The sequence below is a fragment of the Rhododendron vialii genome, chromosome 1a, assembly GCF_030253575.1.
Source record: "Rhododendron vialii isolate Sample 1 chromosome 1a, ASM3025357v1".
NCBI lineage: Eukaryota > Viridiplantae > Streptophyta > Magnoliopsida > Ericales > Ericaceae > Rhododendron > Rhododendron vialii.
In genome coordinates, this window is record NC_080557.1 from 41,513,126 (window position 1) to 41,652,280 (window position 139,155).

The 139,155-nt window shown below is 38.2% G+C and overlaps 17 protein-coding genes, 1 long non-coding RNA gene and 1 pseudogene across 38 annotated transcripts in view; 9 read left to right on the forward strand and 10 right to left on the reverse strand.

Annotated features, from left to right (window-relative positions):
- Positions 1 to 4,470: 4,470 nt before the first annotated feature.
- Positions 4,471 to 6,791, forward strand: LOC131321200 (uncharacterized). Its single transcript, XM_058352229.1, has 3 exons — positions 4,471 to 4,946; positions 5,979 to 6,152; positions 6,283 to 6,791. The coding sequence occupies exons 1-3, from the start codon at positions 4,557 to 4,559 to the stop codon at positions 6,463 to 6,465; spliced, it is 747 nt and encodes a 248-aa protein (XP_058208212.1). The 5' UTR covers positions 4,471 to 4,556; the 3' UTR covers positions 6,466 to 6,791.
- A 591-nt stretch (positions 6,792 to 7,382) lies between these two features.
- LOC131321274 (protein GAMETOPHYTE DEFECTIVE 1) lies at positions 7,383 to 19,196 on the reverse strand. Of its 5 annotated transcripts, XR_009198470.1 has the most exons (9): positions 18,657 to 19,146; positions 18,480 to 18,557; positions 17,222 to 17,302; positions 15,696 to 15,850; positions 14,467 to 15,608; positions 13,913 to 14,047; positions 9,024 to 9,060; positions 8,853 to 8,993; positions 7,383 to 7,686 (listed from the first exon to the last, which is right to left on the reverse strand). XR_009198470.1 is itself a non-coding variant. In XM_058352302.1 (7 exons), the coding sequence occupies exons 1-6, from the start codon at positions 19,086 to 19,088 to the stop codon at positions 13,917 to 13,919; spliced, it is 2,019 nt and encodes a 672-aa protein (XP_058208285.1). In that variant the 5' UTR covers positions 19,089 to 19,196; the 3' UTR covers positions 8,748 to 9,060; positions 13,913 to 13,916. The 5 variants fall into 5 exon arrangements, 1 of the variants encoding a protein (XP_058208285.1); XR_009198465.1 differs by having other exon boundaries at positions 7,384 to 7,651; positions 8,853 to 9,060; XR_009198463.1 differs by having other exon boundaries at positions 7,384 to 7,686; positions 8,853 to 9,060.
- A 1,890-nt stretch (positions 19,197 to 21,086) lies between these two features.
- LOC131321502 (histone H4-like) lies at positions 21,087 to 21,586 on the forward strand (annotated as a pseudogene).
- Positions 21,587 to 24,496: 2,910 nt separating this feature from the next.
- On the reverse strand, positions 24,497 to 27,139 carry LOC131321623 (protein FAR1-RELATED SEQUENCE 5-like). Its single transcript, XM_058352541.1, has 3 exons — positions 25,235 to 27,139; positions 24,899 to 25,141; positions 24,497 to 24,802 (listed from the first exon to the last, which is right to left on the reverse strand). Exon 1 carries the CDS (start codon positions 27,095 to 27,097, stop codon positions 25,634 to 25,636), a length of 1,464 nt encoding a protein of 487 aa, XP_058208524.1. The 5' UTR covers positions 27,098 to 27,139; the 3' UTR covers positions 24,497 to 24,802; positions 24,899 to 25,141; positions 25,235 to 25,633.
- Positions 27,140 to 27,790: 651 nt separating this feature from the next.
- On the reverse strand, positions 27,791 to 28,724 carry LOC131321716 (protein FAR1-RELATED SEQUENCE 12-like). The gene is made up of 2 exons (XM_058352654.1): positions 28,545 to 28,724; positions 27,791 to 28,046 (listed from the first exon to the last, which is right to left on the reverse strand). Exons 1-2 carry the CDS (start codon positions 28,643 to 28,645, stop codon positions 27,830 to 27,832), a joined length of 318 nt encoding a protein of 105 aa, XP_058208637.1. The 5' UTR covers positions 28,646 to 28,724; the 3' UTR covers positions 27,791 to 27,829.
- Positions 28,725 to 29,509: 785 nt separating this feature from the next.
- LOC131321783 (uncharacterized) lies at positions 29,510 to 30,515 on the forward strand. The gene is made up of 2 exons (XR_009198634.1): positions 29,510 to 29,636; positions 29,722 to 30,515. It is a non-coding gene; the product is annotated as an uncharacterized LOC131321783 (long non-coding RNA).
- A 173-nt stretch (positions 30,516 to 30,688) lies between these two features.
- Positions 30,689 to 35,239, reverse strand: LOC131321838 (DNA repair protein RAD51 homolog 4-like). Its single transcript, XM_058352838.1, has 10 exons — positions 34,289 to 35,239; positions 33,806 to 33,885; positions 33,605 to 33,720; positions 33,435 to 33,516; positions 33,182 to 33,321; positions 32,694 to 32,790; positions 32,522 to 32,603; positions 31,870 to 31,940; positions 31,113 to 31,262; positions 30,689 to 30,978 (listed from the first exon to the last, which is right to left on the reverse strand). Exons 1-10 carry the CDS (start codon positions 34,395 to 34,397, stop codon positions 30,943 to 30,945), a joined length of 963 nt encoding a protein of 320 aa, XP_058208821.1. The 5' UTR covers positions 34,398 to 35,239; the 3' UTR covers positions 30,689 to 30,942.
- Positions 35,240 to 36,586: 1,347 nt separating this feature from the next.
- On the reverse strand, positions 36,587 to 39,481 carry LOC131321908 (glutelin type-D 1-like). Of its 2 annotated transcripts, XM_058353046.1 has the most exons (5): positions 39,258 to 39,358; positions 39,038 to 39,227; positions 37,368 to 37,912; positions 37,074 to 37,249; positions 36,587 to 36,923 (listed from the first exon to the last, which is right to left on the reverse strand). In XM_058353046.1, the coding sequence occupies exons 2-5, from the start codon at positions 39,141 to 39,143 to the stop codon at positions 36,770 to 36,772; spliced, it is 981 nt and encodes a 326-aa protein (XP_058209029.1). In that variant the 5' UTR covers positions 39,144 to 39,227; positions 39,258 to 39,358; the 3' UTR covers positions 36,587 to 36,769. The 2 variants fall into 2 exon arrangements, with proteins under 2 accessions (XP_058209029.1, XP_058208945.1); XM_058352962.1 differs by having other exon boundaries at positions 39,038 to 39,481.
- A 1,817-nt stretch (positions 39,482 to 41,298) lies between these two features.
- LOC131322347 (UDP-galactose/UDP-glucose transporter 5-like) lies at positions 41,299 to 47,469 on the reverse strand. Its single transcript, XM_058353684.1, has 12 exons — positions 47,280 to 47,469; positions 46,919 to 47,091; positions 45,489 to 45,602; positions 45,195 to 45,287; positions 44,989 to 45,054; positions 44,437 to 44,535; positions 44,106 to 44,185; positions 43,073 to 43,185; positions 42,140 to 42,228; positions 41,947 to 42,033; positions 41,763 to 41,831; positions 41,299 to 41,676 (listed from the first exon to the last, which is right to left on the reverse strand). The coding sequence occupies exons 2-12, from the start codon at positions 47,024 to 47,026 to the stop codon at positions 41,560 to 41,562; spliced, it is 1,035 nt and encodes a 344-aa protein (XP_058209667.1). The 5' UTR covers positions 47,027 to 47,091; positions 47,280 to 47,469; the 3' UTR covers positions 41,299 to 41,559.
- Positions 47,470 to 52,591: 5,122 nt separating this feature from the next.
- Positions 52,592 to 60,657, forward strand: LOC131322027 (monofunctional riboflavin biosynthesis protein RIBA 3, chloroplastic). 9 transcript variants are annotated; one of them, XR_009198779.1, is made up of 11 exons: positions 52,593 to 52,924; positions 53,099 to 53,438; positions 53,758 to 53,976; positions 54,483 to 54,808; positions 55,153 to 55,282; positions 55,350 to 55,676; positions 56,114 to 56,250; positions 57,059 to 57,216; positions 57,636 to 58,060; positions 58,179 to 58,842; positions 60,101 to 60,657. XR_009198779.1 is itself a non-coding variant. In XM_058353569.1 (8 exons), the coding sequence occupies exons 1-8, from the start codon at positions 52,851 to 52,853 to the stop codon at positions 56,646 to 56,648; spliced, it is 1,608 nt and encodes a 535-aa protein (XP_058209552.1). In that variant the 5' UTR covers positions 52,594 to 52,850; the 3' UTR covers positions 56,649 to 57,048. The 9 variants fall into 9 exon arrangements, 4 of the variants coding, with proteins under 4 accessions (XP_058209224.1, XP_058209552.1, XP_058209142.1 ...); XR_009198719.1 differs by having other exon boundaries at positions 57,636 to 58,842; XR_009198739.1 differs by lacking the exon at positions 57,636 to 58,060 and having other exon boundaries at positions 58,115 to 58,842.
- LOC131322426 (uncharacterized) lies at positions 59,792 to 61,474 on the reverse strand. Its single transcript, XM_058353785.1, has 2 exons — positions 61,340 to 61,474; positions 59,792 to 60,629 (listed from the first exon to the last, which is right to left on the reverse strand). The coding sequence occupies exons 1-2, from the start codon at positions 61,373 to 61,375 to the stop codon at positions 59,907 to 59,909; spliced, it is 759 nt and encodes a 252-aa protein (XP_058209768.1). The 5' UTR covers positions 61,376 to 61,474; the 3' UTR covers positions 59,792 to 59,906.
- Positions 61,475 to 78,344: 16,870 nt separating this feature from the next.
- LOC131322511 (transcription factor MYB48-like) lies at positions 78,345 to 80,966 on the reverse strand. The gene is made up of 3 exons (XM_058353891.1): positions 79,518 to 80,966; positions 79,282 to 79,411; positions 78,345 to 79,019 (listed from the first exon to the last, which is right to left on the reverse strand). Exons 1-3 carry the CDS (start codon positions 79,630 to 79,632, stop codon positions 78,524 to 78,526), a joined length of 741 nt encoding a protein of 246 aa, XP_058209874.1. The 5' UTR covers positions 79,633 to 80,966; the 3' UTR covers positions 78,345 to 78,523.
- A 14,027-nt stretch (positions 80,967 to 94,993) lies between these two features.
- On the forward strand, positions 94,994 to 98,479 carry LOC131322931 (uncharacterized). 2 transcript variants are annotated; one of them, XM_058354621.1, is made up of 7 exons: positions 94,994 to 95,149; positions 95,338 to 95,395; positions 96,525 to 96,804; positions 97,036 to 97,595; positions 97,680 to 97,745; positions 97,830 to 98,028; positions 98,129 to 98,479. In XM_058354621.1, exons 2-7 carry the CDS (start codon positions 95,393 to 95,395, stop codon positions 98,191 to 98,193), a joined length of 1,173 nt encoding a protein of 390 aa, XP_058210604.1. In that variant the 5' UTR covers positions 94,994 to 95,149; positions 95,338 to 95,392; the 3' UTR covers positions 98,194 to 98,479. The 2 variants fall into 2 exon arrangements, with proteins under 2 accessions (XP_058210604.1, XP_058210543.1); XM_058354560.1 differs by having other exon boundaries at positions 96,525 to 97,595.
- Positions 98,480 to 100,020: 1,541 nt separating this feature from the next.
- On the forward strand, positions 100,021 to 103,666 carry LOC131322590 (uncharacterized). Of its 7 annotated transcripts, none has more exons than XM_058354375.1 (7): positions 100,158 to 100,340; positions 100,504 to 100,555; positions 101,793 to 102,075; positions 102,307 to 102,866; positions 102,950 to 103,015; positions 103,105 to 103,303; positions 103,414 to 103,666. In XM_058354375.1, the coding sequence occupies exons 2-7, from the start codon at positions 100,553 to 100,555 to the stop codon at positions 103,476 to 103,478; spliced, it is 1,176 nt and encodes a 391-aa protein (XP_058210358.1). In that variant the 5' UTR covers positions 100,158 to 100,340; positions 100,504 to 100,552; the 3' UTR covers positions 103,479 to 103,666. The 7 variants fall into 7 exon arrangements, with proteins under 7 accessions (XP_058210122.1, XP_058210049.1, XP_058209981.1 ...); XM_058354447.1 differs by having other exon boundaries at positions 100,159 to 100,340; positions 101,796 to 102,075; XM_058354139.1 differs by having other exon boundaries at positions 100,021 to 100,340; positions 101,796 to 102,866.
- Positions 103,667 to 104,818: 1,152 nt separating this feature from the next.
- LOC131323070 (ras-related protein RABE1c) lies at positions 104,819 to 109,454 on the reverse strand. Its single transcript, XM_058354725.1, has 9 exons — positions 109,213 to 109,454; positions 108,930 to 109,030; positions 107,306 to 107,378; positions 107,106 to 107,206; positions 106,157 to 106,222; positions 105,728 to 105,825; positions 105,455 to 105,517; positions 105,284 to 105,376; positions 104,819 to 105,186 (listed from the first exon to the last, which is right to left on the reverse strand). The coding sequence occupies exons 2-9, from the start codon at positions 109,000 to 109,002 to the stop codon at positions 105,103 to 105,105; spliced, it is 651 nt and encodes a 216-aa protein (XP_058210708.1). The 5' UTR covers positions 109,003 to 109,030; positions 109,213 to 109,454; the 3' UTR covers positions 104,819 to 105,102.
- Positions 109,455 to 117,717: 8,263 nt separating this feature from the next.
- LOC131323303 (histone H2B) lies at positions 117,718 to 118,419 on the forward strand. Its single transcript, XM_058355058.1, has one exon. It carries the CDS (start codon positions 117,811 to 117,813, stop codon positions 118,255 to 118,257), a length of 447 nt encoding a protein of 148 aa, XP_058211041.1. The 5' UTR covers positions 117,718 to 117,810; the 3' UTR covers positions 118,258 to 118,419.
- Positions 118,420 to 125,837: 7,418 nt separating this feature from the next.
- On the forward strand, positions 125,838 to 128,296 carry LOC131323377 (organelle RRM domain-containing protein 6, chloroplastic-like). The gene is made up of 4 exons (XM_058355174.1): positions 125,838 to 126,042; positions 126,125 to 126,193; positions 126,381 to 126,487; positions 128,041 to 128,296. The coding sequence occupies exons 1-4, from the start codon at positions 126,006 to 126,008 to the stop codon at positions 128,107 to 128,109; spliced, it is 282 nt and encodes a 93-aa protein (XP_058211157.1). The 5' UTR covers positions 125,838 to 126,005; the 3' UTR covers positions 128,110 to 128,296.
- Positions 128,297 to 129,885: 1,589 nt separating this feature from the next.
- LOC131323144 (histone H2A-like) lies at positions 129,886 to 130,856 on the reverse strand. Its single transcript, XM_058354848.1, has 2 exons — positions 130,561 to 130,856; positions 129,886 to 130,302 (listed from the first exon to the last, which is right to left on the reverse strand). Exons 1-2 carry the CDS (start codon positions 130,771 to 130,773, stop codon positions 130,063 to 130,065), a joined length of 453 nt encoding a protein of 150 aa, XP_058210831.1. The 5' UTR covers positions 130,774 to 130,856; the 3' UTR covers positions 129,886 to 130,062.
- A 7,619-nt stretch (positions 130,857 to 138,475) lies between these two features.
- LOC131323221 (histone H2B.3-like) overlaps positions 138,476 to 139,155 on the forward strand; it is a 688-nt gene continuing 8 nt past the window's right edge. Inside the window, exon 1 of the mRNA XM_058354944.1 lies at positions 138,476 to 139,155. This exon is cut by the window's right edge and continues 8 nt beyond it. Coding sequence (XP_058210927.1) covers positions 138,573 to 139,022 — 450 coding nt within the window. The 5' untranslated portion in view covers positions 138,476 to 138,572 and the 3' untranslated portion in view covers positions 139,023 to 139,155.

Here is a 139,155-nt window from a genome sequence, read left to right on the forward strand (position 1 = left end):
AGATATATGCTTAGGGAGTTTTTTTCACACAAAATTAGATGTGTTAAGAATTTTTCTTCTTTGCAGGGACCAATTCCATAGATTTTTTTTTTCAAATTAACCTGAAAAACTAGTATAATTAGTAAAAATATTTGAAGTCGTGCGGGCACTCTGGCACCCCTTATGTCCGCCTCTAGATATACATATACATATATCTATATTTATATGGAGAATTCTATAGCGCACACATCTCTTTTTGGATGTATACTGCTAGTTACAACAGTAGGGATCATATTTATGACTCGTGGTGACTGACTGGTATTTCACATACATTTTGTTTCATCGTAGTTGATCATATGTATGGAGCAACTTCGGGATTGAGATGAACTATTGGCATCAACCGAACAGTTTGTTTCTGTGGACCGAGGTGAAAGGGGGTCAGAGTTTTGGGTGAGGGGTCCCAAACCCCTCACTACACCAGCCCACCCTTCCCCTCCTTTTCCTCCCTTTATTTTTCTCTTCCTTTCTTCTTCCTCCCCTCAATTCCCCTCAGATCCGGACTCTCTTCCTCTTCTTTCTTCTCCTATCTCCATGGATAAGAGATGATTGAGACAATTTCCTTATAGGTACAGATCTCCCAATCTCTCCATCATTTTCGGACTCAAGAGCCAAACTAGGGAACTACATCTGGGTTTTGGCTCTTGAATCCGTTCAGCTTTGTCGATAGAGCAGTTCGACGTCGACGATAGCGGCATCTATAGCAAATTCAGTGATGGTCTTTCAGTCTGCAGCAGGAACGAACTCAAATTGGTTGCGAATCTTGGCCACTCCACCCACTTTCATGAGTGATTGATAGATCCGACTCCAGCATTTGGTTTTCACATGGGTTTTCTTTGTATTTCATTTTGTTTTGTTTTTGTAATCTATTTTCGTATTAATTAATATAACCGAAATAATCTGGTTCGTAAAAAATAAACTTACACGAAGGTGATCATAGAGGTGTTGGTAATGACTTATACTACATGAGTATAGAAGATGATTCTAAAGCCTATAGGGACGTCCCCACTCTCGTGCCTATACACTGATGCTCTCGCGTTTTGGGTTGCTTTCAAAGAATGCATGATTGTGTGGGACACTGAGTCAGTCAAGCACATATTAATATTCCTTACGTTACTGAGTTTAGTTTAAATCACAATTATGCACACTCACGATCACAAGTTCACAACAATTCTGTTCATATACAATTCAACCCAAATGGAAAATGACTAATGACAAGATCTACAACACCAAAGTGCAGGCATATATAGGTTTTTCTTCTTCTTTTTTGCGCTTAAAATGGAAGGGCAGATATAGTAAGTACCCTGTCACCCCTACGAGAGAGTATTGTCCCTTCACATCACACAACTACCTGTGGGTACATATATGGTCAACAATTATCAACTACTCGTTCTTGTGCCCAATTAGAACTCGTTCTTTCAATAAGTGAACAGTTCCCTCGTTTAGCGATTGAACTGAGAATGATCGGTACTTGTTTAGGATTTTTAGCTTCTTTTTCTTTCTTTTCTAAGGTGTGGATCTTAGAAACGAAAGAACTGAACTAAACGGATCAATTCTTTTTACCGGTCCTTTTGGAAGTTGTCAGCTTGTTTACGGTAGCTTCCATTCCGATAAGGAAAATAAATACTTAAAAACAATCGGTACCATTAAAAGTGATGTATTGTGAGAGAATGACCTATGTCGTAAAGCGAAAAATAAGTACTTAAAAAATAAGAACCTTAGCGAAACAGGACCAAAGTTTGTAAAATGTTCATAACTCATAAAGCTCTACTTTGATGCTTTTGATCTTTATCTTAAGAGCATAAACTTCTAATAATGTAAGGTACAACGAATCCCACAATTGGGTATGTCACTCAATCTTGTGTTCGATCGGCTCAATGCCAAGTTATAGGTTCATATATATTACTGAGAAATCAGTTAAGTCAACAAATACACAAAAGACGAAGAACAATCAAGTAAGAAATAAAGAAAGCAAGACGCATAAATTTTTACATGGTTCCCAAACTAATTAAGTAGTTGAGTAAATTCATGGCTCACCGGTTTTCCTAAATATTAAATGAAGAGAGTACAAGAGTTTCATTGTTTGTTGTGTACAAGTATTTATAGCTCGGGGTTACATAGTCAACTACCGTACCACTCATGTCTATCTTTCGGAGACGCTCCCCCTAAACCCCTGAAACTTGACCCGGAAAGTTGAACCCCTAATAGTCAGCGAAGCATAGGTCAAAGCAAATCAAGCTTCACAAGCAAAACACATATAATTCCAAAAAACATTTGCTTGTGGAATGTGCTCATGTCCTTGTTAACAGTGACCAGATAAAAACTTTGTTTGTAACTTGTACGCAAAACTTTGTTCTCGAATTAACTTGACCAAGAAATGAATCAGTACAATTTTAGGAGATGGGTATAAGTGTGGAATACATTTGTTATCTTGTCTTCTTAACACTAAAAACTTTTATCCAAAATCCAGGAATTATGAACCACCATTGTGTCATTCTAATGATGATTACCCTTAAATTAATCATCCCTAATCTAAATCAAATGATTGGGACTATCAGCCCCACACATGGCCAACTAGTATAATAATAAATTATGCACCTCTCTCTCTCTCCCCTTTTGGATGTAAGTGGTGGGGTCTACCTTTTGCAAGTTGGTTCTAAATCGATGTCTCCTCAGTCCTAAGGCAAAGTGTTTTGCACACACTCAATGAGATTGAATACATTGGACCACATCGAAAATAAAAAGCCTACCAACATAATTTTACAACACAGCTCCAGACACAATTATGTCCTGAACCATTCGATACATATAGACATACGGGCCTCGTTCGTTTTGGAATTTTGGATATGGATTTATAGGTAATGAATGTAGAGAGAAATAAAATAATGATTGAAAATATAGGTAATAATTGGAAAGAGATAGAGAGAAAAATAAAAATAACGATTGAAGAGAAATAAAATAATGATTATAATCCAAAATTCAAAACCTAAAACGAACGGGATCACACATGTTCATCGAACTATTTCAGACACAGTTATATGCGAAATGTCTAGAGTTGTGTTCATTGCTTTGCCCGATCGAAAAAGTGAATTTCTATTTAGAGCTTCATTGTTTGACCGAATGTCATTGCCTTCCCACTTAGTTGCCAGTTGTGATAATGACTAATTCATGTGATAATGACAATAATTCATTTCAGAAACTATTATTTTTGGAGGAGTAGTGCTATACGTACCGACCACATATATATGCGAAAATAGAGTGTTTGGATCGAGCACCCTTATACGCATCGGATGCCGTTGATTACACGAGGGCCCCATCGGTTTTTTTTTATAGAATTTTTGGACAGCTCAGATCGGCCGTCCGATGGCCAGAGTGGGCCCGGCAAGGCCGTCGGTACGATTTCGGGATGGTGGTGGTCGGTACCAATATCTTTACTGTTTTTGGAGGGCTTGTCTCCCGAAGTAGGTATTATCTCATTAAAGAGTCCGTTGCTTTTGTCTGTTAATAGAATGATTAACTTGTAAAGACAATGTTAACTAGCTAATCCATAAGCACATGACATCAAATAAAAGGACTACTCTCCTAAGTTTGCAGATTCAACTCTCACCGGTAAAAATAAAAAAATAAATCGACGGGCAAATGGAGTTCGATTGATTGTTTCAGATCAATTTGAAAAGACATTATTAGAAGTTAATTAAGAAGCAAATAGTAAAGAAAAAAAAGAAACTTCCTAATTAATCCACTGCTCTTTTCATAAGAAACGTATCCTCTGCCCATGTGAGGAGAGAACTATGGGCTGAGCAAATTAATGGCCCTAAGTTTAAATAAGTTGCTTTAACTCCAAGTGGTTTGATGACTAGAACGAGATAGGTTTGAATCTCGTAGACTCGTGATTATTGGTATCTACAAATCGGCTTTAGGTGAGTTGGTACTAAGTTATATAGCTCAAGCTGGTATGGAGGGGCAACGCGACTACATATTATCGAGCTCGGTACCTTGCATTGTCTGGCCCGGCTAGATTCATTTGGCTGAGAGACTCGTGACTATGAATCTCTACAGATCAGTTTTAGGTGAGTTGGAATTGAGTTATAGCTCAAGTTCGTCTCGAGACGCGACGCAATGGGGCTCTACAGATCATTATCGGGCCAGGCTAGATTCATCTGTCCTCTATCTTCAACTTGTAAGAGCCCCTTTAGTCCCACGGGGCTCCCAGCTTGGTACTTAAAATATGTGCTAAAAGAATCAAAGAAGAAGAAAGGAGATTGATTTTGGTGTTCCAAAAATTATTGGCGGCACTCCAAAAGTGGAGTGCCAAAATCAAAATCCAAGAAGAAATCTCTTTTAGTGGAGGAAGTCAACGAACCCCAGGAAAAATGACGTCACCCTCCACGTCAGAAACCAGCTCGTGCAACTCTTTAAGTACCAACTAATTTTAACAACCAACCTCTCACCATTGTCTTTCTCTCTCTCTTAAAAACACAACCAAAACCCCTCAAGAAACTAAGCACCCTCCACAGGCCATGTACGGACACAGCCACCAATCACTAGTCAGTTATACCTCAGCCGACCTCATCGGCAACCTCCCCTTGCTCGACGCGACGGCTTTGCCGCCACCTCTGCTCATCCCTCCGAGCTACGAGTTTGACCCGATGGGAGCGGTGGCCCTGCCGAAGTTGGAGTTGAGTTACAGCTGCAGCAGTGGGTGCAGTAGCTACGAGTCACCAAGCTCGCTCACGAGCTACTCGGTTTTGAGTCCGAGCTTGATGCAGAGGAGCATCAGCAGTCTCTCGCTCCAGAAGAATGATGGTGTCAATGGGTTTCGTCAACTTGTCTCAACGACATCCCTGGGGGATTACGTGGACTCGGAGACTAGTCACGTTAGGAGGGTGTTCAGCACCGGTGATTTACAGGTGAGCCCCATTTCATATACCGGTTAGCAAGTGCACAATACTCGTATACTTCTAAAATGTAACAATACATATTTCAGTAATATCAATCTACCTTCGTACATTTCAATACAACTTCACTAATGCCTGTATTTTCTACCCATTATCCACCGTCCTAAAGCCAATCATACTCCTTTAAATATATGTGGTTTTGAATTGTCTAACTCAGCTACCAATACTAGAGGATGTCATACCTGATCCAGAGTGAGGTTCGATCTCATAGCATAAGAACTAATGCATGTGACAATTTCCGTGCAACAATTCATGCACGTTACGTCAGTAAAGGATCGCCATGTCGTTAACTTCAAGGCCCTGGAGTCAGTTGAGATGCGCACAAACTGGACCGGACATCCGGTTATATAAAAAAAAAGGTAGTGGGTACGTAACTCGTGTAACAAAACGAAGTCTGTAGTTTGGTCACATCAAGTGAGATTCCCTGACTAGTAGCGTCAAGTCATTCACTTGTTTCCTCTCTCCTGTCAACTAGTAGTTCTCACTTCTCATTCATTCACCTTTTGGTTAACTCGGGCCCACACAGGGCACTAAACTTCGATTTTGGAGGCCGATACATTTTGTCCTTTTTCTTTCCGTCATTCTTTCTCGACCACTAATTCCAGTTTTAGTTACTTAAGTTAACCTCGAGACTCTACTTCAATTACTACATTTTTTAATTTTTAATTACTCCATCCAAAAAATAAGGGAAATAAACCAGTTTCAATCAACCAGTGTTTAACTGAATATGAACATCGAATTAGATTACATATTCAAGACAACAACATATATATTCGGTTTTTGCCTTGATTTTTTTACTCGAATTAAACATCGACCAGATAAATAATCCTAGAAAGTTTAAATAAAAAATTGTAAGATATACAATACCTAGCGGGATTATATAACCCCTTCATTTTAGTCCCGTTCAACACGAACCCCTATTTCATAGTAATTTTGTTTTGGGTGTCCCTTTATTGTAAGTCATGTTTATTTCTTTTGAAACAGAGGATTAACATGGTGCAACATTACCATCGATCCGAGAGCCCGTTATCAAATGAGAACCATAGTATTATCGAGGGTATGAGCAAAGCCTGCCGTTACAATCCAGAGGAGAAAAAAGAGAGGATTGAGAGATACAGAAGCAAGAGAAACCAGAGAAACTTCAACAAAAAGATCAAGGTTCCATTCCCTTTAATATGTCCATTTTCCCATCTAAGGGGTCCAATATGATATTACTCATTAGTTGTGTACTTCATTGTAAATCCTGTGAATATAATATTGACACTTTTAGGTTTCACTCTTGAATCAGTATGTATGTAGGAAGACATTGGCAGACAGCAGGCCGCGTATCAGGGGGCGATTCGCCAGGAACGATGAAATCGGAAACAGTTCCCAAAACCAGTGGAGTCAAATGAGAGGGGAAGAAGATTATGAAGATGACGACAATTGGATCCATTTTCTGGACTCGTTTACGGGGAACCTAATTCCTTAAAAACATCCGATCAAGGAAATTCTCTAGTTTGGATGCTTAAGCATGATAGTGTGGCAAGATTAGGTTACTTGGTTTCCCTTGTAATGATGCATTTTAGAAGATATATAAAGCTTTTAATTAGGCAATGCAAAATCTGGTTTGTTGTTGTGTAGTATGAACTACTTTGGAGCTTCAGCCAAAGAAGCTGAGGTTTCTGAAAGTAAGATATTGTTTGTTGAATTAGTCGCCCCTTTTTTTTTTCTAGTGGGGAAGTAAAGGGTCATTGTTCATAATTTCAAGCACGGCCACCTTTTAATTTGACTACATTATTTTCTTGTTAATATGAAGTACAAGGCAACAACCTTTTTTGTTAACATGACCTAAAAGCTAACAATTTTGGTTCTTAACAAGACGTATTAATAGGGTTTTGATCACTATTCCATAGACTAAAGCTTAAAAAACAATAAATATATACCTACAGCATAAGGCTCCCACTTAAAACAGGAGAGAGAGAGAGAGAGAGAGAGAGAGAGAGAGAGAGAGAATAGGGAGCAGGTTTCCCTTATTTTTGCCGATGGGAGGTAGATATGTGATACAAACTACACTAAACAACGCAAGGTATCTTGGTTTTACATCCTTCAATTCAAATTTACGTAGAAAACTCAAAATTAAGGTTAGTAGGATTTGTTATACGTTTGAAGAGAAAGAAAGTGCCAGCAAGAAAATTTCGAATTCACTAAAGTTGGAGTTCCGCAATGAAGTTGGAAAAATCTAAGTCTTTCATCTAAGATTGGACAGCCTTGATGAAAGAAAGGGGCAAAGTGATTCAATTTCTCACACAAAACAGAAGAAGAAGAAGAAGAAGAAGAGAGAGAGAGAGAGAGAGAGAGAGAGAGAGAGAGAGAGAGAGGGGGGGGGGGGGGGGGGTCTTTTTTAGGCACACTCCATTTACTTCCAAATTTGAAATCTCAAACTAATCAAATTCAGATCAAGAGGATGAATAATTTACCTCTATAACTCGACTAGTGGGTGCATACTTTATACCAGTGATCATATAGTGAAGTGTGGGGCTTTACTGAGCCGCTTGTCACTTGAGAATCTGGGATGGATTCTTGATCTAATGGTCAAATTCATGGGACTTGAGGTGGTAGTGGCTCTCATAGAACAAAGGGGCCCAAAGACGCCAAACACTGCGTACCCGCAAGGCCTACATAACATACGCGTTATAGGCACTTCCCCTTACTGGAAAAAAGAACTAGTCAAGATTCATGGCGTTGTATTTTTGCCAAAATAAATTGCGCAAAACATATGAAAAGTTGAATTTCAGGTGTTGAAGGCCTCGTATGGATGCATTTTTATTGGCTTCTAAATTGACTTCTTTTTTGTTTTAATATTTTCTCAATCAGGATTTAGATTTGTGACTTCTCTGAACTTTTAGAGTAGGTTATTCGCCTTTTACAGTTTTTTACCAAAAGCCATCAAAAAAAGCACGTAAGGCTACATTCAAAAGCAGCCTGTAGCATCAAGCAACCCATCAATCCGTTCAACAATTACATTTTTTTCCGGGTACATACGAAGAAGGTTAGAGATTCTCTAACCCAAGGGGCATGGGAAGGGAGTTTGCACGACTCGATCCCCACTACATGTTAGATGTACCCAACCACAGGACCACACATCAGTTTAGGCTTATATGTTTGGGAGAGATTATTTTAAGGCGGCTTTAAATTCTAGATTCTAGATTATAAGTTTTAAGTTCCCATTAGTAGCTACTGTTAGGGTAGGAGATTTTGGTAAGGATCAGCCACTTGATTTTACAAATCCTCTATAGAAGTTAAATATTTGAATAAGCACTATCAAGTAAAAGGAAACAACTACCCACTCTTGGAGGTTATAAACACCAAATTCAGAGCTAACTAAAGGCCCTTTAAAGTGTAGGTTTGGCTTTACAAGTAAAACCACTGTCAAACTTTAATCAAAAAGGCAAAACAATCACTGACATTCTATTAAACTATGTTTAAGCTAATATGTCCTCCATGTTACTGAATCATGAGTTGTAGCTTATAATAATGTGCATGATTTATTGTAATATTTTGGAGTAGATTATGTACCAGACTTTCTTTAGTTAAAGGCAACCTAACCGGGGCGGCCCCAAAAGTGGGGAGGACGGCTTGTTGATTCTTGTCGGCCAGCAGTGTGTTACCCACTAAGTTTATCAATGTTCTTCACCAATTTTGTGTGTTCTCAGAAAGCATTTAAACTAAAGGTTTTTCAGGCTAAATAACAAAGAAGCCGAAAACCAGAAGTGGAACAAAAACCCTACCTTTCATGTATTGCTTAAACATGTGAATTCAGATGATAAGCTAAATAAATTGCAAACAAGTCTAAACAAGTGAGGAGTACATACTCACCTAATATATTAACAGAAACTGCATAAGTAAGAAACCTTACTCTTCACTTTTTGGGGAGAGAACGATTTCCAATACTAGAACCCACAACACACTGCTGAAAGCATATATCACTTGTCTGGCTCCACGAAATTTCCTTGCATAAGAGAGTTGGGTGACTTGACAATTAGCTTTAGAGAGTTGAGTGACTTGACAATTAGCTTTGCCAATCCTGTTAATTCAGAAAAGGCAATGGTAACCAATGATGATACTGGCATAAAAGAAATCAAATTGTAGGCGCTCTGTCTCTGCTTTACCACAAATACATTGACAAGATAAGAAGAGTAAAATAAGGAAGATGGTGAGCACATGGAAAGAATCTGAATCAAGTCATGAAAGTTGTAGAGAGATTGAATACTACTAATAAAATAAGGTCGTAGAGTGCTTATATTTTGTTAGTATCATCACTTGCGACTAGAAATCATTTTAGGCTCAAGTTTGGATGCCCGTAATTGTTAGTGGGAAGAATTTGATTACCAACAATCAAATTCCTAGTAATTCCATACCCGGAGTAATTCTATTCCGACATTTGGATTGAATACGTAATCTTCTCCAGGAATCATTTGTTTTGGGAATTTTTTAAAGTCAAACATTTCCTTTTCGTATGGATTGAGCCGAGAATCTAGGATTCCCATGAGGGTGGGAGGGATCATATTCCTACTTAATTTGGGAATGGGAATCCTGGTTGAATATGTCATTAGGAATCACATTCATGTTCTTGTCAAATTCCAAACGTAGAAAACATGAAAATATGGCCTCACATTCTCATTCCCCTCAAAATTAATGTCATCCAAATTGAGCCTTAGTGTTTAAGTCTAGGATTACCTCGAAATCCATATTCTAATGCTTGAGTGATTTAAACATGGTTCATTCATTTTGGGCAGAGAATCACCTAATACAAATTAACTACGACCAAGGGGTGTACTTCTAGCCCCAAGGGGTGCAGGCGTGCAGCCCTTTCCTCAAACAAATGTGTATTTCCTATCCCATTCATGCACGGAATTGTATGCACCATTACGAGGTCAAAGAAATAGAGAATCATCAAATGCACATCAACTGAAAACGTCAAATCCCACAGACCAAAAATTTTAAAAAGTCCATAATAATTACAAAATAGCTTCTCATGTCTTTGTTTTAGCTGTTCATCCTATATATACAACAAGCAAGTACAGCTTCATAAATAAATTGTGATTCCGGCAAGGTTCCAAAATAATGCACATGTGGAAACTGGAAACTTCAACACCCAGACCCACCCTCACCTTACAAGATTCCTGTACTCTTTCAACTCTCCATATCCTCCTTTCTACCGTTTCTTTTCACCCACCCACCAGCAATATACTAAGCAATGTATCCTACCAAAAAGGCCATGAGTCCGTGATAGTGAGCCCATCTTTTTTCATCTTCGGGTAATAGTTTCCCTAGCGATTAAAGTTAACTTAGGCTTATAGTAGAGGAAATTCCGCAATACTTCTAGCCACACAAGCCAACAAAGTGCCTAGTTCTCCAATCTAATCTAAGGAATCAATGAGTTAAAAATGCAGGGATTCATAGACTGGTATTTGCTTAGTTGAGCATTATCATTAGTTGCAAGAGTTGTGACTTGCGAGAGAGCAAAAGGTAACAATAGCAGAAAGTTAACCCCATCTACACGCCAGATGGTAAGCTCTAAAGATTGTTTTTGGTTTGCCTTATAACCGTTCATACATGCTACCTGGTCTTTTTTTAACTGATGCAACGCACATGCCCGCATTTTCAAAATAAGATACAGTTACCCCTCCCTATTACCTTATGTGGACGTTTGGGGTGGGAAGTGGGAAATTCTGTTTGCAGCCCCTTTTTTTCTTAATACCCACACCTAACATGTTAATTTACCATTCTCTCCATCCCTTTCTCAGTAGCCACTCCTCCCACCTCTCCTTGTCCAACAACCACCATAACCTCCACCTTCACACTTAAACTCTCCAATAAGTCCATGATCATGCTACTTGGATATTATATACGACTATACGTTATTTGCGTTCCAGGTGTTCAAGGCCAAATGTGACAGAGTTGGAGCTAAAATGGAGGAGTTAGACAATGTGGACGTGAGCGAGAAGGAATGAGCAAGGCTTGGAGGCAAAACTGGAGGCAAACGGCCACAAAAGACTTAAATCTGTCCGGTTGCACTTCAAATCCGTCCGGACAAGTCAAAAAAGATCATTCTTGGATTTTAAATACAAGCCATGTGTCCGGTCAAGTATCCAGTCCAGCCAGACATACTCCAACATCCAACCGGACGGATCTAGCCGCCTAGCAGCCTTTTTCCTTGACTTTTTGATATCTTGAAGACCGAACTTAGGCTTGAAGCAACATCTAAGCCCTTGGGGCCATACTAGGGCATATATCTTGCCTTGGAACTCATTTAGATTTGCTTCAAGGTTAAACAAAGAAGAAAGGAGGAGGAAAGAGAAGAGGAGGAGGAGATTGAAGAGAGCATGGATTAGAAGTCTTCTCCTTCCATGGCCGGCTAAACTTTGTTTCTAGGGTTAAATGAAGGTTTCCTTTCAAGTAGCCTGAGTTTTGTATGTATTTTGAGACTATTCTATGAATTATGGTTGTATGGCTTAAGGATAACTTCATTTTTGGAATGAAAGGTTGGAATGTTTCCTACTCTATCAATTTCTTGTGTTTGTATTCAAGACTTCAAACACTTGCATACGTGGTTTGTATTGATTCATGGAGTTGGTTGAGTTAGGCTATACTTGGCAAAACAATGTGTGCTATTAGACGAGCTGTACTTAGATATGGCTCATACTGACAACTGGTATTACACAAAGATATTCTATGCCAATTGGTTTATCCATGAATATTTCGTGATGATTTTGAAGATACGGTAATGACACAGTCACATGTCCTCCTTCTCCACCCCACCACTCATAACCACCCTCGTCTCTTAACCCCATCCCCAAACAACACCAACTGCTCTCAAGTCTCACCTCCACCTCCAACCATCTCCACCTCCAACTTTGGACAACACCAGCCACCATGGCTTCCACCCCCAATCACATTCACTAGTGCCACCAAAGGGCTTTTTCCGCCTATTTTATTCTGATGATCTAAGGTGTTCGAGATCGTAAATCTGATCAATTACCGATTGTTCGCAATTGTAAATTTGGACGATGGTTACTTGAACAGAATAAAAATTCCAAATGATTGTTTGGAACCCTAAATCAGGACGATTATTGATTGCCAGGAATTATAGATCTGAACAATAGTTGGTTGTTCGGAACTAGAAATCCAAACTATTGTTCTATATATGACACTGTAAATACGAGCAAAACCTTAGCTTTTCAAATCTTACAAGGTGGCTATGATGTTGAATTTGTGATTAAAGAGCCTATATAGTCATTAAGGTTTACATGGATGATTAAAAACCTTTCTAACTTAAGTTTTTACATCTCGGGTGAGTTTGTTCAATTGTTCCATACATTAGAGAGTTTGAGCTGGATGTGTAAGGTTGGGTGACATGGAGAAGAGGTTTGAAAATACGACGGCTCAGAGCTGGTGGTGGTGGTGGCAGGATGATGGCTGGAGATGGTGGTGGATGGTGGCAGCATAATACCCGAAGGTGGCAGTGACTAGGCTTGAAGTTGGGAGGTGTGGGTACTGAGAAAGGACAAGGATAATTTGGGAATTAACAAAATATAAATGAATTTGGTGTGGTACTGAAAAAAGGGGGGGAGGGGGGGTAGAATTTCTCGTGGGAAGTGTACCTGGAGTGGCCTTCCAGGAGAGAGCTCAGGGCAGCCTTATAGAGAGAGGGATAGCAGTGGAGAGTGGTAAATCAGAGAATAAGTGTGTTAGGTGTGTATTCAATGTGTATTGAATACTTGTCTTCAATGATGCATCAACTCTTCTTCATATAGGAGCCTTGGAGGAAGGGAAAGCCAGCTGGTTGGCTTCTCCCCATTAATGTGCAACAGAGTATGGGCTGATGGGATTTCACCTTGAGTGGGACTCTCAGAGACTGGTTGGGTAATGTAGGGAGGCGCGTCGTATCATGGGACAGGCAGTAGCTATGATACAAGCTTCAGGTGTCAGCTAGTCAACCGAGATTTTTGATTTTTGATTTTTATCGGTTAGTCAACCGTTATATTGCAGAGATCCTCCCAGGTGTCAGACTTAGATGTCGCGTGACTTAGGCAACGCCCCTCTCTCTCTATGACCAGTCAAGGTCGAGCTCACCTCGTGGAGGTGAGCCTTGACATTCTCTTTGCTCTAGCCTCCAAGCCACATTCCTCCTTAGGTCCCGAGCAAAGTACGTGGGCCCTGCTCCCGCCTAGGTGGTGTTAGAGTCGCCATAAGTTATCGTGGGCTCATGGAGCTATAGATGCATAAGAGATAGGTGAGACCTCATAAAGAGGTATCTTCAGTGAGTGAGCTCCTTTAGGTGATGAGCAATCTTGAGGATGGCACTCATTAGGTGGTGGCCACCTCAATTACTAAAGAGGCTCCTCCAGTAGCAAGGACCTCTAGATACCCACAACTGAAAAAAATAATTACAAAGTAACATAATAACCATGCTCGATACGTGGCTATGACTGAACGTGGCTATGACTGAACAGCTTTAGTGATAAACGGTGGTAACACAAGGTTTAATACCCTTTTGGCTAGTTTTCATTTCCACAACTGATTTCCTGACAACAGAACGCATGAACACATACAAATAAGCTACAAATTCAAGTAACAAAATATAGTAATTCAAAGGAAAACACACAGATATTGCGATCACAAAAAAGAGCACTCTGGGTCTAATAAGAGAGTCATGTTGCAACTTCAATAAACTTGGCCTTCCCCGTAATGAATTCTTTGACCCCACAAAAAATTGGAATACATATCTTCCCCAATTACAAATGTTGAGTCAAAACAAAAGTAAAGAAACCAAACATTGGAGCAACTAGCAACACAACTCAGAAATTGTAAGAGCATCCTCAACTGTTTATTCACGTGCCAATCATCATTCTAATTTAAGGGTGAATACTTACACAGTCACAGCAATTTAGTCTTGGTTTTCAACTTTTGAGCTTTCCTCTTGAAAGGTGCAGGATTCAACAAACGCTTCAGAGGGAATGAAAAGGCTCGGCTAGGTATCCTTCTTCTTGGTTTTACTTTGCCCTTCCCTGCATTTGATGAAATCACGAAAGAATAAGTAGGTGACAGATAAGGACTCAGTAAGGAAAGCTTTCATTGAGAAATTCATGCAGAAGCTTGAATCTTGGAATTGAATGGAATTGCTCTTACTCAGAACCTATCAAAACCCAGTCTTCCCAAAGAAAAGATAAACAAGAGAAAGCAAAAAAGCCACACATTATACCAGAATTAGTCTCAACCTAAGACACAATTGCCTATATAATTAAGGGAGTAAAAATAAATCTGTACTTCAGGAAAAAGTTTATGCAGAACTTAATGATTTTGTGATGAAACCAGCATCCAGAATTGGTAAAGACAATCTGACAAACTTGTTTATGCAAAAGAAAGGGGAAAGACTACCATTTGAATGGTAGTGTATACTTTGTGCTTAAGCAAATAATGCCATTACCTGAGGAATCATTCGAAGCTGGACAATTAACTTCAGCTTGAATATCTATCCTCTTGTGATCTTCAATTACCACCTCATCCGGCGGCTCGCAATTCTCTGCAGGATGATCATCGCTATCTTCCATCTCACGATAAGACTCAGCTGGCAATCCATCAGCAACAAATACTGAATCATCTCTTGTTTCCCTGAACTGTTCTCTTTCCATAAAATCTTCATGCAAACACACCTCATGTGAAGCCGATGATAAATCTACTTTACTGTTGGCATTTTTTCCAATTAAGCCTTCTTCCATTCCATGATCTTGTACACCTAAAATTCCATCCGAACTACATGAAATCTTAGCCTCATCACCCGGGAAGGCAGAAAAATCAAGATCCTTGCATGGAGTTGGATTCTCAACATCAACAATGGCATTACAGGTTGAAGCAATCTCAGTCTCCATTGCTGAAGTGTGAACTTCTGCAGTACTATCAGGTAAGAAAACCCAAGCATCACAATGAGTGATGCAACTCTGGGATTGCAAATTATGCACTTCAGTTCCACGTAGGGATATATCTACATCCAGCCCATTTGAGTTCTTAGGTTCTTCTTCACTGTTGGCGGTATGCATTAAGATTTCCTCAGCATTATCGAAGTGTCTCATAGTAGTAGTGGGGGAAAATGAATCCATAGAATCTTCACAGCTATGGATGAAATGTTGGGATGGCATATTGTATGATGAAGTCTGATCTGCTTTAGCAAGATCCTCGAGAGACTCTAGCTGCTGAGAAACTCCAGTTACTACAATTGGGACATCAGCTCTCCCAACAGCAGACAAGTTTTTACCAACATCCAGTGGCTGCACTGCAGCCTCAGTTGTAGATTTCAAATCACAAACTTGCAACCCACGGGATGGCAAACTATCCACAACTGCCGCAAAGTCAATGGCTTTCACAGTTTTGGATACTTTAGAGGAGGCAGAGAAGGACTTGGCCATGTCATCTAATAGCAAATCACCCTCGCCGCTAGAGATGGGATCCCATTTAAGCCAATCGCTCAAGCAAGATTCCTTGGAGTCAAGTTGCTCCCCTGATGGAATAACTTCAACTCTGATTGCCTCCTTGTAAAACTGTTTTTTCCTTGTAGCATTAGCAATAAGAGATCTGCAACACAATGGAACAAAAACATTTCACCTACATTAATATCAGCACAACCATTCTACAGGGTGAATATTTTGCGAGTTTCCCTACCTACAATTCTTGGAAAGAGCTGCTTTAGCGTGTTCCATAGAGAGCCCAAGCAGCGATGATAAATTTGCAACATCATATGGCCCTCTCAGTTCAGTCACAGAAGAGGCAGCACTTGAGACGATGAGATTCTTTCCTCGAGTCCAATCCACCAGTAGCTGGAAGCACAGAGTCACGTAGATGATCAGGTGATATATGGGGCAATGACAGGGACATAAAAGACCAGAAACTGCTTCTATGGCTGATTCACAGCACAAGTAAAATATGAAAATGGATTGTGATGAGCATCTGATCAACAGACATGGTGAAACAATTGAAGACAAGTAGGAAATTGATTCCGAGTATCTTTCCTCCACTTGCAATCATACCACAAGGAGAATTTGACATAAGCTGGCTGGTTATCATAAATAACCAGCAATCTGGCCAGTTACCAACTTACTACTATAAAATAAAGGCAGGACATAGTTTGTAGCTAACTTACTGAAAAAATCCATTTACAGGCAAACTAGAAAAAGGGCAACTAGAAAATAAATCAATCGTAAACTTCTGTAGTTCAGACGCTTCTAGTACATTGTCCAATATTGCCTATGACTGTTCACAACATGAAACGGTTTCTCTGTAACATACTACTAATTGACATCAAACAGTGTCTTGTTTGCGTAATGTGAGAACTCAAATCTCCAAATAGCAAATACTCCAGCCAGAAGAAAATGCTATCTTCACATAAAAAAAGAAGGCATTCAACTTCCATAACATGCCAGTTACATTCAAGACAAAGGAAACAAACATCTGAAATTGAAACCTGTAACTAATAATAGACGCTCAGTAGATCTTAACTCAACCAATGAGGCTACAAACTTCCTGTTACATTCTGTGTCCACCATGTTACATTCTGTGTCCACCATGTTACATTCTGTGTCCACCTACTGGCTACTTGATGCCAGAAAACTCAACCCCGTTTGTAAATACTCTCAGACTTTTTCTACATGACAATAGCATCTACATGCTGCAATATGGCTTTCGATGCCATCCAATGAGCATATTTGCTGACACTTCTATACCACCCTTGGATTTATATTACAGAAAGTGGAGCAAATATATCCCACCCTCAGCATGATTTGGAGATGGAGCAAGTCTCTAAGCGAGAAAATAGCCTCCCTGCAGAAGGGCAGAACCTTCTGTCATAGACATACATAACCACTATCGGTAAGGTAATGGACATTCCATTTGCAGGTTGCAGTTTTAGGTTACTCTAGGTTTGAGCATTAATGCCACTTGTAATGCATGCAAGCAGAGAATTCAAAGACCATTCAACTTTCACTTATAGACGTCTAATTAGTTTTGGTCTATAGTGCAATTGTTTGTAGCTATGATACATGCACTTGGGTACAAGTATCGGGAAGGAATAAGCATAGAAAATGCCGGAATCATCTAATTCAAATGTTAAGATTTTCTGCACTCATCTAATTCAAATTTTAGGAAGTTCAGTCCCTACAGAATATCCACATTAAGGTAAAGTGTGTCATCACCTTGGCATTTGATATCATTTGTCTCCTCACTTGAGCATCCATGATAAGACGTGAATACGTGATTTCAAAAGAGACACCACGCTGCAATACCAAATACAAAAAACAAATTACCATCACAATAACTCGCACTGTATTCCGCAGTTCCAAAGTAAATCACACAACATCTACCCAAAGCTCTAAATTCACCCTATTGTACAACAGCACTTCCTATGAGTTTATTGGACGTTATTAACACCGAGAAAATTTGACAGAACACAAAGTTCTATCACTATTTGAAGGTGCAAATATACTATAGAATATTCCAAAGCCCTATCACATCATCCAACTAGAAAATCGATCTAGGGTCGAATCTATGTTGAATCTATACAAACCAATGCATGAAGTCTATTTTCAGGAATGCTTGGCCAAACTTTAGACGACAACGCATATATCCAAACAACCAACTTCACAGTCAACTCTGTAGGGACAAACACAACTCATTGACCAAGCAATTGGGCTGAGTTTGCATGGTTTTCATAGGAAAAACTGTGTGAGGTGGTCGGGAGCGTTGGAGGGCAAGGCATACCAGACTATGTAAAGAGACACACTCTAACCATAAGCAACACACTGCACGCATGCTTCACCCTTCTTCTAATACACCACCGTAGTGTCCTGCCCTAATTCTAGCTTACTTCAAAATTGGACTGCCTCACCTTTCTTCTCTGAATCTCTGTGTAGCCTAACTAGGTTCTAGTGGAGCTGTACTAGGTCTCAAGCTCATTGGCTGGGGCGGAGGTATATGGAGGGGGTGTGGCACATGCTACCCCCGGTTCCAAAAAAGAAAACATATTTTACACCAAGTGAAGTCCATTAAGTACTTGACTGTATCCGAACAACTTGATCTTTAAAAAATACACAGTCCGCATCAGAAAAATAATATATCTTTCTTTTTTTTGGCCGTAAATAAAACTAATAAATCAATGACTTCTATTTGAAGCGCACAAGATAGTTGAACCAAGCCTTGGTTCTTTTCTAACAAAAAAGCTAAACTCAAGACAAAGCCTTGTTTTGTGTCTCTTAATATTTTGACAAACAACATGCAACATATAGTAGTAGACTCCCATCAAACATCACCACCTACCTATTCAAATCCTGGCTCCGCCGCAAATATTCATTGTCAATGCACTTCGGTCCTATGATCTAATTCGGATGACTGCAATTTTAACTTTGCAGCCCAAACAGTACATAACCAATCAAGTAAATAACTAAGTTAACTAACCTCAATTGCATCTTTAACCAATCGTTGCTTCAACCTAAAAGGCAGCTTCTCTGAAAAATCAATCGCAATCAAATCCACCTGCACAACAAACACCCCAAATCCAAACAAAACTCAAACAACATCCCCCAAAAAAACGGAACAGTATTATGACAATCCGAACTAAAACCTACACCAGACCTCAGAAGCCTTACACGCTTGCTCGAACGCGTTCTGACTCAAAGGCTTAACAGCGACGACATCATACGTCTTTAAAATCGGATTGCCAGAATTGAGAGCCGCCACCTGAGCCGAGCTGTCGACCACGACCGTCAAACGCGTGTACTGGCGGAATGGGGCGGAGGCGGGGACGCCGAGGACGTGGCGGTGGAGCTTGACGGCGGAAGAGAGAGAAGGCGCGAGTTTGAGGACGGAGGAGAGAGGGAACTTAGGGGTTGCGCAGCGGTCGTGTTCGGACATCACGCCCTTGATCGTGCGGTTGTAGGCGACTCCGGTGTAGCCCAGCTCCATGGCCTTGACGGCGAGTTTGAGGCGGGTGGTTTTTCTGGCGGATTTGTCCGGGACGTGTTTGTCGGATTCGTGGTAGGGGATGTTGAGGTCGAAGAACACCATTGGAGAGAGAGAGAGAGAGAGAGAGAGAGAGAGAAAGGGAGGGAGGGAGAGAGAGGGGCGAGTTGTGCGAAGGGAGTCGAACGTTTGAAATTTCGGTTGAACGGTAGGGTTGATGGGGAGTAGCAGGAAGGAGGGTCATTTGTATGAAGTCCATGTAACACCCCAAAAGTTTGGAATATAACAAATTTCGCGCAAAATTTAGTCAGAATTACAATTTGGACCGCAATGAGTAATTTATCTGGAGCAATTTTTGGTATAGCTGTGCTATTGTTACAGCTATCAGATCACGGGCAATATGTGTACCCGTACGCACAAATCCATTTTGGACCCGTTTAAGGTCCCAGAAAAAAATGATCAGAACATCCAATTTTGTCCCAAAACTGAGAAGAGTTTAAGAGTGGGATTTTCCTCCAAATTAATGGTTATTGGGTTTTCTTCAAGCATTGAGGTGACTGTTTTGTTTAAAAAACCAAGAGGTTTTTCTCTCCTGCAACTAAAAGAACTTCAAATCAATAGTTCAAAAGTTCCAACAGAACCATTGATGGTATGTTGGGGGCCAACTTTTATTAGATACTACAGTTTTTAAAATAACTTAACAATTAGTATTGATGAAGTTAATCACGCATTTAGGTAAGCCACTATAAAGACCAATTGGAGTATAGTCACTTAAGTTAGATATTAAAATTAATCTTGCCACACCCATTAGAGATGTCTTTAAGGGCTTGTTTATTATTGGGAAAAGGAAGTAAAGAAGTGAGGTAGTAATAGAAGGAAAGGAATGTGAGAATAAATCATGTGTTTAGATCCCATTTCGCCAAGTTTCTTATTTTTTAAATACTTATTTATCGCTTTATGAGATAAGTTATTCTCTCATAATATATCAACTTTAATTTAAAAAAATAAGTACTTATTTCTCTTAGCAGAACAGAATTAATAGGGAGAGAACGTAAGGGGGAGAGCTTATCCCTTCTAAGAGATCTTAGCTAACACCACCCCCGCCATAGGATAAGCTAATATGGTTGAAAAAAGACGGAATTTCCTTTCAATCCTTTTTTTGTATTTTTCAATGCAATGTATTAACAAGAGCAACCAAGTAAATTTCACACTATCTACTTTTTTCTACCAATATCAAATACCATCCCATTCCACAAAGGTTATTATTATTATTTTTTAAGTACTTATTGTTTGTTTGACGAGACAGATTATTCTCGCACAATACATCATATTTAATTTGAAAAATGAGTCAAGTATAAGGTATCCTAATTTTACCGTCATTCTTTCTTATCCACCAAAAACTTTACACCCGTAACAATTAGACAACAAAAAACAACAAAACCCATTGGGCCCTAAATTGGGCCACGTGAAGGGCCAGGTCGGGTTTGGTCCAAGTAGCCCCATGAGCCAACATTCCCCAAACACAAAATTCATTCACCCGCCACAAAAAGAACCCTCTCCCACGCACACTTCAGAAATTCAGACTTCGTTCAATACGAAATTAACACGTCATCGATCCATTCCTTCCTAATCATTCTCATCTCGACCGTTCGTATAAACTCATCAACGGTAGAGATCACTCCCGCAACTGGGAAACGGATCGAAGCCTCACCACTCCAATGAATTCTCGCCCTATATATATACAAACCCCACCCCCCCTCAACCAGTACACGCCCAATTCAATCGTACCTTCAAATCCAAGGTATTCCTCTCTCTCTCTCTCTCTCTCTCTCCTTCCTGTGTTATGTATTTTGTTACGTATTTGATTTCAGTTTAATCTACTTCTTCAATCGTCCGTAGCTTTGGTAAATTCGATTTGGTTTATTAGTTAGGGTTTGCAATAGTAGCGAGTAAATTGGGGGTAATTAGTTTCTTGAATCCACTGTGTTCTTCCTAATTTATTAATGTTTCAGTTTATTGATGTCTTGATTTTGTGCTAATGTTCGTATAGTCTGCTATTTTTATCGCAGTATCCGAGTAAAAAGCCTTTTGAGACAATCGGAAATGTCGGGACACGGCAAGGGAGGCAAGGGGCTGGGAAAGGGAGGTGCAAAATGGCACCGTAAGGTCCTCTGAGACAACATCCAAGGGATCACGAACCCAGCCATCAGGAGGCTGGCTTGCAGGGAGGAGTGAAGCGCATCAGCGGTCTGATCTACGAGGAGACTCGAGGGGTGCTCAAGATCTTCTTGGAGATTTGTGACGCGGTGACGTACACGGAGCACGCGAGGAGGCAGATGGTGACAGCCATGGATGTGGTGTACGCCCTGAAGAGGCAGGGAAGGACTCTGAGTAGGTTAATGGCCGGTTGGCATTTACGCGTCTGCCTAGGTGCCTAAGTGAGGTCTAGGCGTCGAGCTTAATTTAAGTGTTAGACCATTGCCTAGCGCTTAAACGGAAATTAGTTGGCCTAAGCGATAGACTTTTAGAATGTACTGATAAAAAGAATAGTATGTCAAAATTTTCTTCTTTAACACAATCCTAAAGGCTGCATCAGTTAGAACAATACGTCCAAACAAATATTTTGACCGTAGATTTGGTGGATTTGTTTGTACCGACGAGCTTGCGATACGGTAGCTGCGGAAATAGTTTCAAATTCTACGATATTATGGAATCTAGTAATTTGAAATTTGGTTTATGTCTGGTTATGGAGTAATAATTATGTTGCCATGCCAAATCTCCTTCGTAACGAAAGTGAGACATTTTAGATTACAAAATATTCCAAAAAGGGCAGTCCTATGGTACATCATAAGTGGTGTGTATCATACGCATCATGATTTTAAACTTTTGAATTTAAAAGTGAATAATTTGGATCACTCATTTATTAAATCAATTAATAAAATAAAAAAATAGCTTAGCAGGTTTATTTTTTTTTCCTTGACTCTCTCTCCCTTTTTTTCATTTGTAAAATATTGCAAATTATATAAATAAATATAATTGTTATGACAACAAAAAAAATTGGTATTTTTTTACCACAATGTGTTGTATCAAAAGAACATTTAGAATTATGCATTCAATATACTTGATATAAAACCAATTTTTCTGTTGTAATTAAATGTACGGTTGACTTGCAATTGCAACATAATAATGACGAATAAAACCATTGATCTCGTTATATCTGTTGATTAAATAATCCACATAATTTTTTGGCTCGATAGGGTTTAGAAAGCCCTTTCATCGGTACTCGAATTCAATAGTAAAATGATTTTTTTTTGTCTGATTAAGAGTCTAATGATAAACGATTAACTTCATTCTTGTATCTGGATACATTAAATTTTTTCGATTATGCAGTTGTCGATATTTAATTTTGGTGACAATATTGAATATCGTATGACTTGATATTCTAACAGTTATAATCGATCATTCTAAAAATATACTCACTAATGACGTTTAGTTATGGTATGGTATGGTATTTTGCCGATTATAACTATTGTTAACTGAATTTTTTGATTGAATTTTTTTTATACGACACGTTGTGGATATGAAAACGTTAATTTATGGTGTTGTTATAACAAATTTGGTTATATTACTGAATTTATGATTTGGTATTTTGTTGATTATAACTATCGCTAACTGAACATTCCGATTGAATTTTTTTCATACGACACATTGTGAGTATGAAAACGTCAATTTATGGTGTTGTCATAACAAATTTGATTATATTACTGAATTTGTGATATAGTATTTTGTTAATTATAACTATTGTTAATTGAACATTTCGATTGAATTTTTTTATACGGCACGTTATGAGTATGAAAATGTCAATTTATGGTGTTGTCATAACAAATTTGGTTATATTACTGAATTTGTGGTTTAATATTTTGCTAATTATAACTATCGTTAATTGAACATTCCGATTGAATTTTTTTAATGATACGTTGTGGGTATGAAAACGTCAATTTGTGGTGTTGTCATAATAAATTTGGTCATATTACTGAATTTGTGATATTTTGGTCTTATTACGGAATATTTTAATCAATTTTCTTTGCTATGACAGTTATGGGCATGAAAATGCTAAATTATGGTATTGTTATAACAATTAAGATTTGTTATATAATTTGTAATATTTAAATATGTTTTCTTTTGATACGACACGTTGTGGTAAGAAAATGATAATTTTAGGTGTTGTCATAACAAATTTGGTTATTTTACTGAATTTGTGGTATTTACACATGTATTTTGTTTGGGTATAACAATTGTTGATTCTGGTACAACATATTTTGATTTTGTTACGGAATATCATACATGTCAAAGAATTTTTGGTACGACTCATTGTGGTAAGATAATGCCAATTTATGGTGTTGTCATAACATTTATAGGTAACATTATTTAATTTGTGATATTGTACACATATATTTGGTTGGAGAACAAATATTATGGTTTTTGGTACGAATAATTATGGTTACATAATAATAATATTTTTTAATTATGGATAACCTGCTAATGACCTGTTCAACAGGTAAATTTTAAAGTAGAAGTCGTAATTAGTATCAAAAATATGCATTAGAAAATCAAAAATCGTCATAATGAAAATCACACTCGTACTGATAGAAGGAACTGTCAGCCACCACAACACTTCAGGTGCAGGGTATGCAAAGCTTCTCCTTTATAGTAGTTCATTGAATTCTAGACTACCTTCTGCACTATTACACGTCGTTTTGTTGTAATATCCTATTGTTGTTTGAGTTACCATGGAAGAAGATGATTGTTTGTCGTGCTCAAACTGCAATAGGGCCACTCATGCATATGGTGATGGCAGCTTCTAGTGTAACTTTTGTGACGAAAAGGGATTCGGGGACCCTAACAAGCACAGCCTGCCAAGCGCCCAAAACGATGTCGTTTTGGGCAAAAGAAGAGGCACCACTCAATCAAGCAAAACGGTGCTGTTTTGCTCCATCCTCGCTGCCAACTGCCAAGGGGCTATCTGTTTGGACCATGACAAGGGGCTGCTTTTGTTTGGTTGGCATGTTATTTATTTTTTATTTTTGTGGAGTCCATTACAGGTCCTACAAAAATGATTCAAATTATAAGTTAATTTTAAATGTTTTATTTATAGATTCCTGAAAAAAATTAGTTCAATCATATCGGTTAGGAACCCACCAAAAAATATTTTAAGATAACTTGCAATTTGAATCATCTTTATATGACCTGTAATGAGCCCCAAAAAATAACACTTAAAAAAAAGTTTGCTAAAACTTTGCATACTGATTGCATTTCCAGATTGCATGGTTTGCATTGCATTTCCAAATTACACTTGAAACGAATGTCGCATTTCCAGATTGGATCGCTTTTGACACTTAAAACTTTCACATTTGTAAAGCAACAAAAACGTGAAATTTGCTTCGTGCTTATACTTCCCTTCCCTATTCCATTTCTAATGCCAACAGAAACTTGTAATAAAAATAAGCACCAACAAACGGATCTTGTAATTTGCTTCTGGTCATTCATGAAAATGAAAGCAACAAAAAATATGGATCCCAATACATAGAATTTGACAAATGGTACTATTGAAAACCATGATAAGTGTCTCACCAAAAAATAAAGTCACGTGAACTCCTTAAACATTAAACAAAGTTCAACCCTTCATCCATAAATATGCCATGCATTACACTTTAATTATGTTTGGGATCTTCTGAATAGCCCAACAATTCAAGAAATGAATCATCATCCAGTAATGAGTACCCCTTTGAAGAATGACTTGCTAGATCAATAGGCGTCACCTTGAAAAAAAACCAAAACCCAATTATAAGTTCAAGCAAAGGATTAAATGATGTTAGTTTCTTTTCTCCGGATACGATAGTAACAATGAATCTCACCTGAGAAGTTTCTGGATTATATGATGCTTGGGAAGATGAAGGTATTGATTGACAATTAACTTCGGAACTCATCATTTGTGGTACATATGGGATTTCAACATCTTAACACACAAAACACATCCACAAGTAAATGCAACATTAGAAACATACCACATTGTAACTTGGCACAAATAAAAATAACTCACCGTTGGTTGAGTCAAATGAATCATGCACAATTGTAGTGGTGGCATTGTGATCAATATGCTATGAAAATCACAAAATAGTTAGAACTATTGTAACGCATAAAGTAACAGAAAAAGTCTACAACTTCAAAATGAAAAGGTTAAATAGTTGTACCCCATCAAGGTGAGTAGATTGTGAAACAACTTTCTTCTTCCTCTTTCTACCCTTCTCACACCAAGGTTTTAATCTTCTCGTACCCTTTATTTGTAAGCCTTTTTTCTTCTTCAAACCTTTGACTCGTGCAAATTGAGGGTCAACCTTCTCTAATTCCTGAGTTTCCACTTCAATGGAGCCTCCCGCTCCCTCTCCAAGAAGAATATTGGCCACTTTTCCACACATGTACTCCAACGATTCTTCCACAAATTCATATGCTTCTTGAGCTTCACATGACCGAGTTGCTAACTTTACCATCTTTGGACAAAGAATCCTAAAACGAGCCGCTTTTAGTAATTTGGGATCATTCTCAACCACTCTACTTTTACCCTTCTCCAATGCACAATCCTTTGCATTTAATCACCATCGCCCTAATATATAGCTTTCGGGAATTTCCATAATACCCACTCTATCAAGCCCTTTAATTGCATGGCAACACAAAATTCCAAAACTTTCAAATTTTCGACAAGTACAACAAACATCTCGACAAATATTGTCTCCAAACTCATCGATTTCAAAGCTACCCTCCACCAAGTACTCTACATCCTTTTTATACATGGTAATCACACAACTGAATTGTCCTTCCGACTCATGGCATCGCTTCACCTTACATCGAAGAGAGGTGTCAAGTCCGCCATGGAACAAATCAAATAGAGGAGGGGTGTACAATTGTGCAACTTGGATTAACAAAGGACTCTCCTTCAACACCAATCTTGGCAACTTTTCTCTAGAATTGTATATGGCTTTAAATTCCTCATACCTCTTCTCCACAATAACTGTGTCGAATTGGGTAAAGAATTGAACAATGTTAAGATCGGACTTTAAGCACTTCTTGATTTTTGCATTTAGGCTCTCACTAAGTTGGGTGCTCCGCATTCCCGCAGTGAATGACCACTTCAAGTACGCATGTGCCCATTTCTCTCGAAGTTCCCAAGTTTTATTCATCCATAAGTTATCTTCTAACTTGTATTTTTTAATCAAAGAAATCCAAGCTGCACGTAACTCATTTTCATCCTTGTAACCAAATATACAAGTGTTCAACTCATTGCCAAAGTTTGAATCATCACACTTGTACAAGTGACCCAAATGCTTCAAAGCATTTTGATTGAGGTGAAAAGTACACAATCCATGAGAAATATTGGGCATGACAATTGAAATCGCCTTAGCCATTGCAGCATCTTGGTCCGTGAAAATGGTAGTAGGCTTTTTTCCAGACATGGCATGCAAGAAAGTTTTAAATAACCACACAAATGATTCAGTAGTTTCATCATATAGTAGAGCGGCACCAAAAATTGATGTCATCCTGAAATGGTTAAACCCAGCAAAAAGAGCAAATGGTCGATCCTCTTTGTTTGTTCGGAAAGTTGTATCAAAGGATATAGCATCCCCAAAAAGTCCATAATCTGTAATCATCTCATGGTCAGCCCAAAATATATTGGTAATCTTCTCATCAACATCAACCTGCACTGCATAGTAAAAATAGGGATTCTCAGCAGCTTGCTTTTTAAAATATCCCAATAGAGCCCCTGATTCACCATACTTCAAGGACCTTTGTCTTCTTGTACGCAAATGAGTTTTATGGTCCTCCATTGTAAACCCTAACCATTCGGTCCCCCCCACTTGGGCACTAAGGAGATTGTGCGATTCCTTAAGTGATAGACCACAATCAGCAGCTATTTCAATAGATATAGCCTGAGCCTCAAGTATCTTTCTGTTGGATTTCATCATATGCACAGTTTCAGGAATGTGTAAAAGGTGGTTGTGGTTTTCTTCAAACCTTTTCACAGACCACTTAGACGTTTCTCGACTCAGCGATACGTACATAAATGCAAGACAGCTGGTTCTTGTCTCCTTTTTTGGGTGCTCTACTACCAATGTTCTAAATGGCGCTTGGCGCTAGTAGGGCGGAGACCCACCTCCAAGCGCCAAGCCGCCTAGGCGCCGCCAAGCAATTCGGCGTTTTTTTTTTTTTTTTTTTTTAACAAACCATTATCCAATCAAACTATATTTTATGTATCCATAATACAAGTTCAAAGTTCTACATAACCATAATGCAAAGTTTAATGTACAAACCCAAATGAAATTAAGTAATAGCAACTAGCAAATAAGTTGAATAAGACAATAAGTAGAAATAAACAAGATCGGAGATCCCTAATGCCAAGTTAAAAGTTCATCTCTTTTCTTTAACTCTTCTCCTCCATACCCTTCCAAAACTTGATCTACATTAGTTTAATACTATACATTTTAAGCCGCCAAAGGCCTCCAAAGTCGTCGATGATGCCTCCAAGGCCCGCCAAGACCGCCAAGGCCGCCTAGGCGGCCGCCAAACACCGCCAAACCTCCCTGGGCGCCAAATCGCCGAGACCGCCATGGCCGCCAAGGCCGCCTAGGCGGCCGCCAAACACCGCCAAACCTCCCTGGGTGCCAAATCAAACGCCAAGGGGTATTGGCGTGGCGGCAGGGTACCTCCAAGCGCCTAGGCGGCCTCGGCGGCCGCCATTTAGAACAGAGTCTACTACTAGGTGCCGCTTATCTTTTTGTCTTTCTCCTTCCTTGTTACTCCCAAACAAACTTTCGACTAATCCAAACACCATCTGTTCTACTTTTGATTCCGTAACGATTTCTAACACTAAAGCCGATAATCCCTGCATAGTTATTGTAAAACTCAAACGTGGCTTTCTCCGATTCAAACTCCATTCCAACGCACGGTGTGTAATCTTTGAAAAATTCCTCATTCTGTTTCACATTCTTCTCTTGTCCACCATCTTCCATTCTAACATTCACAATATTTTTCACATCAAAATAAGCACTGTGGACTATATAAATAAAAGGAGCAAGTCCACTAACTAATAATATATATGAACAGAGGGAGTCTAACCATTCTATAACATCCACTGACTGAAGAATTAAAAATTGTGGCAATTGGGGAAAGTTAAGTTTATGACCACGTGTGAGCATACCCATATATAAATAAGTTAAACTACTAGATGCTAAGATAGGTTTATGCTTCAATTCGTTTTTTGTTTTTCTTGGTTTTTTCAAGCCCAACTGAAGTTGAGCGAGGGTTTTGGTTGAATTAGCTGTTTCAATTGATTGATTCTTCCTAAAATAACACAAACCCACCTCATCAATCTAGATCGAACTTTAATCTCAATCAGAAATCACACAAATATCCACTGAACTCCCATCAAAATCATTACAAAAGACATGTCCTTTTCTTTTTTCTTGCAAAACTCCGATATTATTTCTACAAAATAAAAAAATTTCAAACCTGGTGGGAGTAGATATCTGGGATGAGTTTTCTAGCAAGAATGAGGTCGGCGGTGGGCTATCGACGTGGTCGCCGATGAGTGGTGGAGGAGGTTGAGGCATGGAGGAGCCCTGGTTTGAAACCCTACACAGTCGATGCAGCAGTCGATGCAATTAGGCGCGAATGGGAAACATCGTTTGAGTTCTCCCTTTCCTTAAAACGGTGTCGTTTTGCTTGATTGAGTGGTGCCTCTTCTTTTGTCCAAAACGACGTCGTTTTTGGCGCTTGGCAGGCTGTGCTTGTTAGGATCCCCGGATCGTGCTTGTTAGGATCCCCGGATCCGACAAAAAGGTCCCCCCATTGCCAAGGTGAGAAACATAAACAATTGCACGAATTGTCTTCTTACCATCTCTTCTTTTTACATCACTATTGTCTAATAAATGCATCAAAAAATTTCCACCGGCTCCCCATTTTATACTCTGCAAATGCTGTGAAGCAAGTTTGACAACCGGCAATAGCCCGTGACGCCGGTGGATTTTGAGTCTAGTCCCACCAACAGCCCCTAATCCTTTCTCTTAGTGTTGGGGGAAAAATTTCAGTGCCGGTTGGGTATCACGTTCGCTCATTTAGGGAAAAAATTTCAGTGTCAGGTTGGTACCATGTGGTGCCGCTCGGCGCATTCAAGCTGTCCATTGCGTTTTTGGACGGCTCGGATTTGAAGAGAGAAAAAGGAGAGAGAATGTTGGAGTGAGAGGAGAAAGAAGGTTACAATCCGAGCCGTCTAAAAGTGTATTGGACGGCCCGAATATGCCGAGCGGGTACCATGTAAAATATACCCACCTGTCACCAAAAACTTTCTCCTTATTTAGGCAAAACTGAACTGGATGGTGCTCCTCCATTGGGTACCCATTGCATTCATGCTCATCTTTCATTTCTTTGCCTGTAACGTATTTTTTTCTTAACAAATAACACTCGCGTTAAATTCTGTATCCCAAGATCAAATTTAATGTAGAGGTCAATGATGCAATTGGATTCATCCCTGCAACAATATTCGCAGAAAAAGCAGAAGAGCTCAACATCACTGCAGCCGAAATGATCAACAATACAATCGATGTATTTTATATAATACCTTCCAGTCATTACATGAGCATGCGTAAATTAAATACAATACGAACAACTAACGTAAAACACCACACAGGGTAATCTATCAGTTGAGATGCTCCACAAGTTGTCGGCTCCCAAAAACGCTTCTATCATGCTAAGGGCATCCATGTACACCTATGGAGCAATTACCCAATGTGTCTTCAGTGTGTACTCTATCTTCAACTCAACTTCTGATCAGCACGCAGTCGGGGAAGTATCAAGCCAGGCTCTAGGACCAAACACCCCCCCAAAAGCGTGCAACAAAATCACCTTGCACAGCAGAATCACCAACAAACAAGGACACCATGGAAGAAGATGGAGCTGTTGAGCCTCTCAAGAACAAGCAGAAAAAGGAATAGCTCAATCAATGAACCCTTTTGTTTTATCTCTTAAAATAGTAGACGTTGCAGCAAATCTTTTGGACCGCCTAGTTTGCAGCCATCTCTACTATTTCTAGCTATTAGGCTTTCCTAAAACTACAGGCAAATCTTTTGGTTCATGCCATTTCCCTTCGGCCTCTACCAAAGTCTCTTTGATGTAATCAACTTATGCCACTTTAACGTATTGTAAATATATCAGCACTGTTTGCAAAACTAATTCCCCTCTGATTGTGCCAATACAATGAAGAAGCCCACAACATCCCCTCCCAATACTAGGCATGAGACATCTCGTGCTGGCACATGCCGTTTACCTAGTACAAACACTATAGTAGGAGTTTGAGTTCCATATGTAATCGTGGGATGCAGGCTTTGAGCTGTTGTACTTCAAGAGCAAGAATTGATTCTGATTTGAACAATCACAGTTGAAGGATATAACTTTAAATCTCTCGGAATGTACTATAGACTATTAGTAATTTAGAAGTCTCCCTTTCTCCCACCAATATCAAACTTCTTAGTAAGGAGTTATAAAAACTTGTTCATTTTTTTGCCCTTCATTTTTCTGATGTTATATTGAGCTTCATGTAAGAGAGAGAGAGAGAGAGAGAGAGAGAGAGAGAGAGAGAGAGAGTAACAATGGCTGTAAACTGAAACAAGTTTTGATCATTGATCACTAAAAGCCAATATATTAAGATGAAGTAATGAAGCTGTCTGTTGGTCTCCCATGTACCTTATATTCCGTATATACATAACTACAAAAAGAAATAATAGTATAAGCTAGATGTGAAAAGCCCTTTTAAAAAGATTGGTATTTCTGAGCGAAGCTAAACTGCTTTACATCATCTGTATTTTACACCATGTCGTCTTTCTGTTCCGATGCACAATTCAGATGAACCGAATCACGGAATCATAAACGTCACTGCTTTACCAGGAGCCTGATAAAGAAGAAGAAAGATATAAGCACTGCTCAATGGAGTTGTAAAGATGATACTATGTAAAGATGATACTACAGGAGACTCTATTGATATCATCATTCTACTTCAGTATCAGCTATGGGCAACAGCATTACCATGCATGGATGTCTAACTATGCACATGTTGCAAATGTTGCTTCCATGTTCACGGGAGAGCTCAAGCCGCACGTGTGGGATGCTTTTCCAACTCTCTCCAAGTGCCGGCTTATGAGTGCCTCCCTCTCCGCTCACCATGTGATTGGTCACCTGAGAATATGCACATGCTGCAAACTTAAGCTTTTTACACGCACCAACGGATCACTGCTGATAATGAATCAATGCCAATGAAGGCATCATCGAAACACGAGGATGACAAAAAACTTAATCTCGATCTTGAATTGATGACTGTAATAGGAAATCAACTTCTTTGAAATCAGAAAATCAACTACCATAAACATGGTACTCGTTTTATTAGTTTCACTAATCCATATTGCTTTATCTCCATCGGATATAATAGGTGTTCGACAATTTGCAAAATGCGTATCACTCTACAATTCAACTGTACTGAAACGAATACATAGTATGGTTGATATATCACTCTTTTATACTGGTCACCAGTCAGTAAAAACACAGGTTCATCAGCTTCTATGATCTGATGAGATTTACATTAGTCTTTAGATGTAGTGTAAGATACAGCTTTAATCATCAGATGCAATCCTGATTGTGGAGGCACAAACACCCATTAACTGAATATAGCTTTTCATTGTTTTAATCACCTGAACACAAATATGTGAAGAAAATCGAGATTATACCAATTACCTAGTATTTTCGCAGTGCAAGAAGATGTTAATGAAATTTAGAGTTCAATACTTACCAACACAGCAAGGTTATGCTCATGTGCCAACTTTTTTAGTAATGATCCAGCAGAAATCATCAAAGCACGCCCTGTATTGACCAGTCAAACATAAGCCCATTCATTCCACACACACAGCAATCACGCTTTGGCATAAGAATGAACAAGATTCCTTGCATGGAAAACCAAAATTAAATAAAAGGAAAACACATCCTATAAATGGCATCATGAGTATGAACAAGAATAGGTAAGAATAACGTCTCAACTGCAGAAGATCTCGTTTACATTGGCAGCATGAGCCTGCTTCACCATAAAAACTGACAATTGAAAAATCAAGGCTTTCGGTAGAAGTCACTTATCAGCTATTTTACACAGACTCAGGAATGAATGTTGGATACGTGGATAGGGGTCCAACCTGTCAAATCTCTTCTTGAAGTATTCGCGGCCTTGGCAAAAAGAATTTTCAGTCTAACCTAGTATATGACAACTGCCTGATTGAAAGTAATGGATACATGGTCCAAACCTTTGTCTACTTGAGAGAAAGCAAGAAAGAAACAATAGAATAAGGATGAACGGAAAGAAATAAGAAAAGAAAAATGCACACTTTGCATTAGACATAAATGCAGAACATAATCCTTTCTCCTAGAATAGTGAGGTGCAAAGAATTAACTACCATGTGAACCACTGCCACCAAGTATGGGGGTAATAAGAGAAGAAATCGAATCAACAATAAGCAGCTGCACCCGATCACCAGTCTGCAAATTAACAAGTTATCAAATATCCTGCATGTGCTGTATTTTAATAACAAAGAGAAGAAAGCTAAATGTGCTGTATTTTAATATAACCTGAGATATTAAATTGGGCTTCAGCTGATGTAGCAAATCCAACAGCGTAAAAATGTCAAACACAGAGTGACATTCTATGCTCTTCAACACTTTTTGGTTTCCCTACAAGAAAATGGCCAGGAAAAATGTTAGAGACTGAAGAGGGGCTCTGAGAAAGTAGTGAGGGGGCATGCACGATGAAGAAGATATCTCAGGCAAGAGACCACTGAAATGCCAAGCAGATGCAAACCAACCCATCACCCATGCACCAACACACACATGAAGACAATGCCCTATGGTAGCAGATACATTACTGTACTACCGATGACTGAATGTCTTACAGTTCAAAAACTCTAGCACATGTTTGCCTGGTGGCAATAGAAATGTAGAAAGAATCCATAACATGCCCTCAAAGAAGTTAACTCTTCCATCTCTTGATTTATCCCACCCACAGAGAAGATAAAATGAACAGCAACAAAAGTAACTAGCAGTCTAGCAATCGCATATTAAAACTACTATTTTCAACCTCTTTACTAGCAGGATCTGATATTAGAAACCGGGCAATGCGTTTAGGTGAAAAGGAGTTGCCTGTGTCAAAGAACAAAACTCCACCGACTCTTGCAACAGTTGAGGCAGCTTTTAGGCAGACCTAAATGGTAACAAGCATTCATTTACTGATAGCAGATGTGAAATCTCAACAAACTCAGAAGCATATATAACTGCATGTAAGCAGGATAGGTCGGATATTGAGTGTATTCCTACCTGTGTTTTACACGATGATGATGGCCCAACCAGTTCTGTTAGATGGCCCTGATGGAATCCTCCTTGAAGCAACATATCGATCCTGTTTCAAATAACAACCATGGGTGTTTTACTTTTACATGCAGCATACTGTCATTGCAAAAAAAAAAAGCAATTGCAAGACCAATGACCTTTCACATCCACTAGATAGAATGTGTTTATTCTGTTCAGCATCTTCCAACAGCTCCAAACCATTCAACCATGGTTGATGCTGACAATCTATGATAGAGAGGACCTGGGTAATACCCTACTTGCAAGAAAGTGCACATGTTGTACTGGAATACAATAGAAACAACAACGCATTGAAGCAAATTTTCTACCAACTAGCTAACCTCCTTTAATCTCTCTGAAGTAGAATGTTGCTCTGCCAAAGCAGCTAATACATACAGGTCTTGGATGAGAAAATCTTCAACTGAATGGGAATAGTAACAGTTATAACTAAAACAAATACTCATCCCAACCAGTTTGTGATAAAGTACCAAATACTTTTTAAAACAATTACAAGTAAAGGGGTGAACCAGATTGACGTGCAATTTCAGTCCTGGAATGGAAAAAAAAACTTTAAAATGGAAGAAGAAGAAAGCTTCTTTCAAGCAAACGAATCAAATGTACTCTGGTTATAGTTTTACAAGTTTCTAATCCACTCTTTTTAAAAGCTACAGAAAAAGCATTGTTCAGATGAACTGAAATCAAATAGAAAGAATGAGAAATGTAACAGAATAATGAAGGACAAAAGATTGTAACAATTTAAGTGATGATCACTAGGTTTCTCGAAAAAATTAGAGAGGGAAAAGGAAAACGGAGGGAAAGCATACCTGAGAAAATGCCATGAGAAGCGCAGAACTGCTGGAAATTGGAGTTGACTATGGGATACTCGCGCTCCAGAGATTTCAATGGTGCCATCTCTCTCTGTGGAAGATGCATTCGAGCTGTGAGGAATGCCGAAAGGAATGGCTTGGATGCAAGAGAGGCAATCAAGGCTATATTAAGGGGGATTCAGAATTTGCTTCCGACCATGATGTCTTCGACTATTCCAATTCAGGTTAGGATTGTTTCTTCTGCTGGGGAGCTTAATTATGGGGGTCGTGTCTTCCTTTTGTGTTTCACAATTCGTAGTGCTCCTATAGGCTATGTTGTGCAATATTTGTTCGCCTTTGTAATGTATTCTTTATGGCTTTATTACGTAATGCTCCTATCAAGTTGTCATTTAATAATTTGGCCCTCTTAGCGGTTTCTAGGGAGCCCAGGGCAATGATGATGGCTGCCTATAAGATGGCTAAGGCAGCCATGTTGTTTTATGTAATGGTGGTCTTACGTATAAGTGCTTAATCATTAGTGTTGACTGTTGTGCTTAAAGAAAGCATTATACTTCTACAGCTTTCATTTAAGTAAGGGATAACTGAACAAATTTGTCTACAAATCGAAAGAACTCTCACACAACAAACGCACTGAGATAGTAAAGGTTTTTATTTGTACCAATGTTAGCATCCTTCTCATGATAGACAAGCTCTAAGCCTCTAATCGTGGGCACAAAATAAAACTCGAACAAACCGAAACTTTAACGCTCAATTTTCATCATGAAGATCCAACCCTTGAGCATTGTTTTCCAGCACTAATTCCCCGAAGTGAAGTTAAAAATAGAGTCCAATACCAGGCTTCAACAAAATCAGCACAACAGATGCACTCATCGCTTCGTAAAATCTAATCAACAAAATCGCATTGCAGTGATTGGGAAGAAATCAAGGGGCCACAAACAGCCCTAAGTCAGCAACTGTGTGTATGTATGTACATAAATCTAGAGAGAGAGAGAGAGAGAGAGAGAGAGAGAAAGTACCAGATTTCAGGCGTCCGGAGCTCTAAATCGACGACCGGTTAAACCGACGGGAGCCTCATCGGTGGCTGGCTTAATACGACGGGAGTGATAAACGGAAGCCCCTTCGTTCGTGCCCTAGCTGTGAGGGATAAGAAGGCGGGAAACGTGGTAGCGCGGAATACAAAGAAGAAAGCGTTTTTGCCAAGCACGGTAAAGCAAAATACTCCACTGAAACCAAATTACTCCACGATTCTCCCGCGCGTGGTTGCTCCCGGGGCAAACTATTTTCACTTCAAGTGGTTGTAAAGCCTCGTGTCGTGTTATTTCGTGAAAGCGTTTAGTTGTTTTTGCAATTTTTTTGGGAGTAAGCATTTTTTTTGTTTGTTTGTTTTGTTTTTGTTCTGACCGTCTAATACCCAAAAAATAAAGAATGCAAGATAAGGGGAAAAAAATGCTGAAATCACACCTTTTTCATGTAGTGCACACCCCTCTATCCATCCATTTCGCATGCACCGGAGTTATAAAACTTCTTAGGGTAACTCTTATGACAAAGGTTTTTTTTTTTAAGAGGATGTCCAGGTCAACTTGAGCACACCTCGACTAATTTCGGAGTCTTAAAGTTAACGATCGGACAAATTCTTCAGTGGCCACAATGTTTAAAATATTTGGCTTGTGTAACATTCGAACTCATTAGCTTTTTCCATACAGCCAAACATGCTACGTAAGAAAAAGTTCACATGGATTGTCTCAAAAGTTAGGGAGATGTCAATTTCAATTACTGTCCTATAGTAAAACACCAAATTGGAGAGTCACAACTGCATATGCTTTTTCTATTTTGGAGCAATCTAGGAGCCACCCTTGCTAAAAAAAAGCAAGGTTCTGCATTCCAATATTTTCCATGAGAGAAACAACTTCTTTTTTGGATAAGCTCCATGGGACAAACTTATTCCTTATTCATGGCTCCATACAATTTCGGCAATCAATAGTTGAAATCTGCTTTTCAATTTTGACCGGTAACATCTAATTTTTACCGGTCAAAATTGATTTTCAATTCGGACCGTCCAAAACACTTTTGGACTCGCGCGATTGAGCATCGTAAACTTTATTTATGGGTTGCTACGTAAAGAAGTTTCTCATTTTCCATACTTTCCTTCAAATGTACGAACAAAAACAGAGAAAATCAGAGAAACCACAGTTTTTTTGTGCATTCACGTCCAAAGAATTTCTGGGAAAAGCAGTAAACAATTTGCCCAGACCTTTCAAATGAACAAAAGAACACTATCACAGAAAAACTGGCAGATAAAACAAACTCTCCACTTACTAAACTGAAAAACCCAATTATCCAAATTAAAAACATAGTCCACCGTAAGAGAGAAAAACAATCCAAAGAAAATTACCAAACTGAAAAACTCGTCTAAAATGCTACGAGTAGTATAAACACTAATTTTCCTATTATTAAAGCTGGAAAAAGGCTGATCCTTTCTCAATTTGGAGGAGGAAAGAAGATGGCTTCATCAGCCCTCTTCGAGCGAAACTGCTGTTCAATGTCCGAACCAACGTTGAACGAAGCTTGGATCACTTCCGGGGACAAGGCCTTCCACGTTCCAATACTTCCGGCCAAATGGGTGAAAATAGGGCTGCAATACGCGATATCAAAGTATTAGAGGCATATCATAGTAGATTTGTAGTTTCCCTCTCGGGCAAAGGAATGGAGGAAATAGTGTGAAGCACTATATAAATCATCAGACTCATAAAATAAACACAAACACGTTGTAAGAGATACTTACTTAGGAGTGGTGATGATGGAGAACCACTCCATGCCTTCCGGATCAGCAATCTTTGCAACAACAAAGAACCTCGGCACAATGAACAAATTACCGGCCTTGAGAGTCGTCTCCAACACACGTTTTCCATCAACCCCAACAACCTGAACGCGACCGCTGCCCCTAACAATGTAAGTCACCTAAAGATTGCAACAAAATCAGGTTAGAGACAAAAAAACAAAAAAACCCCAAGAAAATTAAAAAATACACTACAATCTATTGTTTCACTAATTCATTTATGTAAACAACACAAGTCACCTGAAGAGCTGAGTCGCAGGAAAAACCAGGAGAGCACATAGCACTCCCATCGAGCCTAACAAGATCAGCCCCAAGTCCAACCTCCCCGACCAAAGGCAAGTTCTTAGTGTTCAAAATCACCACCCTACCGCCTTTCTTAATGTCAACGTCCAAAGGAGCTTCCTCACAGTTCAACGCCATCCCATTCCGATGTTCACTATTGGGTTCTGGCAACTTGACACTTGCATCGAGCTTGACAATGCCCTTGCCCGCTTGCTTTCCAACGAGTGTCTTTACGACACTTTCTTCCAAATCCCATGCTCGGCTTACAAACTCAGTTGAGAAGCCATTGAAGATGCTGTTGGAGCCAGTTAGGAAGAAATCAGTGAAGGAACCGGATTTGTGGGCTTTGGAGGTGTCGCCCAGGAAAAGGACTACGAGTTCGGTGTCCTCCTTGTTGTACCACCATGTAACTACACCAAAAGGTAGGGCTAGGGCATCACCCTTCTTTATAGAGAGCACCTTCTCCTCCTTCTCTGGGAGGACTACCCCAGCAACACCATGGCCTGAACACGGCAAAGAATAAATAAACAAGCAAGGATTTACAGGTTAAAGTGAGGTTGGAAGCAAGAAAATCATGTTAGAGATGAAGGATTAGAATCATTTGATTGACAAGTTCATTACAAGAGTTAAATCTAATCATTAAAGATCTATAACGAAACGTTACCAGCATTTCTAGATTATTTATATCGGTTAATCAAACCATCTTTTATACGAATCAGTCAACTCCCATACTTTTGGCCACAGAGAAGAAGACAGGCAACAAAGGGTAGTTAATTAATTCATCAACAAGTCAACAAAATACAGCAGAAAAAAAAAAAGAATCATATTCTATATAACAACAGAAGCCTGAAAATAGATCTGGCAAAACAAGTTCCTGATCGGATCTGATAATCTCCGAACAAATAGAATCGACACTGGCTCGGAGATGAGTGAAACCATGCTGATCATGTAACAATTTGCCTAAATAATTATTGACCCCTCAGAAGTACACCCGCAATTATGAATCTATGGATGTGCATGTCTGTACTGAATCAACTTAAATTCTGAGAGTGGAATCTAGACAACATGAACTAACTCAAACTTAAGGGCCATTCTTCGAAGGATCAAATCAATTTAGACACTGATCATGGTTGATTGAATGTTGAAACATCATACTGAATACTGATGAAATGAAATCAAACCACGCAGGCTAAACAATTCGGGAAAACCAATGGTCATAAGCAACAAGAGATCTCATAACTAGAAATCAAGAAGAAGAAAACTAACATGATAAAAACATACCCAAAACCAATCTGTTGCGAGAAATTAAAACAGACCCTTATCGAAAATTTCAAAACAAAAGAAAACCCAAAACAACAACAAACACATATATAAACACAATCTAAATGGAGAGGCGAGGGGTAGGTTGAGAATTTGCGAGTAGCAGTGGTAGGAGGCTTCAATGCTTTTTTTTTTTTCTTTCCCTTATTGTACTGATTTTATTCTTTTATATTGCGAGGAAATTTCTTTTGACGACAAAAAAAAAAAAAAAAAAACCAAATGAGAATTGAGAAACCAAGACATGCCCAAAAATAAAAAACCCAACAAAATCTAGAACAAAATATATACATATATGGCTTTATGTATACCTTGAAGAACATAAGCGACCTGGGCGGAATCAGAGTAACGAGGAAGGGCGAACCCATTCTTTCCAAGGGCGAGTTTGGCTGCGCCTATGTTGCCTTCACGTAGCATTGGCAGCTCCTCCGGCGACCAGGCGTAGTACTTGCCTCCATCGCTGCCGTGCACCTCCTTAGCCAACTTGGGTGACAGATCAATCTCCATCTCTCTTCTCTCTCTTTCTCTCACTAAAATCTCTCTCTTCAGGACAAATCAAAGAAAACCCAATAAACTGAAAACACTCAAAAATCCCGGAAGACTATGAGCAGGCATGAGGAAAGGCCGGATATATAGGCATGTATATAGCGGAGGAAGAGGTTCTGTTACATACGGATTGTTACAGAAAGAGATGGGCATTATCATTATTACCGGGCGGGTCTAATGGATAAATTTCAGATGAAATAAAATTCAAGAGGATAAATTTGAGACAAAATCAAACTCTAAATTTATATCCAAACTCAAATTTATATCCATAAATTAAATTAAACGCTTTAAAATTGATGATGATTGTCGGTGTAACTTGTTTTTTTGGATGTTTTCTTGTTTGAGATTAGAATTAATTAATTCTTTCCGTCCTCCGCGGTGGGGGGATTTCCACCACCTGTCTTTTTGGGTCCCACCATGTATTTATTATTGATTTGAATCGTTCATCTTGTAGGCCCTACAGCGGAGTAGTATATATATCCCAAAAAAATTTGATCGGCATCAATAGATATAACAAAGATTGAATTTTACTTTGTAAAATGGATAGTTTGTCTTCATAGTTATTAACTAAATCGGATCGTCCATTTTATAAATCAAAGTCCAAATTTTGATATTCCTATCAATATCCGATCAAGCTGATTTTTAATGTATGGAGATATTACTTTGCGGATTCTACAATGTGTACAGTTTAGATTACAACAATAAATGCTTGGTGGGGCCCACAAATTTTTAGAACTACTCCCACGTGGCAGAGTTAATTAAAAACTATCCAGTAAGCAAATGGTAATGGTTTTTAATTAACCAATTATAATGGCACAAATATCATTGCATCGTCTTCACATATGGGAGTGTGCAATTGGTTTGGCTTTTTTTATTTTTGGAATATACCCATATACTAGTATATACGGTACTAATATACACATATACTAGTATGGTTTGTTGAATGTTGACAGGGGAAAGAAGAATCCTAAAAAAGTGGACGTTAATCATAACTTCGATAATAAGATTATAATAACAAATTGAAGATTACAATAATCTTGGTAAGGAAGCCAGGCAACAGGGATCCAGATTATGTTAATCCAGATAAGATTATTCTAGTAAGAAAATAAATTTTTTTCACTGGCGGTGGAAAACCCCACTTTTCTACCACCGTCTTTTTCAGTCCTACTATGTACTTATTGTTGATCTGAACCGTTCATCTTGTAGGCCCCACATAAAAATGTATCCATGCAAAAAATAAACTTGATCGGACATCGATAGGAGTATCAAAAATTAAATTTTGCTTTATAAAATGGTCAATTTATCTTTATTATTATTGATAGAAATCAGATCGTCCATTTTATAAACCAAAATTTATATTTTGATATATCTATCAACTTTCAATGAAGCTAATTTTGTGCATGGCAATATTATACTGCGGGTCTTATAATATGAACGTTTTATATTACAATAATAGATGCTCGGTGGGCCCAATCAGCGTTAATAGTTGTAGTTAATGAAATTTAAAACCATGTCAAATGAGTGTAAAGATAAACCACGTGTTCAAAAGATACAAAGAAAGAAAACAAAAAAGAATACGATCGAGTTAATGAGGCTGCCGAATTTGTAGGCCGGTTCTCTACTGCACAACTGAGTTTAGAGCCATTTGATGTACGTGAACCCACGTGCATCAAATAGCTCCGGATGCAGTTATGTCCGGAATTGAGTTTTAAACTTGTCCCTTGTGTTAGTAGCATTGCCCAGTAATAAATAAATAAAAAGCCCATTGTTGGTCGATTTGCAGAAGCTAAGCACCAAAACTGGAGTCGCAAGCCAGCAAGAATGAACTGCTACAATCACAAGACCACCTGCGAGCACAAAAGGAAGAAAACAAAACTAACGACGACCATAACCCGGGAAGAAACGTGGAAAACTATAAATCTCGTAGAGCCGTCGAACGATACTACACTAGCAACTGTGTATACTGGGACTTACTCTTTGAATTTCTTAAAAGAACATAGAGATCTAGCAGCTAATAAAGACCAGGTGAAGAAACAAGAAAATGGAATAAAAGACATGAAGCGAACAGTTATTTCTTAAACCTTTCTACCGAATCAAAGAAATGACTAGTACACTGAAACAAAATCCCACATTCAAATTTTATGCTGGCATAAAACGAAAACAAAAACAAAAGCAAAATGATATAGAACAAAAATAAACCAAACAAAATCTGGATCTTCCTGGCTTTAGTTAGTCTATAGTTAACTTCTGTGGCAGATAAACGGAGCAGGAACAAGAACATCCCTTCTCAGGGGTTCCCCTTGAGGGGACTAGATTCTCCATTTTCAAAATTTTCCGCTGATGAAGGTTTCTGAGGTTTACTTCTCAAGAAGCTCTTCGCATAAAGGGAGCCGAAAACAATAACCTGATCAATGGAAAAAAAATCAGTGGAATGTGCAACACTGCTGAACAAGATTCAACAATAAAGTATTAGGGTTTTTTGAGTCTTACAGCTCCAATGCACTGTTCCCAGCTGAGTGGATGAGCAAACCAAACGCACGATAGCAGAATGCTCACCAACTTATGAACCATGAAATTTTCACATAAATCAGAAATCAGAAGCATAGACGGATGCAAAAGGCACACGAAGAAAATAACCAATATATATGCACTTAGTTCTCCGATATCTTTTTACCTGTCTTGTGGTCATAATGGTGGCAAATGTGAGTGCACCAAACGTGCGAATTGTGTAAGAAATGAAGAATTGACTAATAGTTGCTACCTGCAAACAATAAAAAAACCACATTTTTCTCATGAAACTGTTAAGCCATATGAAAGAGTTTTAAAACATTTTAGTTATGGAACAGTTAAGCTACAACATCACTTACAGTGGATAGCAGCGCGATGTCGAAGAAACAATCATTATGGTGAGCAACAAAATCTATAGCCATAAGAAGATGCCCCTGTACTATTAAACCTGAATATAAAAATGGACAATTATTGATGGCCTAATGATGCGACAAATTAGAAAGATACAACAGATTTTGCAATTCACAAACATAGAAAATAACTTCAACCAGGACTAACTGCTCACTCAGCCAAAGATGTATCATAGACAATTAACTGTTGGTGTCTGGTAAGAGACCAACAGACAGTCCACAGTGGTAGAACCTAAGAAAAGAACAGGAAAGAAGTTCATATAGTCATAATGGTTAGCATTGCACTTGTGCACGTCTTTCATTGAATTGATTATTTAAGTGCACATCAAAAATGGCAAAAGTTTAAATCCGGGCACGAGTACTACATCTCCGTAATCTTTCATACATCAATCTGCATCTTTCGTGAACTAATTGTGACCTGAACCTGGACTTTTAAACCTTGATTTCGTCATTTCAAGTGCACTGCTTATGAGAAAACTTCATATATCTGAAGATGTAACAAAAATGCAGGGCATTCTTTGAACTTGTGTGAGGCTACTCAAGCTATTACACATCAAGGGGAAGTTATGGCTTAAGATTTAAGAAGACCATCTCTGATTCAACTGAATTGAGTAGAGTTTTGTTCACAACTAAAACCACAGAAGAATAAAGAACAAACAAAAACCAAATGAATTGAGTAGGGTTTTGTTTACATACACCCAACCCCATAGAAGAATAAAGGATAAACAATGAAAGCAACCAATCTAATATGTTTGTAACCATAGGGCTTCCTGATATACCGAAACTCCAATCTAGTGTCTAACCATCCAAAGGGAAATGAACCATCGTGTAACATAAAACCATCTGAATTCAGCACATCTTAGATAAGAACGGACAACTTACCAGTCAAGCTGAGTACACAAGAACACAATGTTGTGTAGAAAATTTGATTGTGTATTTCCATATTGTAGCCTTTAAATAGTTTATCCTGGAAAGTACTCGTAAATCCATCAAACCTGAGAATTCAAAATAAGCATTTAAATGCTTGCAAATACTCCATAACACTTGATTTACCCCAGCCCAAAAAGGAAAAAAAAAAACATGCGTCAATTAGAAGGAAATATTCACGAAAAAATCGATAACAGAATAGTTCTACACTAGCTCACACCCATCTGACAGATAGGATCTAAACATCATGCTAAGGTATTTGTACTAAGCAAAACAAAAATGAAGACAACAAATCAAATAATTCACTTTCTGGAGCAAGCCTACTTCCAAATGGATTTTAGATATTATCTCCATATCAGTGTCACAAAATGATTTTTGGGCAGTATAGGATTTTTTGTACACTTCAAAGTTATAAATCCAATTAACAGCTGCCTCTTCTCTACTATTAAACACTCTTCTGCTTCAAACAAATCATATTTAACGAGTCGATTCCTGCAAATTTCCACTTCTGTAGCATTCAAATAAAATAAAGACTATACAAATAGTTTTCCAATTAAATTGTTTTATTTACTAACTAGGTGACCTTGGGCCTCAGGCTGGGGGCTCAACAGAACCAAAAACCCTTGCTCTTTCATAGACCATCTCACTGACCTGTGGACATATGTAGCTAAATGTAATTGTCTGTTGTCATTGACAAACTATGCCTTCTGACACATAGACCCAAATAAGCACGCATGAACATCATTTAAAAAGGCAAAGAACAGGAAAGAGCTGTAGACATGTCAAAGAGCTACCAAATAAACCATTTGACCAAAAATCAAAGCAAGTTGAAGCTGGAAACCCAGCATATAGATACTCAAGCAAAACAATTTCATATCATATGACCTGTACCTTCTAGGAAAAAGAGAAGAAAGAAGGAAAAGATGAGATGAAGTGAGTGCAATGTTCATAAATAGAAAAAGAAAGGTTGGGAAACTAGTTATGGTACCCGAGATAACCAAGCATCAGCGAAACACCCCAAACTGTGCTGTCCCTTCCTCTATTATACGGACTTACATCACCGGCTGCCTACAAGCAAATACAAAGCAGAATCCATTTAGCTCATGCAAAAAATTCACCAAATTGGACAATACCAGTTTCATGCATCAACAAGAGTGGGATGAAAATGGAAACTTTCTACTAATTTCTCGGTGAATGTCATTAGTAAGGTAATAATTTTTATTTTTTTTTCGTGAAAATATCTTCCTGAATTCTTCTATGCACATGTAGATCGCTAAGAGAAGTTTCGCAACAAAGCTGGCAATAGAATAGTCATTTACCGGGTACAGAATAAATAATGCACAACCAAGCATCACTAGAAAAGCCAGTAGATAGTCCGGCGCCTTGTATACCTTCTGCATAATGAAAGTGCTCCAAAGCTGCAAGTAATAAAAAGGATACGTTAACCACTGGGAGTTATATCATATGCATGTGCAACTGAAACACGAAAATACAATTTCAATTATGCGTCAATGGTAGATCAAATATAATACAGTTGTCAATAATGGGCAGCACCACATATGGCAGATCCACCCATCTAAACAAAGTTCTCTAAATCTCCAGAAGATCATCAAAACGCAATCACTAAAGAGATTAGAATCTATAACCATGGGTTGATGGTAGAAGCAAGTGTCACAGGATAGAGATCAAGAAGCATAGCAGGAAGAACAACCTTCCAAGTATCAACACAACAAGGGCAAAACTTCACAAAAGAAAAGCTAACAGCTTTATCTTCTGATGGAACAGCACCAAGACATAGTAGCAGCATCATGGAAGTAGAAAATTAAGAAATCTGCTCTTGGGAAATACGAATACAGCAATGACTAACGTACCATCACAGGTATCATTTTGGCACATTTTGCAAGTGTCTGAACTGGAAAGCTGACATATTTAAGTGCCTGGAGAAAGCATTTGAGATCAGCAAACTTAATGCGACAACTTGTTACTTCTCAAATGTTTTCATTCTTCCAGATTCCTTCAATTTTTGTTCCTTTCTGAGCTTTCATGGTAATAAAATCTGAAAGTAAATCCCACTTACCTCATACTGACATGTCGTAGTAAGTATGTTTGATACTGATACAAGGCAATACTTATAAACTGGAGCAACAGGGTCCAATGCTTTCTTACTTGCCTGGAGAAATGAAAGCATATATCACGAGAGCTCTAGTCATCAAGATGCTTTAATCTCGGTTATGTTTTATTGAAATTCAGCCAAGATTATATGCTTTATTGAAATGCAGTGCCTGTGAAATGCCAAAGATCTATATAAACCAAGCAGCATATCTTGCAAGGACCACAAAAATTGATCAATTAACCACTAATGGCTTGTTACCAGTAGAGCGCCTGCGGAGACTGCTGATGTCATAAGTCGATTGCAGAAAACAAGAAATAGAGAGTACCTAAAGTACTCTTTGTTTTCTCCATATGGAACCCTCATGATCTTTTCCTGCAAGGAAATTTACTTTCTCACTCGTTGTGCACATAAAGTGTACCATAACAATTTACCAAAACTAGACAAACAGGAAAGAAAGTGAAAATTGAAAACATTAAACCAACCAAATAAAGGTTGTACAAGTTTTTAGGCATGTTAATAGAGACACGAATACAAGAACCTCAAAACTTCCATTTGCACTTGATTGACGGGAAAGAAACAATATAGAAGAGCTGCTCAAGAGCACGAAGTTCCAATGAAGACGAGAGCATAGTCGGATGCTCTTCCAAAAGGAGTGGAAAAGAGTTATGGGATAAATGGTGATCACCATTTATATGTAACCAAGGATTATCATTCCTCTTGCTTTTCGAGAGGTACGTTACCTTGCCACCAAAAGCACACTCTTGTATAAACCTATAGTTCACGATAAGTAAAGCAGATTTCGTTATAGACACACACAAAAAATAGGAGGCAAGCCTCCAACGCAGTTGAAATTCGCCTAACCAAACCAAACCAAGCCTTGTGTCCCAATCAATTGGGGTCAGCTACATGAATCCTATTTTTCCATTGAGCTCTGTTTAGGGCTACCTCTTCACTTAGATTCAGTAAGCCCAAGTCCTTCCGTATCATGGTATCCAACCTCTAAATCCGCTTCAATCTCCAAAACATGGTTACATCCCCCACGAATAGGTACTGTGGTACTAAGTAAACAAAGTGAAGAATCGATTATGAAAATTCAGAGCCTACACTTCAACCGTTACGTGAGTGCACAGTTCTCATCTGATGAAGTCCTCAAAGAGTAATTGGGTTTCAAATGCTAGGGTTTCTTTCAAATCCTCCCAAATAGCAGGATCCTTGATTGCACCACTGTGAAGTACTTAACCTCAGAAGCTGGACCAGTGAAGACATGGACTCAGAACTACGAAATAAGCAATGTATACTAAACTTATCATAGTCCAGCTGACCCTCTAGGTCAACAGTTATTTCTTGCCCATTCAGTGCACTAAACCAAACCAAACCAAATCAAATCAAGCCAAGCCTTTTGCATCCCAACCAATTGCATTCAGCTATTCGTACTCCTGTTCGGAAGGATCTGATGGAATTTTCTAATGTGCTGCATGTCAGGCTACATAATGCCCAACCCAACAAACGAATAACCCTCCTCCCATTCAGTGCACACTATCTCAAAAAAAAAAAGGACCAATTTTTCTTTTCTCGGGATTATTTAGTGACAAGAACAGTGAGCTACAGACGATATAAATACAAATCGGCTGTTTCAAATTTAGTATAACCGCAACGAAGACGATGGTAAATAGGGCGTACGTATGTACCTGTAAGACGCCGTAGACAAGGAGAGTGGACATGATTCCGACCACCGCGAAAACCCCTTTCCAAATCTTGTTCTCTTCCAAGCTCGGCGACGAAGGTGGTTCCGCCATACTCCCATCCAATCCACCACCACCACCGCGACGAATCCTTTTCACCGGATCATAGACATCCTCCTCTATCACAAATAAAACACGGAACCTCAAAGCTCACGAAATAATCAAAATATACACATCGTAGAATAACACATACTGTCGTGCATATACATATATATATATATATATATATATATATATATATATATATATATATATATATAGTGTCTATAGCTGAGAAGCATCTGTGGTTTCGGTCAACGGAACTCACCAGTAGGAAGCTGTGATCGTCGATTGAAGAGAGAGAGAGAGAGAGAGAGAGAGAGAGGGATTCAGATCAAATTGTTATATGCGATGAGAGAGTAATGCATGACAGCAGGAGGCTCGAGAGTCCAGGCACCCTTTCGCCGGCGACTTTTACTCACCGGAGTCTCCTCACTTTATGGCCTTTTCTGTATTTTATTATTTTTTCTTTTTATCATTTTGTGTTTTACTTGCAAAAGGATAAATCTGTCCACACAGACAATCTGTTCACAAATTGTGCACAGATTTTGTTTGTGAGGCTAATATGGGTCCCAAATAAAAATCCGAGCCGTTTATTAAATATAAAATATTTTTTCAAAGGGCTTCATGAAAAATTAGCTTAATTTAATACCCATATAAGTATTCGATCTAATCATTTAACTTTTCATTATTCAAAAATCTGAATGAAAATTTAGATAATTGGATCAAGTACCTATAAGTATTAGATTGAGCTTATTTTTCTTGAGGATCCTTAAAAAAATATTTTACATTTAATAAACAGCTTGAATCGTTTGTGTAAAACCCATGGTAGACCCCACAACAAAATCAATTCATGGATATCCGTGTGATTAGCAGGGTTGCTTACAAAAATACTAAAAACGCAATACCAAGCACAACCTCCATACATGTGGGGTGCGTGAACCCTACTAGTGTACGTAAGATGTTGTATTTGAATTATTTGTGTACGTAGGACTTTGCATAGGTCCTCCGGCTATTAGGGGTGATCATGGTTCGAATTGGTTCAGTTTTATAGTAAATCAATAACCAAACCAATATATACAGATTATGAATTTGGAGAACTAAACCAACCCGTAAAAAATAGATAACCAAACCAATCCAAACCATTAAAATACGGTTCGGTTTCGGTTTTAAACTATGGTTTGCTTTGAACTAAGCCATCATCTTCAAAAAATATTTAAAGTACTTAAAATTACTAAGATAAATTCAAAAAAACTTTTATTAAAACCAATTCTATTCAAATTACCAAAAACACATTAACATTAACAAACTAATTAATTATTACGGTGGATTTATAGAATTTTAGTTTAAATTATCTTGGCATAGAAGGAAAACTAAATATTGTTGCGGTGGATTTAATACGAATAATAAATTAGAAAAGTTGTTGACTAAGGCTCCCTTATTTATTTGGCGAATTATAATTAAATTATATATATAACTCAAATATATATATATATATATATATATGTATTGTACGGTTTGGATTGGTTTGAAATCATAACTGTGAACATGAATTTACAAACCAAACCATATAATGCGGTTTCTAATTTTTTTAAACCATAACCCAACCATACTATTAAAAAACCAAACAAAACCTTTTGGTTTGGATTGGTTTGGACTGAATTCGCAATTTGATGGATTTTTTTGCTCATCCCTACCTGCTATCTATGGTTGGATTTTAAAAATACTTTTTTTTGTTGATTTTTTTTTTAAAATAGTCCAATCCGATATCCGGACTTTTTTTTTAGCTGAATTTAAATATTTTTAAGAATTTTGAATCATTTATGTAGATACCTAAAATGTATCCCACAAAATCATCAATCTTCATACTCATTTATTGAGCACCAAATAATACCGTTTTGGATGGAGCGGTGAATTCGTGCAGTGAGGTAGACTTACGGTTTCTTTTAGCTGTTGCCAGGACTCTGTATAGCAATTTTATGCACCCGAATTACTTCCGTCATACTGGCAGCAGCTGAAAATTAGTGATATATTTTTGTATGAAGGACGAATAATGATGTAGAAACACTTAATTGCCAATGGAAAAATTACTCCTAATGGATAGTGATAATGTTAAAATCGTTTTTATTGGTGTCAAAACTCTAATGCATAAAAATATTGTACATTGCAAACGGTGCAAGCCTTTTGTGCATTGGAGTTTTAGCACTAACAAAAACAGTTTTGATATTATCATTTATTTTTTGTTTCTTATTTCAAACAAAAAATATCCGTGGCTCCGGTCACAGTTTAAGAAGTAGTAACACTTACCACCACTTCACTGGGCATGGGTTTATTTTTATGAAATTTCCTTGGTTGATAAGTTTTCATTCAAATTTAATGTGTGGTTTATCCACTTTAGACATGGAATTAAAGAAGAACAAATACGTAATGAATCATGTGACATGGATTTAAATTTGTTCTTTTAAATTTGAAATGCCCGTGCCTTTATGTAACAAAATAATAATATTTGTTAACTCTACATCATTTTGAACGTACTTTTTAAATACTTCTTACATTATTCATTTCAGAAATTAAATTCAAAGTAATGAACTTTAGTACTTGAAAGATCATCCCCCATGGTTTTCTATTTTTTTTTGGCCACCTTGCTTGCGTGCACGTCGACTTATTCTGGAGCTTTGAAGTTAACGATCAAACAAATCTTTCAGTGGCCCCCAAATTTTGAATTGGTTTGGACTGAATTCGCGATTTGATAGATTTTTTGCTCACCTCTACCAGCTATCTATGGCTGGATTTTAAAATACTTTTTTTGTTGATTTTTTTTTTAAAATAGCCCAATCCGATATCTGGACTTTTTTTTAGCTGAATTTAAATATTTTAAGAATTTTGAATCATTTATGTAGATACCAAAAATGTACCCCACAAAATCATCATCTTCATGCTCATTTATTGAGCCCCAAATAGTACCGTTTTGGATGGAGCGGTGAATTCGTGTAGTGAGATAGACTTGCGGTTTCTTTTAGCTAGTGCCAGGACTCTGTATAGCAATTTTATACACCGGAATTACTTGAGTTGTATTGGCAGCAGCTGAAAATTAGTGATGTATTTTTGTAGGGGGCGAGTATTCGCAGCCTTGTATTTTCTCCCTTAACCCGTTAAAAATTTTCAATTATATTCGATAGTTAGTTACCGAAATTGAGATACATTTCGCCATACAATTACCGAAATATAATATTTTTTTCAACAGCTATTTACTGAAAATGTATGTTCGGCAGTTGTTTACCGAAGGTTGAACATATTTTTGACATGTAGTTACCGAAATATAATCTTGTTTTCAACAGCTATTTACCGAAATGTTATATATGATTTTCAACAACTATTTACCGAAATGTAGTGGGCTAAGGGAGAAAATACGGGGCTGCGAATAGTCACCCTCCATTTTTGTATGAAGGATGAATAATGATGTAGAAACACTTAATTGCCAATGGAAAAATTACTCCTAATGGGTAGTGATAATGTTAAAATCCTTTTTATTGGTGTCAAACCTCTAATGCATAAAAATCTTGTCCATTGTAAATGCTGCAAGCCTTTTGTTCAGTGGAGTTTTGGCATTATCATTTATTTTTTGTTTCTTATTTCAAACAAAAAATATCCATGGCTCCAGTCACAGTTTAAGAAGTAGTAACACTTACCACCACTTCACTGGGCATGGGTTTATTTTTATGAAATTTCCTTGGTTGATAAGTTTTCATTCAAATTTAATGTGTGGTTTATCCACTTTAGACATGGAATTAAAGAAGAACAAATACGTAATGAATCATGTGACATGGATTTAAATTTGTTCTTTTAAATTTGAAATGCCCGTGCCTTTATGTAAAAAAAAAAAATATTTGTAACTCTACATCATTTTGAACGTACTTTTTAAATACTTCTTACATTATTCATTTCAGAAATTAAATTCAAAGTAATGAACTTTAGTACTTGAAAGATCATTCCCCATGTTTTTTTTTGCCACATTACTTGCGCGCACCTCGACTTATTCTGAAGCTCTGAAGTTAACGATCAAACAAATCTTCCAGTGGCCCCAAAATTTGTAAGAGTATCTCCAACCAAGCTCTAAAACACAAAAATAGAGAATAGATGTGACATATTAAGGGGAGATTTTATCATTTATTCCCTTTTTTGCACTTTATGAGAGAATCTTGAAGGCACCCATGATACTTTTTTGAGATTTGGTCTCCAAAATGAGAGTAGGATCTCTATTTTTGGAGACCCAAAAGTAAATTTGGAGACTAAATCTCTAAAAAGTGCCACGGGTCTCTCTAATATTCTCTCATAAAGTGAGAAAAGGGAATAAATTACAAAATTCCCTCTCAATATGTTACATCTATTCTCTATTTTTGTGTTTTAAAGGATGGGTTGGAGATGCTCTAATGCTTGGTCTATGTGGAATTCGAACATGCAATTTCATTAAGGACAAACATTTACTGCTTTTCTCATTCTCACTTGCTCAAACCTCCATGGGATTCGATCATCCACCATGTTGAATTGCATAAATGGTTAGGATTGTTATGAACTCTTCTTCACTCAAGAGACCTGCCGGAGCCAATATCATAGAAAAATTTTAGATTCTCCTAAAAAACCAATACGCCACCCGTGAATATTTTGTGAATATTTAGAGTTGTGCAAAGGCTCAGGCACTCGCTGCATCCCTTGTGTCTGCCGTTGCCCATAGGTGAATAAGGATAAAGAGTTCTTCAACAACGAATAGAGTGTCCCTGCCCTAGGATAAAAAGTGCTTCGGCAACAATAGAAACAAAACGAGGATTAATTCGAACTCCCACATGATGGTGGCCTGAGGAGATGGACACCATTTTGTTAAAACAAAGTATCTTCACTAAAATGTTGTATACCATGTTGTGTCTACCACCCTCCTTTGCTTTGCTAACAGTGTTGGCATATTGAGCCCTACATCCATTGTCTTAATGAAGTCATGGAAACTTGTCTTGCTGCGGCGTTTAAGCTTTTAACAAATGCCCTGCACCATTCTATAACGAGGGTGAGTCAAAATCTGAGGGCTAAGAGCTTTCACTTCAATCCTTGAACTCTACCTTGAAAATCTATTTTTTTGCAGCAAGTAATATGGACACGGATAGGACACCGCTGCACCAACTACCAGATTTTAGAAAAAATGGACGACACTTCGTGTTAGGGACAGTAAACAAATGTCCGTGTTTATCTTATATCAACGTGACAGTGAAACAAAAAAAACAAATTTGAAAATGACAAGAATAAGGCAACAATAATAATTGAATATCATACGCCTTCAGTTGCATTTGTCATTATATTGTTCATGGAAGGGAGCGGGGATACGTACTTTGTCTTGAGCTGATGCACACATGGCATTACAATTAAGTGTTGCAGGCATTGCTACGCTGGTACGCACACATGCCTAACAACAGCATGCGTGCATAGCTCAGGAATACCACGTGGTGGTACCGCAAATAACTGTTCCTGCAAGAAAGAGATATCACGTGGCGGTGCCGCAGAATTGTTTCAGCAAGAAATAGGCGCGTTCATTTGGGTATAGATATTTTTAGCTGTCACTGTGTGTCGCATGCAAGTGGTTCTAAAGTACCACCCATCATATTCCGTAACGGATAACGCAAGAATACGATTCCAATTGCGTGCACATCGCAATCCAGAACATGAGGTGGGTTTCTGGTTTGGGATAACCCACTTGAATTTGCATAATTTCATCTCGAAATTGACACTTCACATCTATACGACTTTACGAGCTTATGCCGGCAAAAAAAAAAAAAACTAACATCATGAGACGACGATGAAGATCGTACCCTCCATGGATTGCGTTTTTTTTCAGCACCCAGTTTTTCCTCAACTCTTCATCAGCTCAAGGTATGCGAAAACGCAACAGATTCATCATCAATATCTCTCTTCTTGTAAGGGAGATTATTTGCTTAGTTGTTTGTTACCTTAATGGAGTTGAGTTTGATTGTGAGCTTGGTTTTGGTTTGATGTAAATAGCTCTCTTCTTGTACATTGCCAGCAAACTTATATGTCGTGGTTCAGTTTCAGCTTTCATCGCTCTATCACAGCTCCTCAGAGGGTGGGAACTGGCCCAATTGGGATTCAGGGGCACAGGTGGCTGAATTCTGGATGTTGGGCTGTGAAGGAACCTGGGATTGGAGCTGACAACCTGTTTGATGAAAGTCCTATGGGAGGAAACGAAAATGGGTCTTTGTTGGGTGGGTTGGACGACTCGTCCTCGGCACCATTTGGGACAGTGAACGCGGAGATTACGGCAGAGACCAGTGATTTCTTTGTCAGTGATGCCGAGGGAGACCCTGACTGCCCAACTGAAGGGTACTCTTCCATTGAGCAGGCACTTAATATGCTATGCCAAGGCAAGGTTTGTAGCATACTGTGTTATGGTGTTGTTTTCAGTTCCCTTGTTTTGTTCTTCTGTTTTCATTTTTCATGTTTCCGGGAACCCAAAAGAAGAAGAAGAAGGTCTTGGAACCAATCACAGTTTCTCATTTGTTTGGAAGCAATTTTTGAAAGGTCATCCAAAAGTAGGTTTTGAAAATATTTCTAAGCAACTTCTGTGTTTTCCGGGTAATAGACATAGAACACTGAAACCATCAAAGATGCCAAACATGGGTAAAATTGTGTTATAACTTTAAGCTAATTGTGTTCTTGCTGGTCCATTTTGCACAAAAATGTGCTAGTTTGTGATTGTTGTAGATGATGAAAGTGGGGAAGTTGAAGGAAACCTTATCATGGCAGCCTCTCTTACAAGTACCATGGCTATTGCTTTTTTGGTTAAGCATGGATCGGGGATTGTTTCTGTGGGAATGAAAGCTGAGGATCTTGAGAGACTAAAGCTACCCTTAATGTCGCCCGAGAAGGAAGACGACTCGTCTGCTCCCTCTTTCACCATCACGGTGGTATGTATGGTTCTATGTACGTCATTTGTCTCATTCCGGAAATGTTTTAGCATCCCATGAGAAGTGATTGCACCTTTTAATTCATATATTACTTAGAAGCGATATCAATGTACCCTTACACGTTAACATCTCAATATCCATGGAGGTTTTGCAGAAAATTATAACTATAGTAAAAAATTAAAAGGTCCAGCTATCTGAGCTGGTAAAGTCTCATATCAATATAATGCCTTGATTTACCTGGGTTGAGATGTTAAGAGCATCAAGGGTTGCAGATAACAGCCAATCACCAATGCACTCTAAAGAAAAAGTTTGAATTTTTTTTGCAGGCTAGGTTTCTTCTGTAAATTGATGCATTTTATTTCTTCAAATGTCATGTACATAGAAAGTTTTGCAAGCTGTTCAATTTGCAAATAATTCCCCGTTTTGCTCTAGATCATTTACCCCTTCCTTTGCATTAGATACACCATTAAACATTTAAACTCACACACTCCTTTATAACTTTATAGGATGTCAACGCTGGCACCTTGACAGGGGTATCAGCTTCAGACAGAGCAAAAACTGTCCTTGCTCTTTCATATCCTAATTCTAAGCCAGAAGATTTTCGAAGGCCTGGTCATGTGTTCCCCCTCAAGTACCGAAATGGTGGAGTCCTACGGAGAGCTGGTCATACTGAGGCTTCTGTTGATTTGACCATGCTGGCTGGCTTGCCGCCAATTTCTGTTCTTTCGTCAGTTGTTGATGCAGAGGATGGTTCTCTTGCCTCTATGTCCAGTTTAAGAAAGTTGGCTCTTGACCACAGCATTCCGATTGTTTCAATCACTGATTTGATTAGGTGAGCTACACAAAAAAATGTCCTCTTGAAAATTTACAGTTCTAAGATGTAATAAGGAAAAGGACTGTGAAAACCAAGAATAAATTTAGCCTCCTCAGTTCATCATCTTCATTTTCTCTTTCTTTTTTTCATTTACCCTCTCTTTCACCCATAAATCCCTCCAGAAACTCATGATTGAAACACTGCTGAATTGTCAATCAATTCATGTCACTAGGTTTCTTGGGACACATTTTTAACTTGATTAGTTGTTTGTGTTCCGCAAATTGAGATTCATATCTTTGAGCATCTATAGTGGTACATCCTAAAAAAGGTTCTCGTTGACTTATTCTGTCTTTTGCATGTAGGTATAGGAGAAAGAGGGAAAAGCTGGTTGAAAGAACTTCTGTTTCACGTTTGCCAACTAAATGGGGTGTGTTTCAGGCGTATTGCTATCGCTCGAAGCTAGATGGAACAGAGCATGTAGCGGTAGTGAAGGTAAAAATGTTTCTAAAAGGTAAGACTTCATATTCTTTGAATGTTAGCACTCCATACCTCTGATAAGATATTTCTTTCTTCCCTTCAAATACAACAGGGAAACATTGGTCATGGACAAGATGTCCTAGTACGGGTTCATTCTGAGTGCTTGACTGGGGATATCTTTGGATCAGCTCGGTGTGATTGTGGAAGCCAGTTGGAATTGGCAATGCAGTTGATTGAACAAGCTGGAAGAGGTGTGGTTGTGTACCTTAGGGGTCATGAAGGACGTGGAATTGGCCTGGGTCACAAGCTTAGGGCCTATAATTTGCAGGATGAAGGTCATGATACAGTTGAGGCAAATCTAGAACTTGGATTTGCTGCTGATACACGGGAGTATGGTATTGGTGCCCAGGTCAGTTCAAGAAAACTTCCTTTCCAATCTCCTGTCTTAAATATTTAGGGGGACCACTAGTTCACTGTTCAAAAGCTCATCCTACTATGTTGCTGATTTGAGTTGGAGGAAAACTACCTTGTGCATCTAATGCACAAGGGTTAGGTTTGGACCCAATTTATCCTTCCATTCAGGTATTAGTGGGTACTAGGTCTACTTGTTTTACTCCTTTTCTTTCCCTCTTTTTTTTTAATGTTTGGGGTGGGGGGATGGATTTGGGTTCAGACATATAGATAGGTAAAATAAAGGAAAAGATCGAGCAAAGAAGCCAAATATTTCATCGGTTTCCCTTGATAAATCCCTCATCAAATCAATGTTCAAAGCAAAGTCTTATGGTTCTAGTCTTCCAGAAGACATAGGAGGTCATGCTATTTAACTTATTTTACCTGATACCACAGCTACTAAGAGACGTGGGAGTTCGGACCATGTGCTTAATGACCAACAACCCTGCCAAATTCACCGGTCTGAAAGGCTACGGATTGGCTGTGGTTGGGCGTGTTCCTGTCTTGACGCCCATTACTGAAGAAAACCAAAGGTATCTGGAAACAAAACGTACTAAGATGGGTCATGTTTATGGGTCAGATATACAAGAACCATTGTATGGATTCATCAGTCCAAATGTAAATAAAACAGGCTCTACTGAGGGACCTCATATTAATGGATGATACATGCACATTTTCAATTTGAGTAGGCAGCTTTTATGTTGTTGCGGAGCTTTGTTCAATGGTTATATTTCCTTGCTATTGATTACATTGTTTTGGAGCTACACTTGATAAAGAGCTCATAGACCATAAAAACATACCCAAATAAAGCCACCCTGAAATTTCTTACAACATGTTTCAAGTATAACTCATAAATTGTGTGCTGTTAGAGTGCAGGCTTTGGCCTAAATATTTGGAATCAACTCTGTGGGTGAGAGAGGTACATAACTAGGCTTTCTTGCTCAGCATACCTTTTCTGCTTGATTTTGTCAGTGATTTTATATCCACTTTTCTTCATTTGGCAATGCTGAAATTTTCAAAGGTAAGCCCTTTATAGTTGATCATACTTGCCTGTTAAGCTCTTCAAGAGAAAGGTTTGACTACACTCTACTACCACCATAGCTCTTTTCTGGATGCATCTTTTGTTGCCTTTGTTAATCTGGGAAGAATATGATCAAATTTTTATTGCCAGCAAAAGGTGGATACCTGAATGCTGGAAACAACAGGTAAATTTCCCCTGGATTTATCTTAGTCTTTTGAAATGAAATTAAATCACCTGGCATTTTTTGGATCTATTTAAGGTAAAGAACTCTGCAGGTTGTGGGACTGAACGATTTGGTGATGGTTTGATCTATCTTGCAGGATATCTTCCCTTTGCAAAGTCCAACAAAAATACACTGAAACAGAATACTCACGGTGCATCCCTGGATCAAAGATGTATGATCTATAAAGAGGGCAGCTCGAAAGAGTCTGGAATGAAGTATCAATGCAAGCGACATGGAAGGAGCGAGAAAAGTTTGGTAAGTTTTCAAGCCGTTCACCTTCGTCATATTCACCTATGCAAACTGCACAATCTTTGTTGCTTTGGCCCATTTTCCCTTCGTTTTTCTTCTTGAACTGGGTAATGGGAATTCAGTACATAATGGAAGAATCGAGTCCTCTGCTTTGAAATTGCACCAAAGGGTCTTTGTGGTTGTCCTCACATGGCAATCGCTTGTGAGTCCTGTTTCTAGAAAAAGTTATCCCATGAAAAACGCAGCATTGTTACTTTAATAACCTGTAGTAACTAAGAAACAGGAAATGTATACAACGAGCTCCCACCAAAGAGATTTCGCGTTTGTATGGTTCTTGTGAACTATCCCAAACTAATAAACTGCTGTCTTCCCGTCAGTTTAGAAATTTATTGCATTTTACAGCAATGACATCCCATTTTCAGCAGGGGCGGCTCCAGGATTTTTTATTCTGCGGTGACAAAAATGTGAAGAATTTTTCTTGTACACAGAGCTCTATATAAAATATACTTATTTGTTTTGGTTCAAAATTTGTTGGGCTTAGTTTATTTTGTTTTGTTGAGTTACATTATCTATTTAGTCACAAATTTAAGTGAACTTTCATTTTCTTTGGCAAGGTATGAATGATTCAGTTCTGACAATGTTAAAGAAAAATCAAGTTATATTTGAGAATAGAAAAGAATTTAGTACATTTTTGAATCCAGGGGGTTCGCTTAAACCCCCTTATCACATAGTGGAGCTACCCTTGATTTTTGGCAAAGTGAAAGTTTGTCGGTACTATCTTATCCATTTATCATTTAACCTGATGCTGAAATTTACACATGAAGTTTCTCAGAATCACATCAGTCACCTGGTATGTTCTACTTGAAGAAAAAGTTTCCGAGAAACTTAAACTGAACTTTTGCAGATGAAAGGATTGACTGCACTTGTCTTGTGGATCACTATTGACTCCTCTTCTACAATCTGCACAGAGTGCAGATAACTTTTCCAATTGCGCTAACTTACGCACACCTCAATTGATCTTGGGAACCAATTTCATCTATTTCAATATTTCATGTATGTTGTTGCTCAACTAGATGATCCCAAGGGCGAAGTTCAAACATGTGACCAAATTTGGAATTTAACTTTTCTAATTGCATGTAACTCAATATTTCAATACAAGACTCAAAACTTCTTCTGATCCTTCTGTTTGTTTCACGAAGAGCTTGCATTTTTTGCAAGAAAATTCTCCATGTGTTTAAATTGATATGACACTGCTAGAGAAAATCCATTAAACGTAAAAAAATAAAATGTTCGTATTTGTCCTCCATTTGTATATATGCACACACATATACACACGTTCACAGCGAGTTCAGTCTATAGTGACGGAACGTTTCCGCCAGAGGGGTTTGTCTCCATGGAACGAGTATTCACCACTGCTTACAGCACCTTCATTCAATCATCTTGCTACTTCGGAACTGTTCAGCGGACACATGGAGTCGAACGACAAGTATAGAAGACATGACCCGTTCCAGTGGCATGATATTGGAAGCTACATGGAATACACAACAAAAACCAGATTCAAGGGCCGAATGTTTCAATTGGAGATTCATGTTATTCTGTGCCTGCATCTACATAAGCCAAGTTGAGGTTCAGGTACTTTTTACTTCCAATTTCTTTTTAGCGTACTCAACTTTTACATGTCTGCTAATAGTTCTCAAATTTACATATAGACTGCGGGAAATTGCAGAAGAAATTAGCAGAAGGGAATAACTTCCTCCAGAACTAAGAAACTGCTGTCTCCATCACTGTAGGAATTTAAATGATATTAGAATTGCTTGCAATGACATTTCTTTTTCAGGAAGACAAATTTTTCTTGATACAAAAATGCCAATTTTCTCCCCTTTGTCCTCTTGTGATGTTTCTTCTTAGCACCTCACATTCTTTTTCAGGAAGACAAATTTTTCTTGATACAAAAATGCCAATTTTCTCTCCTTTGTCCTCTTGTGATGTTTCTTCTTAGCACCTCACATGGACAGAAGAAGTATGTGCTGGTCTTCATATGGTATTTTCTTCCGTAAATTGTCTTCTTCTTTGTTAAGATTCAACAGTCCAGTCAGTCCAGTCCATTTTATGTTCTCTTTTTCTGGGAAAGTTTTCCTGTAATGATCTTGATCTTTTCATTAGAAAATTACGCCAAATATAAGCCGATGGAAACAGTTTTTTTTTTTTAATCGGAAAACAGTTTTGTTGGTGTTGCCTTTTTTACAGGATCAAAAAAGAACTCCCACATGATTCTGTTTCCACTTTCTTCCTTAATCCCTTGTGAGACAGAAAAATATTTTGTCTAAAATCTGTTGACTTAAAATATTTTGTGCTAGGGATTTGTCTCAAATATTACCTAAAACAAAGACCAAAGCATTTTTCTGTACACACTATACATCTGTGCATGTTCGTGTGTACACACCCAGCTGACCCAAGAAAAGAAAAACCGATACTAGTAAGCTTGAAACTCTGCTTAATTTTCTGCATTAGTTATTAGGAATATGACTACCCTGGGTAAAGAAAGTGAACTTGTGACAAGAAAGTTAAATAGAACGATACGAAAGTTAAATAGCTACTATCATTCAATCCCAAAACTGAGTATTTCCATTTACACCCTCAACCATCAATGTACACCGAAAAATACTAGAGAGAAAATCAGGGAATCATCTAAGGTTTCACAGGAATCTTTGTCGCTTGCCGGGCGGAACATAACCACCACTAGCAAAGTTCAACATAGATGTTGTCGTCAACATTTGAGAAGGAATCTCACCAAATGGTGGAGAATTCACCGATCTAGGCACATAGCTTAGATTTCCAACTGGCTTGTGATTGACTACCAATTCTGAGCCACACCCATTGACTGAAACAGGTGGGATGTGAAATGCTTGAAAAGGGGGAGGATTCCGCCACCGTGGAAGCGGCCCTGCCACAAGAAGAGTTTGAAGCAGTGGCCCTGCCTCGAGCACAGCCTGCAACAGTTTCCCTTTCTCAGGTAGAACTTTTCCCTTCACGAAATTGTCAACCACCAAACAACCTTGATCGAAATTAGGCATTTCTGGAACAAATGGCTTGTTGGGTATGTTGGAGAGTAGCTCTGGGGATGAGACAGGATCAAATAGGGAATCAACCGGGGACGATCCGTACGTATCGGATAAGCTGTTTGATTCAGTTATGCTTGAGTTAGCTTTGGTGGGTTGGAATTGGGGTGGGGCAGTGAGGAATTCAGCTGGTGGAGTGGAAGGAGTCAGTTTGGTAAGTAGTTTTTGGAGTTGGTCTCTTGCTTCATCTCTTTCTTGCCAAGCTTGTTTGAGGTGTTGAAGCAGTTGCTTCATGTTCTCATTTGCTGATTCCAGTTCCAGGTTGGTATACACAAGCCTCTGCTTCAGTTCATCCATGCCCTGCAATTTCAGACAAGAGTTAATGAGAGAGAGAGAGAGAGAGAGAGAGAGAGAGAGCAACTAATCCAAAGTTAGGAGGAACTGAAAACTACCCACAGGGGTCCAAGCCACTTGAGTCAAACCAAGCTGCTTTATTGAATTGGAAGTTAAAAGGGGGAAATGGGAAACAACATAGGATTCTTACTCCAAAGAAGTGGAAAGGGAATTATGGGGTTTCAAAGGATTACCCAATTAAATATACACAGGTTTCTATCTTCATCTATTTTTATTTTTTTCTAAAATTTACAGGTTTCTATGGATACCTCAAAAATTCTAAGGAAGTCATGCAGCCATACATGTAGGTGTATATAGGTTTTGACATCCATGAAGTTTCTGGGGAAGAATTTTGAATTACCCAACAGCAAAAAAACAACTTTAAAACAAGAAATGGACTGCAACTGGCACTCAAAATTACTGAAATATCAAAGAAAGACACTTCAAAATTCAATGAATTTTGCATGAACGTACTGAAATTCTCGCCAAAAGATGAATGAAAGGCAACCCAGAAGGGAAACAGAGACGAAATCTGGAATTGAGTTAAAAGTACAGTGAAGTAGAATCTACACAGTGGAAGAAAACTTTAAATGCAGAACCAAACAAAGCATTAATCAAACGCATGGTGGAAAAGGAACCGAAAAGAAGGACAAAGGAAGAAATTAAGAGTTACCCACCTCTTGATAACTCCATAAAGAGGCCATATCCTCCATCCTCTCTCTCTCTCTCTCTCTCTAGAAAGAGCAAATGCAGAGCAATTGGGGGAGTATGGAATGTGGTGGGTTGTGAGTCTTTATAGGACAAAGGTCTCAATAAAAGACAGAGAGAGAGCAATGGCTTTCTCACAAACTTCCAGAATACCCAATCCACATCACAAAGAAAAGATTAATTAAGGAATCCCCAATACATTTCCATTAAATTCAAAACAAAAACTTTGAATTCCCTCTCTCTCTTCAAAGACGGAAATGCATTTGGAACACTCTCTCTCTCTCTCTCTCCCCCCCTAAATGGAGTTAGATTTCCCTTAAATTCCTTTTCGGTGTATGGGGGAAATTAAAACGGTCGTTTTCTCTCTGTCTAATTATTTGGAAAGCAAGCTGTTGATTACGCGGTTTTGTTTGTTAAGAAAGGCAAACTTTCCTAAAATGCCCCTTTTGAGTTTTTAGACCTTTTGGTATGATTTGAGGTTTCCTTTCGGCGTCTTCTGCCTCTAGAAGAGGAGGGGGGAAACTCAACGCTGCTACGGCCACCGACTGGGAACTGACGGGCACACAGGGTCCATTCCGGATTCTGCACGAATAATCCAAACCGTTCAATAATTTAAAAAAAACAAAAACAAATGGACTTGTGAAAAATCAGCTCAATTCGATATGTGTAGATGCTTGATCCAATTTTCCATTTTTTTATTCAGATTTTGAATCTTGAAATCTGAATGAAAAAATAAAAGATTAGATCGAATACCTATACATATCGGATTGAACTGATTTTTCATAAGCCCACTCAGGTTTTTTTTTTTTAATTATTAAAGGCTTAAATTGTCTGTACGGGACTCGGAGTGAACCCCGTGAACCTGTCGATTCCCAATCGATGCTCTGCCCATGGGTGGCCTTAGCATTTTCGGGGGAAGCTAGCAGTAAAGGTTGAGTTTTGTGTGTACGGCGGACCATCATAAGTCATGGTATGTCATGATTTAACGGCGTCTGTGTGAGAAAGGAGTAATTATTCAGCACCGCCACCACGTGGTGCTCAGAAGCATTTTAGAGTCACATATTTATGCGGAGTCCAAACACTTAGTCAAAAATCCACGAAAATGTGTGATTGTGAAGTTGTCCGGAGAACCAAGTAATGATGCTCTCAAACTACTGAATGATTTCACAAGAGGAAAATGGGAAATATGATCAGCACCATCCGATCATTGCTATTTTCCTGTCTGGGCCCAGTAGTATCATTTTTTTTTTTGTGGGGGGTACAAAAAAATGAAAACAAATGTTCCTTTCTTCCTAACTAAAGCCTCGAGGGATATAGGACGATACTATTCATACAATATATTGTATCATACGTATTTCTCGGATATCAAGACATCTTTATGGATGTCAATACGTATTTTCCAGATATCACAACAAAAAATGATGAGATAGTATTTATGTCGTGAAAGATAGCATCGATCACAAATTAACAATAGGCATCAAACTCCGTTTTATAGAATCTGAATCGCAATCTCACAGTCCAATTATTGCTACACGACCGCCGGGCTAACTGCCTGGTCTTTTGAGTTTTAATTCTCAGAATATGATTCTGAGTTCCAACATTTTAAGCTTTTAGCTTTTCATTAGTTTCCCAATCACATAATGGAGAATTAAGGTGACAATAGGATTAATGTCAATGAATATATTATGCACGATGTCAAATGATTCTAGATTTTACGGCAGTCGACATATAGTGTGACCGATTTGACATTATTATTGATGTATTTCTATGTACCCGCCTTAGGTTTGCGACTGATATAATTTCAGTTAACAACATTGTCAAGAGAAAGAAAACTCAAATGTTCCAAAAAGTGAGTTTAAACACTTGAATTAAATATTATCCAACATATATTGAAAAAAAATAATATAATCTTATTTTTAATAGATTATGCTATGAGGGGATAGTGTACTAGCTAGATTTCCTTGTGAACTGCCCAAGGAAAAAGAATAAACCACATAGTTGACTTATGACTTTTATTCTACTCTTTTGGAAACTTTTTAAATGGAATAGTATGTCCTAGATCCATGGGTCACAATGCTGAAATTAATTTAATTCTAAATTTAACTTGATTTACCGTTTGTATATGGAAGGAGATATCTTATGATTCTTATTCACGGTTCCGCGCAATCTCACTCGTCTGTTTTGACAATCAACGGTTGAGATACGTTTTTAAACTATTACACGTATTAAATATTTCTTACCGTTAATAGTTTATCTTTAATCTGAATCGTCTGAAACACTTTTGGACAGTCGAGATTGGCCTCCGTAAACTTTATTTACGGGAGGCCCCGTTAAAAAGTTTTTCTCATATGGAAGTTGTTAATGTCCAACTATGGATGCTTCTATTAGTCAATGTCAACTGCACCGCATGAACCCATGTTATTTTGTTTTCAAAAGTACATTGGTTTTGGACGTGGTGTTTAAGCTAGTATGTTGACGGATACAAAGTACATTTTTGATAATTCTGATGTCCGGGTTAGCTTCAAATACCAAGTACATATGTGTATACTCATTCTTCTTTGTTAGGGTGGCTCTAGGATTTTGATGTAAAGGTGACAAAAACGTATAGAAGTTCCACACCCAAAGGATTGCTCTAGTGGTTTGGGTAGATATCCAAGCTTTAGGAGTACTCCTTAAGGTATGGGGTTCGATTCCCTACCGGGTGAATACCCTGAAGTTAGGCTAGGGGCCATGATTGGTGTAGCCGCGCTAGCTCTTCCGGAGGTTTAGGTTGGACAGTCGGGTCTATATACTGGCCTGACTGTAAGGCTATTTCTCTGTCACCAAAAAAAAAAAAACGTACAGAAGTTTGTTGCGTATGTAAGAAACGAAACGAGAGGTGTCAAGCTCCCTACTCTTCTGCCTTTGAACTCGAGGCCGCGAAAGACTTATATTGTTCAATGGAATGAAAAGCCAATCCATATAGGTTTGATTTTTACTCATTGACTTTCCCTTCGAAAAGGACATCGAAAGATGACCAAAGAGCGTTTCATATAGCTGTAAAATGGTGCAACTCGATATATACGAAATTGTATATAAGTAAAGATATTTACTTATTAATCTCGATTGAAAATTTATCGGGTCTATATTTTTTTTTGGAACTGTATTATCTACTTACTTCCAAATTTAAGTATACTTTTGTTTACTTTTCCTTCATACAAATCTAATGCGGACAATACCCAAGAAAAAAAAATCTTACATACAAATTAACAAATAGCAAATTTTAATGAATTTTTTGAACTCGGAGACTTCGCTTGAACTTCTAATCACATAGTAGAGTTGCCCCCCTGTCTCTTGTTGTTTGTTTAATTTATTGTTTCTTTTTCTTTTCGGCTGCCTCATTGCAAAGAGTATTGATGTTGTTCCATCATGTCAAACTCATGGTTATTTTCTATGTAGAAAATGAAACACCTTACGGATGAAAAAGGAGGTTGGGTGAAGTATCAAAGTGAGTTCCATGAAATGTGGAATTATTAGCCTTGGGGGTGAACATAATTGTGTTTCTGGCAATCAGAAGTCCCAGAAAGCTTTTGGACGACCAGGCCTCGTTAATTCGTGGTCAAATCTTCCATACCGAAAAAAAAGCATGTACGTCTGTTTTCGTGCAGTTTCGAAAAAGCACGATGTTTCTGCGCCATTCTTTGACTGAAATTGCACTGGAAAAGGGATGTGTACAAACAAGTTTTGGTACAACCGTACAGGACCTGAGGTGCAATCCTTCATGGCATGGTGTGCACGTACCACATAGTTAAGGTGAGTATCAGTTTCCAACAAAATGACAAAGGCGCATGTATGCGTCTTTACATATACACAGACTTTATAGTAAGCGGGCAATCAAGTTTGAGGTCCGACTTGGGCAACCCCAATGTCGGGGCCGGCAATGTTTCTACTACTACTATATATCTACACAAGTACATCCAAAGGCTGCAAGGCACATGTATGCGTCCATACATATACGCAGATTTTGTATATACGTATATATAGCTTGCTTAAAACATTAGACATTACTATATAAAAAATACTGCAAAAACCAACCTGAAAAAACGTTGTCTAAATTTGACAAAGACAACCTAACATGGATGAGGTAATTCCCTTCCAGAAAACCTGAATATTTCTTTCTTCATCCCCGACAAGCGGTTTCGGCACTTCTTGCCTTTTTTTTATATAATCAATAATACTATTAAACTGCAATGCTATGTTTTTTTTGTATCATAGTAACATGGCCTTTTAAACGTTACAGAAGAACCGTGCCGCGTCGACCCCTTCCGTTGGATCGAGCAACGATGACGTTTTATTCCATCATCCGACGTTAATCCGGCCGTTGATCTTCAAGTAGTACGCTTGTCATGTGCTACCGGGGGTGTTGAATTGTGTTTTAGCTTTCACGCAATGGTTTTTTTTATGTGGTTAGATTTTGTTTATGATTCTAAACATGAGTTTTATAATTCGGGCTGTACTCTCCAACTGAGAAGCAGACAAAACAGCTGAATTTTTTAATACCCCCCCAAAAGCCCTTTTAAAAGACAAACCAGCCGCTAGATTTTACTTAGATGGTTTTACTTGATACAACGCATCTAGCAGCTCTCTCTCTCTCTCTCTCTCTCTCTCTCTCTCTTAAAACATGGTATAAGGTAACCCTTGCTGGGAATCAGGTTACTTCATTAATAATGACTTAATAATATTGTGTGAAGTTTGAAAAAGTTTCAGCACACACATGCAATCCCCTGCCTCGTGCCTTGATCATCCTTGCATGTTCAATTGTTGTGGATACTTTTTTTTTAAAAATATTTCAAGTGTTCGGATCAGTTTACGCATACGTCGGCTAACTACGGGAATCAATTCACCGAGCGTTGTGGCACGGTTGGTAACACCAGTTGAGTGTGCTTACGACGTCAATGGGTTCTCAGCTTTTTTTTTTATAACCTAGGATCGCGAGCCAAATTACCATAATTAGACTTAATTAACTACTGCTTAATTTCATGGAATGAGTTTTGGTTGAACATGGGAGCTAGTAAATGTACGTCGCAATTAGGTGCTGCGGAAAGCAATGCCTTAAGACACTCTTGTCGATGGAAAAATGAATAATATTGGAGTACTTTTCATGTATATATGGATATACTTGATGTGAATTGTGTGATTTTGTTGTCTGTAAATCTTGGAGATTTTGACCCATCATTTTGAAGGTGAGGGTTTCAAAAATCAATTAAGCATAACCCAAGGTTGGATTGGCTTGCGGATAAGGTCCGAAACTTAGGAATTTGCTCTCTTGTAACATGTCGAGAGCTTCGTTTGGTTTAAATTTAATTTGAGGGAGATTTTTGTTGGAATTTTTATTCCATACCCTGAGTGGCATGGGGGCATGAATGCCTCATAAATATGGACCTTTAGATTGAAAAATGAAATGGATAAATCTCAGTCATTATATCAAAATGCTATCAACTCTTACAGACCAAACTATACAAAACTTGCTTCGTTCTTAAATTAGGCCTTTGACTAATGAACAGTGAGATTGGTCCTTAAAAAATTAGTTGATATGTCATATATTGGTTCGGACATCCTAAAAAAAAAACTCGTTTGCCACTTAGAACTAGAAGCTTTGAAGATTGAAACATAAACTTAACTTAATAGAAAACCTGGAAACCATGCATTATGCCCCTAATCTTCTCTAACTCCCACCTCGTACGATACTTGCTACGAATTTGCGGCGAGAGAACGATTAATTATTCAATAATATTAGGGCACTATGTAGTGTCACAACATTCTTCTCCACCACAAATTTATGTAGAGTTCATCCAATTTACCCTGAGCCTCACATAAATTTATGGTGGGAAAGGAGAATCAGGAACCACATGGCGATGCCCCACGATCACCAAATACTCCATCATAGAGAAGGGATTGGGGCATGGTCTATGTGCACGGAATAATTTCTCTTTGAAACTTATTTTGGGGGTTAATAAATACGCTACACGTGCCTAGCCCATGACCTAACAGCTCCACTATAGGGGCATATTCGTAATTGCGCTCTTTGGAGGGTCTTTTTGAGCCCACCAATTAAACGGTCCCATAAAGCAAAGACCGCTTTGCCTTTTTACCATCCCAAGGCCCCCAACCGTAACGACTTTACCCGTCGACCAAATCATGTGAAATCATAAACAAACAATTTACTCCCTCGGTCATTGTTCTTTTGTCTCTCGTCCTATTCCAATCGAATAAAAAATTATTATAATTTTTAATAGGTAATACGATTTATATGGAATATGGATCTTATTTGATAGATTTCAATGAGTTCTTTTAAACGATATTTTCAAAATCACCTAAAAAATTATAAATTGTAAAATATAATTAATTGAAAAGTGACACGAACTACCAAAGGAACTAAAGAATAGGGACGGAGGGAGTAATTTTCTCGCGTGATTATGCATGTATAGAAGTGGAAAATGATCAAATGCAACTCTTGGTCTATCTGGTTGTACTTATTGGCTTTCAAAGAAGAGATCTCAGATTCGTGTCTATAGAGAGGCGTCGAAGAAGTCTCTTTGATTATTAACTTACTAATTCCCCGCAGATGTATGTTATATTGGCAAAAAAAGAAGTGAAAAATGATAGGAGTATTCAAATCAGTATGGCTGCAAGTGGGGTGGTAGCCAAATTGGAAGACATCATGTACAAGACAGAAAATGGTCAAATCTCTCTAACAACATTCATAGCTAACACTTAATGCATGTCCTAAAAAATAAAAAATGACTTGCTTATCATACGTCTCATTTACATGTGGTGGCTATCTAGAAACGTAAATATTGATAAAGGACGTAAATTGCTTAGCCTGACAACGGGTGCCAAATCCGATTATAGATTATAGAAGGCCCTATGTGTGGGGGCCATCTCGAATCTCACATAGATGATTCAAAATATTTACTATTTTGTGAAAGACTTTTTTTTTTTACCTACTCTAGCCATTGGTATCTATGGAATTATTCTAAGTTGCTCATGTGATGGCCAATTTTATTTTATATACATGACTTTATTACTTTATGTCATAATAATTTGTGGAAATATTTATCTTTGGGGTGCTTCCACATGATGTAATCAACTCATACCATAGTGAAGTTAATGTTTTACCTCACAAAAATGCCAATAGTAATTTGTCAAACTCGTTTTATTTTGTACCAATTTACGAATCACAGCTCAAACAGCGGTAGATGATGTTCATATATACAAAGCCATAAGAATTACAGTACGATATCAACACCCATTTCATGAAATATCAATACGCTTTGGTTAGCAGATTAATTTCACGGGCATCAATACTATACAAGTTATCTATTAGTCTTAGCGCAATGGTTAATTAGCAGATTAATTTCTTTTCGTTATGCTTCCAAGTAAAAATACGGTGACACATGGCATCCTGTGGGTTTTTTATTGCAAACCTGTGGTTAATGAATCTATTTACTATTACCTCTGAGCAGTACTGTTTAGCCTATGTACATTAGATGACTATATGGGGCATATTCCGCCATAATATTATACGAGCCTATAATCAAACCTTTAGTTTAGTATTGATTTTAGGTGTTTTTTTTTTATGGAGGAGTCCTAATTTTTAATTGGCATGTCCCTATCATTAGTGGGGCTAATTAGGAGCACTTTTGTAAGCAAGAAGGGATTTTTGTTTTTGTGCTTTGGCTTGTCCTGCTGCGCGGCGGCACATGGCTGATTAGGTTATACCGGGTCATGTGCATTCCCTGTAACGCAGCGACGCGTGTAGAAACAGACAAACAAAACCACATTTTTGACGTTTTGGACGGAGGAGCCGCGCACGTGCTGTGCAAGCCCCTATCCCTCTCCGATTGGACACTTGGCAGTTGGACCGTGTCGCGTGCCACATGCGATTCTGCCAATCAGGAAAACGTAGAGTAAAAGGTAGTCACTCCGCTTGGTTCTCAACTTTGAGAGTAACTTTCAATTCTCGGCACAGTTTTCAATAAATTTCTCTCTTTATCTCTCTCCACTCATTACCACTCAACTCTCAAAAATAACTTTTTAAAACTTAAACCAAACAAAGCGAAATGACGTAGATTAAAATTTTGGACTCGGAGTAAAGCCTGTTTTGATATCACATCAGGGGCCATGCTTAGGCCTAGAGGATTGAAACTCACATTTACTCTCAATTCATCTTTGATTGTGTACACGTAAGCTGACTCAGACTCCTAAATGATGGTACTATTGGTTCTCCGAAATTAATCGAGGTACACATAAGCTGACTCAGGCACCTGAATTATCAAATAATGGTAATTTAAGACATAATGACCACACAATTAGAAGTACATTTGAAAATAGAGATTTAGATTAGGAAGTGATTTTCACATTCCTTTTTTTTATAATCCACACTATTTTTTTTATTCACATGAATTTACTGTGTTGCCATCTGCCATTGGATGTGTGAAAAAGTTTATTGAAGAAAGGGCAACATTGAACGTGTGAAAAAAAGTATATTGAAAAAAGGCAATATTGTAAATTCATGTAGAAAAAGGGAAAAAAAAGTGTGGAATATAAAAAGGAGGGCGTGAAAACAACCTGATATTTCTCAATATTTTTTTATTACCGGAAACATCTAACTTTTCAACCACAGATAAAAAATTTATAATTTTTTTACTACCCGGAAACACTAGTGTCTTGTTCTCTTTGCTTTTCAAAAAGCATTTTTCAAAAAATACCTTCTAGATTCCACCTACTTTTAATATTTCTCCCTCTATCTCTCTCCACTTATTTTTTTGAGTACGATAAGTTCAATATTTTTTCAAAAGAACCAGTTGATCGGACATCAATACTCTAGTAAACAGAGTGCAATAGTGTTCTCGCAAAAAATAAAAGGGAAATATTACTCCATTGTAAAAGTATAGGGTTTGTCCGTGTTTGAAGGCACGGCTAACGTGAGATTTAATAAGTGACAATTGTGCAATTAATATTGCTTGAGATAGAGGGAGAACCGTAGGATTTATGGAGCAAATCAATAGTTAAGATTTATAGAGGGATAAGATTCAAAAATCATTCTTCCTTATTACGTAGATATTTGAAGTAAATTTCACTTGACAAACCATTAGATTCCCAATGTCCCATCGACTTCATCTTTTACTAGGATTCGGATCATAATTCTAAACACTAGCTGCGATGGATTTTGTTTTCGCAAGACTGACAAATGTTTAGTTCCAATATCTAAACCGAAAAGAATCGAGGAAAAAGTTGTTTAAAAACTGAAAAAAAAAAAAAATTGATGACATATACACACATCCCTCCCTTCACAGCTTCGCGGGCTCAATCAAGTCAATTAAATCAAAATAAGATCAAAAGAAATGGAAAATGATTTTGCCACTTTCTTTTTTGTTAACGTCACTTCCTTGTAAGTGTATTTTTACACCAAAAATACACTTGCAGAGGAGTAGCGTTAACAAAAAAAAAGATTGACAAAATCAGCAGCTAAAGAAATTATGTATATGTCATTTACTTATTTCAACACCGAACTAAGTATGGACCAGAGTATTGCACACTTTGAGTACTTTTCCTGTGGTGGGTGTGCATACCCTCGGAGGAAAGCGGTCCACAAAACGGTACAGTAGTAGTATCTTTTTTTTTTGTCCGACGATATACATCATCGGAGGTTAGTGGGAGTGTTAAGGTTAGTACGGGGAGTCCAAAGACTATCCATAGTCCTGGCCCCCAAAGGGCCTGTCCCTTGTGGAGCTCGAACCTAAGACCTACCACAAAGGAGAGACGGCGACTTACCAACTACACAAAGCAGTGGTGCGGTATAGTAGTATCTACAGACATCATATCCATAGTACCACATGCATGGAGTCTTGAGGACTTTCTATAGTAGACAGGTATGAAGAGAAAAATCGATGTAATTACTACTATTTTTGCTGCTAAAATTGCAAAGAGACTGATATTTTTAAGTGATAGTTCACGTTGTTGTGACTATCACTACTTTCGGAAATTGAATCTACCTAGTTCATTACTCCATATAGATATTTTTTGATTTACGGTCTATTTTGAGTGCTCGTAAAAGTATTACGTAAGGGGGGCCCAACTTTAAAGTTCGTCTTGGCTCTAAAAATGTCAGAAACGACCCTGAGAGATCGAAGAGACCGGCGTTGGCAGCTGTAAGCTTTGGATCTATCTGTAGCATTTGTTTGTAGTTATATACGCGTACATGAGCCCTTGAGTGAGATTGTTAGACCCAATTGTTGGTACGTAAAAGTCATGTCTCCATGCATCTTTAGGGTAGAAGTATTCATAATTCACTATACTGGTCCCATGGCATTTCTAGAAATCCTTTTTGTTTTCTTGTCCGAAAATTGTGCTGCATGCATTATTGGAAAGACTCCTAAGATACTTCAAGAGACCTCACTCATAAGAATTTTTTATTTTTTATTTTTTTTATAACCGAGGAACAGCCCTACAGTCGAGCCATAATTGGATCCGACTGCACAACCCAAACTTTGGGGGAAACTAGCGCGGCTACACCAATCACGGCCCCCCACTTACTATCAGGGTACTCACCCGGTAGGGAATCAAACCCGGCCCTGACCAAGGTGAGTTCTCCCAAAGTCAGTCATTCGCACTTACCGCTAGGGCAACCCCTGGGTGTGTCTCATGAGAAAATTTCTTGAGCCTTTTGTTTCATTATTGTAATTAGGTATCCGGACCAACTTAGGTCAGCAGGGCCGGCTCATATATTTTGGAGGCCTAAAGTGAATTTCCTATATTGAGTCCTTTACAGTAATGAATTTCTTTAAAAAAATGATAAAAATACAACAAAACAAAAAAACATTAAACTAGAAGGATACAATTAAGACAATATAAATACAAAAAGATATGATTGTAAGAGTTTTTGAAGAAAATAAGATACAATTGTATTTTTATTTGGAAACATTCTAATATTAATATGTAAGTTACATTATAGTGGGACCTCAATTTTAGATCAAAATTTGGAGGCCGGAAGCGGTCGCTTCTCTCGCCTCCCCATGAGCCAGCCCTGAGTTAGGTGCACCTCCATAGGATTTGAAATTTCTCAAGTTTAAGATTTTGTACGACCGAAATATCTCAAACAACTTTCTTTGGTTTCTTCGAACTTTACAGTTTTCGGTCATGTCATGTTATGGATAAAAGAAAATGGAGACGACATAAAATGTAGCATTTCTGTTTTTGTTGTCAAGAATTCTAGCACAGGACAAATGTTGTATATGCCACATTAGAGCATAGATTATGCGAATGTGGGATCCTCTGTCCAATTTCTCCTGTCCCTTTGTCTAAACCTCCTGATCTCGACCAAGGCCAAATGGATCGAGCCTAAAAACGTTATTGTAATTTTGGTGTCGGTCTTGCCAAGAGGTCTTCGATCCAACGACATCAGGGAGTGCACTTAAGTGCCAGGGAGAAAGGAGGTCAGAAATTTAAACTCATCTTTCAAGATGATAGTAATTTAACTATCCTAACAATACTGACTTTCGCATATGGTTAAAAAAAAAAAATGGTATCGGTCTTACCCTGTGGTACTCAGATTGCTGTAAATATGTTGAAGAAAAAATTGGACTCTGCCAGTGGATAAATCATAATGGAGTCAAACTATTGGTTATCATGTGAACTCATGTGGACATGTTACATCATTATTGGTATAATTATTAAGTTTAGATCATTGGATTCTCTAATTCCAATCACCGTAGCTAGTAAACCAAAATAGGCTTACCTAAAAAGAGTATCCTTTTTCATTGTAGGCTTGACCATTCGTAAATGATTGTTGGTTGGTGTTTGGTTTGACTGTAATGCAAGAAAAAACCACGAAACCAGATTCAACTGTAAAAGCAAGCCCACATTACATACCACATACTGTCATATAGCTCACCTCAGATGCTGTTTTGCCACTGGAAAGGTGCTTCAGGCCGGACCTTGTTCATTTGGGCGTCTCATAATCTCTGGACACGGTATTCAATAAATTTTTCTTACAATATGGGCCCGATAGAGTTGAAGATGGATGGGTTAGCTCAACGGGACAAATATTACAGGCCCAAAGACCGTCGTTGGGCCGGATTGGTGTAGCCAGAAGGAAAAATACTGTAGTAATTTTGACTTGCACTTGTGAGGTAGGGACCATTCTTCATAATTTTTGACAAATATAATAAAATTATTTAGATAATTAGAAAGTGTGCATAGGCCTGGGAGCCCTCTTGCACCCCTTTCAGCCCCCAACTCCCCAGTTGCTCGCGGCGGCGTTTGGACTATTTGCTTGTCACCTGGGAGCCCTCTTGCACCCCTTTCAGCCCCCAACTCCAGTTGCTCGCGGCGGTGTTTGGACTGTTTGCTTGTCGCCCATGGTGGCAGATTGGTGAGTGGCTCCAGTAGGGGGGTGGCAGTAGGTGGTGAGGGGTTTCGGTGGTGGTGTTGGGATGGATGTGGTTGGTGGCGGTCTGGGCTGGTGGAGGAGGTTGGGAAGTGGTGGTGGGGCTGGGGTGTGGCTGTTGGTGGTGATCTTGGATGGTGGAGGCGGTTGTGTAGTGACGTCGGCGGTAGTGCTTGTTTTGCCAGTGGGTTTAGACTAAGGGTTTGTTTTGGTTCTTGATTTGGGCCAGGCCCATATGGTTCTGGTTGTATTGTTTGGGGTCTGGTCCTTTGGGTGTGTTTGGGTTTAGTCTTAATTGTTTTTTTATTTTTCTTCCAACTATTGGTTGGATTATCCTTCCTCTCTCATATACTTCCTCCGTCCCAAATTGGATGACAATTTTTGAAATTTGTGCTATTTTTTATTGCTTATATCTTTCAATTTATAATGTTTTTCACGAATTTAAAAACTTTGTATAATAGAACTAATCGAGAACTATCAAACAAGATCCATATTGCATATTTTTTGAGATTCATATTGAAAGATATAAGAAATTGAAATTGTCACAGATTTCAAAAATTGTCATCCAATTTGGGACGGAGAGAGTACTACCTTTTATCGAGTTTTTAATAAAATTTTATTGCTTATAAAAAAAAACACTAAAACTACCCTAAGATAGACCCTTCCAGTCCAAGACTAATGTGGGCTTTCAAGGATTCCAAAATCTCCCTGCGCCCAGCAATGTGCATGGGCTCTTCCAAGCCCATTTAACACTTTAGCCTTTGGGCTGTGCAATGGTAGAGACGTGTAGAGTGCACATTTACGGCAACCAGTCACCCATAGAGAAGAAGAAGTTTCTGGGTGCCGAGCAAATACTATGTGGCGGTACCCGTCGGCCATCAGGACCGTCCAAATGTGTTTTGAATGGTTCATATTTATTCCCTCCCTCCCTCTTTCCCCTCACCCCTCCACTCTCTCTTTTCTTTTTCTCTCTCTAAAATCCAGACTGTTCAAAAAACATTTGAACTGTTCGGATTGCCAACGAGATACCACTTGTGTGGTAACCAAAAATTTCTCCCAAAATAGGGCATTTTTGTTCTATTTCTTCTGTTGCCACAAGAACTGCTAGTAGTATTTATGAGAAATGGTGAGGCTTAGACAACGAATAATGATTTGGGGATTAGAGGACATAGGTTTTAATGCAAAAAATCTCCCAAGAATAAAAAGGGACGGAGGGAGTAGTATTTATGAGAAATGGTGAGGCTTAGACAACGAATAATGATTTGGGGATTAGAGGACATAGATTTTAATGCAAAAAATATCCCGAGAATGAGAATAAGACGACTACGTATACTTCGACTATTTGAAACCTCGCAATATGAGACATTGTGAGCCTCGTGCACCGTGTTGTTAAATTTTTAAGCCTACTATTTATAGTTGTGAAAGCCTAACCTAATCACAAATGATGTTGTTGGACCGGAGATAATCAATTATTGACAAGGTTTCTGTAAAAGTTTTATTATTATTATTATTATTGCAATTCGATTTTTTTTTTGTTGTTGAAAATATTGCAATTCAATTGAGATTAACTGTGATGATGCTTTTTTTTAGGCTATGAGTGGGATTTTTGTTATTTTGTTAATATGTTGAAAACCTCCTCCTACAGACAATATTGCCCTATCAGCTTGAGCTCTCTCGACTTTGTACTTGAAAACCGAGGGAAATGACCACTTGCTGCGTAGGGTTAATTCCCGTTCCACTAATAACATTTTTTACTTTTTTAGTTTTGTCTTTATTTGAATTATCTTTGCATCAAATTTTTTTGACTTTTTGATTCATCTCGTGAGAAGAATCGAAAAAGTAAATTTTTTTTCCTTCTACCCAAATATTTTGAATGAGGACCACTTTTAAGTATATCAAAAATATATATATATATATATATTTTTTACTTAAAAGTGGTCATTGTTCCAAATATTTGGGTAAAAGTAATTTTACTTTTATCAAAAGGTCAAAAAAAAAAAGAGGCACAAAACGAACAAACGCGAAAAAAATTCAAATAAAGACAAAACCACAATTTTTCTCAGGGCTTTTTGAGCTTTTTCTTGTTTTGTCCGTGTTTGAATTTTCTTCTAACTTTTAGTTTTGCGTCATTTTTTTTTTTTGACTTTTTGATTTGTCTCGTTGAGAGTCAACTTTTTGAGCTTAAAAGTGGCCCTTGATCAAAATATTTAGGTGAAATTAAAAAAAATTTACTTTTCCGATTCGGAAAGTCAAAAAAAATGGCACAAAATGAACAAGTGCGAAAAAAATTTAAATAAGGAGAAAAATGTTAACTTTTAGAAAAAGTCAAGCGAAACGGGACAACTTCTTTTTTTGCGTATGTCTATTTTAATCATAGATAAAATCCATGCTCTATTATGGATATTTTCAAAAATATTTGGGTAAAAGTTAAAAAAAATCACTTTTTTAATTTTTCTCGTTGAGATGAATCAATAATTCACAAAAGTTTGACGCAAAAATAACAAACGCAAATTTGTTTTTGAAAGGCAATACTCAAAAACCCCAAAAAGCTTAGCAGAATTTAAACCAAAACATCCTAAAAAGTATTACTAATCTGGGTTGTCCTTGCAGGTACAAAACACAGGAAAACGCAGGAGTGGGCAGCTAGGCGCACATAGTCCAATCCTAGGAGCCTAATCCCCAAATCAAAAGATGCCAGACAATATTACCTAACAGTATTAACTCAGCAAATATTTTGTTATCAAATGTTTAGGCCGGAATTAGTAGTGTAAAATAGAAACCCACCTTGTTGGCCGAAAGCTACTCCACAAAATCAAAGACTAAACAATGAAAAGATGATTTATTTGCTGGAGTATATCTTTCTTTCTTCTTCTTCTTTTTCAACAACAGCTTTTAGAAAGGTCATTTTCAATTAAAATAAATGGTGATAGTTAACCCCAACCCAGGGGTTCAAGTGACAATATGAAAGGATTGTAAATCCAAACATCCCGAGTTTGAAACTTAGCAAATTTCATGGGATCAGGCCACAGGAAAATCTCTCGTGAGCCTCGGTGTGGATTGTCTGTCTTTGACTGAATCAAAAAAAAAAATAATCGAAATGCGTGCAAATTGGTCCGGACACCCTTTGCGCCAGAAAAAAATGGTGATGGTTGAATTGCAAAATGGGGTGACAGATTCGGTGTACAAGCACTCAGCCAATATGTTATGTTATTTGATGGTAATTAAACAATTCAAATTGGTCCACCACAATGGACCCAAAAATTAAACAATCCTCAAGTCTGACCTCATTGCTTACGGAGGCAGAGGACTTTGTTTTCTCCTCTCTTTTTATTTGTTCCAACCCGACCCGAAACCCGTTACAATCGGGGCAGGTCTTCGACTTCTTTTTCGGGTTTGGATCGGAGTTGGTATTATTCACGGAAACGAGGGCTAACCAATGCAAGCCTTGTGTCTCAATCAACTGGAGTCGGCTATATGAATCATATTTTTTCATTGAATTCTGTCTAGAGCTGCCTGTTCACTTAGATTTAATAAGCGAAAGTCAATCCATATCACAACATCTAAAGTCAGTTTTAAGTCTTCCTCAGACCCTAACCCGACTATCAACTACTATCATGTCACTCTTCTTGACTACTGCGTCTAGTAAATTCTAGTAAAATGTGTTCAAACTATCTTAATCTATTTTTTCTCAACTTATCCTTTATAGGTACAACTACTACCATTTCACGAATAGTTCATTTCTAATTCTATCTCTTCTAATCTTACCATACATCCATCTCAACATTCTCATTTCAGCTACACTCATGTTACTCACTTATTATTTTTTGATTGGCCAACACTCCGTCTTGTATAGCATCGTTAGTCGTACAGTAGTTCTAAAAAATTTATCTTTCAATTTGTTAGGGATCCATCGATCACACATTACACCATAAGCAGCTCTCCACCCCAACTCGGATCCTATGGGTTATGTTGTCCGTAATCTCTCCATCTTTGTTCAAAACCGAACCTTAATACCTAAAATGCTCATTTTTTGGTATATCCTGATCCCGAATCCCCACTTCTGTTTGGACACTTCTATTGTCACTAGTACACATACTCAATTTTACTCTTACTTATCCTAAATCCTTTGGACTCCAATGCTTCTCTCTAAATTTCTAATTTAGCGTTATCCCTCTTGCAGTTTTATCTACTAAGACAATATCATCCGCAAACAACATACATCACGGAATATTATCTGGACATGGAATAATGCATTATTTAGTTCTCATTTCATATTAGGACTCGTCAAATGAGGACAACAAATGCATTATTCCATATTACGAGATCGCAAACGCAGATTGCTCACGGCTAAATATGAATTGAGAGGAAAGCTTTAGAAAGCCTCTTGTAAAGATCCCGATCTTCCTATAGTTGACCGATGAAAATCTTGCATCATTAGCATCAGTCTATTAGCTATAAGAAGCAATAATAAAGCATAAACTCTTACAGTTGGATTAAGCTTCAACTACACAGAACTCCATTTGAAGTGCAAAAACTAGGAGAAATGTTAAAAGCCACAAATTGATCTTCATCTAGTAAAAGGGGAACGCAAACTGGTCGAGTACACATGACACAGACACAGACACAGATAGAGGCACGAACTATATGAAATACGACTTCCTTAGGATTATATTACATCTATGAACAAATCACAAACAAATAAGAATCTGCGATTAGCTTGCGGTTAAAGTTGTTCATAGCCTGCAAAAATTTGTCCGGTCATGGTGGGGACGAATACCGAACTCTCCTCTCCTTCCATCATCGATAGCATATCAGGAAAATAGTTCCAAATTGGAGAAGCCATTGTTTGGCTGGAGAAATTGCATCCCTCTTCGCTATAACCTTTTGTTGTGTCGATTTCAAAAGGTGGAATCTCTTTCCATATGTCATCCAGAGAGTATCCTTTTTCAATCCCTTCCTCTTCTTGTTTGGTGTTCTTTCCCCTTGGAGCCAACATCTCAAGTCCCCCTGTATCATAAAAGCTCTGGTCCTTGGTTTCCATAGAGGGCATCGAGTCCACCGGAGGATCGTTAGACTCGAAAGAAGATGAATTAGAAGTTGATGGAGTAGGAGACACGGCTCTTTTCCTGTCTTGAGCCTGCTTCCTCATATGGGTCCTCCAGTAATTCTTGATCTCATTGTCAGTTCTCCCCGGTAACTTCCGCGCAATTCTTGACCACCTACACATGATTAATCATATGTTCAATTTGCAAAATTAGAATACATCCCTGTATACTTGCTATTTCAGAATCGGTTTTTCACATTAAATTTTACAAACACTGTTTTTGCAAACACAAGCCGCTTGTTATGCATGCTTTTGAAAACACAAGTCCTTGACATCTGATTCAGAAAACAACCACCAAACATCAAACTTCAACAAATTATGACAACCTGGTAGAAAACTATAAGAAAGTGGACTTGTTATGCATGCTTTTTCCAAACCTGTTTCCCCATTTAGATTGAAGTTCAATCACAAGCCGCTCTTCATTGGCAGTCATCTTGCCATGTTTAAGGCCAGGGTGGAGGTAATTAACCCAACGCAACCGGCAACTCTTTCCAGTTCTTTTCAAACCTACAACATATCCATGTGGTTAACTCTACTTTCATGGGGAAAAAAAGCCCGTGGCGTGACAAAAAAGCCCTACCGGGTTATTTTTGTTCTCCCGCCACCTTCAAACCTGAAACTTTGGCTACGAAGTCCCATCTGCGATCCCCAAACAACTTCACGTAGAAAACAAGCTGAACATCTTCATGTTCAGTCCATGGCCCCTTTCGGATTCCCTCTTGAACCATTTTCGCAAGTTCCTCCAAGTTTCTGACTCTTTCTTATTTTCCTCTCCTGCTTTCCTTTTCTTTTACAAGAAAGAAAGTGGCTCCAACCAACTTTGTGGTATAAGGAAACTAGGTGGATTCTACTGTTATTTATATTCATCATTTCCCCAAGTAGTGAAATTATGTGATCTTTTTCATCCTTTTAAATTCCGATTTTTAATCTTAGCCGTTCATGTGGTGACACATCCTAGACGCGTGATAGGCAGCTTGTGCATTTGATGTCACCCATTATCAAGCAAAGTAATCAAGATAAGATATTGATATGTTGATGTAACTTTCACCACTTTCCTCCACGTAATAGTGTGATAAATTGTCCCAATTTCAGCACATCAAACCTTCTATTTCTCTTTGGAAAAAATATTGAATTTAGGGTATGTTAGAAGTGTCACTCAATTGAATGATGAAGATATCGAGAATGGACATATAAGACAGCACAAGCCACTTTCATCATAGAGGCACCTTACAATATCAGGGCCAGGGTTGTGCTTGCGCTGTTTCTGGGATGTTGACATCATCCCAGGGACAAAAACCTTGAAACTAACTGTTTGGACTATGCCTAACAGTTAATATTTAATACTTTCAGGTGGGGACTGCGCTGCACCTTACAAATATAACAAAAATCCAATTTATGGTTCACAAGATTAAATTTAAACCTCTAAGTTGAAGTGGGGAGAGTGAAAACCTCTAAAGGAGACAGTGGAAAAGAAAGACTAGTTCAGAGCTTGCTTGGCTTGATATGAATAAAAGTTGATGGAAGTTGCTAGATCTTCTACTACCATCCAATTTGAGGAAATGGTGGTGGTGGTGGTGACCCTCCACTTAATTAAATGGTATAGATAATATTAATATATATACAAAACGGATGCCCAATGGAAGGACGAGGAGGAGGAGAAATGGACAAAGGTTACAAAGCTGGAATGGGGACAACTGTGGGTGGTCTTTTTGACGGAATAAAAATGGAATCAGCATAAATGAGTAATTCCTATAATACTCTTTAGGCCTGTTTAATTGGCCGGATTATACAGGATATTGGATTGAGACATTCGTACAACCGTATTTTGGGTGTTTGAATGCAACAACGATTGGTGCAGGGATTTTACCTCCATTGGACAACTACTACCACAAAGTATAGTACATACAATACATCGCATCTGAGCTTTTTGGGGAACTAAAGCGACCACTTAAGATGGGCCTACAAGTTTTTCACCTAAGAAAATCAACAATTTAATCTAAAGCTTTACAATAGCACAAAAACTAACTATCATTTCTATAGTTTCATTCTTTTCTCCCCCAAAAAAATATCTTACAAAAGTTTCAAAATATGAATGGAATTCAAAATATGACTTCAAAAGTACTCAAGAATAATGTGGTTAGATTCCACCAATACTATAACTTAGAGCATCTCCACTTGTTAAAGGCTTAAAGCAAAATAGCAATTCCAAAGTCATTGGGTAAGTAGACCAGTACCAAAATCTTGTTATCACGTAATGTTGCTCCAATGGTAATATAGAAAGAAGATTGTTAGTGCCACTTTTTTTTTCCCGATAATTCAGGTGTACGACTCAGCTTACGTGCATCTCAACTAATTTTGGGAGACTAGTCCATTGCTTACTAATAGGGAGCCCAATTGAAACCAGAGCAAAGCACCGTAAGAGTTGATAGAACCTGGTAGAGCTACTTCTGTGGGCTCGAGCCAAATCTTTGGAATTTGGTAATGGAGTTTAGGGTTGGAGATGCTTTTACTAAACCACACCAAATACATGGGGTATCTGTTTCCGAATGTATACAAAAGAAAAATCCTTTTTTCTAGGTAACTCCAAATACACATAGAGTACACATACCAACATACTGTTAAGGAAATGATTCTCACATTGCTTGGAAGTGGAATAGGTGATCACTTAATAACATCTAGGATCTCTCTACTCATTGCCAATTTTGGTTTTGAGATGGACATAAAGTTTCCACATGGTATCAAAGCGGGACCTGTTCCACCCCACGTTTTATAAAATTCACAATCGACACCCCGCGACGACAAACCAGCGAAAAGGCTGCACGATGACAGGACCCAAAAAGTGGGCGAAAAGGCTGCACGATGACAAGACCCAAAAAGTGGGCGAAAAGGCTGCACGATGATAGGACCCAAAAAATGGCCACACGCAACAGATCTCAAACACGGCTGCACGTGAGAGGGATGTTAGGGAAATGAATCCCACGTTGCTTGGGAGTGGAATGGGTGATCACTTAATAACATCTGGGACCTCTCCACTCATTGCCAATTGATTTTAAGATGGATATAAAGTTTCCAAATACAGGGAAGATGAGAAAAACCAAAATGTGGGTAATGATTAATAGTTCAGAGGCATCCGATGAAGCAGATAAAAGCGCGAATTTGGATATGGTGTAAATTAGATATGGAATTAGGGCATAGAAAACCTCGAAGAATTTCGGAGATGAATCATGAATGTGAATCATGAATGTGCACAAGTGACTCTACAATAAATGAATTGAGAGAGAGAGAGAGAGAGAGAGAGAGAGAGATTACCGATTCTTTTGGGATGAATCTGCTGTCTGAGACCAACATCATGATCAAACAGCTACCCAGAACTTCAATCTCAGAGTTAGGTCATCGGGAGGGAACATGGTGAGTTTGGTAGAGTTGAAATCAAAGGGCCAGCATTTGACCTTGATTTCCTCTTTTTTTGTTTTTTCATGTCATTGATTTTTCTTTTCTTTTCTTTTTTTTACGTGCTTTTGGACTTTTCATTTTTAACTCTTTGATTTTTTAAAGTATGGTCAGAATGTATTTTGAATCTAATAGAGTTTTTCTTTTTTTTACGTGCTTTTGGACTTTTCATTTTTAACTCTTTGATTTTTTAAGGTATAGTCAGAATGTATTTTGAATCTAATAGAGTGTTTGAATGATATATGTCAGAATGTATTTTGCAACATGATCATTGTTTGAGAGATATACACAGAATGTGTTCTGTAAGTCTTTTTGTTAACCAAAATAAAAAATGAAAAATGAGAAGTCAAAAAGCCCATTTCCTCCTACTTCTTAGAGCATCTGCATTAGGCTCTCTTTTTCTCTTGTAAAACTATAATAACGATAATAACGAGTAGAAGGGGAAAAAATGTAACACTGTGTTCGGTTGCTAGTTTAGTTTTAGTTTTAATTTTGTTTTCAATCATTACCCTATATCTCTCTCCAATCATTACTATATATCTTCAATTATTAATTTTATTTCTCTCTCTATCTCTCTCCAATCATTATCCCTCTCTTCAATCATTACCCTATTTCTCTCTCTACCCATTACCAAAACTAAACTAAACTAAACTAAACTATCAACCAAACAAAGCCGTAATGTATCAATCTCTCTTGTTTCTCAGTTAAAAAAACAAATGCTACAGTTCCTTGGCTCTTGTAAAGGGGAACTTTTCATAGGCTTAACTACTAATTTATTATTTTTTAATGTGTTCGTCTCACATGGCTCTGGCTGGACTTCCTTCTCCAGCACTAACAACAAAAGTACTAGAGTATTGGATTTTAAAAATCTCAAAATATAATGGGTTTGATGTTTAGAGCCGCACTCCATCCGTCTCAAATTGTTGGTCCTATACAAAAATACCACAATTTTTGGATTAAAAAATAAAGTACTTCCATGTATAATTTTTAAAATTATTTCACCCCCAATTTGAGATCTCAGTTAGTTTTTTAATTCGGTGTCAAGAAACTTGAAAAATTATGTACGAAATTACTTGATTTTTTTATCCAAAAATTAAACATATGTTCGTATGGGACCAATAATTTGGACTAAATAGAGTAAAATATGACTCGGCAAAATAATAAATGTGACTTTTTAAATTATAATTTTACTTAAATTTGTTGAGGCTGATATGAATGTTTTTAAAATATAGCCATTGCAAAAATACAGCAGCTATAGAGTACTACTTTTGAGAAGAAATAAAAAAAATAGCGTTTTAATATTATATTGGTATAAGAAGGAAATAATATATTAATAGTCATAAGTTAGAACAGGGAGTCTGATGCAGTATGCATTTTAAAAGTAACTAGTTAAAGTAATAAAGTGACATTTTAAGAGGTAATTTGGTCTGAAATTTAAAGAGTCTGATGCGGATGCTCCTATTTCTCTTCTCTAAACCCAAAAATCGAAAAGTCATTTTGTCCACACTAGCCAAACACCCAAAAGTAAAAAATGAGAAAGTGAGAAGTTCCCGTGGAAGGCCATCATCAACCCATATATTCTGGGAAGCGAACAAATGTGTGGATAGTCTCTTGCACAATCAAGCATTTGGTGATAGCTTAAGCCAGTTATCTCTAATTATATATTGTCCATCTTTTCTAGAATTTCAATTCCCTTCAAGATGTTGTAGGGTTAAGTACCCCAGGATAGTTGTTTCTTAATGTATGCAAATTTCCTTTTCCACCCATATATACGATCATTCTCAAATGAGAGAGTCCGCATTTTAACTAAAATGCAGACCTTCTTATTTCGCTCATTTTTCGATCGAATTTCCATGATCCGAGTCGCTCAATGTGTTCAAAACATGATTTTAAGGGTATCCATGAGAATCGGCAAAAAAAATGATCGGAAAGGGCTTCATCCGAGCAGTTTTTGTTTGAACCGTTCGATAAAAAAACAAACAAAAACTGCTCAGATGAAGCCTTTTCCATTCATTTTTTTTTCTGATTTCTCGCGAGTACCCTTAAAATCACGTTCTGAACACATTGAGCGGCTCGGATCATCGAAATTCGATCGGGAAAGAGAGGTCCGTATTTTATTAAAATGCGATGGTCCTCATAAGATAGGGACTGTAGATATACATATATATATATATATGATTATTCACGTAAAAAAAAAAAAGCAGTAAGCCCCTACAAAGAATGAATTTGCATGTAAATCTCTTCGAACTTTAATTAATTCCCTCTTTATTCCCTCCAAAAGCTAAATACTCCTACTTTTTATCACTGGTTTCTTTCTTAACGCAATTCATGCATCCTCCACTGCTGTTATAGTGCCTGTTCCGGCGCCTCTTTTTGGCCTTTTCAACTTCTCATTTTTGACTTTTGAGTGTTTGGCTGCTTGTGGGGAACATGGCTTTTTTGCAAAATGAGTTCTCTGTTTTTTAAGATCCGGGGCAAAAGCCAAAAGTTTCGACTTCTCTTTTTTGAACCATTTTCTGTAAAGACAATCTTGCCCTCCTCATATTTGTGTAATACCCAAATTACCACTGAGTAATGTTATCATTTTCTCTTCCAGATCTGTTATCCCACACAGACATGAGACATCTGTTGGAGAGAGAGAGAGAGAGAGAGAGAGAAGGGAAGAGAACCAGACGAGAAGGGAGAAGCCGATCAATAAGCAAGTCGGAAATCCAACTGCTACCATCCCTAACCTCGTTGGACGTCCTTTGTTCGGACGATAACTGGTACTATCTAAACCCCATTTTTTCTTACCTTCGTAAATTTCAAACCATAAATGGAAGTTTCTTGCCGTAAGAGATGCACCCAAAAATTTTACAAAATCGTTTCAACCATTATTTATACACATTATATCATATAATAATCAAGGGCATTATAGTAAAAATCAACTCATAATTCATTTTCATCACATATATCCCAAACACTATTCCTGTTGCAAAATGCATTCTGCACATATCATTCAAGCACTCTACCAATTTCAAACATACATTCTGACCATAATTTAAAAAGTTAAAAAGCCAAAAAATAAAAAATGAAAAGCCAAAAAGTAAGCTCTCAAACTGCAAAAGTAGATTTCCAACCATAAAAGTTAATTACACAATTGGCCCCACCCATCCCGGGGTGAATAAAATTTTCGGACTGGTCCTACCAACAAATCTCGTTAAATCTTGCCGATACATTTTTTCCTTTTCACCATACCCTGTTTTTGCGGTCTGCTTATAAAACTCGTTCCATTGTAGTAATAGTAGTGAACTAGTTAGCAAATAGCCCCAAGGGTTGGTCCGATTGGTCAGTAGATTTGCTTTCTGACTGTACAATTGATCAGGGTTCGATTTTTGTTATCAAGCCGCAAGAAAGTAATTTCTTGCAAATTTTCCAGTCCCGGCGTGGATATGGGATTAGTTGAGGTGTGAGTAGCTGTAGCTGGCCCGGACATTTCTGACCAATAATAATAAACTCGTTTAGCAAATTGCGTGGCATAGTTGGGGGAGAGATAGAGGGTATAAACTAAAACAATGAACTCCAACGTATAACCCGAAAAAAACAGGTGAACCAGAAGTATGATGTGGAAACCACCAATTTGTGGCCACCCCACTTAAACTTTGTCTTCTTCTTCCCCTTTTTTTTTATTTTTTTTTTATTTTGAAAATGACATATATCTTTTTTTTTTTTTTCTTGCTCGGCAATATCTTGTACATCAATAAAAGGAGGGAGTGATAATAATCTAAAATTTAAATTGCCTCGAAAATGAAGAATTACTAATAGTAGGAAACCAGTATTAGTTAACCCAAATTAACTATAGTTCTTAATTCATTATATCAAATTATTAACTCTAATTTGATAAGCCAATCGAGTGGTATCCCACATGGCAATATCACCTGAAATTGCCACTAGCAACGTTACAATCATGTCCCGAATCGCTTAAAATAAACAAATGCAAATATGGTAAGTTAGATATGCGCATAGACAATATAATATGATATCTAGCTCCGAATTGCGACTTAATTATGGGAAGAAATAGAAAAGAGAACTCATTTCAAGGTTGTGCAATTAATTACACCACTAGCACCAGAACTGTACTAAAGCAAATGGCGGTGGTGGAGAAGAGACATCCCATTTTGATGGTTTTATCATGCTTGATTTAATCTTTGCATATTTTTCATATCATGCATAAATTGGTTGACCACTTATCACATGTGAATGTGTGACGAGGTCATGACCCAATCAACATAGTTTCTTGGGACGGAGATAGCAGTTGGTGCTGCTGTACGGTGGGGTGTGGCTGCTGTGGTAATTAGGATTTCGTTTTGTGGTCTTTGTTGTGTCTTAGCTGCCCTTGTGGTGGTGGCAGTGAGGGTCTTGTTCAGCGTTTTTGGGCGGCTGGACTTAGGGTGTGGATCTGTTGTTTACTCGTAGGCTTTGCTTTAGTTTTTGTTTGCTGGTTTTCTTCTCCTGCGTGGCACTTTCTCTCACTCCTTGTGGGTGTTGTTGCAAGTGGGTTTTCTATGTCATCTTGATGGCTTTTTTAGGTCAGAGGCGAATCTTGTCTGTGTGAGGTCCTGAATATTCGTTTGTGAGCTAAGGCCTCCATTGTGATTGTTTTCCTCCCTCCTTAGGGGTGACTACTCATTCTCAATGTATGATTTTCTTATCAATGAGAGTACCTCTAAAGTTCGACCTCAAAAAAATTAACATAACCAAAGATCATTTCTGTCTCTAACTAAATGGAAGTTATTTGTGATCTATTATTGGGTTAATCAGTTGGGCTTAGAACGATAATGGACTTATGTCCCATTTTATATAATTCAAATACTTGTATTCATCTACAATTAGAGAAAAATCTACTGATGTAGTTTGTTAGACCCAATAAATAAAGCAATTGTCATATTTGATTCTAATTGCAATGTGAAGGTACTGATATACATAATTTGTGATCCTAACTTTTAGGCGTACAATAAGAGATTTGTTCCCATTTAAGTGAATCCGAAAATCAATCGGTTGCCGTGTTCGGGATTTCATTTTTAGGAGGCGTTAAATATATTAAGGGTAGTTCTGGGATTATTTTAAAATGAGGATGAAATCATAACTGTTCAAAAAGTGCATGATGAATACTTTCGTGAAATGAGTTTTGAGGATGGATAATTAAATACTCCTAACAAAAAATACCATTGTGGCCCTTCTTGAACATTGCGGCCTTGGATTAATTAAAGTATGTTTCCATATCAGCCGTTAATTTCAATGGCTGAGATAGAATCGCCAATATTGGTGTCAACAAACCGGCCATTGTTTAAGGGCATGAAAGAGGAGTGCAAAATTAATGTGGATATACTTGGCTTTTTCTGGCGGCTAGTTTAAAATAATTACTCCTACAGCTAAACTTTAGATGTATATCGATCTGAAAAACTTTAAAAAAAGAACGCACAAAAAATATCTTTGATTATAGAAATCAAGATAACCTAAAGAGAATAAATTGTACCCAAAAGGATCCGTGTACAAGCCAATTTTCTCATACCGAATAAGAACAAACCACCTCACCCATAAGTGGGGCAACCCGCCTTTGTCCAATGTAGATTTCTAGACGGCCGCTGCCTTGTGCGGAGAAGGCAGAGAGCCAATAAGCTTTAGACACATCATACAAAATTCTTTAAACTGAGACATAGTAAATCTTTGTTTACTTGGAATCCAGTAAAATAGAAATTTGATTACGAGAGTTCTAGAGACAAATAATATTAAATATGACTCTTAAGGATAAATTGTTCAAAAAATTAAAATTTTTGTACCGGTCCAAATGTATTAAAATAATTAAGTACTCTAATTTTCAATCCGTTTGATCCAATGCGAAGATCTTATTTTTTTTTTTATTATATCCTGAAGGGTCATTAATTTTTGTCTCTAAAGCTCTCATAATATCATTATATCCTGAAGGGTCATTAATTTTTGTCTCTAAAGCTCTCATAATCAAATTTTTGCTCTACAAGGTCGCAAATAAAGAGCATATACTTAATTATAAAAACACTAAGGACAAAAAGTAATCATGACCCTTTAAAATAATATGATCAGAAATATATGATCTTCTCATTGGTTCAAACGGATTGAAAATTGGAACACTTAATTTTCTTAGAATGTTTATATATAAAAAATAATATTGTTAAAAAATTGAGTGCTCTAATTTTTAATTCGTTTGAACCAATGAAAAGATCTTATTCTTCTGATCAATTTATCTTAAATGGTCATAATTAATATTTATCTCTGGAGCTCTCATAATCAAATTTCTGTTTTTTACGGGATTTTAAATAAACAAAGATTTACTATGTCTCAGTTAAAAGGGTTTTGTGTGATGTGTCTAAAGCTTATTTGCTCTCTGTCCTCTCCGCACAAGGCAGTGGCCGCGGAGAAATCTCCAGGGGATAAAGGTGGGCTGCCCTTTGCTTGGGGCGGCTTTGTTCTTATTGGGTTGAAGAAAATTGGCATGTACACGGAGGGTCCGTGTACAATTTACTCTCTAACCTAAACGGTGCACTGAGATTTCTTAGGTTTTAATTAAGAGGTTGCTTGCCTCATTCAAGTTGGTAGCTTAAATTTAAGAAATTCTAATAGAAACAATTTAAAAAAGTTAAAGAGTGATGCTACAGGTACCGACGGGGTCGGTACCGAAATCATAGGGACGGATGCGCCGGGCCGTCTCCGGCCACCGGACGGCCGATCCGAGCAGTCCAAAAATTCTATAAAAAAAAACGAGGGGGCCAACGCGGGAATCAACGGCATCCGAGGTGTGTAAGGTGCTTGATCCGAGCACCCTTTTTTGGTAAATATACATATATATACGAAAAAAGGGTGCTCGGATCAAGCACTTTACACACCTCGGATGCCGTTGATTCCCGCGGGGGCCCCCTCGTTTTTTTTTTTGACGGCTCGGATCGGCAGTCCGATGGCCGGAGACGGCCCGGCGCGGCCGTCCCTGCGATTTCGGTACCGACCCCGTCGGTACCAATATCATTTCTGTTAAAAAAGTGTTTCAGCCCAGAATTGGACGTATATGGCCAAGTGGAAAAGCCTGCTTGATATCGCTTCTGTTTTCTGTTCTCTTCATTCTTTTCATTTCTAGTATGTTGTAACGGCGACAGCACAATTGTACTTTTCTTATTCTTATTAATACATTTCTTGCTCTTCTTCCACACAAACAAACAAAAGCACGTGGTGTGGTCGGGTTTGTATGGTAAGTATTTTTTCACTCTCTGGAGGGACTTTTTTCCTGGTGTGAAAACATTAATTTATGGGAGAATTGAAGAAACGCTTGCCTTTTTAGTTTTTAACATTGTATTTGTTTCGTGCAAAAAAATAAAATAAAAATCCAAAGTACTAAACATCGGTCTTTTTGATATATCCTTAAAATGGATCATTTTTGTATGAATATCTTGATACTGATATTCAGAAATAGTACGTCCGATAATTTTATTGTGTGTTTTTCGGGTAGTGGCTCCAAATTATTAACGGCACTCCCCTAGGGAGTGTCAAAATCAATGTGAGTTGATTTTGCCACTCTCCAAATTGTTAACTTTTGAAGAGTGGCAAAATCAATATGAATTGATTTTGACACTCCCCTGAGAAGTGTCGTTAACAATTTGGAAAGTGACAACATCACTTCCCTTTTTGAATAATGAAAATGAATACGACCCACACTAAAAATGAATGAGTTTATCATATTTTGACAAAAAACAAACCACTGTGACAACATCACTTCCCTTTTTGAATAATGAAAATGAATACGACCCACACTAAAAATGAATGAGTTTATCATATTTTGACAAAAAACAAACCACTCAATCTATGAGACATGACCACAAATTACAAATTCAAGTTTGTAATCATCTCTTAGTGCCCCACTTTGACCTATCTACATATTAATGTTTTATTTATTGAGCTAAAGATGTGATTAACGAAGGCAAAGACTAGCTGAAGAATTCATGTTGGCTCTGCTCTCATCACATAAATTAAACATAATGCAAGCTTTTTAGTGTATTCTTTTAGCCCATGAAAATATTGTGCATTAGGGGATGTTTCTACTAACAAAAAACACTAAAAACTTAATGCATTTTACCATCTCGTTTTCACTAATAAAAAAATTTCAACATCTTATCATCTTATTTTTACTAACAAAAAAATTGTCAACGAATTTTTTTTGCTACAGTAACTCTACTCACAAATCTATCAATAACTTAGTATTTACTACCGAAAACACCTAACAACTTCTCAACAACAAATAAAAATTTACAAAATTTTCACTACTAGAAACAGTCTTTGTGCTCCTCTATGAGATCACAGGCTCTATTCCCACGGAGACCAAATATTTCAAACCTTGAGGCCACTGAGAGTTATGCACTGTCGTTACTTTTAGAGGTTCCGGAATTAATTGAGATGCGCGCAAGCTGGCCCGGATATCCGATTTTCAAAAAATATTGTGCATTAGGATAGAAAGTGAATAGGCAAGTAGACAATGACCCACAAGAGACTGTGCAGATAACAATGTGATGCATGCACAAACTTTATCTGCAGAAGATGAGGATAATGATCCTGATCTTAAAATGATTCCAGTTTTGACCTTTTATTCTTTGTTTCGCATAAGCAGAGCTAGCCAGGCCAGGAGTCTACACGTTGTCCCAAATTAAAGTCAGATAATTACACAAGTGGCATTCTCAAGACAAATGTGGTTTTATTGGACAATTATTGACGCTCAATCAACCTAATTTTTTATATAGATTGTTCACACATTATAAGTTAAAATGAGCAACTTGGATGGTCGAAACAAAACCTAGCCTTCATATTGGACCCCATCTTAAATCACATGACATGAGCATACGAGACATATTCATAGGACATGACCCAAAAAAAAATTTAATAGGTAATAAAATTTTATTAAAAGCTCCGTAAAGGGGACATCGAGTAGGGGAAAAAAGAACGAGAATTCAACCATTAGTTAGATGGAAAAAGAAAAAAAATATTATTGGGACTAAGTCCAAACACACTCTAAGGGCCAAACCCCAAACAATATAACCCTAAACCTCATGGGCCTGGCCCAAACCAAGATCCTAAACTCGCCCGCCTCTACCACCACCAGCATCAGCCGATAGCCGCCACCAACAACATGCAAAAGCTACCCAAAACTCCTCCACCAGCCACACCACCACCAAATCCACCACCGCAGCAAACCCACAGCCCCGAGGTGATGACAAATTAAACTAACGATAATTTTACTTGGCATGTATTGAAAAATTAGTTTTTGTCTTTTCAAAAAAGTCGTACTTTTTCTTTTAAAATAAAAAAAATAGTACTTTGGCTGAGCAGTTTATGTTAAAAAAATAAAAGTCGACTAAATATGAAGACAACAAAAAAACTTTTTTAGTTTATTTTGTCTTTGGGAGACTTCTTTTTAAATTAAGTTCACATGTTTTTCTTTTATTTAAAAGTAGGACATAAGCTAAAAACAGCCATCATCAAGCCTAAGAACCTGGGCCCTGAATTCTGCAAATTCTGCAGAACCCACTCTAAGTCTTCCATGGAAGTTAAGTGCCCGAATGAAGCCCAAAGCGGACTTGGATTAGTTTGAGAATCCACTCCGAAGCCCAAAACCAAACCACCTTGACCTTTTGGATATGCCAAGCCCGCCCATATGGACAAACACATCGGCTCCGTTCGTTTTGGGATTTTGAATTCCAAAATCCAAAACCCTAAACGAATGGGGTCATCCTGATCTTACGGACCATGTGATTAAGAGGCGTTGGATGGTTGTGGTGCCCCAAGACCTTCCAACACCTCAAATTCATACGGGAAACCATGCGATTAAGAGGCGTTGGATGATAGTGGGGTCGCCAAACGTCCTATTACTTGTGCAAAAATAAGTTGATTAGGCACGAATAATTTTCTCAAGATCGTGTTAATTTAATTTAATTTTTTTGGGATTTCGCAATACGGCTATGATTGATCATATGAGTAAAAACATTTTTTAACTCGAGTTTTTTCACAAAGTAATTTCTCCAATTGTGTTCTAGTTACTTATTCCCATGTCTCTTATTTTCCCAATTGGGATAAACATTAGGTTGCCTTTTGGGCCTTGTATGTGTAGGGATGGCAATTTCAGCCGCCCCGATCTAACCCGCCTCATTCTCCGCCCCAAATGGGTAGGGGATTCAGGGATTATTTGGAGATCGGGTAGGGTATGGGGATAATTTTTTAAAAAAAGTGGGAAACGGGTAGAGGGTGGATATGAGGTAGTACCCGCCCCACTAGCCTACTATATATAATACATAATTTTATATATATATATATATACACACACACACACAAGTTAGGGACTTAGGGTTCCTGATCCCCGCCCCAGCCCCACTAGCCTACTATATATATAGATAAGTTAGGGTTTTCACATTTCCCAGTCGCCACTCTAGAGACTTACGTCTCCAATCCCCAGCCCCACTAGCCTACTCGTCTTGTTTGTTTGAAACTGTTTTTATTTCAATTTGGTTTGTAATACACTATGGCAGCAACTATGTGATTGTTTTAATTTAAATTTGGTTTATAATGGCACTACGACAGCAGATGTGACTGTTTTCATTTTGATTTGGTTTGTAATGGCACTATGGCAGCAACTGTGGCTATTTTCCTTGGCATTTGGTTTGTAATGGCAGTGTAGATTGTTTTTTTGTTTTTTGTTTTTAATTTAGTTTCTTGGTTCGTATTTTATGGCAGGTGATTTTTTTTAAAAATGTTTTGGGATCTTTGGATCCCCGATTCCCCACGAGGATCCCTGTTCCCCGTTTGGGGCGGGAATGGAGGGCCCGGTGGGGATTGGGATTGAGGCGGGGACGGGGATGGGGAGGAATTTGAGTTCGGGGATCGGGGATGGGGATAGTGGTATCCACCCCCGACCCTCCCCATTGCCATCCCTATGTGTGTGTTAGACTTACACAAACACAAGTCCAAATTTGTTGCTCCAGTTCATGGCATGTGAAATTAACTTGAGATTCATAGCATATATCCGAGAGTGATGAGGAGGCCATGATCTGAAGTGTATAGCAAGCAACCACTCTTGTTAGTGATTGAACAGCTCACAAGCCGAAACCACAACAATGTTCTTCCCTTTTGCAGAGAGAGAGAGAGAGTACCCTCTTTCGTGTGTGTAGAGATGGCAATAAACCCGTCCTGCCTCGAACGGGATGGGTTTTTCAACTAATTTTCGGGTATAGGATTGGGGTCGGGATTAAAATTTCAAAACCCGACCGGGTTCGGGGTGGAAGTACCCCGCCCCGACATTACCCACCCTGACGTGTGTGTGTGTATATATATATAATTATACTTTTATCCTAATTTAATTATCATTATACTTAAAAATTTAACATTTTTACCCTAATATTATTATCATTATACTAAAAAACCATATTCTTAACCGGTTGGGTTCGGGCCGTGTAATAATTTTTGGGTCTGGATACGCAAAAAACCCGCTCCGCCCCCGCCCCGTTGCCATTCCTACTCTTTCCTGGTATTCTCAAGTTATGTGTTTTAATGGGCCAAACACATATATATGGGACGAGGGTTGGGTACTCTTCTTGTGCCTAATAAAATGGTCCAGCGCATTATGAGTCTAAATTAAGTAATTAATCATATAACATCAGACCCACATATAACAAAAATACATAATAAAATTAGGTGCATCAAAATTATCCATTATAAAATGATGATCACTAACCAAATGGGTCTAAACAAATACTCCAATATATTTGATAGTCGAACTAATCCGAAACTATTAACATAAATGAATATATTAGTCTACAAAATATGGAATAAATCTATCAACTTGTACCTTCAGTAGTTAATTTTCCTTTTGTTTTGTTTCCTAGGCTTTTATAGACTTTATCTTGGATATTTCAAAAAAAAAAAATTGCGTAAATTTCTTAATTTGTTAATTTTTCGGTTTGTCTTGACAAGACAAATCAATAATTCATAAAAGTTAGGCGCAAAATTAACGAACGCAGAAAAAATTTGAATAAGAACAAAATAAAAAAAAAAACCCAAAAATCTTAACAAAACTTTACCGAAATGTTTGAAGCTCGTTAAACTTTCAAAGAACTTGAAATAGGCTACTGCTCGGCTTGTTCAACTTCTTTATCGAAGCCTAAACTCAGGGGTGTTTTCACTAACAAAAAACACTAAAAACTTAACGTATTTTACCATCTCGTTTCCACTAACGAAAAAAGTTGTCAATAAAAACTTTTTATGCTACAATAACTCTACTCACAACCCCATCAATAACTTATTCACTATAAAAAATGTACTATCGAAAATAATTTGACATTTCTCACTAACTTACTGTTAACTATCGGAAACAATCAACAATTTCTCAACCATAAATCTACAAATTTTTTACTACCGAAAACCTATCAATTGTGTTGTAGCTGTTTCACAAAATACCTCTTCCGCCGCCCAAAACTATAGATTTTTACAGCAGTATCGGACGGTGCAAATCAGGGAACGACTCCGCAAACGATTCATCTGTAGACACGTGTACGGTAACACTGGCCCAACCGTAACATTAACAACGAAGGCCTGTCGTTTTTATATCCCCCTTCGCGGGGCACAAATCGAGTACTCTCGAGGGACCAATCTCTCTCTCTCTCTCTCTCTCCACCACAAAACCTAACACTGCTCTCTCTCTCTCTCCCCCCGATCGCCGGTGTGCATTTCCCGATTCTCAGTGGTTGGTTTGAGGTACGCATCGTTTCTGATACTCCCGTTGGTATTAGGGTTAGGGCACGACGATTTCTTTCCCCTGTCGAAATCTCAGACGAATCATCGGCGTGATCGATTGACAGGGTTTTCTGAATTGGAATTGAAATTCGTTTGCAGCGGTTGTCGTGTTTTCTGAATAATAAATTAGGTTTTCGTTTTGCACGCAGGTTTTCCGGTTGGACATTGTCTGGATTTCGTACAAACTGAACTCGAAACTGCAACATGGTTTGTTCTAGATATATACGTGGATGGGTGTTTGTAGTAGATGTGTTTGCACGTACGAGCATTTATATGTGCATTTATACTCTTTAATTTCCTCTCGGAATTGTATGCGTACTGTAATGGAATTAAAATGTCTGGTTACTGGTTATAGCTTCTATTAAATTGATGCACGGGAGTCCTGGCTTTTGATGCATTTGAAATTTGTTTACATGTGCACTCCATATATTTTAGGAAGGGGTCCAATTTAGGGTTTTAGGCTTTGGAATATCGAAAAATAGAGTGACTGTCCTTCATGTTCTTAACAGTATGCATGCTTCCAATTGTGGCTCCAAAATACCCGAAACGAAAGGGGATGGTTTAATGACACGTTCATCTTAACAAGGAAAGAAGAAAGATGAACGAAGAAAGAAGAAAGAAAGAAAAAGTTAGTAATGGGAAAGAAAGGGGATGGTTTAATGACACATTCCATCCTAATGGAGGATGAGCTCTTCCCTCAGCAATTAATTGATGTGAAAATAAAGCAATTGCTCGAAACAACATAACTCTTGACGTAGATGCTAAAATTTCAGAACTTTGCAAATCTCCCTGGCAATGGAACTAGCCAAGTGAATGCTTTTGGGAGAAGAGCTACAACTGTATGACACTATGGTCTCTTAAGGTGCTACAATATCCTCAATATCATGGTTTCCAGCTTTCCTTAGAAAAATTCCAAATTTTGGTTTGATCGTTCCAATTGAAGTTGATTTCCGTGACACATTATTATCATTTGTGTAGATAGGTCAAAGTCGAACAAGCACAGCAGGTTCATTCTCCTTACTATCATAACAATCACGTAACTGATCTGAAATATAAACCCAAGAGCAAATCTTTTACACTTTATCCAGGAATTTCTGTTTTATCACTTCTGAGTTAATATTTCCCTACTATGGGATTTACGTACTAAGTTACTAACTAATAGTGTTACTGATTTGGACATCCATTAATGACTGCTTTTTAGGGTGTGATATCTATCTATTTTTCTCATTGATGTTTCAATTAGTAATTTTACTGGCTTGTAGTTTATTTGTTGGAATTTTGGCCGTGTTGTAGAACCAAACTGACTTCTGTTATTCTGAGTGATTGTCTCTGGCAGTCTTTCCAGGACAGGGGATCTTGGATGGCGAAGGGTGGCGGACATTTAACTGAACGGGATACAGCATATGATAACCCATCAAGGATTGAACCGAAGCGTTCTCATCAATGGTTTACTGACGCTAATGAGCCAGAGCTATTCCCCAACAAGAAGCAAGCAGTGCAAGCTCCAACTGCCAAATCAACCACGGGAATCTTAGATCCGGATCCTCGTCCTTCAGTGAATGCTTCCAATTTTTTTCCATCAGTCCCAAGCCAATTCATGGACCGCTTATTTGGAGGTGAGACAAACAGGCCTTTTAATTTTACTGAACAAAGCGTTTCTTCTGTTGCTGGGGTGGACTCCAATATGATGAGAAAAGGCATCAATGAGCAATTTGGAAATGATTCATCTGTGAGTTTGTCTATCTCTCATACCATGGAGGATCCAGAAATATGTCTTAGCTATGGTGGATTTAGAAAGGTTAATAGTAATCAGGTTAAGAACTCTGACAGTGGTTTTCATGCACCAGAAGAGCATCATAGCGGCATTGGTCAGGTCTATAACCCAGGCAATGAGACGAATTTCATGTCATCAGGGAAGGGATATACTAAGGAGGACGAAAGTGTAGCATTGATGGGCCATACCTACAAGGGCAATGCTAACATCAGGTCCGTTGGCTATGCATTTGAGAAGGGGGATGACAATAGCTTGTCAATTGGTCAGTCCTATGATAAAGGAGGGTTTAATGGACTATCTTTTGGTGGCTTTCAACAAGAACCAGTGTTCAACCCACTGGCTCGGCCCTTGAACAGCTATGAGGTGATATATGACCAATCTAGTGTTCAAACATCGGAAACACCTAACAGGGGAGAGATTGTTGTTGCACCAACTGCAGGTGCAGTTGTAAATGTTTCTCAGGAAGCTAAACCCAAACCCAGACGTGTCTCTGCGCCCAAGAACAAGTCAGAGGAAAAAGTGGCTAAGAAAGAGAAAGAGGAACCTAACAGTTTCCCGTATAATGTCAAAACCTTGATAATGACTGGTATGCTTGATGGAATGCCTGTGAAATATATTTCTCCGTCAGGGCAGGTAATTTTCTGTTTTTTTTTTTAAAGTTCATTTCTTATAAATTCGCTGTCCGGTGACTCTAGTTTTCCTTGCATATTTTAAAAGGAGCTCTGTGGTATCATAAAAGATTCTGGTTATCTTTGTGGATGTCAAGCATGCAATTTCTCCAAGGTGAGATTATCAAAATCATTTTTATTTTTTGTGTGCTTTTTTTGGACCCATCACCCAACTGATGAATGCAATGGGTAATTTAAGGTGCTACTTCCTCATACGTTTGAGCGCCATGCTGGTTGCAAAACAAAACAACCAAACAACTACATCTACTTTGAAAATGGGAAGAGCGCTAACCTGGTAGTCGAAGAGTTGAGGAGCACATCAGGGAATGAGTTGTTTGAGACAATTCATACAGTTACAGGTTCACCAATCAATGAAAAGGCCTTCAACATCTGGAAAGGTGAGAAATTGTTTAGTTCATTTGGGGTTTTCTTAAACTTCTTGCTGCTAGACTGGTAGTTTTACCCCACTGATTCTCTTTCTATTTCTCCCTTCCTCAGAATCTTATCAAAAAGCTAGGCGTGAGCTTCAACGTATATATGGGCACAATGATGTGAATCCGTAGTAGTTGTATCTCTAATGTGCTGCTTCTTGCAAAATGTAAGACAGGTAATCTCGTTGACGTGCACAGAATCAAACTTTGATTTTGTTAAGATACAATGAAAGGCTGTTTGGTATGGAAATGTTTATTTTGGGTGTTGAACGGTTGTTTTATTAGCTTTTGCCTTTGGGCTCCTGTTTCTGAGACAAGGGTGGTCTGTTAGACTGCTTTGTAAAAATTGGGCAATCCTTTGGAATTGTTAACTGTTATTATTAGAAGATTCAATAAGAAGTGAATGTAATTTTGGTGATTTCAGAGTCTAAGATTAAACGGGAATGTCTTGTTCGTGATTTGTGCTTTCCTCTTCTGCTCTGTCTTGTCACACCTTATCGGGGGGAAGGGCTTTTAGAAATTTAGATTTAGAATCCCAGGTTGAGTTGAATAAGCGGGTTTTTGCAACTCGTGGTGGCACAAAGGGTGTTGGCGAGACTGAAGGAGATGTGGGAAATTACTCAAGGAGTGATGTGGAGACACTGGTTACACACAGGAGATCTGGTGTTTTTGCTTCAATGGTGAAATTTAGTTGCCAAACTTTAGTGCAACTCGTAGTTGAGACCTTGGGATGTTACTGCTGTATTTAAGAGATGATGAAGGTAAATTCAGATGTGATTCTGGGTTGCAAATAAAGTCAAGATGGCACGGCATTCAGATTTACAACAATTTGGACCAAGAGAATCGTCAACTCTGTTGGAGAAACCAAGCTTGTCAAGTTGATTGTTTCATTTCTCTCTCCAGTGGTAACCTCGGTTCGAGTTCCACGGGGATCAGGTTTGGGTTCCAAGCTATGAATAGCTTCTGAACCCCTCGTTGACTAACAAACTGAATAGTCTTTGAACTTCCCGTTGACTAACAAACTAACACCCTGCTAACCTTGCTGATGTATACCGTATGGTAAACGGTAATCAATTTATGTTTCCCGAAGGAACGTTTTTATACAGGTTAATAATGCAAAACGACTTACCCCAAAAAAAAAAAAAAATCAAAACGCCAAGTAGGATCAGGCTAACTAAAATCAACGGGAAAGATACAGATGACCCAACAAACTAATATCCAACTTTGAGTAAGGCTGTGGGAGTTGCTCTACTAATAAAAAAAAAGTCCGGATTAGACTAGATTTTTGACATATTTTTATTTTGTAAGGTTTTTAGTAATTTTGTGTCAATAAAATAGCCTTTTTAATTATTTTTGACAAGTGAAATTCATAAGCAAGAAGTTATGATCGACAATAGGAAATTTTCCTAAATTCGTAATTTTGAAAAAATATTTCTTTTATGTTCATCTTCTCTGATTTCTTTCTATTTCGAGACGGATGTGAAAATCTTTTCTTCAAAAGTCAGAAAAATACTCTACACTATGAATAAGTTATTGATAAAAAAAATTTAAAAATAAGGTAACTGAGTTGAGTACCCGCTGGTATTTTTCAGTATGGCCGGTCTTGATCGGTACCAGCCGGTGTTTCAATCAAATCGAAATTAGTCGGTTGGGGGTTATCGGCTTTTGTCCGATAAAGCAAAAAAATACTACCGGCCATTTAAGAAAAATGTACCACGGCGATATGGTATGATATTCAGCCCAGTTTCGTTAAAAAAATAAGTAATTATTTTATGAATTAAAAATAATGTACGTGATAAAAAAATAATCAGTCTCGTAAAATAAAAAATAAGAATTTTAGCAGGACGGGCACCTTAACTGCATGTCTGCAACCCATCAAGATGTTGCCACGTATTGACAGTTGACTCCCGATCACTATCCGCTTCATATCCCTCGACCATCACGTCGCCCAGATCTCGCAAGTTGTAAACCAAAATCAAACGGCCCAGCTCAGCCTTAGCCCTAGATCGATTCATTTAGTTAACACGTGTACGGTAAAGGAGACCTAAGCGTAACACTTAACCGTGGAGGCTGTATCACAGTAGTATTTTTACACTATTTCCTTTTGACGAGCACAAATCGAGTGCTCCATCCGCACCATATCAACCACTCTCTCTCCTCCTTCTCTCTCCTCACCGCGAAACCTAACCTTTCTCTCTCCTCAATCGCCGGTCTTTTGCCGTCGGTGCGCATTCCCAGTTTCTCAGTTGAACACGGTACTTTCGTACGATACGTTGGAGGTACGTGTCTTTTCTGATCATCGACTTTTGGGTTAGGGCATGCGTACTGCTTTCATTCGTTGAAATCTGAGACTCTGCTCAAGTAATTGTCTTTATTTTTTTCCCCCCTGAATTGGAAGTGAAAATGTCTTTCTTTGAATGATTTTAAGTTTTCATTTTGCAGGCTGATTTTCTCCTGGAGATTGTTTGCTCATTGAACTTGGAACTTCAGAATGGTTTGTGCTAGCTTTTCTCATGATGTGCCTGTGTGTGTGTGTGTGTGAGAGAGAGAGAGTCTATTTGAAATTTGAATGCCCAGCTATGTGCACTGATGTTCAAAATGCATGAATATATGCACACTTACATTTGGTAGGGCATGCAGATTATGTACTCTTTGATTTCTTTCAGGGAGTGTATGTATGCACAAATAGCATTATGATGTTTGGATACTGATTATGGCTTTTATGGAGATAGATGCACAGGAATATTAGGTTTGATGCATTTGAAGTAAGTTTGTATTTGCACTCTAAAACTTTAAGAAAGTGAATTCACGGTACCAGTGAATGGTTCTAGGTTGCAGGGCCAATTTGATAATGTGGTGAGCGGAGGGTGTTACTTTTGGGGATTTCTGAAATTGGATTGTCATCAGTGTTCTCGACGGTGTAGTATGGATGCTTCTCAAGAGTCGAGAGAATCAATATGGTTGTTGAAGGGCTATCAGATAGTGATACTTGTTACTTGTTACTTGTTAGGTACTTCTTAGCATGCATTTGTGTCGTGTAATTAGGCTTTTTTCCCCGAATATATCAACCACATTATTACTCCTTTGATAATATGATCCATGCTCGCGCCATTTGCCCTTCCTAAACGTGAAGATTTGACAAGACTGTTTCACAACAGACCTTTAAATGGTCGGGGTGGGGCGGGCGGGGTGAGGCTTCCATTACTGGCTCTAACTTATGCAGGGGAACCTTTGTTGGCAAGTTATGTTTAAGTTTTCTTGTCTGCTAAAGTAGCATGCTGGAAGTAAGATGACTTGGGTGCTGAGTTTTCCTTGGGAAATATTTGCAAAAGATTGCTGCTTCCTGCGGTTGGGCCTTCATTTCTCGTTTTAATTTTTTTCGTATATTTATTGGGAATAGCTGGAATTTCATTGACTCATTTAAGCTTTTGCTAGAATGAAAACACTTCCATTATTGAGGTTGATTTTGGTTAAACTTCAAAGTATGGCTTTGTTAGTCATTTTTCTCTTTGTTAACATGCCCATGTGCTGTGAACTTAACTTTCTTCCATTATTCTTCGTTCTCTCTTTTGATTTTGTATTGTCTAGCTGGGCTTGCTATGATAACTGTTGTTGTATTGTTAGTTTCTTGTTTGACTTGTTACATTCACCTTTCCACTGGCTTCAGACAAATTGTCTTCACGACCGTGGCTTTTTTAAGGGTTTGACATTGACAGAATACTTGTCTCTAGCAGTCTTTCCAGAACAAGGGATCTTGGATGGCGAAGGGTGGTGGACATCTAACTGATGGGGATGCAGCATATGATAACCCCTCAAGAGTTGAACCGAAGCGTTCTCATCAATGGTTTGCTGATGCTAACGAACCAGAGCTATTCCCCAACAAGAAGCAAGCAGTACAAACTCCAAATGGCAAATCAACTGCAGGAATCCTCAACGGAAATCCTCCTCCTTTGGGGACTGCTTCCAGTTTCCTTCCATCAGTCCCTAGCCAATTCATGGACCGGTTATTTGGAGGTGAGACAGACAGGCCTTTTGATTTTACTGAACAAAACATCTCTTCTGTTGGTACGGATGACTCGAGTATGAGAAAAAATTGTGTCAACAACCAACATGGAAATGATTCATCTGTGAGTTTGTCTATATCTAATGCTATAGAAGATCCAGAAATATGTCTTAGCTATGGTGGGGTTAGAAAAATTAATAGCTATCAGATTAAGGATTCTGACAGTGGTTTTCATGTACCAGAGGAACATAATAGGGGCAGTGATCAGGCTTATAACCAGGAAAATGAAACCGATTACATATCAATGGGTAAGGGATATAGTAAGGAGGATGAAAGTGTAATGTTGATGGGCCATACCTACAAGGGCAATTCGAACATCAGATCCATGGGCTATGCCTTTGAGAAAGGGGATGACAGTAACATATCAATCGGTCATGGCTATAATAAGGAAGGGTTTAATGCACTATCTTTTGGTAGCTTTCAAGAAGAAGAACCTGATATTGACCCACTGGCTCGTCCCTTGAGCAGCTATGAGTTTACTTTTGATCAGTCTTCTGTTCAAATATCTGAAACACCCAACGGTCCCAACATAAATGAGGTGGATGCGTCAACTGCAATAGCTCTACCTGTTTCTAAGGTAGCTAAACCCAGACCAGACTCAGCGTCGAAGAATAAGTCAGAGCAAAAAGTGACTAGAAAAGAAAAAGAGGCACCAAACAGCTTCCCATGGAACGTCAAAACCTTGATATCAACTGGTATACTTGATGGAGTGCCTGTGAAGTATATTGCTGTTTCACGGGAGGTAATTTTCACTTATTTTGTGTCCATTCGTTTAAAAATTGCTGGTCGACGACTCAAAATTTTCCTCGTGTATGTAATGATAAGGAGCTTGCTGGAGTTGTAAAAGGTCCAGGTTATCTCTGTGGATGTCAATCGTGCAATTTCTCCAAGGCAAGAATACCAAAATTTGATTTTTTTCCTCTAATGCTGTCTCAGTTCTTAAAGCCTAACTGATGAAATAAGTCGGTGGTTGTTTTAAGGTGCTAAATGCTCATGAGTACGAGCGTCATGCTGGTTGCAAAACGAAACACCCCAACAATCACATATACTTTGAAAATGGAAAATCCACTTACCAGGTGGTCCAAGAGTTGAGGAGCATCCCAGAAACTCAGTTGTATGATGCAATTCAAACTGCAACTGGTTCACCAATCAATCAGAAGGCCTTCCTCACCTGGAAAGGTGGGAAATCGTTAGTTTTGAATTTTGATTATGCTTTTGTTTGTCGCTCATTCCCCTTCCCCTTAAACTTTAACCCTACTCAATTATCTCCATGTTTCCCTTTTCCTCAGAATCATTTCAAGCTGCTACTCGCGAGCTTCAACGTATATATGGGAAGGAGGACCTGCATAGTTAATGTTAATTAGCATGGACGAGATGAGGATGGTCTGTCGATCACTTGATGTGCATATAAGCAAATTCTAAGTTGCCGTTAATTTTACTGTATGAAAGACGGACACAAGAATGGTATGCTAGACTGTCTTGCAGGAATTGGAAAAGCTTTTGGAAACTACTATAATTAATATACATTGGTTGCTAAGGATATTTGAGCTTGAGTCTTCTTATTGGGATGGTGCAGCCTCAGGTACTGGAGAATATGTTGTCTCTGTTAACTTCAAAGCAAACAAGGGTCTTTTCTTGACTATATAGTACCTTTTTTACACGTGGCACTTAAATTGAAGTGTGGTTTGTGCAATGGTTTTTCAAGCTTGGCTAGGAAACTTATTTGAGCTTCAAATGCATTTAAACTTGCTATTTTTGTCGGTCTGTCCCAAATGAGCTCAATCGAGACTGGTCAATTGAAATAGTCAAGTTTAGAAGATTAATAACGTCTTTGAAAATAAGTTAATACTGGATTTGTACATAGCGCAATGGGCTTTTTAACAGTCAAGTTTAGAAGATTAATAACGTCTTTGAAAATAAGTTAATACTGGATTTGTACATAGCGCAATGGGCTTTTAACGAGCCAAATACAAACTGAACTAAGGTCAATTGCCAATACCTTTTCTGGACATTGTTCATATAAAATGACTTAGGTTGGTTCACACCTATCGGATAAGACTTGAACCACATGCAAATTCAAACACAATCCCAAAGCCTAAGGGTCGCATCACACTCACAAAGATAGCGGATGAAAAGGCAAGAATGGAAGCCAATCAAGAAGACAGAATGGTGCTATTTGTTTCCCCACCTGATGAAGTCAAGGACCCTGGAGTTTCCTATGCTAGGCAATAGTGTGTTTTTCTCTCTCCAGTACCAAAAAGCAGGGGGGGGGGGGGGGGGGGGGAACACTGACAAGCCCTCAGGCAATGCAGTAGCGTTTTTTCAATTTCCAGATCGCCAAAAAACCCCCTCAGGCAATGCAGTAGTGTTTTTCTCTTTCCAGATCACCAAAAGATACCCCTCAGGTAATGCAGTAATGTGTTTTTCTCTCTTTGATCACCAAAAAAAAACAAAACAAAAAAACCCCTTCACAAGGCTGTGAATTAGTGTGTGATTCTAGCATATGTGAAAGATGAATGTGCATGCATCCATACAACACACGTGGCATCCCGTGAGTTGATCGGAGAACAGGTACTTCATACCACTAACAGAAAAAGGTCAAGTTAAATCACAGATTACTTCATATTGAAATACTATCGAAAGCAATTTCCTCTAGGGACGGATCACTGCTTCTACTTGCCTTGTTACAGAGTATAGCTAAACACATGTAACTTTAACTTAAACGGAAAATACCAAGCCAAGTAAGTTAGGAAAATAGTTAGGAAACATAAAGATATCAGCAATGAAATAAATTTTCAGAGATAATAACCACCTATCTTTCAAACGCTAAAACAAGTTTTGAAAAGAATGGCATTTAGTAGAATTACAAACACCCATCATCATATTGTTGTCATCACAATTAGTTTTTCCTTTTGCTTTTTCTCCAAAGTGTACCCTCCAGTGTGCCGTGCCATCTCTCCCCCAAATATCTCGTCTATCTAAGAGCCGCAGCAAGCCGATTTTTGTGCAAGTTGGCCAGTGCCCCCAGCCTGGTCTGCTTGATTGATTTTGATTGTCTGAGGCTGGAAAATACAATATAAAAATAGTTTTCAACACCAATATCAAGGATCCCACAGAACAGTATCATACTTCACAATAGGAGATACGTGATTCAATTACCTCTGCCCTGGAGTCCGTGTCCGCAAGCCTTTGCTTTATATCCCTTGCTATTGAAAAGAAGACTTGCTCAACGTTAAGATTCGTCTTTGCACTCTGTAGTGAACAAATAGATGTAGGTAAGTACCTAAGTACACAGATCGAGTTGTGAAACTTCCAAGGAGTCATACTTACTGTTTCGAAGAATTGTATGCCATATTCATCAGCAAGTGCCTGGCCCTTGGAGGTTGGCACAGCCTACAGAAATTTTATGGGGTGATTCTCAATTTTGAATGGTTGATAAGCAAATTCAAATAAGGAACCAAAATTCAAGGCAAATATTGACACGTAAATTTTGTGTGTGTGTGTGGGCACGCGCACTTGTGTGTGTGTGTGTGTGTGTGTGTGTGAGAGAGAGAGAGAGAGAGAGAGAGAGAGAGAGAGAGAGATTTAACAAAAGAAACATACCCTTTTGCTTTCATCCATGTCAGCCTTGTTGCCTACCAGTATCTTGTTGACATTGTCAGAAGCATGCTGCTCAATGTTGCGAATCCAGTTCCTAATGTCTGAACACAGTGGGAAGCAAGATTGTTACGACTTACGAATCAGAGAGAGAAATAATAGTAGTTATGCACACCATTCACCCCTATGACACAAGGCAATGTACAGAAGAAGAGCACTACAAATTGTTCACTGCACCAAATATCAAGGGGAATCCGGCTAGTAGAGTTTCACAATGAATAAAAATATTAATAGGCAATCCCTTAGAAGTTTGGTCATCTAACATTAAGACCCCAGAAAAAAACACTTCCAATTGAGTAATAGATGTGTGACAGCGTGTGTTTGCATCTATATCAAAAAGAACGAGAGAAACACACAACAAAGTCTTGGACTTACTATTGAAAGATGATTCATCTGTAACGTCGTACACCAGCAAAATCCCCATGGCTCCGCGATAATAAGCTGGAATAGATCAAAATTAAACAGGAAAGGGGGAGGAAAAAAAAACACTTGCAGAGAAGTATCTAAAATGATACATACGACGATGTCAGGAACTGATGATGTAATTACTCAAGGGAATCCTCATCAAGGGTACACAAACTCACTAACTTGATATTGATGCCTCATCGTTGGCATCTTAAATTAACATAGGACCTCCCATTGCAAGAGACCTTAAAGAAAGATAATCTGACTGGATGGTCTCAAAAAGTAACAACTCAAAAGAAATGGGACACTCTAGCTGCAATCAATACAAAGCGCTAAACAGCTGGAACCTTTTCAATTTGACAAATGAGGAGAATATTGGGGCATGAGTTTGGGAAGAAACAGGCCTGGCCCTGAGATTTCCGAGGCCCTAGGCGGAGTTTGAAAATGGGGCCTTTTATTTTTTAGTATACTAATTAGTTATTCGATCAAAAAAAACAGCCAAGCTTGTAGTTCAGCGGCAATGTGGTTGTACAAGCCTTTAGAAACCACAGGTCGGGAGTTCGAGACTCCAAAGAGCAGTTTTTAAAATCATTTTATGAAAACATTCCAAAATTTTATGTTAAATCAAACCCGTGACCTAGTGTTCTCAACGCGCACGGCTAACCACAAGGCTACATTAGACTAATTGTAAAATATTTCGCATATCTAATATTTAATATATTTCACTATTTGGGGGCCCAATCATTTGGCCCAAAATAGGAGGCCCTAGGCGGCCCCTGGTGGGCTTATGCCCAGGGCCGGCCCTGGGAAGAAAGTAAAAGCAGAAAACTGAAATTCAAAGGTGGTCACTTCTACTTCTTGATCAGTACAAATAGGTAATGGAAGACAGCTTCATCATCTAGTAGACTCAGAAACTTACCCGTGGTGATTGTTCGGAACCGCTCTTGGCCAGCAGTATCCCAAATTTGTAGCTTTATCCGTTTGCCATCAAGTTCAATGGTTCTTATCTTGAAATCAATGCTGCAAATGGAAAGCAAATTCAAAGAGGTTAGAAGCAGTTTCCATAGATATGAACAGGAATGACGGCACCTTTAACTGCAGATGTCAAACTGTGCTCACCCAATGGTAGTGATAAAGCTGGTTGTGAAGGAACCATCAGAGAAACGCAAAAGAAGGCAACTTTTACCGACACCTGCAAACAGAAATCGATATAACAATGATTGCATTAAGGGTGATGAACATTTTCAAATCCCATAGTTTTGTGTAATCACACTCTCATCAAATTATCAGTCACCTATCGATACATGAACAACTATATTGCACTTGATACTATCCTCTAAAGAGAAACCAATACACTAGTTACACGACAGCAAAAGAAAGATTTGATCTCATAACTTCGTCAAAAATCAAATTCACCACTACATATCAAAAGCTAGGCCTAGCATTTCTCTAATAATTTATTTAAGCAGAATGTCCCTCAAACTAACATATTGAGTTACAGATAACACAATACAAACACTTCCTATTCAACTAAAGCTGTGATGATAAATTTCTAATCCCTTCACAGAACCCATCTCAGCCCTACATTTTTGAACACCAGTGCCACAAACAAACTAGAAGAAACTTTAGTTGCAAATGTGCCAATTACTCCATCAATAAATGCCTAAGTAGAAATAGTTCAAGTTTTATATGCCCAAACTGTCAAGCAACCAAAAAGATAATGTCTTGCTATAAACACATCAGACACCTTTAACATATATCCTTTTGCTATACCCTATAGGAACTATACCCAATTCTGTCAGTAAGCAGCTCAGCATGATAAAAACAAGCATTCTTTTCATAGCAAAAGAGTAGAAGGCCAACCAACCACTTGATGCTAATATTCAGGCAGCACAAGTATACGGTAAGCCCTTTACCCTCCAGGTATGAGTTGTGAGCCTCAAATTGTTATTGCCCTTACATCTCAACCAGAGTAAATATTAATAATCAAGATCAAGAGCATAAGGGGGGGGAACATAAGGCAAGGTGCTTTCCTCCTTGCAATGAGGGACATAATCCTCATATATTAATTATATATCTCTTTATTAATTCTACAAGTCATAAAGTATGCAATAATAAGAGAGTGTAATATGGAGCCAAAATACAAATGAAGACATGAGGTGTAGTTTTAACATTGCTTAACATTTTTCTCAAAACTAGCCAATAAGTCAAGACAGAAGAGATAAGCTCGCCAGAACACCGTAATAAAAGGAAACTTGGTTGCAACAACAAATACACAAACCTTGCCATGTATCGGAGCCCCATTCGTGCAAATTAACCCTAACTTCTGTGTGTGCGAGGCTGGTGGGAGGGGACGAATCAATCATAAAGCAGATGTGGAAAGAACAATAAGTATGGCCTTATGTACTACCATATCCAAAACCAACGAAGTAAATGTACTTCAGAATTTACGGCTTTTAATGCGCCTCAGTTTTTATATTCCCTGATTGTGACTCCAAACCCTCCTATATTCGACACAAGAAGTACTAAAACATTTGGCCCATAGAGTACGAATCCAACAAGATCCGTTCAAAAACCAACTTTTTAATGCATCAATTACATGTCACATGTGACTCGAATAAAAATTCCACCACAGACACGGCCCTATCTCGATCCATATATTCAAGTTCACAGGCGATCCACACAATGTAACACTTTAAGTACTTGAAATTTCTCCGAACGGAGAAATGCGAATCACACGTACCGCTATCGCCGATCAGGAGGAGCTTTATGAGGTAATCGTAATCTGCTCTAGCCCTTGCAGGTGGAGCGGCCATTGAATAATCGATCCGCCCCAAAAAAGCCCTAAATCGCCCATAATCGAAAAATCAGTACAATTAAAATCATAAACGACAATCAAGTAGACGAATCCGTCAAGAGAGAGAGAGAGAGAGAGAGGAGAGTAGCAGGACCGGATCAGAAATGTGGAGAGAGAAAATACGACGGGAGATGGAAGAAGATCTAGAGAGAGAGACAGAGAAGTTTACCAAGTGGTTCACCGTCCGATGATGGCTAGGATGCGCACCACCTCTCCCTCGTTTATTTTTAATCTTTTTAGCGTGCGCCGATTGCTACCCTGCGCCGGCTAGCAACTCTACCCGCAACCGAGAACACACCACCAGAGGGGAGAGAGAGAGAGAGAGAACAATTAGCCGGACACTCTCTCTGCGTCAGGAGGAGTATTCAGGTGGTTCTAAACACACATTACAACTGGCAATTCCCAGTTAGTAAAATAGCTTTCGCGAATAGCATGTGATTTCATTGGCTGTTTACGGCCGGTTTGAATGGAGGATTTGTTTTGGGTGGATATAGAATGAGAGTAGATTTGATGATGGATATGTAATAAGGGATGATATGTTAAAAATGGTGGCCCCACCTTTTAAGAAGGATGGATTTGTAATGAGGTATTTGGATAGTTTTTTGAGGAGGAAGATATGAAAAGTGGATATGATGGGATTAGATGTTGAATGACATAATTGCCCCCACTTTGATTTTTTAATGCTCAAGAAGTCAAAATTGCTTTATTTCATACTAATTAGAATAATTGATATTTATCTTTAATATTAGGAAAAAAGAATTTCATTTTAGAATACAAAATGTTTTTTTTATGATGACTACAAAATGTTGAAATCATGTTTTTTACCCAAAAAAAGGTATTATTTTCCAAAAAATTACAAATGTAGTAATTAGTAAGTGAAAAAATGGAAAAATCAGCATGCATTAGAAAAAATTATATATGTGTATATGTAAAGGGGTGTAGATATACACAGATTCCTTTCACTCTCCATTTTCCCAAAATAAAACCCCCCAACCCACAGATCCACTACCACCGCCTTCGCCTCCCTCACTCCCCCCAACCCCTTCCTCCAGCCTCCACTCGACAAAACCCAGAAAGGGTCGCACCGTCCTCGCCCACTCTTGGTCTGATTACTCCAACGCCGACAATCGTCAACCTCCTTCTTCTCCGACGCCGATGTTCTCTTCAAGGTACCACTCCTTCACCGCTCCTCTGTCTTCGATCTCTCTGTTAAATAAGATGAGAACAGATAAACCAAATAGGGATTTGGAGGGGTAAAACCGTCTCAAAACCTCCCGGATTTGCCAACGACGGGGTCTAAGCTCCCCTTCACAAATCCAGCTTCAGCCGGACATGAAACCTCTACAGTATTTATCTCCACCTTCCAAAAATCTGAACCAAACACCGGATTTGGTCGACACCCGGAGTACAAATAGGGGGGCTCACATATCCCCCTTCATCTCCTCCATCCAAACAGCCCGTTACTGTGTAAGCCAAAATAAAAATAAAAAAATCTTGCTTTGTATGCGACTGGAGATGGGATCTAATCTGGCACAAATCACATTATTTATGTGCGTGAGCGCCCGTGCGGACACAAACGTGAAAACGTCTTTGAAAATCAACTCAAACTACTACTATTAAATTTCACAATAGAGAGTGGGTTGTGAGTGCGAAAGCAGGAGTATAAGAATTGAGAACACAAACACAAAGCAAGAAACGTGAGTAATAATGCATGACATTTTAAAAAAATGAATTGATTTTGACACTTTCCAAAATCCTATTCACCACACTCCCCAAATTGATTTTGACATTCTCTTTTGAAAGTGTTGTTATCAATCTAGAGACTCCCAAAATCACATCCCTTGAAAGAATTACGGTGCTAAAGGTCTGTCACAGATGGATCTGGTTCGTAATCATTGAGATACAACTGTCAGATGGTAAAGTAAACGACAGTGTCGTTAGCACCCAATCATTACCCTCCAGAACATGATTGGTCGGTCGAAACCCCCCTGGCCCCTTTACATATTGGGTTGTCTCTAGTGTTGTAAGAGAAATGCTAAGTGCAAAAAAAATTTATCCGGAAATGACTTCGAAAGAGCAAACTAATGGTACAGATTCACTTTGAATTGTATCTGTACTATTGATTTGCCCATTCGGGGTAATTTCTGGATAGATTTTCTTTGTACCTAGCACTTCTCGTGTTGTAAATAGTGGAGTATATCTCCAGCAGGTACATTGATCAAAGGGTTGGGGGAAGTAGCTCCCTAGAGGTCTGGTACAGTCCATGACATCGAATTCATTAACTGTTTATGACAAAAACTGCACAGTGCAGATTCATTTAAACTGGGCGGTCCAGATTTTTCCATGGACAGTTTTGTGGATCCAGTGTGACCGTCTAATTTTTGTCATGACCGTCTAGTTTTTGTCATGAATCCTATCATCTTTGGGTTCCTTATCCACATGTTATTTTAAAAGTGATCGTGGACCCAAACAAGAGAATACTTTCCTTTGGGAGATGATGGACGTGTTTGCTATAACTGTGAATATAAATTTTAAATTTTAATTTCATATTCTGCTGCAGATTTTAGATTTTGATTTTTAGTAAAACTTGAGAAACATAAACCACATGTTTTATTGTCAATGGCAGTTCATAAAGCCATAAACTTATCAAACCTTTTGACGCCTAAAACCCCCCATCTCTTGTGAACCCTCTCACGTTGTCAATGACAGTTCATAAAGCCCTAAACTCATCAAACATATTTATTGTAGTTGCGAGATTATGAAAATTTCATTATTTTTTAGAGAATTTGTGTTATAAAATCTCAAAAGCTATCCAAACTCCAATTTTAAAATTTTGAAGTTTCTTTCCGTTTCGAGGCTCTCGGAATTAGGGATGGTCATTTCGTTCCACCCGTCCGTATCCTATCTGAACCCCATCCCAAACTAAGAAGCAAGATTCTTGCATGAAAAGTGGGGTGGGCGAGATCGGTTTATGAGTTTATCTCTCATTTTGTTTTAGTAATGAGTTGGTGCAGTGAGGATTTGTGATACTATAGAGTACATTCCAATAATATGATTCCTTCCGTTCTTGCAGGCTCATTTGTTTAAGTAACTTATGAAATAATTAAATTGCTAATTTGCTACAATAACACCGGCCACAAGATTTCATCACAAGTCACGTCAATCGATGCGACCCATATAGATGCGTGAATTTGAAAATGTATTAAATTCTCATATTTAAAAAATGGTAAGAGTGACGAATTTCTCATTCATCCACGTATACGTGAGTCACATAATGTGACTCATGGACACCACATAAAATTGATACCACTAGATAAATTCGGACTTTATGAAAAGTTTTGATTTGTTTAATTTCTCCCTTGTTGAGAGTCTTGATTAGTTAATTAAAACCCCTATTAAAGCATGCCAATAAAGACATCACAAAAGGTGATGGGAATAAAAGGTCTAGCCAAGTTAATGCTTGAAGCATATGCTGAGAAGATCCTCTCCACCAGCCCAAACCACTTCCCTTTCCAATTTAAATAAACTCTTATTTAATCTCTCTTGGGGGATCATCCCATCTTCCTCCCATCTGGGTTCCAGAGCAAGCTTCTCAATGAGGTTCTAATGGGCTGTGCTACCACCGGCGGCGGCGGCAAAGATGAAGAGGGGGAGGAGGAGGAGGATCAAGTTTAGGGTGTTCATTTGAAGTTGTGACATCTACGTTACAGTTTGGGCAACAAAACAACCTTTGGCAATGCGTCTCTGATGAGATGCTCCTGATCAAGCATCATTGATCGGTTAAGTTTTTTTTTTTTTTTGGGTTCTCATTTGAAGATTTCTATAGTTTCGTCCTTGTGTTTCCTGCTGGCCGGATAGTATTTGATTACTAATAGTGGGGAATTAATAAACAATTGAGAGCTTTTGTTTTGCTATCTTATATTTATTCAGTTGGCTTACATTTTCTACTCAATTGGATAATGCTTTTGAATACTCATTCTCTTACATTTATCTCGGCTGAGTTCTTATAAACTTAACTTAAATCTAATTTTTTTTATTTTTTTTTTATTTTTTTTTGCATTTGTTAGTTTTGTGCTAAACTTTTGTACGTGGGTTATTGATTCGTCTCGACAAAAGGAATCGAAAACTTAACTTCTTCTTTTTTTTACTTTCACCCAAATATTTTGAGAAATAACCACTTTTTAGCCAAAAAAAGTCACTTTTCGAGCTCAAAAATGGTTATTTCTCAAAATACTTTGGTAAAAATAAAAAAAATTACTTTTCCGATTTCTCTCGTCGAGACGAATCAATAACCCACAAAAGTTTAGCACAAAATTAACAAATGCGAAAAAAATTCAAATAAGGTCAAAATTCCCAAATTTAAGTTAAGCTTAAGTTAAGCTCATAAGAACGCAACCAGCATTGTGCCCTTTCGATGCACGAGACAACAACAAAAAAAACGCTTGCATCAATGCTTTTTTAAGTTTTTCGTGCATCAAACAGTCACAATATTAGTTTATATTATGCATGACAAGAAAGATTTGAAGCATTTGTGATTATAAACTTGGACCTACCTTTGAGCAACTGATAATACAAATGGAAACAATTCCTTCTTTTTGAACGCTGAACCTTGCTTGAATCAAAACCTGTGGAGGTAAGCATCAATAGGAAATGGGAATGTTAGTAACAAAATTAGCCCCCAAAAAAAAAAACGTAGGCTCACTTGGGTGGACATGCCTGACACGAAAAAATAAAATAAATCTATATAATTGAGTTAAAAGTAAACATTTTTACGAGTGACTTTATTCATTACACATAAATTTGATGAACTGTCAATAAATAACAAAAAGAAGAAGAAGCTAAAACTAGAACTTTTTGGCATGACGCGAACACGACTCGGATATGACACGAAAGATTAGGTGAGTTGAGAAAATGTGGTGAGAATTCATAAATAAGATTTTGGAGACATGACACGAAATACCTGTTTGCCCACCCCTAGTCAATTCACATATGGAGCAACTTCAAAGAAAATTCTGAAGTAGAGGAATGAACGAAAATTAAAAAGAAAGAGGTAAATGGAGCTCTAATAATGTATTAGTAAGTTTTCTGCAGAAGTCGAAAGTAGTAGGCCTCGGGTTCAGAATTTAAAGGAAGCTTAAACATTTGAACTTCTTAACAAAAAAACAAAAACAAATGCCCATTTTTTGCTTCAAGGTTCACTGTTCTTTTATATGAACTAATCATCACCATCAATTATATTGTCATCGTGATGTACAAAAAAATTAAAAAAAAATCTCATAACAAATGGAGCGGAGCCGAGCTTGGTGCTAACGCCTTTTAGCAATAGGTTGTGATTTTGATAATCGAAAATTATTGGATCGTAAACTGCTTTCATAGGCAAGGAAATGGATCATCTTTCGTAATGCGTTTTGAAATCAGATTATGATCAACATGATTTTTGGCTTGATTATTATCTCAACGAAATAGAAAAATTGAACGATTCCAACCATCAAAATGAGCCAAGAAGGAGCTCACAAATTGACGTAAGTAGAAGGTTCAGTCCATGAAACTGGAGATCAGATCTCATCCCCATCAATGAAACACCAATCACCCGAGGATTAGAGGCTGAATCACGGACTGCAAATACTCACATACAACACAAAATAATCACCCTAAATCAAGGACCGAGCAATGATTCTCTCTGTTGAGAGTGCTGGTCAAACTGTCTTGACCATCAACAAAATGAAGTCATTCCGTCAAGAGGTCGTTGGCCCAATGGTATCATGATTGTACTTAAGTGTCAGGAGAAAGGACGTCGGGAGTTTAACTCATCTTTCAATATGTTAATTTAATTATTTTAGCAGTACCGACTTTTGCTGATAAAAAAAGGGAAGCCCTTTGCTTGGAGTATGAATTTGTTCATCCATCAACTTTATGAACTTGATACTCGTCTTCAGTTGATTATCAGTAAGATATAATGGAGCTTAAATGAAATCCACCTTCTTGTTTTAACCAATCAATCAAAAGGAAAGACAAAGTTCACTAGCATAACAAGTTAGGCAAGTAAAGGTAGATTATTGAGAGATAGCTCTCTCTCCTACACAGCATTATATTATCGGAAATTTTAATCGCAAGAAAGATTTCATAAGATTAGTTTCAGTCCTTTTTTTTTTTAATGTACAAAAAACCTATTCTTCACTATCCTGTGAGAAAGGGAGGTGAAGAGTGAGATTTGAACAGACAAATGAAGTGCTCATTATCTATTCTACCAACTGAGTTATAAGGCAACTTCTAGTCTCAATCCATTAATATTCCATTTGCAACTTTTTATTGATCAACAAGAATATCCACAACGTATGCCATAAGAATGGCATCGCGTTGCAAACAATAGGTATTTGTCCAAAAACAACTTTATGTCTAGTTACCCCCAAAGGGAAGTCATTTAGACTAAGTACTTATTTTTTGAATTAGAGATGATGTATTGTGAGAGAATGACATCTTTCGTAAAACGATAAATAAGTACTTAAAAAATCAGAACCTTAGCGAGACGGGGCCTAATACGATTTCCTTGTCATCTTACTAAAGGCCACGACCGGTTTTGGGGCTAGCATGAGATACGTCTTGGAGCAAGTTTACTAGTCAAGATAAAGAAGCTTTTTAGATATTTTAGCTCATCAAAATGAGAAAATTTGTCTTGCAGCAACCTCTGTAAACAACTAGGTAGAGTTCCTCCATTTACAGTTGTATGCTACTAGTACCTAAGGATTGTTCACCAGTATGTAATTTATAACATTATTTTCTCTCTCCTCTCTCCATCCCTCTCTCTTCCTCTTTCTTCTTTTTTGAAATTATAACATTATTTTCTCTCTCCTCTCTTCATCCCTCTCTCTTCCTCTTTCTTCTTTTTTGAAAAATCTGCACTTTGGTGCACTATTAAAAAAGGAAAGAAAATATATTTTAACAGAAGATAGGTAAAATAAATAGTATTGATGTAGTGTTGAAAGAAATATGAATATGTAAAATAAAAAATGTGCGTTGTATACAAGTTTTTTTACCTGATGACTAGTAAACTTACTCTTACAAAAATGGGTAGAACCACAAGAGTGGTAGCTTAGTTGGTCAAAGTGAGAGCAAGTTTACCAATACTTAGTTAAAAAAAATTGTGAATAGTGTATATTTTTCATTTTACCTATTTATATTTCTTTCAACACTACACCAATACTATCTATTTAACCTACTCTCTATTAAAATACACATTTTTCAACATTTTTCTTCATCCTATTATTATAATATGAGAGAGAGAGAAGGGGGGAGAGAGAGGAAACACTAAAAAAATGAATTGCTTGTGAATAGTTGTAAAGCTATTTTTAGCTTACAACTGTAGATGGAGCCACATTACCTATTTGTTTACCTACGATGCTGTATGGTTACTTTTCTCTGTTTCGGGAGCTAAAAATAGCTATAAAAATTGCTTTATAGCTATTTTACACAACCTGGTAAACTTGCTCTGAGTGGGATAAGTCCCCTCCTTCCATGTGCATGGACCTCGGTTCAAATTCCACCCATGCGACTGCTAGGTCTTTGTGTGGATTTGAATGGACGGCCTTTGGCGAACTAGTCATCTTAGTGGTGCTGTGGTGACGGCCTGTCCTTTCGGACAGTAGCTATGGCTCGAACCGAACATTCTACAGCGGGTAGGGAGCCTCTATGGTCATGCCTAAGGGAAGTTGCTACGCTAATCGCCCTCTTCCACCTTTTTTGTTATAAAAAAAAAAACAAATGGGTAGAATGGTTTAGGACCGGGCCTAGCCCAGTCAGACCATATAATAAGTTTGCCTTTGTTTGGTCACGTGAAAAGGTAAAGGGACGATTTGTGGGGCAGCGTATGTGGTCGTTGGGAATTTTAGTGTGGTAAATGAAACTTAGAACACAAGTTAGATTTCATTTAATTATCGAGAATGTTGCATAAGAATATTTGGGAAAATGACGATCCACGACGTGTTTTGATAATTAATACCCTCCAAGGACATGCTAAGAACAATTATTAATGCTGAAAATGTCATTGATCGGTATTAATTATCAAAACATGTCATTGGTTGTCATTTTCCCAGAATATTTTCAAGAAAAATGAAGTAAAAAAAAATAAAATTTATTGGAGGTGTGGGGAATGAAACTTGAACCCAAAATGCCCTTATCACCAGGCTTTCAGTTTCATGTTGTGGCCGTTGGGGTGCCTACTGTTTCCTTAGAGATAAGATGTGTGTTGGGTCAATCGATTTGTCCATACTTGATAATGGACGACTCAGATTGCATCTTGATCAAATAAATCTTGATTGTCCATTATTGTTCGGCTAAGATGAACCCTGAACCATCTATTATCAAGCATAGACGATCCAGATTGGACCAATACGCATGGGACAGCACACGCACCCCGGATTGGCTCCTAATTCAGGGAACCAAACGCCCAAATCATGCTCCGACCCAAAAGCGCCCAACCAAATAAAAAGCGCCAAACCAAATTCCAAAGCCTTCCCTCCATTCCAACCCGAAAACGAAATCCAATCACATCTCATCCGTCAATTCACTCATCCCCTCCAACTGCTCCATCCAACGGTCCAAATCAACGCCACCTCATCAATCCGCGTGAAAACCCGCTATCCAATACCACACCGTCACTCCCTCCTATATAAACAACCCCGTCCCAATTCTTATTCCCTCACAGCATTCCTATCATTCCCGATTCTCTCCCTCTAGATTTCAAACCCTAATTCCTCTAAAAGCTCTTCCGATGGCGCCCAAGGCAGAGAAGAAGCCAGCAGAGAAGAAGCCGGCGGAGGAGAAGAAGACAGCGGCGGCCGAGAAGGCCCCGGCGGAGAAGAAGCCCAAGGCCGGGAAGAAGCTCCCCAAGGACGCCTCGGCCGCGGCCGGGGACAAGAAGAAGAAGAGGACGAAGAAGAGCGTGGAGACGTACAAGATCTACATCTTCAAGGTCCTGAAGCAGGTGCACCCCGACATCGGGATCTCGAGCAAGGCCATGGGGATCATGAACAGCTTCATCAACGATATCTTTGAGAAGCTCGCCCAGGAGGCGTCGAGGCTGGCGAGGTACAACAAGAAGCCGACGATTACGTCCAGGGAGATTCAGACCGCCGTGAGGCTTGTGCTGCCCGGGGAGCTGGCGAAGCATGCGGTTTCGGAGGGGACTAAGGCGGTGACTAAGTTTACGAGCTCTTGAATATGGTGTTTGGTTGTCTAGGGTTAGGGTTTAAATGGTAGTAGTTGGCTAGTAGCGTGAGAAAGTGCATTATGTTTTTAAATTTCTCGTTAATTTGGGTTGGCTGGATCCAGTTGTCTAGTGTTTGGTTATATGGAATACAATCGGATGGTTTCTGTTCAACAACAATTGCATCTTTAATTTTGAATGGTTTGATTACGATTATGCACTTTAAGTTCTAGGGTTAGGGTTTTAATGGTATGAGGTGGGCAATAATGAGAAAATGTTTTCAATTTATTTGGTTTTGGCGTTAAATTGTATTGGCGGGATTCAGTTGACTAGTGTTTGGTTACATGAAATACAATCACACAGTTTCTGTTTGAAGAATTGCACCTTTGAATTTGAATGATTTGATTACGATTATTTGACATACTGGGTTGTAAACAGCCTGTTTGAATTGAGGGGTTTCGTGAGAAAAGCAAAGAATAGAAAGGAGAATTTGACCACTTGTTTGGATATATAGATGAGCAAGGATGACAGATGTGTGTAACCACAACCCTTCCTTTTCAAATGAATCACTCAATATGAAGGGGGCTGTAAGTCGGTTACTTGTAATTGCTCCTTTTTCCCATTGTTTTGCTGCATCATTTTATGGGGTTGATACAATTTAGAAGTGTTTAACATATTTGGGTAGAAACATGAGGAGTTCAGTATTCATAATTGATTGTGCATTACTACGATTACTCAGAACTACTTCGACATTGCTACCAAAGTGCTGAGTATTACTTAATTCTGCATCATTAAGAAATTAGGGATGAAAGAGTATGCTACTGTATGCTGCTTTAAGCATGTTTGATATATTTTTGGCTTGGTTCTTCAAACTACACGAGAACCTGAAACTTTTTGCTTCTTAAAATAGGAAGATAAACTCAAAGGTATGGGGTATTAGCTTTTTGGGTGAATTTTTCAAAGCTGATTTATCTAGTTTATCAAGGGGAAATGGTCAATCTCTATAATTAGACCTGCTACTAGTAGACTTAGTCAAACAAAGTTATGGATGTCATAGTGTTGAAATAGATTGTGTGAATCTTTTTGATGTTGTAGAGGCGTTTAGGGCATCTTAAAAAGAGCACAAGGTCTCATGAGTGGAACTGCTTTGAAAAGCCCGATAGGTTTGGATTCTAGGGGAAAAGTAGTTCTAGTTGTTTCCATATAAACTCCATTCCATTCGTAATCTGGATTCATCATACACTGTTTACACAGCAGAATGCGTAGGAAGATTCTAATGCTGGTTGGTGGCAGAGACCAGGCACAGCATAAACAAGCATACTGATGCAGTGTGGACTCCAGTGCAAAGAACTTGTGATTCACTGACCAGTTTTTATGACATCTGTATTGAATTTGCCTTTCTGTTGGCAACTTATTTGCCTGTAGTGTCAATGTGAAGGTTTGAACGTGCAATACGGTCTAAAAGGAGGTCATAACACGGTTGCCTTTTGTAGTGTAAAAGATGCTACGGGCTTTGCGTCTGGAAGTCAAATTCATAATTTCTCGCAGTCTATACCATTTGAGATGCTATCTCTTCGGATATTGACTAAATCTTTGTACTGTAGGCTACAGGATTTGGTGGAAGTGGCAAGGAACACAGTTTATGACCAGGCTCAGAAGATTCCTGTTGCATTCGTAAGTCTTCATAATAGTTAAACCGTATGTGAATTTTACACGTGTAGCGCTATTCAACTTCTCATGGATTGAATCCAAAATCTCCTTTAGAACTTAAAAGGACAAGCCGTTCATGTGGAAATCACAGAAAATAAAACGGATTTCAAATTAGCCTTTTCAAAATGCTTGAAATGGCCGTATGAAACATTCTTAAGAGTTTGATGTATGACTTATTTACAAATGTCCCCTTTTAACCCGTAACTTCTGATGTGTTGGTTTCTTTGGCTGTCTTATTACTGTTACCGCACGGTTGGAGGCATAAACCACTGCTTTTAGAAGTATACCCGGAGCAGACTGAGCATTAAATGAAATAAAGGGGATAATCTGGAGTGTGTGTTTTTCTTGCTTCAGGATTGCCAGTAAACGAAACAATAGATGTGAGCAATTTTTTAGATGTTATGAAAAAATTTCTATTTCATGCTAGTGAGCGTGAACCATATCCCTGCCTCAGTCTGCAATTTGCATATGGCGAGGGCAGCAAATATAAAGCTACTTAAACAATGGTTATATGCATTTGGATAGAGAGGGACGAGGGGCTGCTATTGGTGAGAAGCAGAAGACAGAGATTGAGTTTCAAGATCTCTCCAAATTGCAAGACATGAATATTGCAACTGAAAGAAACCACTAGAAATACAATTTGAGATTGGTGTTCTGTTTTGGCCAGAGTAAGCAGTTGCATTATTGGAGAAAGATGTCAACAAAAGCCTCCCCCCACACCCTGAAGACAGATAAATGGCCACAATGAAAATTTAATCAGTTTGAGCTTTCACACATTCAAGGATTTTATTTACTTTTGTCAGGAGACACGCATTCAGTCAAACACTGGACTCTGATATCAGAATGAGCCATAAATACTTGATACAGGGTGAAAATACACAAGCAGCAACATGAATACCGTAGGCAAGAAGCGTGATCATCTTTTGGCTTGGTAGGCAATCCGCTTCTGCTACCACACAATTTCTCTTGCCTCTGTTCTTTGTTCAATTTCCTCCTTAGGCTGGATGAAAATCCATGTTGTTTGCATAAATCGTTCCATGTTTAGCTTCTGTGAGAACAGGATTAGAGAAAGCGGAAGAATTCTGATGGCAGACTTGTCATTTCTTTGGGAAAGCATATGCCATTCTTGAGGCGCTTGGGACAATCTCTTTCAGTATTCAGTATTTACGTTGCTCTTTTCAAACAAATCAGCATCTTGTTATTTGATTCATCGCCCTTGTTAGGATCAATATGGACTGTGATAACCTCAACAACAGTCCCTGCCTCTTGGTTCGACCCGTATTTGCAGTGCTGATTTGACTTATGACACTGCAAATATGGGTAAAATCTGCACTTCCTTGGTTGAATAACTGTGAGTCCAAAAGCTTCATATAGTGCAGGCTGTTCAAACGTCTTCTTTGTATCCACAATAAGGGGTACATCTCCATTGTGGTGGAAGGGAGGGGTTGGTGGGGATCTTGTTTCAGTGTTGGCCGGTCTTGTTATCAACCAGCGGCACAACTAATCTTCTTGATGAGTTGGCCGGGCTAACTTCTCTATTTGAGATAGGGGACCTCCCAGGGAGCACTGGTAAATAACCCATTACATTGGAGAGTATTTGGGTTACTCATTCGGTAAAACTATTGGTTGAAGCTGCCTCATGAGCCTCTAATTTATCTCCTTTCCCTCCAGAACCTTGAAAAGCTTCAGTCCCAGTCTCAACAGCTTAAATTGGATCGGAAAGAGTAAACATCTGACTTGCAATCTGTCTGAGCTGACCGGTAAGTTGATGTTTCTCTATTATTCAATGCATCTTGTTGATATACACTGTTTCTTCTCTCTTGTAATTTTTATGGATCAGAGACTCCTGCACCACTGACACGATTACAAGATTAACCTAATCCCCTAGCATTCTATTCTCTCATTCCACTCCAGGATGGGAATTGAGCTCTTGAACCTTATTGTCTATTTTGTCATTCAAAAAACGTAACTTAATAAATTTTATGCATTGCTCACCACGTGATATGAGGATTTACATTCAACCCATGCTGCCTAATTCTGAGGAGAATTTCTTCCTCTATCGCCGCTACCAATAAATGTCAAGTTTATCATTTTTTTTTACTGTACTACGTTTTACTTTGATCACTTCTGGCTTCTTTTGGTTTTAGCTTGAAGAAATCAGTACTTTTCTGTAAGTTCTGATAAGGTACATGTTTTTGAGATTGCAGAAACAAGGCATCGACAACAATTCAATTTATCAGAAGGAGGTCATAACATGGTTGCCTATACCACTGTAACAGATGCTGCAGGCTTTGAAGCTGGAAGTAAGTTCTTTAGTTTTCAGAAAGTCTGTACCCTTGATATTATCTCTTTGGGCATTGGCTAAATCTTCCGACTGAGTAGGATTTGCCCGGCTATGGTCAGGCCCTGAGGATTCCTTTTGCATTCGTAGGTCTTTGAAATAATTGCAACCATAGTTGAAATCGATAGATATAGGACCATTTATTTGCTTATGGATGGAATCCAAGATCTGTTAGAAGGACAAGCTGTTGATGTGGAAATCACAGAATGGAAAGTGATTACAAATTAACCTCTTGGAAATGCTTGCAACGGCCCTATTAATTATTTACTAGAGTTTGGTGGACTTATGGACTAGTGTCCCAGGCATCTTTTAACCCTTCTAATTTTTGGTTTGGTGTCTTAATAATCTTACCGTGGCAGAGGCATTGAACTACTGCTGTTACATGTAATACGGTACTTGAAATATAAGGGGGATATTTTGTAGATCTCTCCAATTGCATGAATATTGGAAATGAAAAAGACCAAAAGAAATACAAGTTGGCATTAGGGTCATGTTTTGGCAAGAGGTGGCAGTTGCATTATTAGAGAAAGATATCAACAAAAGGCTCCCCCCACCCTAAAGCCAAATAAATGGCCGCAAAGGAAATGTAATCAGTTAGTGGTTTTACACATTCAGTGATTTTATCCACATTGGTCCGCTCATGTATGGGTGTTTGATAAACTGAATGAGCTATAATACTCAATAAAAGAGTACATGGCAACAGAAAGAGTGTTACACAAGAATCAACAGGGATACCGAAGTGAAGAAGTGCGATCATCTCTTGGCCTGGTAGGCAACCTGCTTCTGCTACCGCACAAACTTACCGTTTGTGTTGAAGCATTGTTGAGTGATTAATGAAACCACATTGAAAGGGTTAGACAAAGCATTCAGTCAACCTAGAGTCAGATCTAATAGAATGAAGTAGCATGTGAATTTGACTTGCCTCTGTTTTCTGTTTAATTTGCGTCCCAAGGCTGGATGAACATCTATGTTCAACTTGTCTGCATAAATCTTTCATGTCTAGCTGCTTCTTTTCTTTGGGTAAATCGGAAATTCCCATGTCTAGCCTTCTGTGAGAACAGGGTTAGAGAAAATCTGAAAATTCAGATGGCAGACTTGTTGAATCTTTAGGTAAAGTGTATGCCATTCTTAGATGGGCTTGACATTCTGCTCCGAGATTCATCATCTCCTGTACTCTTCTCCAAAAAATGAACAATATTGTTACTTGATCGTCGCCCTTAGTAGGATCTGCTCAATGACAATTTCTGCCTCCTTGCTTGGTAGCAACTAGCAATATGGGTAATTGGCACTTCATCGGTCCAATAACTGTTAGTCCAAAAAACATCATATAGTCAGGGGTCACAAAAGCACCCTTTGTATCTCCAATAACCAGCACAGCTCTCATCCATTATGGGGGAAGTCAGGGGCTGGTAGGGATGTTCTTTCACTGCTGGCTAGTCTCGATACTGACCGACAGAGTAGTTAATCTTCTTGATGAGTTGAGTGCCCCCACTACTCTATCTGAGGCAAGGGGCCTCCCAGAGAGCACAGGTGAAAACCCCCTAGCATGAAAGATTGGAGAGTCCTTGGGTTTTAATACAATAAACCTATCGGAAGTGCCTTCATAAGCCTCTTGTTGATCTCCTCTACCCTCAGAACCCTGAAAAGCTTCCTTGTCATGATCTGAACTTTGATTTGTCTGAGCTGACCCACCACAAGCCTCCTCTTGTTGATCTCTGCCATTTCTTATGTCTTTCAATATGGATGGATCTTTTCAATATGGATGGATCAGAGAATCCTGGACCAATGACAAGATTAACCTAATTCCTTAGCTTTCTTTGTCTTCCCATTACGCTACAGGATGGGAATTGAACTCTTTAACCTTAATCTTCTATTGGTCATAAAAAAGCATAACTTGGTGAATTTTATGCACAGCTTGCTACAACATATGAGGCATCACATTAAAGCCTTGCTGCCCTGTACTGAGGAGCAATTGTTCCTCTATCACAGCTAACTATAACAGGTTAATCAGCTTTTACTGTATTATTATTTACTTTGATCGATTCTGGCTTCTTTTTGAACTTTTTGCAGAAACAAGGCATCGGCAACAATTCGAAGCTGTTTGAAGCACGGCAGCTGTATTGAGTCTCATTGATCATGAGAATATGCAGTTGGAATCAAAATGGAAAATACCCATCACTTTTTGACACACACTTGGAACTATTTGAATGACCATTTGTGTTCTTAAAGTCTCTTTTTTCCGCTTTTTCTTTGGCTGCAATTGTGTTGATCTGTAGTTGTTTTCTCTACTAGAGAAGGGTTTGAATTTGGTTTTTGTGTTGTTTCCTTAGGGAGTAGTCCCAGAGCAAACTGATTGTATTGGTTCTTTTGTGGTGATATAAAATTTAACTTACCCAAAAAAAAAGTTCTGTTTCTTCCTCGTGAATCTGTGATATGGTACTACTACTTACTGCCTCAAAGAACCGGATAAGCTATATCTGTTGCATTATCTTCCTGGTTGACTGTAGCAGAAAGTAATTATATTATTTAGTTCAGAGGTGGAATGACTACAATGATTTTGATGGATAGTTCTGACTTCCGAGTCTCTTTTCTTATTGATGCCTGTGCGTGTATATAAGGGGGAATGAAACTCAGGAAAGAACAGAAACACACCAATATTTGCAAAGCAGACATCTTAAAAGTTTAAGTTTTGACAAGTTAAGAATTGAAATCTGGTGATATTGCTCTCGTCTTTTTTATTTTGAAGAATGTAAATTTGTTGAAGTATAATATGGGAAATTACATCATACATACAAATTATGATTCCTTATTTAAACGCTGAGTTCCCATGTAGGCCAACAAAGAGGGATGCCGAGAGCATAAGTTTAGCCCAAGGGTTAGAGCATCTCCATCCGTTCCTAGCTATTTTGGCAAGAAAAAAAAATGCAAATATCCATTATAGCTATTTCGGTTGGTCGGTAGATTTGTTTTTCATACAATTGACATGATTCAATTCTTGAGGTTTTGGCTGTAAGGAAGAATTCTTTTGTGAATTATCTAATCTCACCATGGATAGCCTGTCTTTAACCGGAATGGATAAAAAATTAATTAAGATGAGCGTAATTGACTCATACAACTGACATGGAAAAGAAAATAAATAGAGAGCATATATGATTAGAAGGAAAAATTTTACAACCACAAATATGCACACAAATACTTTACACACATTCACATTTATTTGTGCACACCGCACACTCACATTTATTTGTGCATACCACACACACACTCAAAGTGTAGTGTACTAGTGTGTGGGTCTCCATGTGGATGTGAGTGTGTGTATGTGTATGTGTTTGTGGTTGAAAAGGAATTTAGAAGTTCTCTCCGCACCACATTTGTGAAGCACAATCCCTTTCATATCAGTAGTATTTTTTTTTTCAATCGATAGAAAATATCAATTACATCATGTGCGAAGTATAAAGTACAAAATTGAAACACTACATTGAGAGTCTAGAAAAACAACCAAGCCCAATAAACTCAAGAAATAAGTCCAGGGAAGAAGCCCGCGGAAGCCCATCATGGTGATTGGTGAGAGATGCAACTATGCAAGACTCCTGCAAATTAATTGCACTCTTCTCTTTTTTGCCCAAACAGCGATTTCCAATCTCTTCCCCAAATCCTCAGCACCAGCAAAATCGAGGCGCTCATAGTGGGTCATTTAGGGTACATACTAATGGCAAGAAGACTCCCTACCCAGCTCTTTGTAAGCAGTAAGTCTCTCTCTCTCTCTCTCTCTCTCTCTCTCTCTGTGAAACCCCTAGTTTTGATGCCCTCTGAGATATCGTGACGCAGGGTTGTCATTTTATACCACAAATGAAGAATTGAAGAGGTTGTTTACCCCTTATGGTGTTGTTAAAGAAGGTAAGTGGTTGTTGGTTTTGGGTTAATATCTTTTATTACTTAGTTTAGGGCTTATTTAGGGTTTTAATTTGGTGCCACATTTTGGGAAGAATTTGTTTTTCTACTAAAATTGGTTGCCATTAGGTCTGTACTTGATCATAGTATTGTTGTTTATTTTGTGGCGTTGCTGTGAATTCATTTGCTGTAGCTAGGCTAGTTATGGACCCGATAACCCGGAGGCCTAAAGGGTTTGGCTTTGTCACTTATGACTCAGAAGTTGAAGCACAGAAGGCAATCAAGTCCATGAATGGCAGGGTACTCTCTCTCTCTCTCTCTCTCTCTCTCTCTCTCTCTCTCTCTCTCTCTCTCTCTCTCTCTCTCTCCACGCAAAACTCAAACTATTTGGAAGAAAACTTCATACAACCCTATAAACGGACTTTAGCCTGCCATGGAAGGAGGGGAGTTCAAGTTCTTAGGGTATGAGCTCATACTTTCTTGAATTCTCCTCCTTTTCTTCTTCTTCCTTTGCTTAACCTTGAAGCAAGCCTGAAGGAGTTCCAAGGCAAGTTGTTAAGTGTTTCAAGATGACCTCAAGGGTGTTACAGGCTTGCATGATTTTCTTGAGTGCCCATGTTGGTCGTTGCTTGGTCTTGTTATTCGTTTGGTTGAATGCTAAGAATGCATCATTTTATACCAGATTGCACGTCTTACCTTGAGCTTTTGCACATTTGGAGTGTCATGCCATTTATGGATTTTAGGCCATCTTTGTTGTTTGAGCATGTTCGTTTCTTTGCTTTATACACATCTCCCTAGTTCACCATTTTGAAATTACAAACACTTCGGACTTTTAGCTCCAACTCTTGGTTACGAAGATATCAATACATCAAACTAGCATGTCCAGTAACTCATGTGTGGTATTTGAAACGTCTTCCTACATTGATTGTGAATCTTTTAGATAAACCTCTTAAAGAATTAGAGGGCCTAGTATACTGCGACAGGTGGCTTGATCGGAGTTCAGATTTGACAGATTCGGAATGAGAAACTGTCATCCCATTCAACCCAATTTGGATGCCCTGTATTTGACATGTCTCTTGGAAGGAGTAACATGAACTCAGAATTATGGGTGTAATCAGTACTCTTGAATAAAAGGACGAAGTGATCTATGGTTGATTTCGTAACAACTAGTAGAATTTATAGTTTGTTATACCTCCGTCGCATTCGGCTTTCAACACCTGAAACCCAAATAAAGTTTATCACTGTCCGATACGGACTAAACAAGTGCAAATCAGGTAATCGTTGTTTTTTCGGACACTTATACTCTTTGGGTACTCACGAATACCTACTCTACACTTTTTTCTTATCGACAATACTTATTCTACACTTACAAACCGTCTCTGTAATTTGATCTTTTATAAGTATCGGAAACTTAGTGGATGAAATTGAGAGTACAGACATTTTTCATAACTAATAGTATTCCTGGTAGAAATAAATACCCAAGTAAACTTATCATTACCGTGTCTCTGTCCTCTTTTCTTTTCTTTTTTTTTTCTTTTTTTTAATGTTTTTCCGTATCACTGTGTATTCATGTCATATCAATATCCAAGCTTCTTACCTCATTGCTGTCAAATTAAAATTTTGGAATCACCGTGTCTTATCATCTATGCATTTTTGTTTCTCCAGAATTAAAGCTGAGTTTAGTTGTGATTCCCCCTGGCACACAATTGCAGAACATCTATACGCTTTCAAAATATCATATTGTCATTCCGTGGTTACTGGTTAATAAGTTTTCTTGTTTTTGGTCACTATGAGATTGGCGTTTCTGAACTTCCTGCTGTCCTTGGCTAACTCCGTGCCCATCCTCTGCGCAGATTGTTAAAGGAAAGCTGCTCTTTGTGGAAGTTGCAAATACCAAAACACAAGGGGAAGGTTCCTCATGAGGATTATACAATCTCATTTTCATGGACATATGCTTGTCGAAATGATAGAGATGTATTGAATGATTCCTACAAGATATTGTTTCTTTCAAATAATAGTTTAGTGTCCAGTCACAAGTATTGCAAAATTCTTCTGATGAACTTATTTAGTTCCCCAATTTGCCGAATGGATTGCACATTCTTCTCTTTACCAGGTTTTTGGTTACTGGGGAATGATGAGTCCGAGATTCCTATTGTTATCTGCAGGAAAGATTCTGTTGTGTAAAGACCATTAGTCCTGTGTATGTGCGGCGACTGCCTTTGAAGTGCATGACCATTCCTTTGTTTTATTATTTGATGAATAGCTCAACATTATATGAATTGGAAAACGGAACTTCCATGCATGCAATTTTTTTCCAACCCGCACTACAGAGCCAGAAATAGTAGTTCCTGGCATAGTCCCATTCTTACCTGCTCAAATTAGAACTGAGATCTATATACGAACAGTTAAGCATCTTCACCAAATGGGTCTGAACAATGAAAAGTTGCAAACAATTTCCTGATTGAAAACTGCATGAACCAAGCAAGAATACTGGACGGATGAATCACAGTTGAACTGGGAGTAAGGGCTGGCCGAAACAAAACTCAATGTTTCTTCGGAAAAGGCATTTGGATTGATTCAAGTCTCTGTTTCGGAACCAAAAATAAGTTCTTATTTTTTAAAAAGGTAATTTCAAGTTCAAAAATTATGGGCTTATTGAAATATAAAACTATGCAATATGGATCTTGTTTGGAAAATCTCAATGGGATCTATTATACGATGCAAAAAAAATTGAAAAATTAGTTTTCATTTACTTCATTTTTGAGTTTGAAAATGTAAAATAAGCTGCTTATTTTTTAAGAAGGTTTTTAAAAAGGGACCTCAGCTTTCACCACTGCAAATTCACATATCACCAAAAAGCTGGTAGACCTCTGGCCTGAGAAAAAAAGAGAAATGCTAAGTGCAAAAAAAATACACTTAAAGCGTACATGAATGGCTCAAATGCACTGCACAGTGAATCTGAGCCGTTCATGTACACTATAAAGGTATTTTCTTTGCCAATTTTTTTTGTCCCTAACACTCCTCCAAAAAAAATGCCAACGATGAGCCAGTGCAGGCAGTGTGAAGTGTAAGTGAACAGAAAAGAAGAGATGAAGTCCGTCCCTCAACTCACATTTTCCCCTACCCGAGGACCCTAATCTACTAATCACCACAAGATCAACGCACACTAACAACTCATTTGGATTAAGTGATTTCGGGAGAAAAGAAAGGGGAAGTAGGGAGAACTCAATCTCTCCTCCGTTTGGATGATCCACAAGGCGAGAGAGGGTGAGGAAGAGCGGGAGACAAGTCCCCTCAAAGCCCGTTTTTGTTTCTCGCCACTTTTGGCGTGATTCAGTGAGAAAGGGGAAGAGAGGCGAGTGGGGGAGCATAGATGAGAGTACATCTCACTTGCTCAACTTCCAACAACGCATGTGGGCTATGACGGCATCTTTTCGTTGTCAAACCAATGGTTGTGCATTCGTCAAAGAAGAGGGAGGGGAGTTCCAAGTCACCAGAGATGGGAGTGAGAGTTTGATGATGCAAGATTCACAGAATTTTGGTGGACTAACAAGTGTAGCTTGCTAATCTCTAGGCAATACATGTAGAAGGCTTCAAGGTTGGATCCACTTATTAGGTTCCGAAATTTTGGCTGGGGGTTAAGCTCAATTGCAATCGTTCAACTTCACAACCACCATCCAAAGCAAAACAACACGAAATAGAAAGAGGGGTCTCATCATCCATTGATCAAACACTGAAATGCCAAACTCAAAAGACATTACAATGATATTCCATTAACTAGCCTACACAACCAGCAAACCAAGCACTAATCTCTAAATTACTACATACAAAGGGGAAAAGATGTAACGAAAAACCGAAAATGGGTAGGCTAAAATCTAGGCTTTCTTCGGAGACTTGGTGGCCTTGGACGGAGATTTGGGCTCCTTCATCGCCTTATCGGTCTTCTTTGGCAGCAGCACTGGGTTGATGTTGGGCAGTACTCCACCGTGTGCGATTGTCACTCCAGCCAACAACTTTCCGAGCTCTTCGTCGTTCCTTATTGCCAACAGAACGTGCCTTGGTATGATTCTGTTCTTCTTGTTGTCACGGGCTGCATTTCCGGCCAACTCCAGAACCTGTAACAAAGATTACGTAGCTTAAAGTTAGAGAGAGAGAGAACCCTAATTTTTACTGTTCAGGGACATTTCAAAGCAAAACACTTGTGTCAACAAAATCTAGGTCTATCAATCAGGGAAAAGGAAAATTATAGAAACACTATTCCCAACCCTAACTTTTTTCCTTCAACGACGTGTAGCCCCTTCACAAATCATCTACTCAAATTGACCTAATACACATGAAATCGATGAATGTTAGAGAGAGAGAGTGTGTGTTACTTCAGCAGCTAGGTATTCAAGGACGGCGGCCAAGTAGACCGGAGCGCCGGTACCGACGCGCTGAGCATATCGACCTTTCTTCAAGTACCGGCCAATCCTGCCGACCGGGAACTGCAGACCGGCCCTGACGGAGCGGGTCACCGGCGGCTTCTTCGGACCGGTGCCTCTACCCCTCCCTCCGGCGCCCTTCTTAACTTTTCCACCGGTCTCCATCTCTCTCTCTCTCTGAGAATGATAATTCTATGCCGGAGAACTGTTCGGCGATCTGGTGTGAATTGTTCGAGGAGAAAAGGGGTGGGACAAGGATCGATATATAGCGGGGTTTTGACGGAGTGGGTACAGGTGACGACTGTTGTGTGCCGTTGATGTGTGTTTGGATCGACGGTTGTAGAGATTCGCGCGGCGATCCGCGTGATTCGAAATGGACCAATAGGAAAGTGCGAGTTTGAATGGTTTTTGCACAGATTTTGGGCGTCTTAATGACCAATTTTTCCCGCCCGGAAATTTTACAATTTGTTTGATTTGAGAGAAAAAGATGAATAGAAAAATGCAAAATTGAGTACTCTAAAATTTCCTTTACTTTTCTTCTTTTTTTTTTCTCCTATTTTTCAAAAGTTCCAAACACTGCATTAGTCTCTTTTTTATTTACTAAATAAAGACCAGGGCTGGGAAAATGTAGAATATGAATTTTTTTTTTTGTCAATAAATGTAGAATACGAATGATTATGGTGATTTTTTTGATAAAGTTGAAAGTCAAATAGTTCAATATTTTTAATAAACGATTAATGCTTTGTTTGGATGAGTTTTTTAGAAAAAATTATATGAGAGTAATGATTAGAAGTATGGGTAACGAGTAGATAGAGATAAATGAAAAAATGAGAATAATAATTGAAAATATGAGTAATAAGAGTAATGATTGAAAATAAAAGTAATAAGTGTTTTTTGAATTAGAAAAAAAATTCCAAATTTTGATCCAAACAAGGCTCGGTGAGTATACTTCAAAATAACACTTTTTTCTCTTTTCAATCTTCTTGTGTCAGGATTTTAACCTAGCTCTACTTTTGCGTAAGTCATTATTTTTTCCAGACCTTTGGCTTGTACTTTTAAAAAAAATAAAATTATCCTGGCTTGTACATCAAATTACTCGTTGCAAGAAACTCAGTATCCATTCCTTGCAAGTCTATCACGCACTTTAATTTTTCTTCCAACTCATGGTGTTGTTTCACTTTTATTACCTCATATTAGAACAAATCAAAGATAGGAGAAGTATGTAGTTATGGACAGAACTGAAATTTACATATAGGAGAAGTCGGAACTTAGAATCTGGAATTTCACGTGTTCACATGAATGTTGATTTTATAGGTTTTCGTCACACATGGTTTGGAAATCAAGCACGAAAGCTAAGGAATAAATTTCTACAAGATAGCTACTTTCTATTCATACTTGGCATAACACACATATACACATAAAAAAAAGTAATTGTTTTCCATTATATAGCCACTTTTTATTGTATTTTTTAAAGTTTAAGGGGGTCGATATAGTCCATTATGAGTATTTAATATGTATTTTATACTGCATATTACATATAGGGTGATTCTAGCAACGTTAGTGTAGCCGGGACCCCACCCAAACACTTCCCTCTATCATTGTATACAATCATGAACCTTGAATCAACGTATATAGGGCACTTTTTCAAGTTTTATATTAATTTAATTTTTCGTACCGTTTCTCCATGACAAGTCTATTGAAATGTGTAAAAACTTGAACAATGTCGTGATCAAATTTTCCACATTTCTCAAAACTTGTATTAAGCTTCTTAATAAGTTTAGTGATGGCATTTAGGGATGGTATTAAGCTTCTGAGTCGTTGACAAGTCTCTCGTACCAGCGCGTAGTGTAGGTTTGCTTCGGCAGAGTGTCCTAGAGTCTGTAGCCTGTATGCTTAAAGCAGTAACTTGTGTCTCGATTTAGTAGTTTTGGTTCTCTCCTTGTATTTCTGATGAAATCTTTCCCCTTGGGGTGTTGAAATGAAGTGACATTTTCAAAAAAAAATAAAAATAAGGGATGGCAATTCATCCCGTCCCGAACCAGCCCCCTACCTGGCCCCGAACTGGGCGGGTTTTCATCAAATGTTTGGATACCGGGGCGGGGAAAATATTTATAAATAAAAAAAAACGGTCGGGCCAAGATGGGTTCGGGTTGATGTTATCCCACCCTGAAATATATTTTTTCCCATGCAAAATTATATTTTTAATCTAATACTTTTATCATTAAACTTAAAAATATATATTTATATCCCACTATTTTTCTCATTATTCTTAAAAAAACCTATTTTTTCCTTTATATTTCATCTTTATAACGAGATAATGCCTTATATATACAACCATTTTCTTCTTTTTTGCCTTTAGTTTTAATCTTTTTTCTTATTTTTCACTGGGCGGGACGAGGCGGGTAAATCTGATTCCTGAGCAGAGCAGGAATGGGGACACCCATGAATAACCCGGACAAGGACGGGGCGGGATCGGAGTCCGATTATGCCAAAACCCACCTCGCCTCGTTGGCATTCCTACAGTGAATCAACATTTCTTATACACATGTGGCCACTTTAATTTCTCCAATTAACCAAGTTTTCATTAGTGGTAAGGGGTATGGACCTTGTCTCCATTTCCACTTAGCGCTGTTGCTGATTGGAAGCAAATGAAATTCTGTCAGTGGTGGAAGCAAATGAAATTGGCGATTTGTGGAATCGTTGGTTCAGGTTCTTAATAATTTGAATCGTTAAAATCGCTTAACTCAGGCCCCGTTTGATAATAGCGATAGATTGATGAAATTTGTAAATAAGTGGGATTAAGATTGAAATTGATAATGAGAATGGATTGATAATGAGTATGTTAGTTTGTGATTATATTATATGATGGAATTATTAATATCATGTTTGTTTGAGATGGGATTGAATTGATAGAAGAAATTGATAATAAGAATAGATTGGTAATGAGAAGGGGTTGGGTTGGGCCGGTTGTTTGTTCATCTCATGAGACTACCAAGGATCAATTTTGAAAACCAAACGAAGTATTACTAATACCCTCACTTTAGCAATCCAATCCGAATCTCCAAGATGTTTATCTAATGGGGCCTCATTCAAAACATTAATCGAGTGAAAAATCACGGTAACAGAATACCAATAGGAATCTCATCGAAAAGAATTAGAAAAATCAAAAAATGTAGACTTATATTTATAAAGCCATCCACAATATTATAATAAAAAATTGATAATCAAAAGTTGACATATCAGTTTTTGATTGTTCTTTTAAGAGGTTGTTAAGTTTAAAAATGTTAAGGTCCATAATGATCATTTCTAGTCTATAACCAAAATAAGGGGTCCACTAATTCCACTACAATGTTGATCCACTTACACAAAATGACATTACTCATCTCTAGCAATTTGACTATTTCAGAATTTGTTGATGACCGATTTAGGCATTGTACTGATTTAGCTATTTTATCTAACATTTGGTGTTCTTCCTAGTGTTCTATTTCAAAACAATACCGAAACCTTTTTTTTTCTATTTCCGTAGCCTATCTAACAAAACTAATATCACAAATCCAGCACCCTCTTAATCTTTAAAAAAAATTCATATGTGTTCTTGAATTTGAAAAAGAATGCAAGGTTTTTCATGTACTCAACCACAGGGGAAGAACGAAAAATGAATAAAATAGAAACGGGAAAATAGAGTGAAATACCTTAATTCGGTGACGATGAGTTGAATTGTAGATGATCGAGAAATATAAGCTTCACTTTTGGAGGAAAAGAAAGAGAAACAGTTTTGTGGGTGAAGTGAATAAGATATAGAGCAGGAGAAAAAGATAAGAAGAAAATACTAGTTGAAATAGTAGTGTATACAAATTTTGGAACCAGTAAACTTATGTGGTGTGAGAGGTTCACAAATTTTAATTATTGATAAAAGTTACTAGTTTTTGTTATCCAAAATCCAAAATTTGATTATTTTTAAAGATATTGCCAAGTTTGAATATACAATTGTGAGCTATCTTTTACACCAACATTGTTAATTTTAAAAATAATTGATTTTTGATTATACCACTGTGGATGGCCTAAGTTTGGCCACATTTACTCAAACCCAAACTAACCCATTGATGATGCAAGACGTTAGAAAACCAGGTGATATAAAGGAGTAAGTCAATCATCGTTAAATCTTACTAAATTTATAGAAGAAAATACTCCACAATGTGTTGTGATTGAGAGAAAGTTTGGAGCTTTTGGAATGTCCACTCGACACTTTCAATTTGGGCACGCGCATTGCAACATGGTATGAATTTTTGTTTCTGGTTTTTTGAGTTATGTTTTCAGTTTTGTGTGGTTTTGGTTTTAAAGGGGGTGGACCGTGACTGCTAGGTCCGAGTAGATGCTTGAATGAATGATGTTAGTGGGGTGCAAACTAGTCAAGCTGATCAGTGGCTTTTGCAAGTTTGGCTCAAAAATTTAACCAATTTTGAAAAGTATATTCAAGCTTAATTTAAAAACTTAATAAGCTTTAAAAATGTGTATTTTAAAATAGCCACTGTTTTGTTGCCCAAGAAACTTATAGCTGCTCATTTTTTATCCTTTCTAATGTGTAGCATGCTATCATCCATGGAAAAAAGTCATCTTCACCAATTGGTAAGAAGTCGAAACTCGAGTAGCTTGGTTCATACGACAGCTCTGGAAATTGGATCATAGTTTAGGCTGCAACAATGAGCTTATCACCCTCGTATTTCTTAAATATAGGTTCCTGATTTTCTTTTTTTGGACGTAGAATGTATCCCCGAAATATCTGAAGAGGGATAATATGAGATCATTATAATAAAATCTACTCGATAATGTGATACAAATTGTGAAACAAGTATAGTGCTAACTGCTAAGTATGTCATGCTCCGCCCCGCAAACGTCACCCAAAGCGGGCCCGAGTCAGCGTGACCATACGACATTCCACAAAGAAGACCAAACCACACAACACAACCTGACAGAATAAACGCCCAACAGAATCCTTCTCACAATAAAACAGAAATGAGTCAGCATACCAGCCAACCAATCACAAGCTCGCACAACTAAGCAACCACAACCTCTATTACAACACTTAAAAAGTTTTATACTTCAACATATCCACCAATGACTTAATTACAACTTATATAAATCAATTCATTCATTAACTACCTACAACAAGCTCGACCGTCAACATCTCCCATAGCTAACGCTCGTATACACCTCAACACATTGATAGGTAATGGACCCATTCTAAGCCACTTGCTATCTTGCAATCCAAAAAGAAAAACCAGAAAGTGTGAGACATAAAAGTGCTCGATGAGATATCACAATACCTGAAGGACTATCAACATGAAAATGAGTCCACCAACATAATTGAAATACTTAAATGCATATAATAGTTATAACTACCACATCCTCCAAACACATCAACAATAATCAATAGGCATCCACATGTAAATAATGCAAGGATTACAAGTGTGAATGTAAATCACACAACATACAATGGCACGTACATCTACCACATTCCCATGTACCCAAGGTATTATGTTCCGTACATTATATTTTCATTCACCGTTAATTAGACGGCACGACCCACGATATGATATGACTCACTCCACAATTCTTTAATGGGTACAATCAATACACAACAACATACATATTCATCTAACATGCATATCAACAGCTAAACCTCGGTTAGCATGATATACCATCTCCACCATCACATTATCGTTTTAAAGATAATCATATCGAAAGCTGAACCACAATTAGTAAGATATACACCTACCACCACAGCAGTATCTTATTGAGAAGAAACATGTCAAACACACTCACCTTTGATTCGACCAGAGCATGCCAAACTTACGGTTTCAGCCCCCTCCATTTGACCGGCTTGTTATATAGTCACAAACTAACTCACATTAGCATACGTATTCCTTGGAATGCTTAAGCAAATATTTGATAACACTACATAACATTTACCAAGCTAACACATGTCAAAAGGTTAACCAAACATCCCCTAAGACATTCAAATGGATATTTAATATCGAACTGCAAAGCAAACTAGGTATCAAACAATGCCCAACAAATACAAACATGTCTAGCTCAAAGACCTTTATGTGTACCAAAACATACATAAAGTTTGAAACCTAACCCCCAAAATATCTTGAGAAAATAATATGGTGTATCTACCCCACCACTTAAAGCATGCACCAATTAATGGCATTTAGTTAAAAACCAACAAATATGAATTAACCCTATAGACACATAATTCAATTAAAATATGAGTTTAAAATACTAAATATCCGGGACGGATATTAAACATATGTTGGACATGTACAACGCATTGACTAATGGAAAATAAAATGTCCCTTGATAACTTCGAATAGTTTTTTATTGAACGGTTCAATAAAAAGCCGTTCAAATCAAGCCCTTCTCGATTATTTTTTTGGCTAATTTCTCGCAGCCACCCCTAAAATCACGTTCTGAACACATTGAGCGGCTCGGATCATCAAAATTTGATCGAAAACTATGAGATTAAGATTTGAAGGGTTTTTTTAAGGGTCTCCGGAACTGTCTCGTATATATATATATATATAGTAATTTTCAGGTCCACTCGCCTGGATTTTCTTATGGTCCGGATTTTCCCCTTTCCCGATCGATTTGCGATAATCCGAGCCGCTTAATGTGTTCAGAACGTGATTTTAAGGGTACTCGCGAGAAATCAGCAAAAAAAATGATCGGGAAGGGCTTGATCCGAGCAGTTTTTACTGAACCGTTCAATAAAAAACTGCTCGGATCAAGCCCTTCCCGATCATTTTTTTTGCTGATTTCTCGCGGGTACCCTTAAAATCACGTTCTGATCACTTTGAGCGGATCGGATCATCGAAATTCGATCGGAAAATGCGAGATCCGGACGGTCCGGACCGTAAGGCGTCCGGACCTGAAAAGAACTATATATATATATATTCACCCTATACCTTTATTTTGCTGGGATTTTTTTACAATGTTAGGCCTTTCACGAATTTATGGAGTACAAGATTATCAAGATTTTACTTGGCTACGTCGTCACAGATCTAACATTCCTTATGCACACTTGAGTTGAAAAGACTCTTCGTGTGATGTCTGTACTTACAGCACTTTTTTTTAGTGAATTGTTTGGTCACAATCAAGACAAAAATGATTAGTGAACTTTTTGGCCATATAAATCTTTAGTGAGTTTTTTGGTCACAATCAAGACAAATGATTAATAAAAGATTGACGGAAATTTGACCCCAAAAATTTAAAAAATTGACTAAAAAGATAGTGACTATAGAACACTTTTTCAATGTTTTAAACACTCCTTCTTTGTGTTGAGGTCAACATGTCATGCTCAAAATTGCCACCATACTCTTCTAAGGAAAAACAAAATGAAATAAATAAAGCATTAGTGCTTTTTTGGTTCTAGAGATTGATTGAATATTTATGCCATAATTAAAGAAAATTGATTTTCACACTCTTCTGTCATCTAAATGCACTATTTTTTGTTTTGTAGTGATGCAAAATTACAAGATTATCCTTATGTGTGAAGAAAAAAGTGTATGAAAGATAATTTTGTAATTCTGTATGAATAAAAAACAAAAAATAGAGTGTAATTGGACAAAAGGTGAGTGTGGAAAACAATTTTCTAATTAGAGGGTAAAATTGAGATAGTAAAGTCCAGGTCATTGATCCAAAATGTAACTACACGTAATTCCCTCTAAGCCGTCGATGTTAACTTTCCATCTAACAAAATGAACGACCTCCTCGTTGCCACATCATCGATCCCCGTCGAACCCCATCTCCCAATAGAAAAACAATCCCAAGCACCTATATATACAAAACGCTGCCTCCGTTGTTTTTCATCTCAGATTCTCATTTCGTTCATCTCACACTCAAAAAACACTTTCCCCTTTATTCTCGCTTTCTCTCTCTCTCTCTCTCTCTAGAAAATTCCGATGGCGCCCAAGGCAGAGAAGAAGCCAGCGGAGAAGAAGCCAGCGGAGGAGAAGAAGACCGCGGCGGCCGAGAAGGCCCCGGCGGAGAAGAAGCCCAAGGCCGGGAAGAAACTCCCCAAGGACGCCTCCGCCGCGGCGGCCGGAGACAAGAAGAAGAAGAGGTCGAAGAAGAGCGTGGAGACGTACAAGATCTACATCTTCAAGGTGCTGAAGCAGGTGCACCCCGACATCGGGATCTCGAGCAAGGCCATGGGGATCATGAACAGCTTCATCAACGATATCTTCGAGAAGCTCGCCCAGGAGGCGTCGAGGCTGGCGAGGTACAACAAGAAGCCGACGATTACGTCCAGGGAGATCCAGACGGCTGTGAGGCTTGTGCTGCCTGGGGAGTTGGCGAAGCACGCTGTTTCTGAGGGGACGAAGGCTGTGACTAAGTTTACTAGCTCTTGAATTGGGTTCTAGGGTTAGGGTTTCATTGCAACTAGTGATGCTGTGTCTGTTTTGTGTTTTTTGGGTTGTTGGTATGGAAGTAGATGGTTTCATGTAAGTACTGGCGCTTTGTTCTGAAATGAAATTGCCTTTA

Coding starts and splice junctions, on each gene's coding strand:
- LOC131321200 (XM_058352229.1), top strand. CDS start 4,557: ATGTACGGACACAGCCACCAATCACTAGTCAGTTATACCTCAGCCGAC. Junction 4,947..5,978: donor TCAGCACCGGTGATTTACAG/GTGAGCCCCATT, acceptor CTTTTGAAACAG/AGGATTAACATGGTGCAACA. Junction 6,153..6,282: donor ACTTCAACAAAAAGATCAAG/GTTCCATTCCCT, acceptor CTCTTGAATCAG/TATGTATGTAGGAAGACATT.
- LOC131321274 (XM_058352302.1), bottom strand. CDS start 19,088: ATGGTGTTCTTCGACCTCAACATCCCCTACCACGAATCCGACAAACAC. Junction 17,303..18,479: donor TGGTTAAAGATGCAATTGAG/GTTAGTTAACTT, acceptor TTGGTATTGCAG/CGTGGTGTCTCTTTTGAAAT. Junction 15,609..15,695: donor GCTCTTTCCAAGAATTGTAG/GTAGGGAAACTC, acceptor ATTGTGTTGCAG/ATCTCTTATTGCTAATGCTA.
- LOC131321623 (XM_058352541.1), bottom strand. CDS start 27,097: ATGTACGTATCGCTGAGTCGAGAAACGTCTAAGTGGTCTGTGAAAAGG.
- LOC131321716 (XM_058352654.1), bottom strand. CDS start 28,645: ATGCCTCAACCTCCTCCACCACTCATCGGCGACCACGTCGATAGCCCA. Junction 28,047..28,544: donor CAGATATCTACTCCCACCAG/GTTTGAAATTTT, acceptor TGTGAATGTTAG/AATGGAAGATGGTGGACAAG.
- LOC131321838 (XM_058352838.1), bottom strand. CDS start 34,397: ATGCATCTTCCACAGAGAGAGATGGCACCATTGAAATCTCTGGAGCGC. Junction 33,886..34,288: donor TTCTCATGGCATTTTCTCAG/GTATGCTTTCCC, acceptor ATTCCCATTCAG/TTGAAGATTTTCTCATCCAA. Junction 31,941..32,521: donor TGGTGGCAGTGGTTCACATG/GTAGTTAATTCT, acceptor TGGTCAATACAG/GGCGTGCTTTGATGATTTCT.
- LOC131321908 (XM_058352962.1), bottom strand. CDS start 39,233: ATGGAGATTGATCTGTCACCCAAGTTGGCTAAGGAGGTGCACGGCAGC. Junction 37,913..39,037: donor GGTCGCTTATGTTCTTCAAG/GTATACATAAAG, acceptor TGCCGTGTTCAG/GCCATGGTGTTGCTGGGGTA. Junction 36,924..37,073: donor TCCATCATCACCACTCCTAA/GTAAGTATCTCT, acceptor CGCGTATTGCAG/CCCTATTTTCACCCATTTGG.
- LOC131322347 (XM_058353684.1), bottom strand. CDS start 47,026: ATGGCGGAACCACCTTCGTCGCCGAGCTTGGAAGAGAACAAGATTTGG. Junction 42,034..42,139: donor ACATCGCGCTGCTATCCACT/GTAAGTGATGTT, acceptor TATTGTTTGCAG/GTAGCAACTATTAGTCAATT. Junction 41,677..41,762: donor GGGAACAGTGCATTGGAGCT/GTAAGACTCAAA, acceptor TCCATTGATCAG/GTTATTGTTTTCGGCTCCCT.
- LOC131322027 (XM_058353159.1), top strand. CDS start 52,851: ATGAAGATCGTACCCTCCATGGATTGCGTTTTTTTTCAGCACCCAGTT. Junction 52,925..53,098: donor CAACTCTTCATCAGCTCAAG/GTATGCGAAAAC, acceptor GTCGTGGTTCAG/TTTCAGCTTTCATCGCTCTA. Junction 53,977..54,482: donor CCTCTTTCACCATCACGGTG/GTATGTATGGTT, acceptor ATAACTTTATAG/GATGTCAACGCTGGCACCTT.
- LOC131322426 (XM_058353785.1), bottom strand. CDS start 61,375: ATGGAGGATATGGCCTCTTTATGGAGTTATCAAGAG. Junction 60,630..61,339: donor CTTTATGGAGTTATCAAGAG/GTGGGTAACTCT, acceptor CTGAAATTGCAG/GGCATGGATGAACTGAAGCA.
- LOC131322511 (XM_058353891.1), bottom strand. CDS start 79,632: ATGGTTCAAGAGGGAATCCGAAAGGGGCCATGGACTGAACATGAAGAT. Junction 79,412..79,517: donor CTTCGTAGCCAAAGTTTCAG/GTTTGAAGGTGG, acceptor GATATGTTGTAG/GTTTGAAAAGAACTGGAAAG. Junction 79,020..79,281: donor CAATCTAAATGGGGAAACAG/GTTTGGAAAAAG, acceptor AATCATGTGTAG/GTGGTCAAGAATTGCGCGGA.
- LOC131322931 (XM_058354560.1), top strand. Junction 97,596..97,679: donor ATATTTCTCCGTCAGGGCAG/GTAATTTTCTGT, acceptor ATATTTTAAAAG/GAGCTCTGTGGTATCATAAA. Junction 98,029..98,128: donor GGCCTTCAACATCTGGAAAG/GTGAGAAATTGT, acceptor TCCCTTCCTCAG/AATCTTATCAAAAAGCTAGG.
- LOC131322590 (XM_058354066.1), top strand. Junction 103,016..103,104: donor AATCGTGCAATTTCTCCAAG/GCAAGAATACCA, acceptor GGTTGTTTTAAG/GTGCTAAATGCTCATGAGTA. Junction 103,304..103,413: donor GGCCTTCCTCACCTGGAAAG/GTGGGAAATCGT, acceptor CCTTTTCCTCAG/AATCATTTCAAGCTGCTACT.
- LOC131323070 (XM_058354725.1), bottom strand. CDS start 109,002: ATGGCCGCTCCACCTGCAAGGGCTAGAGCAGATTACGATTACCTCATA. Junction 106,223..107,105: donor GTTCCGAACAATCACCACGG/GTAAGTTTCTGA, acceptor GATCTATTCCAG/CTTATTATCGCGGAGCCATG. Junction 105,187..105,283: donor ACACGGACTCCAGGGCAGAG/GTAATTGAATCA, acceptor TGTATTTTCCAG/CCTCAGACAATCAAAATCAA.
- LOC131323303 (XM_058355058.1), top strand. CDS start 117,811: ATGGCGCCCAAGGCAGAGAAGAAGCCAGCAGAGAAGAAGCCGGCGGAG.
- LOC131323377 (XM_058355174.1), top strand. CDS start 126,006: ATGGCAAGAAGACTCCCTACCCAGCTCTTTGTAAGCA. Junction 126,043..126,124: donor TACCCAGCTCTTTGTAAGCA/GTAAGTCTCTCT, acceptor ATCGTGACGCAG/GGTTGTCATTTTATACCACA. Junction 126,194..126,380: donor TTATGGTGTTGTTAAAGAAG/GTAAGTGGTTGT, acceptor CATTTGCTGTAG/CTAGGCTAGTTATGGACCCG.
- LOC131323144 (XM_058354848.1), bottom strand. CDS start 130,773: ATGGAGACCGGTGGAAAAGTTAAGAAGGGCGCCGGAGGGAGGGGTAGA. Junction 130,303..130,560: donor TTGAATACCTAGCTGCTGAA/GTAACACACACT, acceptor TCTTTGTTACAG/GTTCTGGAGTTGGCCGGAAA.